The sequence below is a fragment of the Pituophis catenifer genome, unplaced genomic scaffold (genome assembly GCF_029215685.1).
Source record: "Pituophis catenifer annectens isolate HBS135680 unplaced genomic scaffold, rPitCat1.0.hap2 SCAF_18, whole genome shotgun sequence".
NCBI lineage: Eukaryota > Metazoa > Chordata > Lepidosauria > Squamata > Colubridae > Pituophis > Pituophis catenifer.
This window is the reverse complement of record NW_027256898.1, coordinates 5,913,213-6,022,442: the sequence shown is the minus strand read 5'-3', so window position 1 is coordinate 6,022,442 and position 109,230 is coordinate 5,913,213. Positions and strand designations below refer to the sequence as shown.

At 46.3% G+C, this 109,230-nt stretch overlaps 2 protein-coding genes across 5 annotated transcripts; one reads left to right on the top strand and one right to left on the bottom strand.

Moving 5' to 3' along the window:
• The first annotated feature begins 12,199 nt into the window (after nt 1-12,199).
• Nucleotides 12,200-60,594, top strand: CLSTN1 (calsyntenin 1). 4 transcript variants are annotated; one of them, XM_070955963.1, is made up of 19 exons: nt 12,200-12,405; nt 24,529-24,651; nt 30,658-30,726; nt 34,303-34,498; nt 38,272-38,480; nt 39,372-39,521; nt 39,636-39,821; nt 41,255-41,503; nt 43,867-43,988; nt 45,190-45,352; nt 47,273-47,323; nt 49,997-50,154; nt 51,380-51,528; nt 52,363-52,589; nt 53,646-53,816; nt 54,725-54,870; nt 55,776-55,917; nt 56,927-57,111; nt 58,509-60,594. In XM_070955963.1, the coding sequence occupies exons 1-19, from the start codon at nt 12,339-12,341 to the stop codon at nt 58,710-58,712; spliced, it is 2,967 nt and encodes a 988-aa protein (XP_070812064.1). In that variant the 5' UTR covers nt 12,200-12,338; the 3' UTR covers nt 58,713-60,594. The 4 variants fall into 4 exon arrangements, with proteins under 4 accessions (XP_070812064.1, XP_070812066.1, XP_070812065.1 ...); XM_070955965.1 differs by lacking the exon at nt 30,658-30,726 and having other exon boundaries at nt 12,201-12,405; XM_070955964.1 differs by lacking the exon at nt 47,273-47,323 and having other exon boundaries at nt 12,201-12,405.
• A 3,958-nt stretch (nt 60,595-64,552) lies between these two features.
• Nucleotides 64,553-103,329, bottom strand: PIK3CD (phosphatidylinositol-4,5-bisphosphate 3-kinase catalytic subunit delta). Its single transcript, XM_070955997.1, is given in 24 exon segments — nt 64,553-65,455; nt 65,824-65,956; nt 67,983-68,128; nt 69,113-69,236; nt 70,899-71,066; nt 72,214-72,292; nt 73,034-73,143; nt 74,425-74,603; nt 75,963-76,062; nt 76,706-76,849; nt 78,833-78,954; nt 79,675-79,842; nt 81,202-81,261; nt 82,703-82,833; nt 83,753-83,849; nt 86,355-86,576; nt 88,478-88,567; nt 89,844-89,878; nt 89,881-89,992; nt 91,617-91,796; nt 93,148-93,380; nt 95,624-95,852; nt 97,464-97,627; nt 102,934-103,329. Coding segments are annotated over 23 exon segments (3,141 nt in total). The 5' UTR covers nt 97,605-97,627; nt 102,934-103,329; the 3' UTR covers nt 64,553-65,317.
• Between the last annotated feature and the right edge of the window lie 5,901 nt (nt 103,330-109,230).

Genomic DNA, 109,230 nt, shown 5'->3' with positions numbered 1-109,230 from the left:
ATTATCCATGGCTCCGTCTTTTCATACGGCATAACCAAAGGAACTCAAGAGATCTTTGCAATGGTGCTTTTGCTTTCCCTCGTGGTTTGGTTTGGTTTGGTTTGGTTTTTTCTTCCCCTGCCCCTGGTTTTATAACACTGGCATTTCTAAACGCCGTTTGAAATGGTAGGAAGTTTGGGGATTTGAAACCTGCAGGCCTTCCCCTGCTGCAGCATTTTTCTTTTTTTTTTATAAGCTACCCTTTTGCCGAGGAGCGAGCCTAGATCCTAATTAAACCCGACAGCCTTTTAAGCCTTGGCATCAGATTCACCCATCCCCGGCTTGGCTCGACGCCATGTCAGCCGCTGCCCGTTTGGAGATCTGGAGAACGTATTTCTCCTCTTCCCACAATTTCCTCTTGCCTTGATTTGACTTTCGCTCCTTTGAAATGAGGCTTTCTCTCTTCCCTCCCCCCCCCTCCTTCAAAGAAAATACAAACAAAGCTAACCTTGGTTAGGATAGTGCTGAACACTTAGGTTCTCCTGCTTGAGGAGGGGGCTGGACTAGAAGACCTCCAAGGTCCCTTCCAGTTCTATTCTATTCTGCTTCCTCCGTTCCAAGTCGGCTTTGTCGATGTTGCCAGAGGAAATTGCGCGGGCTGCGTCCTACAAAATGGTGCGTTTCCTTCACAGCTTGTGCCACCGTGTGCAGGAGGCTGCTCCTGTGTTTGCCAATGTGATTTTTATTCGCGTGACCCTCCTGTTGAGAACCCCAATGCGAGCCAAAGAGCGGGCTGGCTAGAGACCCCAATGGCACCCCTAATGCCATTGGAGGAGGGGCTGTTTGTGAAAAGGACCGGATGAGAGACACCAGACCACATAAAGCACTTTAATTCAATTTAATGAATTCAATTTAATTTAATTAATTCAATTTATATGCCGCCCGTCTCCGAAGACTCAGGGCGGCTCACAATACATTTTAAAAAAATCATCATAAAAAACATTAAAAAGAACATTAAAAACTCATTCATGCCATTCATGGCCGGATCTCGACAGATCGCAAGAGCGAGATCAACGGCCCCAGGCCTGCCGGAAAAGCCAGGTCTTCACCGCTTTTCGGAAGGCCAATAGGGTGGGGATGGTCCAGACCTCAGGAGGTTACTGGTTCCAGAGAGCTGGGGCAGCCACAGAGAAGGCCCTTCCCCACGGGCCCGCCAGTCGGCATTGTTTAGCTGACGGGACCCGTAGGAGACCAACTCTGTGGGATCTTACCGGTCGCTGGGAGTTATGCGGTAGAAGGCGGTCTCGAAGATACCCTGGCCCTGAGCCATGTAGGGCTTTAAAGGTAATAACCAACACCTTGAATTGTGACTGGAGACCAATAGGGAGCCAGTGCAGCTCGCGGAGAATTGGTGTAATGTGGGTGTACCTAGGTGCACCCACGAAAGCTCGCACGGCTGCGTTCTGGACCAACTGTAGTCTCCGAACACTTTTCAAGGGTAGCCCCATGTAGAGCGCGTTGCAATAATCTAACCGTGAGGTGACAAGGGCATGAGTGACCGTGAGGAGAGCCTCCCGATCCAAGTAGGGTCGCAATTGGTGCACCAGGCGAACCTGTGCAAAGGTCCCCCTAGCCACAGCTGTCAGATGTTGCTCTAATCTTAGCTGTGAGTCTAGGAGGACACCTAAATTGCGAGCCCGTTCTGAGGGGGACAATTTCTCTCCCCCCCCCCCGCCCCACTTGTCTTACTAAATAAGCTTTGAGTCTGAATGTGAAGCTATTTTGCCTGGCTGTCTATTCTCTCCGAAAGCAGGCCAGGAGATAAGCATAAAATAAAAATTAATAACACATGAGTTTGCATCCTTCCACCTCCCAGGGAACCGATATAACCGTGCTGCAAGAATGCAAGTTCCTGCTACAAATTCTCAAATATGTTTGTTTGTTTGCTGCCCTTTGATAGGATGGCGTTGAGGCCGTGCCAATCAGCTCCTTCCCGTTTTCACTTGGAAGCATTTGCCTCCTGGGTCAGATGGCTAGCGGCCTTTGCCCCTTTCTCCTTTGACTCCCATCGTCCAAAGAGAGAGAGGATATCTGACCGATGCCAATGAGAGATGGCCTAAGTGACAGGCTACAGTATGACCCCCATACTCAAAAAAATGGGGCCTGCCCTTGGATTGGTATCGGCCACCTTCCAGTTTTGGGACCATCAGCAATTGGCAGAGAGCCACGTTGTCTGTACAAGATGCTTCTAATAAAGAATATTTGTAGCTCGGGGTTGAAATGAGGGCTCCATGGTGCTCTCTGAGCTTGGCGGATTCCTTGCAGAAGTTTCATTACCCATCTAGGTAACATCATCAGCGCTAGAAGGGAGTGGGGTTGTGGTGAAAAGGAAGAGGGGGGCACCAAGAGCACCAAGGACCCCACAGTCCTCTTCCCCTCCTCCCCTCTGCAAACCTCACTCCCTTCTGCTTTTTCCCCTCCTAACATTTGCAAGTGGGGGACACCCAAAAATGTTGCAAGGGGAATACTGCTTTCCAAGAGACCTACCCACCAGCCACGCCCTTGTTCCTCCCTGCATATAGTAATCCCAGTCAACCCAAATTCTCATTAAGCCGTTCAGGTTCCCCTTGCCTTGGCACTCCTCTCTCCCTGCGCCCAAAAACAATGCATCCTGCAAGCGGCCAGTTTTCTCCCAAATCTCTCCCTATTAAGTCTGGATGGTGCAGTTTGTGCCCATCAAGAATCAACCACAGCAGCCTTGCCCAATGCCAATCGTTGGCTTCCCATCCTCCGGGAGATCTTCCCTGGCCCAGGTGGGTTCCTTCGAACCCACCCCCTACCCCCCCTGGTCTCCATACATTTGTATGTTTCACTTGTCAGATGTTTTCAGGGCTGCAAATTAGCCAGGCTGCAATTTCCAAGGGGGTCTCGTCTTGGCGGGTGGGCGAGAAAGATTGTTTCTCCGCTCTGCGCTGTTCTCCCACGTTAGCTTGGCAGGGAGCCAATTACTTAAAAGGAACCAGATCGAATAATCCCAGATGGTGTTTTTCTAGGCAGCAGCGCAATGCCGGATTTTGGCTGGCCATTTTCCCTTTTCCTCCTCCTCCTCCTCCTGCAATGCCATTTTGTTCACCTGACAGGCTTTTTAATTTCTGTTTCTTCCTCGGGAAGATATCTTTCTGTTCCCTCAAAAGGATGATGACTAAAACAAAATTGGGGAGGGGAAAAAACAGGACATGAAGTCCTTCTAGTAAATCAGATTATTTGACGGTTTAATCCGCGTTCTTCCTACGGCATGCCAACCAGAAAAAAAAAAGCGCCCCTTTATTCCACGGTCCAGAATCTGTTTTGATTGGAACAGGGCCGAGTGGATTATTTGCTCCAATCCAACAAGGCCGAAGTTATATTAAAATCCTTCAAAGTCGCCAGTATAATTAAGGAAGAACTTTCACCGTCGTTGAGATGTTTCAAAAGATGCTTTGGGATGACGTGCCAAGGATGGAGTCGCCAGCGGAACTGGCAGTGGAGTCGGACAGAGAGGAGGTTGGGGAGGAACATGGGCCAGTCCTGGGGGCTGGGAAAAGCTCGGACGAGGTGGTTTTCTTGCAGATGTTCCATCACCCAAACTAGGTCACATCATCAGTGCTCCAAAGACCCTCATTCGAGATTCTCTCATCTGGATCATTTCATTTCATCAGGATCCAGGATTGAACAGCGGGCTGGAGGAGCAATCTTCTAAGTATGATTTCAATTTCATTGCCATTAAACCAAGCCTGCAAATGCAACAACGATGACTCTCCGTCGGAAGCTCCATGGTTCAAATTCTCGCTTCTCAGGATGATGGTGTTGAAGATGTTGATGCAAAGGACACAAGGGAATTCATCAATCAAGCGTGAGAGAGGGAATCTATGTTCTGCTATTTTTTTAAAAAACCAAAAACCTTTCTTTTAGTTTTAACCATGGGTGAAATTCAGCAGTTTCTGACAGGTTCTGGAGAACCGGTAGCGGAAATTTTGAGTAGTTCGGAGAACCGGCAAATGCCACCTCTGGTTGGCCCCAGAGTGGGGTGGGAATGGAGTTTTGCAGTATCCTTCCCCCCCGGAGTGAAGAGGGAATGGGGATTTTGCTATATCCTTCCCCTGGAATGGGGAGGGAATGGGGATTTTGCAGTACCTTTCCCCTGCCACGTCCACCAAGCCGCACCAGTAGTAAAAAAAAAACCTGCAATCATTCCCCTTGAACTCAGAGATACACCTCTGGAAGGCAAGGAACTCCCTGGATAAAATCAGTGCTAATCTGTGGAAACCAATCAATCGATCAATCAGAATAAAGATGGAAGGGATCCCCGGAGGTCTTCTAGTCCAACTTCCTGCCCAAACAGGAAACGCTATACAATTTCAGACAAGTGGTTGTCCAGTGTTTTCTTAAAATCTTCCAGTGAGGGAGCATCCACAACTTCTGGAGCACGGGTGAAATCCAGCAGGTTCTGGAGAACCAGTAGCGGAAATTTTGAGTAGTTCAGAGAACCGGCAAGTACCACCTCTGGCTGGCCCCAGAGACTGGGGTGGGAATGGGGATTTTGCAATATGCTTCCCCCAGGAGTGGGGAGGGAATGGAGATTTTGCAGTATCCTTCCCTCTGGAGTGGGGTGGGAATGGAAATTTTGCAGCATCATTCCCCTGCCATACCCACCAAGCCACGCCCACCAAGCCACGCCCGCAGAACCGGTAGTAAAAAAAGAAACTGAATTCTTCATTTCTATCTGCAAAGAGAAAGAGCCTTGTTGAGGACTTGTAGTATTTCTTCGCTAATTATAACGCTACGCTCTGAGCTGCCGTGGGGACTGCCGAGCATCCTTTCGGAGAAATAACAAGGAAGGCGAGGCAGGTTCGGTTGAAGAATGGGGAGCAAGGGCCTATAATTGTTACTAATAAGCCGCCGAGCAAAGGATACAATTAATATGCCATCGGAATAAAAGGCGCATAGCGCTAATCACAGAGGCAAATGGTATCTACGCGGCAGGCTCAGTCGTGGGCTGTAGGATGTCGTCGCCCTGGTGTTTATGCTCTTTTTCAAATTAGCAGCACGGAATAAATCCACACCCACAACTGAGTAAATCTCCTCTCCAGGCAAAGCTTTGGAGCCCGAGAGGGAAAAAGGCAAGAGATTTGAACGGTGGGTCTGGTTTCCCACCAGGTTAAGCATCGTGAGAATCACAGGTGGGCTTCAAAAATTTTAGCAAGAGGTTCTGTGCCTGGTTGCTAGGTGGCCATGGTGGGCGTGGCCTAGTCGGCCTCTTGCACCATGGAGAGGGGGGCGTTTTTGCCCTCCCCAGGCTCCGGAGGCTTTTCTTAAGCCTCCGGGAGAGCATTTTTGCCCTCCCCAGGCTCCAGAGGCCCCTTCCTGAACTTCTGGTAAGCCCGTTTTTCTCTTTCCCTCTCTTATTTTCGAGCAAGGGGGATGGAAATATTTTTAAATATATTTGGTTGTTTTCAGGAGGGCCAGCCACTGCGGCCAGACCTCATGAGGACTAATCACATTATGAAATTTTTTGAGCGTTATCATTCCGCAACTGACCTCTATAACTTTTGGGGCTCTGTTTTGCTACTGTGTGTGTAACCTGGCTGGGAAATCGGGCCGTTTTTAATAAATGCAACGTTTCAAAGCATTCAACCTAGAACTAAGGAGAAATTTTCTGAGAGTTAGAACAATTAACCCGTGGAACAACTTGCCTCCAGAAGTTGTGAATGCTCCATCACTGGAGGCTTTTAAGAAGAGGCTGGACAGCTGAAATGGTAGAGTCTCCTGCCTGACTAGGGGGTTGGACTAGAAGACCTCCAAGGTCCCTTCCAACTCTGTTATTCTGTTAACCAAGGTTTCAGCAGTACCCATGAGGACTAGAATCTTACTGCTGATGTTTCTAAAGGAGAGTTTAGGATGCCTCGCTCTCTGCTGGTTGTGCCATTCAGGCCTTAAGTAGTTTTGCAAACACAAGTTAGGTTCCTCAGTGGAGAAAAAAAAAACCATGAAGGTCGAGTTGTGTTTAAAGATGCCGTTTCTCACACAAACGCACACACCTGCCGTCTACATCCGGAGTCATTTTCTCTCTCTTGTTGTCCCACTCTGATCGAATTTTCTGCTGCTGCTTTCCTTAATGGCAGAACTATCAGCTTTTCCACCGTTAGCCAAGAATTCCTGCGTCTCCAAAATATCAAGGGAAAGTATTTTGTGCTTTTTTCAATTTGTCTGCAGCCTCTGCAGGCAGCCCACAGAGATGATCTGGGGAGAGAGAAAGAGAGAGAGAGAGGGAGGGAGGGATGGAGAGAGAGACAGGGAGAGAGAGACAGAGAGAGGATACAGGGCCACCCCAAATATGGGAGTGTAAGAGGAGGACGCGGTGCCTCAGTGGCTAAGTTGCTGAGCTTGTCAATCGAAAGGTCGGCAGTTCAGCGGTTCGAATCCCTCGTGCCGCGTCATGGGGTGAGCTCCCGTGACTTGTCCCAGCTTCTTCCAACCTAGCAGTTCGAAAGCACATTAAAAAAATGCAAGTAGAAAAAATAGGGACCACCTTTGGTGGGAAGGGAACAGCGTTCCGTGCGCCTTTGGCGTTGAGTCATGCCGGCCACATGACCACGGAGACGTCTTCGGACAGCGCTGGCTCTTTGGCTTTGAAACGGAGATGAGCACCGCCCCCTAGAGTTGGGAACGACTAGCACATAAGTGAATGCCCCCAGGGGTGAAATCCAGCAGGTTCTGACAGGTTCTGGAGAACTGGTAGTGGAAATTTTGACTAGTTCGGAGAACCGGTAGCGGAAATTTTAAGTAGTTTGGAGAACCAGCAAATACCACCTCTGGCTGGTCCCAGAGTGGGGTGGGAATGGAGATTTTGCAATATCCTTCCCCTAGGAGTGGGGAGGGAATGGGGATTTTGCAGTATCCTGCAAACCAGTATCCTGGTTTGAGGAAGTTTGCTAATTTGATGAACTTGGAGACACGGATTCTTAGACCATTGTTAATATTTTAAGCGAAGATGTAATACGGTATAAAGAATATATATTTGGATAGAAAACGTCTCACACGGGGCTGCCCCAAAGAGGTTGCCACGCCTTTATTTAACCAATATTTCCTGCCGTTCATCCCCACCTCACCCAGGACAGCCAGGGGTAGGCTGCTGGAGGTTCGCAGGGGTTCGGGCGAACCTCTAGCTAAGATTCTGTGCAGTTTGGAGAACCTCGAAATCCCACTCCTGGCTGTCCCCGTCCCGCTCACCCCTCCCCTCCCAGGAGTCCCCACACGGCCCATTTTGGATGCAGATAAGTGCAGGGCACGCGTGGAGGCTCGGGGAGTGTGAAAAACAGGCCTACCAGAAGTTTGGGAAGGCTGGAAATGTGCCCGTTTCCAGCCTCCAGAGGGCCTCCGGAGCCTGGGGAGGCCGTTTTCACCCTCTCGGAGGCTTGAGGAAAGCCTCCAGAGTCCGGGGAGGGCAAAAATGCCTCCCCTACCGTGGTGCAGGAGGCTGACTAGGCCACGCCCACCATGGCCACGCCCGCCCAGCAACCGGGCAGGGAACCCCTTGCTAAAATTTTTGAAGCCCCCCCCCAGAGGACAGCATGCCCAAGGGTGCCCCCAAAGTTTGATCCACCCACTCTCCCCCACTGCCCCTGTCTGGTTATGAATCTCTCTCTTACCCAAAAGGATTTTCTTTTTCCCCCTGGAGGCAAAGAGATGCGAGTTGTTGGGAGAGGCCGTCCACACAGGAAATGATCAGTTACATCGATTTTTTTTTTTCCTCCCTCTTCGCGTTTAAAAAAAGCCCTGCCTGGGGAGGACATTGCCATCCCCTTGGCGCAAAGCAGGCCCACGTGACCGATTTAAAAATAAAACTCGAGCTGTAAACAATAACACCCCAGAGGCTTCCGAGCGTATTCTGTCTTGTGTCTTTTCTGATTTTGCACAAAAAATCAGCCGATGGATTCTGTCTGCCTTCCGGTGAGGAGGGGTGGGAAGCCGTCAAAAATTCTGCAAAACTCCAAATTGTGGCAGCAGCTCCCTTGCTGTGCCCAATTCCAGTCAAGCAACCAGGCAGTGCTTGGCTTGAGGTCCAGCCTAATAGCCCCCTTCTTCCAGGATTGGGCGTCATTAAATCCCCCTTATTGAAAATTTGCTATTGGCAAGGCTACAGACTCTTCCATTATTAATATGATTACCTATTTATACAATCCAGCGCCTTTCCCCCCCCCCCTTTGCCTTGACAGCAACCAGGGCTCAGATTCTTAAGGAAAAATACTAAAAAGGCCTTGAGGGTTAATGTTATTTCCTACACAGAGGAAATCTACAGACACAAAATAGAGGTGGAGGACAGGGCAGCTATTCAGAAGATATTCGGAAAAGCTTGAACTGCCGGTACCGTGATATAAAGGCTTTCAAATTTTATTATTCTCTGCGGGAGAATCTGAAAACACGGGAAAACAATCAAGGCATTTTACAATGAGGAAACTTGAATCACGGGCGTCCAAGATTTATTGTAGTCCTCTCCAGATTTCTTCCTCCTCTGGCGTCTGATTTTTCTAAAACTGAGATCTCTCGTAGTTGTAGCTTGGCAATTCACCTGCTCCTTAGTTGGACATTCATCTTGCCTTTCCTCTAAGGAATTCATAGAGGGGTACAACAATTTGCTACAGTAGTGGGACTACTGCATGTAGTACCCCTCTCTCAGAAGACCACCAACCCCCAAAATAAGTTTCACTGCCATTCTTATTTTTCTAACCAAATCTTTATGCAAGGATCCAACCTGGGACAGACACCGGGATTGTGATGTGGCCCACCGGTGGCAAGAGGAGCTGGCAGCAGAGTCGGACAGTGAGGAGGTTGGGGAGGAACATGGGCCAGTCCTGGGGGCTGGGAAAAGCTCGGACGAGGGCTCTGCGTTGGAGGCAGAGAGGGATATAGACAGCAGCGAGGCAGAGGAATAGCTGGAGCCTGTTCCCAGCGTGTGCATGCGGAGAGCTGCCAGAAGACAAGAACAACTAAGAAAGCAGGGTCGATTTGGGAGTAAAGCCACACCTTGGATGTGATTGGCCCCTCCCTTAGGAAATAAAAGAGGAGCGAACAGGGAGTTGGCTTTTGCAGGAAACAGTTCGTTCGTTCCGTGACTCTGTGCCAAGTTTTGCCTTGTACCGCGCTTGGAAACTAGTTACCTGGCAGCTTTCCAAGCGAGATAAGGTCTGTGTTGATAAATATTCCTCTGAAAGACTGTTTGGACAGGCCTTGCTGACTGTGAATGAAAGGAATGCACAGTCGTGTAAATAAAAGAGGTTTTGCCGGGACCAAGACTCTGCTTCCTGCTTTTTAAGGGAGCCTAGGTCAGAACAGACCGGATGTTTAGTCTTCCGGGGTTTCGGACTAGTGCTGGAGCCCATCCTCAGGGAGCTTCTCTTCAGCAGAATGTGCTAAAATTTAAAATCATCCTGAGCATGGGCTCCAGCATCAGTCCGAAAGCTCGGAAGATTAAACCTCTGGTTCTGGTGACCGACCCAGTTTAGATCCTGCAAATTTTTCATGCTTGGGAAACACTTGGGTTATGTCAGCAGCACCAAAACACAGCTCACTGTGGTGATTCGCTTAACAACCGTGGTCGTAAAATCAGACACGACTCACTTAACGGCCGCCTGGTTTAGCCACAGACGTTCTGATCGGCCCTCTCTTATGGCCGTCACTAAGGGAAGGACCACAGAGAGTCGGTCACTACAAAAATGTCAAGAACCCAGGAAGTTTTGGAGAACTGCCTGTTATCTCCCAGGATTTCAAAACCAAACATTTAACATTCCATTTTTTTTCCCTCCGCCTAGTCTTTGTGTATTGTTCTTTGTGTCTCGCCTCCACCTTGACCAAATCCTGGAGAATTTGCCCCAATTGCAAATTCCACCTACTTGTTATTTGTCATTTATTCCGGCATTTGACCTCAGTGGGTTAAAAAAAAAAAGGAAAAAAAACAGCATTGCATTCCGTTTTTTTCTACATAGGGTGTAGAAGCAAGGCCAACCAACATCCAGGTTTTGTACTTTTATTTAATATTTATTCACATTACAGATTACCAGAGTTGGAAGGGACCTTGTAGGTCATCTAGTCCAACCCCCTTCCCCCCAAGCAGGAGACCCTACTACACCATTTATGACAAAATGGCAGTCAGGTCTCTTGAAAGCCTCCAGGGATGAAGCTCCCACAACTTCCGAAGGCAACTTCTGTTCCATCGGTTGATTGTTCTCACTGTCAGGAAATTCCTCCTTATTTCCAGGTTGAATCTCTCCTTGTTCAGTTTCCATCCATTCTTCCTTGTCTGGCCTTCGGGTGCCCGATCTGGATGGACTTTGTGTGCTGTTTGCACACTTCAGAATTGCTTTCAGTCTGTGTTCCCTGGTTATATCCTGCTGATTCTACAGAGGAATGATTGAGTCTGTCATCTGCACCTCCATAACTGTCTGGTTTGGTTCTGCAACCCAATAAGACAGACACAGACTTCAGAGGATCATTAGAACTGCAGAAAAAACCATGGCTACCAACCTGCCTTCCATGGAGGACCTGTATACTGCACGAGTCAAAAAGAGGGCTGTAAAAATATTTACAGACCCCTCACATCCTGGACATCAACTGTTTCAACTCCTACTCTCAAAACGACGCTATAGAGCACTGCACACCAAGACAACTAGACACAAGAACTTATTATTATTATTATTATTATTATTATTATTATTATTATTATTACTACTACTACTATTATTATTATTATTAAATCTTTAGTGAGATTCACAGCCTTTGAGGCTGGTTAATAGCTCAGCAGCTCAAGTCCTAACCAAGGACCTAGGAACTGTTAAGGTATCGTCAGAGGATGTAAGCTGTTCCGAGTAAGGTGGTTTTTTGTAGAGTCAAAATGTTCAAGTCCGGCAAATTTAGAATTTCTAAATAGCGGGGTAGCCCTTTGGATATTGCTCCAAGGGCTCCGATTACAATCGGGACAACACACAATTTCTTTTTACACAGTCGCTCAACTTCAATTTGCAAGTCCTGGTACTTTGTGATTTTTTTCTTGCTGCTTATCTTCAATCCGTGCATCACCAGGTATTGCAATGTCAACGGACCATACTTTTTTTTTTCTTTTCAACTATTGTTATGTCAGGTGTGTTGTGGACCAAGTGCCTGTCAGTCTGAATCCTAAAGTCCCACAAGATCTTGAGTTTCCCATTCTCTAACCTGATGTTCCCAGTGGTTTTTGCTGTACTCAAATCCAAACTTCTGGCACAATTTCCAGTGAATGATCTTAGCAACACGGTCATGGCGTTGTAGGTAGTCGGTTTGTGAAATTTTGCTGCACCCACTGATCAGGTGGTCAACTGTCTCCTCTTTCTCATTGCAGAGGCGGCATTTGCTGTTGGTGGTAACATGTTGAATTTTTGCCTTCATGCAGTTTGTGGCTAGGGCTTGTTCTTGAGCTGCCAAAATAAAGTTTTCTGTTTCTTTTTTCAATACTCCTGATCTTGACCAGTTCCAAGTTAGTTTCTGGTCAGCTTTGCCTTCAATACTTTTCCAAGTATTGGCCATGCAGAGCTTTGCTTTTCCAATTTTCAGCTCGCTGCTCAATTACTTCTTTCTTATATTCCGCTTTTGTTTTAGTTGTCTTTAAAAGACCTCCATTATTTATTATTATTATTATTATTATTATTATTATTATTATTATTATTATTATTATTATTATCTTTATTCATTCAACATGAAACTCAAGTCAACTGAACATTTAAAAATGCATCACAAATACCATTGACTGGTGCTAATGGTTGATACTGGTTGTTGCCAGCATCCTAGGTATCAACCAAGTGCCATTATATTATTATTATTATTATTATTATTATTATTATTATTATTATTATTATTATTATTATTATTATTATTATTATTATTATTATTATTATTATTCATCGTCATCGTCCCCCTCTCTCCAGCGAAGCGGCCCCGCCTCTTCCCTTCCATCCATCCATCCATCCATCTCCTTTCCTTCCCTATCCCCCCCTTCCCTGGTGCAGATGGTATGCCCCATGTCACCCCCTTCCCGGCGCTCCCCGTTGGTCCCTCCCTCCCTCGCCTAGCAACGGGTGCGGGAGGAGAGGCGAGCGCCTGCGCCGCCATCTTAGTTCGTCGCCGGCGGGGGAGGACGCGGCGGCCGCCGGAGCGAAGGGGGGGGGGGCTCGCCCGCCCGTCCATCCATCTATCCATCCGCCCGTCCGTCTGCCTCGGTTTCCCGCTCATTTACCTTCCTCGGCGTGCGCTGTCGGCCCGGGGGCGCCGTCGGGGCCCCTTGAGGCGCCGAGATGCGGCTGCTGGCCCCGGCCTGCCTCCTGGCGGCGCTGCTCTGCGGCGGCCTCCGCGCTGCCCGAGGTGAGGCGAAGGGTGTGTGTGTGGCGGGGAGGGGAGGGGAGGGGGGCAAAGTTGTGGGGGGGGGCACGCCTGACGGGGCCTGGGGGGGGGCGGCTGTCACGAGACCTCGCCTGACTGGGGGGGGGTCCCCGCGCGCCTCAGGAGGGGGAGGGGGAGGGGCGGGCAGGGGGCTGCAAGGCAAATGCTGGGGGAGGGGGAGAGGTGTATAAGCGCCTGGAGTGGGGAGTGAGGGGGGGGCTTTAGAGAGAACGCCCAGGTGCGGGAGGGGGAGGTGGGGAGGGGGGTGGACAGGTGAAGAGGGGGGGGCAGAGGGGGGTCGTGCTGCACCCTTCTCTCCCTGCACAGGGTGGGCAACCCGAGGGAGAGAGAGAGAAGTAAGTGGGTGGGGGGGGTGCAAGGCTGGTGTAAGCGCAGGGTTGCCCACCCCGAAGGAGATGGACCCGTGGGGGTGGGGGTTACGGGAAGGGAGGAGGGGGAGAGAGAAAGAGAGAAAAGTGGCCTGGATAGGTGGGGGAGTGGATGGATAGAATGGTTGGATGGATGGAATAGGTGGATGGAAGGAAGGAAGGAATAGATGGAGAGAATGGATGGGTGGGATGGATGGATGGATGGATGGATGGATGGATGGATGGAATGGGTGGATGGAAGGAAGGAATGGGTGGATAGAATGGATGGGTGGGATGGATGGATGGAAGGAATGGGTGGAATGGATAGATAGATTGATGGATGGGATGGAATAGATGGATAGAATGGATGGGTGGGATCACTGGGATGGATTGGGTGGATAGATGGATGGAAGGAATGAGTGCAATGGGTGGATGGCTAGAATGGATGGATCAAAGGAAGGAATAGATGGATAGAATGGATGGATGGATGGAGGGAATGGGTGGAATGGATAGATTGATGGAAGGGATGGAATAGATGGGTGGAAGGGATTGATGGAAGGGATGGAATAGATAGGGAGCCTTGGTAGTACAAGGGTTTAAGGCACCCTGTTATTAAGCTGCTTAAGACCAGCTGCCTGCAATTACTGTAAGTTCAAATCTCTCCAAGGCTCAAGGTTGACTCAGCCTTCCATCCTTTTTAAGGTAGGTGAAATGAGGACCCAGTTTGTGGGGGCAATAAGCTGACTTTGTATAAATATACAAAAGGATGAAGGCTATTGCTGAGCACATTGTAAGCCACCCTGAGTCTTCGGAGAAGGGCGGCATATAAATCAAATTAAAATAAAAAAAATAAAATAAAAAATAAATAGATGGCTAGAATGGATGGGTGGGATCACTGGGATGGATTGGGTGGATAGATGGATGGAAGGAATGAGTGCAATGTGTGGATGGATAGAATGGATGGATTGAAGGAAGGAATAGATGGATAGAATGGGTGGGTGGGATAGATGGATGGGATGGATGGATGGATGGAAGGAATAGATGGATACAATGAATGGGTGGGATTACTGGGATGGATGGATGAATTGGGTGGATGGATAGAATGGATGAATGGAAGGAATGGGTGGAATGGATAGATGGGTGGGATGGAATAGATGGATGGAAGGACGGAAAGAAGGAATGGATGGAATGGATGGGTGGGATGGATGGATGGATAAATGAATGGAATGAGTGAAATGGGTGGAATGGATAGATGGAAGGAAGGAATAGATGGATAGAATGGATGGGTGGAACGGATAGATAGATGGGATGGAGTGGGTGGGTGGATGGAATGGATGGGTAGGTAGGTAAGTAGATAGGTGGATAGGCAGTGTTCTGTCTGCATAGAATTGCAATCTGAAAGATGCACCAATTGTGTTGTATTTATATAGAGGGAGATAAAGAGAAAAGTGGGATGGGTGAATGGATCAAATGGGTAGGTAGGGTTCTTTGCACAGGATTGAAATCTGAAAGAGATGCACCCAAGTGTATAATATTTACATAGCAGGAGATAGAGAAAAGTGGGATGGATGGATGAGATAGATATGATGGAAGGATAGATGGATAGTGTTCTCTCTGCACAGGATTGCAATCCGAAGGAATAACTGCAAGATTGTTATATCCATAGGGTTGCCATCTGAAGAATTTCACCCAAATGTGTGATATTTACATGGATGGATGGATAGGGTGAGAGAGAGAGAGAGAGGAAGAGATGTTTTCAGGTCGTGTTCTCTACACAGGATTGCACTTCTAGGAGAAGAGGTGTCTTGTATTTTATCTGCACCACCAGAGAGAGAAGGCTCAGTTTGTGTTACATATGCGCAGTGTGGGAGAGAAGGCCAAGTGGTATGTTGACTGGTATGCACACTCTGGGAGAGGAGTGTTGTGTTGCCTATGCAAAATCCAGCACACAGTGTTGTTACACTCAGGGGATTGTAGTTTGAGACAGATTAACTCAGGTTTGTGATATATATACCTAGAGATGGATAAAGAGAGAGGGTTGCTGTGGGAAAGAAATGACACAACATTGTGCTCTCTTTCCATAGTCTAAGAGAGCAGGTGCAATGTAGTATTCTGTGTGTACTGTCCAAAGACAGGAGGTCAGTCGTTGTGTTACCTACGCACAATCTGAAAGAGAAGTCCTAGGGATTTGTTAGAGAGAGAGAGAGAGAGAGAGAGAGGAGAGAGAAAGAAGGAAAGAGAAAGAAAGAAGAAAGAAAGAAAGGAAAGAAAGAAAGAAAAGAAAAGAAAGAAGGAAAGAACAGGGCTGCCATTTAGGAAAATCCTTCACAGCATTGTGTTATACGTGCATGCAATTGGCATCAGAGGAGGGGCAGTGTTGTGTTACATATGCATAGGATTGCAATTCAAAAGAGAAGCCATGAGGCTGTGCGATAGATTTGCACACAACATTGCCATCCAAGGGAGAAGTCACCATTTTGCATTTTGTTGATGTGCAGCCTTGCCTTCACAGATGCAGCGTTGCGTGTGTATTACGTAGACACACACGCACAAGATTGGAGTTTGATTTGACGGAAGCATCCACACAGAAGATGCACATAATGTTTCGATAGATCTGCACGCAGGGGGGAAGACCGAAAAGCTGCTCTCAATAGTTCTGCGCAGCTTACGGAGATTATAAGATTTCACACTAAAACGATGCAACCGACACAGCTTTAAAAGGGGCTGGTTAAAGAATTGTCCTCTGCAGCATGAATCAGGCGTTATATTTTAGTGGTCAGTAATATGTATATTGTACATGCCACACAATATTTCCATATGCATTCTAACGTAACCGTAGGGCGCTATAAATGCAGCGATACATCAATGCATGATTTAATAACCCCTGAAGGCATTTCACGCGGACAGCCAGCAAAAGGGGATGTTTAAAAATGCACTTGCCTTCCTCTTCATGGTGACATATATATATATGGTGTTTGGGTTGTACTTACTTGAGACTAAGCCCCATTGAATTCAGGGGTAATTGTGTGCATAATATTCTGTTGCGAGATAATTTTTCCTTCTTCCTCATTACCTGCTAATCACACACGAGGGCATTTAATTTCTTCATGACTTCCCCTTCTCTCTTTTCCAGTCCATAACCCCAACGCAAGGACAGACCTTCCCTCTTTTATGTAGTTTTGCATCCCCCCCCTCCCCACTTTGCATTGTATGATTCGTAACAGGCAGGACACGCAATAGGTAACACAGCCCGTGTCTTCTGTGAAATGTAGGATATTTTCTGAGATTTAGGAATCTTTCATTCCCCTTTGCAAATATAAACGCACACACACTCAAAACTGGCCATTTAAATGCTATCACTCCCCACCCCCCACCCCCATAATTCTACCCATAGCAACCACCATTTTCTGTCTTTTACAAGAATGCTCATTCTGGCTCTATGATTTGTGGGGTATAATTTTTTGGTGGGGGGAAGGAACCTGCAGCAGACATACTAAGGCAAACTTTGGTGGTTGTTTTTTTTTTCTTTAAATAAAGCACTCCTCATCCCTCATCCTCTTCCTTCCTCACCAGTTATTTAGATTCAAAGCAAAGCTGTTTGTTGTCATCCTGTTTGAGATATGGAAGCTCAAGGTTGTTATTAGTGGTAAGGAAAGGTAAACTTTAAGTGTGATGAATCTGCTTCTCGGGGCAATAAAGATATAATGCCTATGTTTAGGTCTTTGTCTCTCTCTCTCTCTTTCTCTGTCTCTTTTTCTCTTTCAATTTCTTTCTCTTTCTCCTTTTTCTTTCTTTCTCTTTCTCTGTCTTTCTCTCCCTCTTTCTTTTTCTTTTTCTCTTTTTCTCTCTTTTTCTTCTTTCTCTTTCTTTCGGTCTGTGTCTGCCTCTCTCCCTTTCTCTTTCTCCTCCTCTCTCTTTTTCTTTTTCTCTTTCTCCCTTTCTCTCCCTCTTTTTCTTTTTCTCTTTTTCTTCTTTCTCTTTCTCTCGGTCTGTGTCTGCCTCTCTCCCTTTCTCTTTCTTCTCCTCTCTCTTTTTCTTTTTCTCTTTCCCCCCTTCTCTCCCTCTTACTTTTTCTTTTTCTCTCTTTTTCTTCTTTCTCTTTCTCTCAGTCTGTGTTTGCCTCTCTATCTTTCTCCTTCTCTCTTTTTCTCTTTCTTCCTTTCTCTTTCTTTTTCTTTTTTTCTTTTTCTCTCTTTTTCTCTTTTTCTTCTTTCTCTTTCTCTCTCTCGGTCTGTGTGTCTCCCCCTCTCCCTTTCTCTCTTTGTCTTTTTTTCTCTTTCTCTTTTTCTTTCTCTCTTTCTCTTTCTCTCGGTCTGTGTCTCTTTGCCTCTCTCCCTTTCTCTCTCTCTCTCTCTCTCACACACACACATACACACACACACTCTCTCACACACACACACAGAGCAGCAGGGTTTGTGCATTTGCTGGTGGAATGGTTTTTCTGATGGCCGACCAGGGACCTCAAATCCTGGGAACTGGATCTGTGCAATTTTCTTCTTCTTCTAGAAACCCCTTGGTGGAGAGGTATTTCTCGGCCTTGAGGCAGGGAAGGTTACGCATTGCAGAAATAACCTCAGGGTTGTTCTTTCTATTAGACGTGGAAACCGAAAACAAGGGCCACGTGAGATGGCTGAAATGCTGTGTTATTAGTGTCTCGTTTCGAAAGGACAAATTCACTCTTCCATCGATTTTTCCAGCTGGCACAAGGAAAGCACAGCAGACTTGAAATTTTGCTTCACAGTTGGGGGGACCCAACCTTCCCCGTTACTTGGGAAGGTGTCCATTTCCTGCTTCATTTTCTTCAGTTTCCTTGCAGAGTTACAGAGCACTGGATAATGAGAGCCAAAATAAACCCTTTAAAAGTAAGCGATAGATAAAAGAGTTTTCATGTGGAATTAATTCTCCCTGACAATTCTTGTGCCTTCCAGGCAACGCAAGGCTTGTTATCTTAAAACTGTTGTGTATTTTAATAGAGAAAACAGTAGTGTTGTTTCCCTTGCCAAAACATATTTCAGGTCTTCCTTTTCTTCTCCCACCCCCCCCCCCTTTTTTTTTTTTTTTTGGAAGCTTGTCCTTTTAAAGGTTATGGATGCAATAAAGGCAGAGGCTAAATTCTGGAAGAATACTTGCGCGTAAGTGTGAGATATTGAGAGGGCGAAAATTGCTGAGGCAAACTTTGAATGACTGAGCAGCCTTATACCGGAACAGCTTTTTCTAGTGCTACAGGAATAACTTTGATTTATTAAGAAGAAATAACTGGGCCAGAAAATCTCTTTTGTTTCTTCCCAGAACGAGCTGCTATAATTTTCTACCTGCAACTATGGAAGGAATCCTGAAATGCCAAAAGGGATGTTATAGGGTGATGCCTCTCAGCACTTTATCAAGTTTGAATTATGGCCTGATGTAAGCATGAGTGCAGAAGGCAGGTTAATAAGATTTTTTAAAAAAAAAACCGCTTAGCAGTTTTTGCAAAATAAATCTGGGAAGATACACTGGCCTTCGGCCCATAAGTACAATAATGATTTGCAGCCTCGAGATGCAAGTCTGCCTTGAAAAAAAAATTAGATGCAAGATAGGAACGGTGATTTAATCACATCCTCCATCTTCCTCCTATCCACCATTTAGTGCAGGGATCTGCAACCTTAAACACTCAAAGAGCCATTTGGACTTCTTTTCCACAAAAAAAAACAACACCGGGAGCCACAAAACCCTTCCCATGCCTGACTATTTCTTGAGCGGCCACAAAACTAGCCTATGTAGTTGAATAAAAAGTTCTCTTTTCTTCTGAAACTGTTATTTTCTTGGATTTATCTATGGTTTACCTGCCGGGGGGTTGAAAAGCTCAATAAATCACATGCCAGCGAGTGTCACACATTGGTGGTTGCGACGTATAGTTTGAGTGACAGGGAGCCGCAGCAGAGGGGTGAAAGAGCCACATGCGGCTCCAGAGCCGCAGGTTGCTAACCCCTGATTTAGTGGCACTTGACTAATTCACATTCTCCTATAGATTAGTCTTCTGGATCAATGCATTGATTTCAAGAGCAGCTCTGATCCTCAAAAACATTCCCTTGGGAACTTTTTTTTTTTTTTTAGGAACTTTTAGGCAGGATGATCCCGGAGATAGTCAGCTCTTTCGTTTACAAATATTTTTCTTCAGGACACAGCTATACTGTAGTGAATTGCTGATTTAAAACTGGAAGCCGGGTGGAGGAGATTATATGTTTTTAATCTTTGGGATTAACTAGAGGGGATCATCGCGTAGCTTCTAGATTTTAACAAAGTTGGGTTTCCTTGTTTGAAAAAGAAGGACCAGGGGTGACATGATAGCAACATTGCTGTATTTGAGGGGCCGCCACAAAGGAGAAGGGGCTCAACCAGAATTTTGGCAAGATGAGAAATAATGGATGGAAATTAATCAAGGAGAGAAGTAACCTAGAAGTAAGGAGAACTTTCCTCACAGTGAGAACAATTTAATTAACCTGGGGAACACCTTCCCTCCAGAAGTTGTGGCTGCTCCATCACTGGAGGTCTTTAAGGAGAGATTGGACAGCCACTTGTCTCAAATCGTATAGGGTCTTCTGTTCGAGCAGGGGGTTGGACTAGATGACCTCCAAGGTCCCTTCCAAGTTCTATTCTGAATGATGGGTTGATTGATTGTTTGCTAGCCTTTTGAATTTATTTTGCCCTTGTTCCCAAGGCATCTACGTTGGGATTCAGTCCTTTCTTTGGAATTGCAGGTTGTAGATGAGGGCAGTTGTGACATTTGGCCTAGGATGGATCTTAAATTTCCATCAGGGGTTGTTGCTTCCTTTTAAATTCTCGGGATGATGATGATGATGATGATTCAATTTATATGCCACCTTTCTCCGAAGACTCGGGGATTGCTCGCTTTGTAATAACGAGGCTTCTTCCCCTCTCCGCTTTTGCATTTTTTTTGCAGTCTGTGGTTCTCAACAACAGCAGGAACTCTGCTGGAGAACACTTTTTGTTTTGGGCGTGAGAAACTTGCTTGAAAAGGCCCTTTCCGAGGAGAAACCTTGAGCGTTCCCCTTCTTGAATGTACACGCTGCCATTGCAATTTATAGCAAAGTTAATGCTCAAACACTGCTCTCTCTCTCCTGAAGCTTGCAGAAAACGACTGCCTTTTATATAGCTTTGCAAAAAGAAAGGAAAAGAAAAATACCTTCTATCTGTCCAAGGCAGTGATTTGCAACACAAGGGGATGAGAAGCAAATATTTCTGAACAATCGTCGTTTTTTTGGTCACCCGGAACAGTCTTTTTTTAGTTTGCCATAAGAGACTAAGGCCGTAATGGCGAACCTGTGGCACGCGTGCCAGAGGTGGCACGAGCATCCTCTCTGTGGGCATGTGAGCCGTCGCCCCAGTTCAGCTCCGCCGCCTCCTGCCGGCCACCTGGTCTTTGGGTCTCTGCTGTGCAAGGGTGGGGGGCGTGTGCACGGGGGGGCGTATGCGCAGGGCCCACGCACGCATTGTATTTTGGGGGTTCGGGCGCTTTGGGCACTCGGTCCGGAAAAGGTTAGCCATCCCTGGACGAAGGGACCAAGCCCTAGTTTCCGAGAGCGTCCCTATTTTTGTGATGACAGTCATTCACCTGGGTCCCTAATTTACAGGTAGTCCTCGAGTTACGACCACAACTGAGCCCAGAGTTTATGTTGCTAAGCGAAACATTGAGTAAGTGCCCCCATTTTACGACTTTTCTTGCCATAGTTGTTAAGCGAATCACTGCTAAGTTGTTAAGTTAGTCACCTGGTTGTTAAGTGGATCTGGCTTTCCCATTGACTTTCTTGTCGGAAGGTCGCAAAAGGGGAATCACGTGACACACACACACACCCCCGGGGGACACTGCAACCGTCATAAATACGAGTCAGTTGCCAAATGTCTGAATTTCGATCGCATGACCGCGGGGAGGCTGCCAAGGCCGTAAGTGTGAACAACGGTCACAAAGTCACTTCCTTCAGCGCCGCTGTAGCTTTGAACAGGTCACTAAGTGAGCTGCTGTACGTCGAGGACTACTTGTATAACTTACGTGTTGAGCTTTTTTCCCTTTTCTTTTTCTTGAAAGCCTTTGTGCCTTAGGAAAGGTGTTTTTGCTTGATACGTTCCTCTCTGATGTCTAAGAAATACTCCTGAAATAAAATACTTTAAATTAGGGGGTTGGTGGTTTGTTTTTTTTTCCCACCAACATTTCAACAGTCAAGAGAATGCGGAACCAAATGATAAACAGTAATTAATAGTGGGTGTTTGTCCGTGCCAGATAGAATAGAAGAATAGAATTAGGATAGGATAGGATAGGATAGGATAGGATAGGATAGGATAGGATAGGATAGGATAGGATAGGATAGGATAGGATAGGATGGAATCCGGAAGGGACCTTGGAGGTCTTCTAGTCCAGCCCCCTGCTCAAGCAGGAGAACCTATACCAGGGATCTGCAACCTTAAATACTCAAAAGAGCCATTTGGACCCGTTTCCCACAGAAAAGAAAACACCAGGAGCCACAAAACCTGGGGTGGGCGTGGCCAACTCGATGTCACTCACTTCCACCAGTCACATGACCCCCCCCTAGCCACGCCTACCCAGCCGTCATTAGGGCAGAGAACCAGTTGTTTAAAAAACACTGGGAACCACAAAATCCTTTTGATATCTCTCTCTCTGAATTTTGATAATTGGACCAGGGGGATGCCGCCAAACTTGTAACTCTGGAAAACGGTCATAAAGTCACTTTCTCCAGTGCCTTTGTAACTTTGAACTGTCACTAAACAGGCTGTTGTAAACTGAAGACTACCTGTATTGATAATCCAGTCCCTGGGGTTCAAAGAACGTTCTTTTGCCATAAAGCACTCCTAATGCACTTCAAGTCTGACTGCTATTTTTTTTTCCTTTTCATCCAATCAATACGGATTCTCTTTCTCTCCCTTTTTTTTTTTCTCTCTCTCTCTCTCGCTCCTGCATTAGCCTTTTTTAGATAAAGCCCAGTGCTATTTTCCGTGCTCCAAGTACAGTTTGAAGGTTGCCACCAAAGAGTGCATTAAATCATAAATTACAAAACCTATTGGTAGGGTAAAAGACATTTAAAAAAAAAAAAAAAAGCCCTAATATTTCCATTTACTCTGGCAGCAGAATCTGCGGACTTTCAGCCATTATATTATTATCCTTTATGAAGAGAACGGGTCTTATTTAATGCAACCTCCTTCGTGCAGTGCTGCATGCAAACCGAAGTAATTCATCTTTTTTTTTTTTTTTAAAGTCTTGCGGGATGCTAGTGATGGTGGATGTCACTATCTTGTCTGTGGCATCTGAGAATCCTAGTTCAGTAGTCAGTGTCGCCCGCTCGCCATGAAATTCAAGGCAGTAACCATCATCGTTCAAGAAATCTTTCATCGATCTTTCAAGAAACCGTCTCTTTCAAGAAGAGACCGGACTGAGATTTGTCAGAAATGGCTTGGCCGGGGGAGGGGGTTGGACTAGATGACCTACAAGGTCCTTCCCAATTCTGTTAATCTGTTCATCTAAAAACTTGAACCACATAACACAAACTGCAATGAAAAACTCAATTTTTTTTTTATAAAAGTTTTTTATTTTTTAGACAAACAAACATTTAATAGATCAGTCATTCCTTTCATGTGACATCTTGGTGTTGTCTCTATCTTCATTCTCACCAAGTCCGTTACAATTCTTCACTAACACAATATTCTAATTGTAGCATTTTTATACATAACTATGAATTTACTTATTTGTATCTCTTTTCTAACCAATGGTAAAATTGATTCCATATCTTAAAAGTATTCTAAATCCTCTCTTTCTTTAATCATCAAAGTTAATCTACTCATTTCTGCACAATCTAAAAAAATTTTAAATTACTTCTCCTTCCAAAGGTATTTTCTCCGCTTTCCAATTTTGTGCATAAACAATCCTTGCAGCTGTTATTGCATGTATAATCAAATAAATATTTTCTTTACTAATTTTCTCTGGGAGGATACCCAGTAAGAACAGCTCTGGTTTTAAACCAATACGTTGTTGTATCATTTCTTCCAGCCATATCTTAAATTTTATTCCAATAGTTTTTAGCTTCTGAGCATGTCCATCATATGAACCTGGTAACTCATTCTGTGTATCCATAATTTAGAGCCAGGTACGGTTGGGTTGGAGACACCCTGATCTTGTCAGGTATGCTTTTCCACAGCCCAGATGCTGTGATACAATAGGTCCCTTCATAAGGACCTGTTTAATAAAAAGAGATCTGGAATACACCAAACCTATCAAATCTTGCGGGGTGGATGGAGATAACGGGCAATCCCACAAATAACTTGACCCCGAAAGGCTCTTTAGGTGGATAACCAACCCCCTAAATAGCACCCAGTAGCCCATTTGCAACTGGACCAGCTGTGCCTTCTGTGGAGTCTCCAAGGGGAGTCCCATGTAGGGGACAGTCATCCAGAGGAGAGTCAATGAAGCTATGGGGGGGAGGGGTGATGAGCGGGGTCTCCTAATCTGGATTTTGCTTTCCAGGGTAATATTTTGAATCGCAAACGCAGGATTAAACAAATGAAAATGTCAACCGTCCCACTCCGTCATCTAGCAAAGAAAAACTCCTGGCCACTTGATTTTTTTTCCCCCCAGAGTATACAGGTAGCCCTCAGTTCATTTAGTGACCATTCAAAGTTACAACGGCGTTATTGAAAGTGACCGACGGCCGTTTTTGCAGCCTCCCCGCGATCGCGTGATCAAAATTCAGACGCTGGGCAACTGGTTTGTACTTACGACCGCTGCTGCTGCTTCCCAAAGTCACGCGATCCCCTTTCCTGACCAGCAGAGTCAATGGGCAAGCCAGATTCACTTAACAACCGGGTTGCTAACCTTATCAGTCGCAGGGATTCACTTAACAACTGTGGCGAGAAAGGTCATAAAATGGGGCAAAACTCACTTAACAGATGTCTCACGTAAGAACAGAAATGTTGGGCTCCATTGTTGTGGTCGTAAGTCGAGGACTGCCTGTCTTTTATCTGGTTACAGAAGTAGCGGAATCCGACTCTGGGGGCTTTCCCATGCAAACAATACAGAGGAAAATTCCCTCTTTTCTCCCCTCATCATCCCATGTTTATCCAATTAGATGCTTGTATATTACCGTATTTTTCGGAGTATAAGACCTACATTTTTCCCCCATAAAAGAGGGTGAAAATTTGGGTGTGTCTTATAGACCGAATGTAGCCCCCCCACCCCCGGAAAATGGGGCGTGCGGAGGCGGCAATAGGCTATGGCAATCCCTGCAGCCTGAAACAGCTGATCGTCGGGAGGCCGATCCAACCCACAATCAGCTGCTTGTGCTAATCAGGCTGTGCTGAAGCTGAAATTGAAAGGGGCTGTTTGCTGCAAGGAGGCAGAGGCAGATTTTTTTTTTTCTTGTTTTCCTCCCCCCAAAAGGTAGGTGCGTCTTATAGTCCGGAGCGTCTTATACTCCAAAAATCACGGTATTTAGGAAACGGGTGCTTGGTCCCCAGTTCTGCATCTCCTTACTTAGCTTCTAACAAAGCTCAGTTGGGCTTCCATCCCCCCCTCCTTCCTCCTTACATTCCTATCCCCCCCCCCCCAATGCTAATGTCAAGCTGTCAGCCCATGAACTTTGGATAGGGAAGATGCAGCCGTGACCGAAAGCATTTGGGATAGGCCCTTCCACTCAACTCTCTTCACTAACCTGTGTTCTGTTCATTGATTTTACAGTTAACAAGCACAAACCATGGATTGAAACCACCTACCATGGCATTGTTACCGAAAACGACAACACAGTGCTCTTGGACCCTCCCTTAATAGCATTGGATAAAGATTCGCCGCTTCGGTTTGCAGGTAAGGGGTTCCCGAAAGCTTCCTGCAAGAGAGCCCGGTGTTCTTTGATGATGGCCATCAGGAGCTCGGTTGACAGATGGTGATGCCGCCGACATGATCGTTCCGATAGATCAGTTCCAAATTGAGGGGTGGGAAGGGGGGAGGAGGGTCACCAGAGGCCCCTTGTGCCTCCTAGCATCTTCACTCCAGGAAATAAGGACCAACATGGCCTGTTTTTTTTAAAGAGGTTAAGAGTGTTTGGGGGGGAGGCGAGGAGGCCTTCCTTCGTGACCGAGGCTCCTTTGACATAGAGAAGTATATGCAGAGTTATTCCATAAAACAAGACGGGCATTATCCCTATGGAAGAAACGCGAATGATAAAATAGGGTTGGAGGGGGGCTGGAGCAATTGGCTTTGAGAGGGTGGGGTGGTAGAGTGAAACCAGAATTCCATCTGAGAAATAATTGGCAGGTTAGTACGGAATGCAGTTCATATGTGAATATTTTGGTTTGAAATAGCGTGAAACGCAAACTGGAGATAATGCACTCACTGGGTCGTGTAATCAAGGAAGGCTGGTGTGGGTGAGTGGACGACAGTCGAAACCCATCCCGACTTTTTTATTTGCAACCGCTCTAAAGGGCTGCCGGCGATCTGCTGTGAAAATGAACTTGAGTCAACAAAGGGGCGATAAAGCCCCTCGGCTTCATTTGACATAAGGAGACAACATCCTAACGCAAGCTTTCAATTGGAGGTTTGTCAGCATCGGCCTTTCGTTAAGGAAAATCTTTGGCCACCTTCAGCCTGGTTTTCTAATCTTGACACGCCAAAATAGCCAGAGAATCACCGGTTTGTCACCCTGCCCCTTATCGGATTTCCGTTTTGATTGGCCAAGCCAAGTCCTGACTTGGCTGCCAATCCCGGATCAAGTTTTCTATCCTGTTACCATCTCGCTTTTTTTTTTTTTTTTCACCACATGCTTTCCTAACCTGACCTCTTCCCCTCAAGATATTGGACCCGTTAGGGACTGTAAGTTCTCAAGAACAAAGCAGCCGAATTCCCATCTCCCCTCTGAAAAGGGAAGGGGCCATACTCAGCAGAAGAAAGCCTGCAGAGTATTCCCCTTGAAAGGGGATAAGTTGTTTGGATAGAGAGTCAAACTTAGAGCCAGCTTGATGTAATAGTGAAGACATCAGGCTAGAGACTGGGAGTCAGTGAGTTCTAGTTCCGCTTTTAGGCATGAAAACAAGCTGGGTGACTTTGGGCCAATCACTAGGAGACTGGGAGTTTTAGTCCCACCTTTAAGGCATGAAAGCTAGCTGGGTGACTTTGGCCAATCGCTAGGAGACTGGGAGTTCTAGTCCCACTTTTAGGCATGAAAACCAGCCGGGTGACTGGGCCAATCGCTAGGAGACTGGGAGTTTAAGTCCCACCTTTCAGGCATGAAAGCCAGCTGGGTAACTTTGGGCCAATCGCTAGGAGACTGGGAGTTTTAGTCCCACCTTTAAGGCATGAAAGCCAGCTGGGTGACTTTGGGCCAATCACTAAGAGACTGGGAGTTCTAGTTCCACTTTTAGGTATGAAAACCAGCTGGGTGACTGGGCCAATCACTAGGAGACTGGGAGTTTTAGTCCCACCTTTAAGGCATGAAAGCCAGCTGGGTGACTTTGGGCCAATCGCTAGGAGACTGGGAGTTCTAGTTCCACTTTTAGGCATGAAAACCAGCTGGGTGACTGGGCCAATCGCTAGGAGACTGGGAGTTTTAGTCCCACCTTTAAGGCATGAAAGCCAGCTGGGTGACTTTGGGCCAATCGCTAGGAGACTGTGAGCTCTAGTCCCACCTTAGGCACGAAAGTAACTGAGTAGTCTTTGGCCAGCCACTCATTCTCAGTCCTAGAAAAAAGGCATTGGTAAACCGCTTTTAAAAATTCTTGTTGAGAAAACTGCAGGGACTTGGCTCAAAGGATTTATAAAGACCGTGGCCATTTTTCATTAGGGATTATAGTCTTGCTCTGGCCTTGACTTGACACCTTTTTAATGAAAGCAACTTCACGTTCCTTTTGGATTTCTCCTTCCCTTCCCCTCTCCTCTTTTGGATTTTCAATATTATTCACAGTTTCAAAGAGATGAAAATGGCTTGAATGTAGGAAAAAAATCCTTCAGATTGATACTATCTCTGCATTACGCAAGTCCTTAAAATTACAATACGTTCAGAACATGTTGGGTTTAATATTCCCTCTTGATTTTAGACTTTGGTTGGGATGTAAGAACTGACTTAGGAAAAAAAAAAACATATCCTTTTAGATATCTTGTACTGTCCTTTACAGCAGCTGTTTGCAAGTTTAGTTTCCTGTTGATTGTGGATTTCCCATCCAAGCCTTTGAGAAAATGGTGTTTTCCAGGGCCTCTGGACTAGCCATTACTCATGTTTTCCAACAGATAGTATCACCGCCTTCCCATCTAAGGCTTAGCTCAAAAACCAAATTTAGGGATGAAGTTGCTTTGGCAACCTGTGCTGATCAGAAATGTCTGGAAGAGGAAGCAAGAAGCTTTTAACCAAATCAAAGTTTTTTAACGCTGCTAATTTTCAAAACATAACTCAACACTGCTGGCGGCCTTGTTTTGAAGGTACATTTTGAGACAGCCTTCCGAACCGAAACAGATCCACGCTTGAGGATTGGCAGGATAGGATGTGACTAAGACTCGTCTTCGTGGCACCTTGACTTTCCTGGAAGAAAATTATAGAATACCGATTAGGATCTTCTAACGGAGAAGAACAGAACGCCCTGTGAGAAAGGCATCCTCTGCCAGAAATTGATTTCCAGACCTGTTTTCAAGCTGCCCAAAACTGAACCAAGGGCTACATTCAAAGAGCTGTTCGCCTTAATTTTAGACGTTCGGGTTGGTTTTTTATTTTTTAAAAAAATTCCCCTGGAATATATATTTTGGGAAAGAATATTCCGTCCTCAACTGTTTGTGTCAGGACTGGCTCAAGGGCAGAAGATCTGCGATGGCTCGCAAGCTCCCCTTTGGATGCCACCGGCGTAGCATCGTGCACAGGTAGTCCTCGCCTTACGGCCGCTCATTTAGTGACCGTTCAGAGTTAAAACGGCACTGAAAAAAGTGACTTACGAACCATTTTTTCGCAGTCAACGACCTTTGGCAGTCGCAGCTGGTTCATATTTGGACACTCAGCAGCTGGTTCCTATTTATGACAGTTTGCAGTGTCCCAAAGTCCTTGCGGTCCCCTTTTTGCGACCTTCTAACAAGCAATTTGGAAGCCGGATTCGCTTAACAGCCGGGTTAAAACTGATGTCGTCCATTGCAGTGATTCACTTAACCACCGAGGCAAGGAAAGTCGTAAAGTGGGGCAGAGCTGACTTCACCAAGGTCTCACTTCACAACAGATACTGTTGGGCTCCATTGTGGTCGTAAGTAGAGGACGACCTGTACTTTCCCCAGCCTGTTCTTCCTCTCCAGTGGATGAAAGAAGCTGAGTCAGCCCGGACAGACTAAACATTTACAAAGCAGGTCAAAAGCGTTGGGCAAACACAGGAGCGGCGAAGGGAGGGTTCGTTGAGAAGCGAAATTCTAAATTGCTGAAGAGATCCAACCTGCCTCTCTTGGCTAACGATGGAGAAATGTCCATCCCTTTGTAAATGTGGGTAACGCTCTTTAAGCCAGTGGGACATTATCACGATCCGTAATTCTGTTTTTCATAATCCGGACAGCCAGGGGTAAAATGGAGAGTTTTATCCGTTTCCCATGAGAAACCTTCAAGCAAGGCACTGCGGTCAGCATCTCTCATATTGAAGCAATTTTACTGAAGTCTTTTTGTTCATCCAAGTTTGGGCCAGTCTGAACCGAAGGTGCTTTTTTTTTCAAGAGGCCACTGGACTTTCTGGTTTTTCTTTTGAAGACGTTTCGTCGCTTCTCATCCAAGCAGCTTCTTCGGCTCCGACCGGATGGTGGGGAATGTGGAAGGATTGATACTCCTTGCAGACAGCTGGTCATTGGCATCCTTTTTCAGAGAGCCGTTGAGGCCACTTGGAGGTTTATCTGTGTCCTTAGGGTCACCCCGAGTGGTGCAAATGGGGTGTAGGAGCCTTCCTGGAACTGCTCAAAGGACTGTGTTGTAAACAGGAGGTAGAGGATGCCGTACCCCTCCCCTTCTAATGACCAGCTATCTGCAAGAAGTATCAATCCTTCCCTTCCCCACCATCCAGTCAGAGCTGAAGAAGCTGCTTGGATGAGAAGCGAAATGCCTTCAAAGAAAGACAAGAAAGTGCAGTTGCCTCTTGAAAAAAATCACCTTTGGGACAACCATGATCTGGATGACTTGAGAATCTCCATAAACCCAGTCTGAAATTACCCAGGGGTGGATCCATTGCTGCCAAAGCAACTTCCTGATTGGGTGAGGGGTCATGGCCCAGCTTAGAATCAAAGGCCACTCTGTTCTGCCCCAGCTACGGACCCCAAAGAATGCAACACACACAAAGTCTGTACAAAACTTAATTTACTAAAATAACTCAGTCTTTTCCAAACAAAGGCTGTTAATAAAATTTCTTAACAGCCTACAAGAAACCAAAGATAAAGTAATCACAATCTTACTATGGTTGGCAGAAAGCCCAGAAGCAATTTTGCAGAGAATCCAGACGCGAAGGAGAGTGAACTAAAGTTGTTCCCTACAAATTGCTTCAGTCGGTGTTCCTCCTGAAATAGGCTAAGGGAGTGGCCAATTAGCCCCAAGCCTTACTCTCGAGGAGACCTCCTCCTGAGGAGCCACTCCTGCCTTTTGGCAGCTCTGTGCACCAGTGCATTGAGAAGAGGCTCCTCCTCTTCCTCCTCTTCACCCATGGAAGCTTCTGGAGGTTCTGAAGGCCCTGGCTGGATCCCCGCCTCTGGCACCACATCTTCTCCAGCGTCCTCGTTGTCTGACTCGAGTGCCAGCTGCACAGGCTGCTGGCGCAGCACCACACCAGCCTCCTCGCTGTCAGAATCAGCTACAATCTGCATAGGCCGCTGACGGGCCACAACGCACTCCTCTGAAGAGCGTCTAGATTGGCAGGGACCATTCCAAAGGGCCAATAATTTTTTTTTTTTCAAATATCTGAACTTGAGATAACATGTGGGCTGATGGCAGGTGAGGCAGATGGCCTAGCTAGGTGGCTCAGTGGCTAAGACACTGAGCTTGTCGATACGAAAGGTTGGCAGTTCAGCGGTTCGAATCCCTAGTACAGGCCTCCTGCGTGAGCAGGGGGTTGGACTAGATGACCTCCAAGGTCCCTTCCAGCTCTGTTACTGTTATAAACTGACGCTCCTAGAGGACATTCTGCAGAATGTGGGGAGAATATGGACAAGCAGTGGTGCACGGGCTGAATGGCATCCAACACACACACACACACACACACACACACGTAGCTTTTTGCATTGTTTGAAAATGAGATTTGAACTCACTCGCAGCATCTAAACCAGGGGTCAGCAACCCGCGGCTCTGGAGCCACATGTGGCTCTTTCGTCCCTCTGCTGCGGCTCCCTGTCGCTCAAAATACGCATCACAACTGCCAATGTGCGACACCCACCGACGCGCAGTTTATTAAGCTTTTCGATCCCCAGTAGCCCAATCATGGATAAATCCAAGAAAAGAAAAGCTTCAGAAGAAAACAGAACGTTTAATTCAACTACATATTCTAGTTTTGTGGCTGCTCAGGAAATACTCAGGTACGGGAAGGGTTTTGTGGCTCCCGGTGTTTTCTTTTCTGTGGGAAACGGGTCCAAATGGCTCTCTTGAGTGTTTAAGGTTGCAGGCCCTTGATCTAATCTGTTGGCGGAAACTAGCCCAAGGTGTGACTTCTTTCCAAAGATACCAAAGCTTGGGGGGACAAAAAGGGGGGGGGATTGAATATGGGGATTGGATTCCGATGCATTTATGGTTGAATCGCATTTATATTTGAGGTTTTTTTTATTATTATGTTTGTTCAATCAAATGTCTGCGTGTTTGACCTTTTCCTCGTTTCCTCCTCTTTTCAGTCTTTCCTGAAGACTTGGGTTTATCTTTTCTCCCTTTAGAGAGTTTTGAGGTGACCCTCACCAAGGAAGGTGATGAAGGGCTCTTTGTGTCCCGTTTTATCAATATTAACCCACTAACTTTTTGTTATGAAATGGAGAATCGGCACTTAAACAGAAGATCCTGTCATGCTTTTCAATCCTATGTTATCACCCACTCTCCCCCTCTTCCTGCTTTCTCCCCTTGCCCTTTCCTTGGCTCTCCCCCAGTCTCCTCTTAAAAAAAAATACCAATAGAAAAATGTGTTTATAATCCCTGGCTAGAAATATCAGTACATCAGCTATCCATTTGGAGAGATGTGGTTTGAAAACGACCTTTCTGAGCCTCTTCTCAACAGCCATATATATATATATATATATATATATATATATATATATATATATATATATATATATATATATATATATATATATATATATGATTTCCGCTTGAGTTGAGGAGGTGGCATGCCTGATTAAAAAACCTGCACTGAACTGGCAGTGCAGTCATCGTGACTGCAGTTAGGAAAGGGGAGAACTGCCGGCCATGTGGCATTTTAAAAATTCCTAGCTTTTGTAATTCCGCCTCCACCTTCTCCCTCCCTGGTGAATTCCACCCTCCGGGTTTCTCATCGGAGCAGCAGCCTTGCTGCTGAATCGGTCAGCGGATAAAATTGATCGTTTCAGCCGAGCGTTGGGATGGTGGCTTTGCAGAGAATCTGTCGGCTCAATCCCATTGACCTTGAGGCATGTTTGATTCAGGATTAGTTAATTCCTGCTTCATCCTTCCCCTGGGACCTGGGGAATACAGGTAGTCCTCGGTTTACGACCCACAACGGAGCCCAGAATTTCTCTTGCTAAGTGAGACATTTGCGAAGTGAGTTTCGCCCCATTTTAACCACCTTTCTTGCCATCGTCGTTAAGCGAACCAGCTGCAGTGGTCAGAGTCCAGGACTGCAGGCCACTTCTGCTGCCTGCCGGCTGCCTGCAATTTGGCAGTTCAGATCTCATCAGGCTCAAGGTTGACTCGGCCTTCCATCCTTCTGAGGTCGGTAAAATGAGGACCCAGATTGTTGGGGGCAAGAGGCTGACTCTCTAAACCGCTTAAAGTGGAGCTGTAAAGCACTGTGAAGTGGTATATACCGTGTTTCCCCGAAAATAAGACTGGGTCTTATTTTCTTTTCGGTCCCAAAATAGGCACTAGGGCCGTGATGGCGAACCTATGGCACGCTTGCCACAGGTGGCACACTGAACCATGTCACCTGGCATGCCAGCTCAGCTCTCAGCCTCTCTCGGAGTCTCTGGAAGCTGGGGACAGCAAAAAATGTCACTTCTTGTCCAACTGAAAGTTGGAAAACAAGCCGTTTCGGGGCTCTGAGGGGGTGGGGAAGGCTGTTTTCGCCCTCCCCAGATGCATACAGAGGATCTGGAGCCAGGTGAGAAAGAAAAACGGACCTACTGGGCCATCGCATGCCAGGAGCGGGGGGGAGGGGGAGTCGCGTGCGCATGTGCGGGGTGGGACGCATAGAATTATGGGTGTGGGCAAATCCAAATAAACAAACCCACCCCTTCCTGGCACGCGATGGCAAAAAGGTTAGCCATCGTTGCACTAGGGCTTATTTTCAGGGAGTATCTCTCCTCACCCCCTCACCCCCCAATGTACAGAAGACCCAGTTCTTCTGCTTGCTCACGGTGGGGCAGGAGGCTGGCTGTGCAGGCTCTTAAGTAGGGCTTATTTTGAGGGTAGGACTTATATTAGGGACATACATCAAAACCATGCTAGGGCTTATTTTCAGGATAGGTCTTATTTTCAGAGAGACAGGGTAAGTCTAAGTGCTATTGCTATTAACACAGTTGTTAAGCGACACAGAAAGTTGGCCACAGACCATCACATGACCTTGGGGCACAGCAATAGGTCATAAGTACGAAGCGGATGCCAAGCCTCTGAATTTTGATCGCGGCGATGCTACAAGCGTCACCCCTGCGACAAACCGACCTAAGTCACTTTTTCCAGTGCCATTGTAACTTGGAAACGGTCACTAAATGAACGTTGGTAAGCGGAGGGCTACCTGCAGATAGGGAAACCCTAGCAAGAAGACCTCAACTCGAGTTGGTTGGGCTTGCCCAACGCATCTGTCTGCAAACTGAAATCTCCTGGGTTCACACGGCATGCTGATTTTGCAGTAAGCACCCAGTCAGGACTTGCCTGGATGGATGCCCTGACTAGGTGGATGCCCTGACTGAGTGCTTGATTTATTTATTTATTTATTTATTTATTTATTTATTTATTTGTCGCATTTTTATGCCGCCCAACTCCCAAGGGACTCTGGGCGGCTAACGACAGCGAATAAAACAATGTGAACGATATCCCATACAAAAGTTTAAAAGAAAACATTACAACCCATACACTCCAATTCGTGGCCGGGTCTCGCAAGATCACCGTAGCGAGATCAACGGCCCCAGGCCTGCCGGAAGAGCCAGATCTTCACCGCTTTCCGGAAGGCCAGTAGGGTGGGGCAGTCCGGACTTCAGGGGGTAATTGGTTCCAGAGAGCCGGGGCACCCACAGAGAAGGCCCTCCCCTGCGGGCCGACCCCCCACCCCGAGTCTCTGTCCTGGTGGGTTTTCCAGTCCGCCAGCTAAGATCCAGGCAGAAACTATAAAGGAAAAAAAAGCATATGCTGACTCTTTAAACCGCTTAAAGAGGGGCTGTAAAGCACTGTGAAGCGGTATATAAGTCTTAAGTGCTATTGCTATTAGAAGGGACAGCGTTACTACCTAGAGCTATTTGAAATGGATGCCTGAAAAAAATTGGTATTTCTACCTTTCTCCTCTGGGTCCTTCATTTGGGTACCCCGACTACTTCTGCTTTTCTTTCTTTTCTTTTTTCTTTTTTTTAAAAAAAAAAAAGCATTGCACAGGAAAACTTCCCTTCCTCCTCTCCCCCTTGAATCACTCGACAGAATTTTTTGGGAATGACTGTGCTGAATCTTCTGCACCCGTCGAAACTCTTCCCACCACCCCATCACCCCACCTTCAAACCCCCCCCCTCCTCGCCCTCACTCCCCCTCCTCTCTTCCTTGACTGGATAACGGGAGTGTTTTTTAACTGCTCCGGTCAAAAAAACATGGAGGAAGGAGGCCCAGGCAGCCTTCCTTTTATTCCCAGCGGCTTGATCGGCTGTCGTTTCAGGAGGGGGGTGGGAAAAACTCGACGCTTTGCTCTCTCGAGTTTCTCAAATATTCCTGTGAAATGCCTCTCTTTTCTCTTTTTTCCGACGTCGTCCCCCCCGCATGAACGAATGCAAAGGCAATTTAATTGCTTGGAAATCCAGATGTCTGCCTGTTTGTTCCTTTCTCGTTTTTTTTTTTTATAAATATAAAACTAAAAGTTCCTGGAACGCCCAACACAAGTTCCTTATGCTTTTGTCGGCAACCCCCTCACCAAAAAACCCCCCTGGCTGCTATTAAAACGGTTGAGCGGTAACGTGTTTCAAACCCACACGCGTGTGCGTGTCTGCCTCCTCGTGCACGCATCCCCGTTTGAGATCCCTCTTTCCTTCTCCTGCCCCCCCCACTTTCCCCACCGAAGGTACTAATTCAAGCTGCCTTTGCCCCCCCTCACTTCTTAGGTGAAATTTGTGGATTTAAAATTCACGGCCAAAATGTCCCCTTTGAAGCGGTGGTGGTGGATAAATCCACCGGGGAGGGGACGATCCGATCCAAAGAAAAACTGGACTGCGAACTGCAGAAGGAATACACCTTCACCATCCAGGCCTACGATTGTGGAACAGGACCGGATCGAGCCAATATGAAGAAGTCCCACAAGTAAGTGATGGGTGGTTGGGTGGGAGAAAGGAAGTCCTCATCATCAGAAATACCCTTTGCTTTTCCCAAATGGAATCTGGTTTCTGCTTTTTTTAGATAGATAGATAGATCGATCGATCTAGATCTAGATAGATACACACACACACACACACACACACACACACACACACACACACACATATACACACACAGACGTGAGACATGGATGTACGGGTCCCTTCCCGAAAGGGAAGGGAATGGAATGGAATGCAGAATGAATTGACTAGACTAGACTAGACTAGAAACAGAATAGAATAGAAATAGGAATAGGAATAGAATAGAAATAGGAATAGAATAGAATAGAATAGAATAGAATAGAATAGAATAGAATAGAATAGAATAGAATAGAATAGAATAGAATAGAATAGAATAGAAGCAGAATAGAAGCAGAATAGAAGCAGAATAGAATAGAATAGGACAAGGAATAGAATAGAAATAGGAATAGAATTAGGAATAGAATTAGGAATAGAGTAGAATAGAGTAGAATAGAATTAGTTGGAAGGGACCTTGGAGGTCTTCTAGTCCAACCCCCTGCCCAGGCAGAAAACCCTACACCACTTCAGACAAATGGTTATCCAACCTCTTCTTAAAAACTTCCAGTGTTGGAGCATTCACAACCTCTGGAGGCAAGTTGTTCCACTGGTTAATTGTTCTCACTGTCAGGAAATTCCTCCTTAGTTCTAAGTTGCTTCTCTCCTTGATTAGTTTCCGTCCATAGCTTCTTGTCCTGCCCTCAGGTGCTTTGGAGAATAGCTTGGCTCCCTCTTCTTTAGGGCAGTCCCTAAGATATTGGAAGACTGCTATCATGTCACCCCTGGTCCTTCTTTTAGTTAAACTAGAGGATGGAAGAGAGCGTGTAACGGTTGCATCTTGGCACACAGGTTCCAAATCAGAAAGGGTCTTCCCCAATCAACGTAGCTAGGAATTGCGGGAATATTTGCCCCTCGTAAAGAACAGCATGGATCAGGTTTCCTTCTCCCGTCGTTTGCTCTGTGCTTGGAATACCCACTTTTGAGAAAAAAGAAACCTGGAGAGAGAGGAATTAAATCAGCAGCTTTTGAGATCATGATTTGTAAAAGGGAATAGAACACTTTGCCCCCACCCCCACCCCCCAAGTGGCTGATGGAGGTCAACAGCTCTGAGAGATGTGCAGATCCTGTTTCTCTTGCAGGATTTATGGGACAGAAGCAATCTTGTTTTAAGAATTTGCACATTAACCTTTAGAGTATTTCCCACCTCTGTCTGTCTCTCTGTGTCTCTCTTTCTCTGTGTGTCTTTCTTTTTCTCTCTCTCTGACTCCCTCTGTCTGTCTGTCTCCCTCTGTCTGTCTGTCTGTCTCTATCTCTCTCTTTTTCTCTCTGTCTCTCCCCCCCCCCCCACTCCTGGAGTAGGGAAAAAAAAACCCTCGTCTGCATTATGCTTTATGGTACAGTTCCTCCGATGACATGGATCCCTTTGGCTTTTGCTGATCCACAGCGATCTTAATACATCCCGAGTCTTTTCCGTAGGTCGGAGAAGCTGATCCAAACATCTTTCTCGGAAAGGTTCAAGAAATCTGAAAGATGCGATGGGGTGGTGGTGTTTTTTTTTTTTTTTTTTAGAAGGTTGCTCAGTGTGCTGAAAGGGCAAGAAAGCAAGCTGTATCTGCAGCTAGCAGGGTGGATAAAAATCAATGGTTTTTTTAAAAAAAATCCAAAAAAAACATTTTTTTTTTTATTTAAATCGGATTTTTTAAATTTAAATCAGATTTTTTTGATTTTTATCGAATTTATTTTAATAAAAAACTTTTGGGGTAAAAATCTATCGTAAGATAGTTTTCTGTTTAAGATACATAAATAATTTAGTTTATTCAGCATGAAATGGAGCTTAGTTATGTAGCATGAGGCTGTATTTTCTGCAACACTGAGACTATCGGTGAGTCAACGGTGGGTCAAAGGAGTAGCAGAGATGACAGTTGCTCTTTAAAAATTATGATTTAAATCGAGTGGATTTAAATCAAGCCTTTTTACTAGTGATTTAACTCATGATTTAAATTGTGATTTAAATCAACTCGATTTAAATCAAATCCACCCTGGCAGCTAGAGTCAGGATATACCTTACTCGCCTCAAAATTAGGTCTTAATAGTAGAGGGGGGCATGCATAAGTGCGCTATCGTCCCCGTCATTGCATTTTTCTTCTCTTATTCTTGTTCTCATTTTTGTTTTGACAAATTCCAATCAGTCAAAAAAATAATAATTTCTGATATGTGGGCTTCCCGTGATGCTTTCTGAACAGATCCTGTGTTTTTTCTAATGAACTTCAGATGCAAAGCAGAGAAATCATCTTAAAACATCTCTGATCTGATTTTCCTCTAATAGGAGAGTCCGGAGGTGACTCTTAAGGTAGCAGATTGTTATAGCTCCCTCCTACTCTCCTGCTTTGACCTTTTAAAATTCTTGCCCAGGAGAAATTAAACCATTGGCCTGCAGCGTGGTAAATTCAGTAGTGTGTGTGTGTATAATAAAAGCTGTCTGCTCCAGCTAAGTGGAGCCCCCACTCTTTCTTCCTTTAACTGCCATAATTGATGGCTTCTTGAGGCCCGCTGCTCATAGTTGAAAAATCAAAGCATTCAGAGCTGTCACTGCAACATGATGAGAAGCTGTGCAGGGAAAGTAGCTTAATACAGCAGTGGCCAAAATTGTAGAAACCTTTTTAGGAAAAGTGTATTTTCTAAAACTAGCTAATAACACCACTTTTGTTTTGGAGTAGTACCATAAAATTATATACTGTATCAACGGAAAGACAATTTAATTAAGAACGTAATGCGATAACTTTTACGAAGGATTTGCTATTAGAATAGCAGTTACAGCATAAAGAGGAAAAGGGAAACATGGAGAAAAAAACGAGAAAAACAAAAATGATCACCATAGAAAAAATGAGTTATGCAAAAATGATCACCACGTCAGTTAATCCTTAGTTGGGTAACCTTTAGCATGAATGACGGCCTTACAACGTCTTCCCATGGAGGGAACCGAGTCTTTTAGTTCTGCAGCTGTTCTAATGTGAAACCAAGATTGATCGATGGCTTCTATTAACTGGGTTTTATTGCTGGGTCGCTTCTGACTAACAAGTTTCTTTAGTCGGCGCCATAGATTTTCAATTGGGTTCAGGTTTGGGCTATTCCCAGGCCATTCCAGTAGTGGAATAGGATTATCTTGAAACTTCCAAAAAAAGTGGTGTTATTAGTCATCAAACCTCAAAAATACACTTTTCCCAAAAGGTTTCCACAATTTTGGCCACTACTATATGTTCCTCGGTCTGCAGAAACGCTAACCAGCCTCCTTCCCCATTGGCCGTGGTGTCTGGGGAATTCTGGGAGTTGAAGTCCACACATGTCAAAGCGAACACCGTTATCAATTAGCCACATCTGCTGGGTCCTGAGCTTCCCCCATCTCCGCTTTATTAAGGCAGGTTAGATTCCAAGGGAATCTTGGCTTGTTTTTCATTGTCTGGTGGTACCCAGCTCCCTTTGGCCTATTACCCAGATGTAAAGCAGAATTAAATCCGGGGAGTCAGTGGATGGAAGACCAACAGGAAACCGAGCGCAAGTGATGGGAGTTGCGGTCCGAGGACTATGGGTTCAGTGGCTGACCTCTTCTTTTAATTCCCAGGCCCTGCTAACACTTCAATCTGTGTGTCCCCGGTGCAGAATTTCCTCATTGATAAAAAAAAATCCACCCCCTCTGTTCCCCAGAGCCACCGTGCACATCCAGGTGAACGACGTCAACGAGTACGCGCCTGTCTTTAAGGAGAAGTCCTACAAAGCAACGGCGATCGAGGGGAAGCGGTCTGACAACATCCTAAAGGTGGAAGCGGTGGATGCCGACTGTTCCCCGCAGTTCAGCCAGATCTGCAGTTACGAGATTGTCACTCCAGAGGTTCCCTTCGCAATCGACAAAGACGGTAAGGCAGGCGGGGGCCTTGTCATGAGTAACGGCCCCCAAATCCCTTTGAAGTGGCCCAGATCTCTATTTTAAGTGGTCCAAAGGCCCCCACGACAGGAGGTTGGGCTTGCCCAGGAGAAGTTGGCCAGGCCCCACTGTAGAAGGAAGTAGCTCGAACCCATCCCATCGTCACTTTGGGGGGGGGTGGAGGGATTATCATAATTTCCCCCCTCTCGATGCAAGGGTGCCAATCATTTTTATTTGTGACCTCTGTTTTTTTAAATAACATTTTTATTGAGTACTAATGTAAAATACAAAATACAAAGTAAATAGGAAAGCAGTGGGGAGGGGAAAGAGAAAAGAGAAGTGAGGAAGGGAAGGAAGGAAGAAAAGAAGGAAGGAAGGAAGGAAGGAAGGAAGAAAGAGAGAAAGAAAGAAAGAAGAAAGAAAAAGAAGAAAGAAAGAAAGAAAGAAAGAAAGAAAGAAAGAAAGAAAGAAAGAAGAACTAGTGGTTAAGACACCAGATAGAAAGTGGAAAACTGTGAGTTCAAGTCCTGCCTTAGCCATGAAAGCCAGCTGGGTGACTTTGGGCTACTCCTTCTCTCTCAGCCCAACCAAGAAAGAGAGTGAGAGAGAAAGAGGAAGGAAGGAAGGAAAAAAAGAAAAGAAAGAAAAAAAGAAAGAGAAGTGTTGACTCTATGTTACAGTAAAATAATAGAGCATTGACTGTGTTACAGTAAAATAAGGCATTCACATCAAATCACAACTTTTTGCTTTTTCCTGACAGCATAAACCAGCCCTTCCTATAAAGGTCTACCAGTCTAATTGGTATTTTTAAAATTTGCAATCTCTTAATTCCCCGTGGCAAAGGCCCGCTCTGTTTTTGAAGCCTGTCTCCTGTCTTTGCCAGGTTACATTAAGAACACCGAGAAGCTGAGCTTCAGCAAGGAGCATCAGTATAAGCTCACCGTCACGGCCTACGACTGTGGGAAGAAGAGGGCTGCCGAGGACGTGCTGGTGAAGATCAGCATTAAACCCACCTGCAAACCAGGCTGGCAGGGTTAGTTTTGCCTCCCTCCCCTTCCGCCCCCCCCCCCCACCCCACCTTCAGCCCCTTGCTTGCTTGCTTCAGGCACCAAAAACTGCTGGCTGCAAACTCTGTCGATGGTTTCAGGCTGGAGCAAAAGAATGGAATACGAACCTGGGACCGGGGCCCTCTCCCTCTTCCCCAACATCCATCTGGAGACCTGCGACGAGCCCATCACTTCCGTCCAGGCCACAGTCGAGCTGGAGACCAACCACATCGGGAAAGGCTGCGACCGGGACACCTACTCGGAGAAGTCCCTTCACAGGCTCTGCGGTAAGCCCGAGAGATTCCAAGCTTCTCTGCGGGGGAGTGGGGTCAGGCCAGGGGTGGTGTTCACTTACCTTCGCTACCGGTTTGCAAATGTGAGCGCACAGGGTATTCCGCGCATATGCAGAGCGTCAAAAATGGGACGTGATGACATCTGGGCGGGTGGGTAGCCGCCGCTACCAGTTCGCTTGAACCAGATAGAACTGGCTGAATGCCACCACTGGGTCGGGCTAGGTGAGCGTCTCTTGGCGGATGTTGAAAAAGGGGCACAGAGGCCTTTTTCCTAACGTTCCCCCAGATAGATCAGATAAACCAAGATGCTAGGTAAGATCTAAAGCAGGAGTGTCAAACTCGATGTCATTGAGTGCCGCATCAGGGTGTTTGACCTCGGGGGGGGGGGGCCGAGTGGGCATGGCCAGCACGACATCACTCGTGTTGGGGGCGCCTGTGGCAGCCTGAGCACTCTTCCAGGGAAAACGGGCTCCCGAGCTCCATTTTCGTCTGTGACGGCCTCCTGCAACCTTCTGCCAGCGAAAACTGAAGCTCGGTAGGGCTGCGTGTGGCCCTCCCGAGCTCCGTTTTTGCTGGCTGAGGCACTGTGGGCCAGTCCTTCGCTGTTTCCAGGATGGCCTGTGAGCCAGATCTAAGCATCCCGTTGGATCTGGCCCCTGGGCCTTGAGTTCGACACCCCTGATCTTGTTGTGGCCCGCCGGTGGCAAGAGGAGTTGGCAGTAGAGTTGGACAGTGAGGTGGTTAGGGAGGAACATGGGCCAGTCCTGGGGGTTGGGGAAAGCTCGGTCGAGGGCTCTGCATCGGAGGCAGAGAGGGAGGTAGATAGCAGTGAGGCAGAGGAACAGCTGGAGCCCGTTCCCGGTGTGTGCATGCACAGAGCTGCCAGAAGACAAGAATAACTCAGAAAACAGGTTCAACTTGGGAGTAAAAGCCACACCTTGGAGGTAATTGGCCCCTCCCATAGGAAACAAAAGAGGAGCGAACGGGGAGGAGGGGGCTTTTGCAGGAAACAATTCGTTCGTTCCGTGACTCTGAGAGACTCTGTGCCAAGTTTTGCCTTGTACTGCGTTTGGAAACTAGTTACATGGCAGCTTTCCAAGCGAGATAAGGTCTGTGTTGATAACTCTTCCTTTGAAAAACTCCTTTGGACAAACCTTGCTGACTGTGAATGAACGTAATTCACAGTCGTGTAAATAAAAGAGGTTTTGCCAGGACCAGTTCCTGCCTCCTGCTTGTTAAAGGAGCCTAGGTCAGAGCAGACCTAAAGCTTTTCTCTCAGTGCAGCGGCGGGGGGGTGGGGGGGTGGCAGAGAACTGAAAATGAGCCCCAAAATGAGAATTTCCCTGCCAGAAGGAGTGACCCGATAGCAGATCTGCTTCTTTCCGGCCTTCTTTTTTTTATATACTTCTTAATCCTGGCCTTAACAGGCGCTTCTTCTGACACCGCGGAGCTGCTGCCTTCCCCAAGCAACGCGGCCAACTGGACCATCAACCTCCCGACCGACAACGGCCACGAGAGTGACCAGGTCTTCGAGTTCAACGGCACTCAAGCCGTGAAGGTGCCGGAGAGCGTGGTCACCATCAGCATGAAAGAGCCTTTTGTGATTTCCGTCTGGATGAGGCACGGCCCCGGGGCCAAGGAGAAGGAGACCATCCTCTGCAATTCAGACAAGACAGGTGAAAAAGGGGCGGGGGGGGCAGGCACCTGTTCGGCTTCGTGATCTCACACACGCCCTGTGGCCTTTTCAGCCTCGCTCGGGATAGAATTGTTGCGACGTCACAAAAGACTGCCCCGACATCTGTTGGAGAGCAACGAGCATTAGACTAAAACTGTGATGGCGAACTCATGGCACGCGTGCCCAAAATGGCATGCGGAGCCATGTTGCCTGGGACGCACGGCATCGCCCGTTCCTCTTCCGGGTTTCTGGTGCACATGTGCACGCGATGATCAGCTAGTCCGTGAGCCGGGAATGGGGCTTCCTCGGAATTAGGAGTGTCCAGAAAGAAGGAGGACCAATGGGAATTCTCCTTTCTCCACCGTCATCGGTCTCCGGGCAGAGTCTCCCTTGACTTCACCCACTGGAGGAGAGAGTTCCGCGCAGAGAAGAAGCCCAAGTTGGTTCTTCAGGCCAAGATCCCCCTCCCACTTTCTCCGCTTCTCTCTCTCTGCAGAACTATCTCTCCTCCTTCAGGTGAAGTCCCAAAGGACTCTGCCCGGAGACTGATAATGCTCAAGCAGGGAGAATTCCCATTGGTGCTGCCGCTTCTTCTGGCTCTTCCTACCTCCAGAGTCCAAGATAAACGCTTTCTCCCCCCAATTCAGAACCCCCGCTCCTCTTCTGGGGCTGGAAGCATCTAGTCGGACACACATGTGTATGACCATGCACGCTGTGAGCATGCGGGCCGCCAGCTGATCGGCGTGTGCGTGGCAGTAACTGGAAGACTTGCTGGCTAGCGCTCATGCGAGCAGCAGAAACCGGAAGTACCTTATCCGATGCGTGCATGACCCCTGGGCAGCTCCTCTTCCTGGTTGCGGCCCTGATGAGCACGTGCTCCCTTTTCAACACTTGGTGCCACGCCATCACTGGACTAAAATATCATGGTTTCTTCATAGTAACCGCGCCACGGGTGTGTGGTTATTTCACCCTGTCTGGGTTTTTGTGCTCGTCGTGAGCTGGAGCTCTCCACCTGGCTTAGAATCAGACGCCTTTGCTGCCTCTTCCTTCTCCTTAGCAGACGTCACAAGCTGATTATTTGGTATATTTGGAAACACAACCGAGCAGATCTGATTTTCTTTTTTTTCCCCTCCCTCCTCCCAAGATCGCTCTCCCGTCCCCCTGTTCCCTGCCACCCTAGTCTTCTCCGAACAGGTTCAACGCCTGGGCACACTGCAAGCTATCATTTCTAACCCGGGCTTGATTCCAGCAGAAATGTAATTGCTTGGGTTTTGCAAGAGAGCAAAAAGAAGGAGATGCTTTGGTCACTTGGCAACCAACCGACTTTGCAAAAGGCTCCCGTTTTTTTTTCCCCCCCGGCTAAAATAAAAGATTTGCTTTTCAAGCAAGCAAAAACGTTGGCCATCGAGATTTACCTCCTGTTTCATCGACATCTGACTGACAGTTGTGGGAATCGGTCGAGTCCACATTCCTTGTTGAAGTCACTGCGAGATTCTTTTGCTTTTTTGAGTTATAAGGAAGGAAGAGTTGCCTTTCTCTCTCTCTCTCTCTCTCTCTCTCTCTCTCTCTCTCTCTCTCTCTCTCTCTCTCTCTCTCTCTTTTTAAATTGGCTCCAAAGGGAATTTAGGGAAGGATCAGGAAACAGTGACAATGTAGGCTGCGTTTATTCTGAACGTTGCCCTCCCCTCTGAATCCAGGGAAGCGGCTCTGGAAGAGGGAATTGTAAGCTTCGTTTCGCACCATATCAAGTGTTTCCTGTCATTTAACAAGGGGGGATATCTGGGATGCTGGAAATAATTACATTGGAAAGGGAAGCTTAGAAACAGGAAATGATTAGAAACAGATGCTGGCTTGTTCAGAGTTCCGCGAAGGTCTCGCAGCAGAGAAATTCTTCCGTGGAGCTGTGTATTCCCACCCTGCACGTTGACTTCTGGCTCTTAAAACTTTCCTTTTCTCCTCCTGGAGGCCTCCCAGACTTCCGCACCCCACGGCTAACGTTTATTGGACATTAATAGGCCAATTATGGGTCTGGAGATACGTTTTAAGTTCTTGTTTCTGGGTGTCGGAAAAAGAGAATGCTCTGGGCTTGGATGCTGCGGTACTTAGCTGGGGTTTATTGGCTCAACTCGAGTTGGCCTAGTTCCTGCCCAAGCCGGAGGGAAAATTCTCCTGTTATTAGCTGAAAGCTGGGCCTCTTCCAGATGTTGAGCACTTCCCCCAAACCTAGCCAGGGGTCGTGGATAATGGCAATTGTAGTGACCAGCACTGGGAAAGACCTCTGCCTTCCCAAGAGCAGCAAACCTACCTTACACTGGACATGTGAGAGGGGGGAGATGGAATGCTAATTCTGTTCTTCTCCTGCAGACATGAGCCGTCACCGTTATTCCCTCTACGTGCACAACTGCCGATTGGTCTTCCTCTTCCGCCAGGATCCCTCCGAGGGGCAGAGTTACAAGCCGGCCGAATTCCACTGGAGGCTGAACCAGGTGGGCGCAAAAAACGCTTCAGCCACCCTTGGTCGGCTCCCCTGCATGGAACCACAGCTCTTTCCTTGTTAGAAACTTTCAGATTTGCAAAATGGATGGCCTAAAGGGACTGTAAGTTAGGCCCCTTGGTTCCTCTAGATCAGGGGTCTGCAACCTTAAACAAAGAGTCATTTGGACCCCTTTCCCACAGAAAAGAAAACCCCGGGAGCCACAAAAACCCTTCCCGTGACTGACTATTTCTTGAGTGGCCACAAAACTAGCATATGTCGTTGAATTAAATGTTCTGTTTTCTTCTGAAACTTTTCTTTTCTTGGATTTATCTATGGTTGGCCTACCGGGAGTTGAAAAGCTCAATAAATCGCGTTCCAGCGGGTGTCGCACATTGGCGGTTGTGATGCATATTTTGAATGACAGAGCCACAGCAGAGGGGTGAAAGAGCCACATACGGCTCCAGAGCCGCAGGTTGCTGACCCCTGCTTTAGATAAAGATTGGTTGCCCACGATCAAGGGTTCAAGCCCATCCTACCTGGAGGCGCCCTATCAGTCTGCATTAGATTATGATCCTCACTGGCCCATCAAAGCCAGAGTACAACCTCATTAAAATCTCCCTCACCGATAACTGTCCTGCCTTCCCTTGATCACCTCCAGCAACGGGTAACCCCTTACAGTTTCCTTGTCCTGTAATCCCACTGTCCACTTTACCTGTTAAGCTCTAGCTAAAGCTAATGTCAACCGTCCCATTGGCGTACGCAGCAAAAGAAACTCCTGGGACATTATTTTACCAAGAGTATAACTTTACTGATAGAGCCATACAGGCATAGAAGTAGCGAAGCCAGTTCTGAAGTTTTCCTGGGAAAACTGCATAGTTAAAATCCTCCCTTTTTCCCCACCTGGGCCACCCACTGTCCATTGTCCACCAATCCAGCGCAATCCTTTTGTTTTGGGAAACAGTCTGCTCGGATCAGAAGATTCTCATCGGTCGACCTTGAGGTGTCGAGATTCTCCCTGGCTACCGACGGTTCACATGAATTCCTCAATTCCTTCCCAGCCACCCATACATTCCAATCACGCCCCTCCCTGGTTCCTATGGTTTGGCTGCGAGCACAGCCAGTCGGCCATGACAGCTATGAATCTTTCACAGGTAAAGCTAGGAATGAGTCCCATCCTTTGGGAATAATTAAACGCTTGGCTCCCCTTCCAGGTTTGTGATCAGGAATGGCACCACTACATCCTCAATGTAGAGTTTCCGGCGGCCACGCTCTACGTCGACGGCGTTTCCTTCGACCCCTTCCCGGTGACCGAGGATTATCCGCTGCATCCCTCCAAGATAGAATCGCAGCTGGTAGTTGGAGCTTGTTGGCAAGGTAGGCGACGGCCTAGTTTTTTGTCTTGATGGCTCTTTTGTGGGACGGACTCCCATTGGGGGTGGGGTGATGTCAAATGGCCTTCAACTCATCCAATCCGATCTCCGCGGCAGGAGCCAATAGGGTTGGTTGAACCAAAGACGTTCAAAAGAGTAGCTCAAGTTTAATGAGACATCAGATGATACAAACCACTCCTTTCCCTGGTACTCTCCAGCTCAGATAGTTGCTTGAACAATTCTAAAGAAACAATTTATTGTCACCTTGAGAGCTGTTGGTGGACTGAAGAACTTGAACTGGGCCAGGAACTCAGACAGATTATAAAACCAGAAAGTCTTGTGAGAATTTTCTCGCTGGCTTTGCCTTTCCCATGATAGAGTTGGGATGTTTGCCAGGATAACTCACTGAATGGCTGTTATGTGATGGCGGCTTGTTAAGGCGGCCCCTCCTGTAAAAATGCAGCGGCCCGATAGTTTAACTAACATTCAAAGCAGGTTAAAACAGCCGTTCCCCCGGGGCTGCATAAGGCTGAGTCACAAGATCAGAGATGCCCAAAGGCTTTTCCCCTCATCGGCATCCTCAGAAAATGGATGCTCGGATTAGTCTTAAGAAGACAAGCACCGCACCACTGTTTTTGCACTGTAATTCTTCCTTTTTTATAAAAAATAAAAAATCCCCTAATGGCACAGTTTTTTAAGGACTGCTTTTAAGGACTTTTTTTTTTTTTAGGTTAGTGGGGGAAATGTCCCTTTTCTTTTCCGTAATCCTTCGCTCTCCATTGCTGCTGTGCGCGAGGTGCCATCCGAGGCTCACGCAGGAATTTGATAACCTTAATTGAAGTTGTATAAGTCAATAGGGGGATTAGGTTTAACTCTCCTTCAGACTTTATCAGAAAGAGGAAAGCAGCGACGCCACAAAGGGAAAAATGGCTCCCAAAATTCATCTTTACGTTTAAGATGCTTTTTGGCTTGTCCTTCAGAATTAGATCAGGGGATGGAGTGTCGCCCCCCCCCCCCAAGGGCCTTGCAAACTTTGCTGAGCTATTTTTATTTTTATATCTTTAGAAAATCGATATAGTCCCCTTACTCGCTCACGGCGATTCTCGGCGGCTTACAACCAATAAAAACACAATATTGAAAAAAAAGGAATTACTGTATTTTTCGGAGTATAAGACGCACCTTAGTTTTTGGGGAGGAAAATAAGAAAAAAGCTGATTGGCAGGTGGATCGGCCTCCCGGAATACCCCCAATCAGCTGTTCCCAGAGGTGAATTTTAGCAACAGGTTCCTTGGTTGTGAGCTCTGTGCCTTGCTTTTTTTTCTGCCTCTGAAACTTCTGAAACTCTGTGTCAGAAAAAACTTCCTTTTCTGCCTCTGAAAGCCTCCGAAACAGAGCTTCAGAAAAAAAAGCCTCTGAAGCTCTGTTTGGGGGCTTCATTTCTGATGCTTTTTTTCAGCCTCTGAAACCTCCGTTTGAGAAGCTGGACAGGGCTACATTCAGAGTATAAGATGCACCCAGATTTTCACCCTCTTTTTTGGGAGAAAAAGATGCGTCTTATACTCCAAAAAATACGGTAATTTAAAAAAAATGACCTCCCACCCATTGGCGACAGCACATGATTAAATAATCCACTTGATGGGCTCCATCCCACTCTGGATTCCCCAGGCCCCGCTGGCAGAACCAAATCTTTAGAGCCTGTCAAAGTGGGGGCCAGTCTAATTTCTGCAGGGATGATGTTCCAGAGGGAGGGAGCCACCACGGAGAAGGCCCTTCTTCTGTGTCCCTGGAATTGGACAAACTGGAATTCCAGGTGGGTGACCCCATCCGGGCCTTGAACTGCGACAGGTTAAAATATCCAGGCCCTACCTAACCCCTCCGTTCCTCTTTTTTCTTCTCCTCCTCCCTGTTTCTTGCTTCTCCGCAGAATATACGGGAAATGAGAATGACACCGACCAAGCGACCGAGAACCCTACAGGTTGCTGGCAGTCTTAATTTTTCTCTTTTTTTAATGCTTTCATGTCCAAGGCAAGCTGTGGCTTCATCACATATAGCATGATCGGCCAGCATTGCATTACTCCGGCCATTGGAGGGACACATAATCACGTTGCCGAGCTTGTATTTTTTTTTCCCATTGCACTTTTCTTACATACATATATATATATATATTCACTTCCTCTTTGGTTTCTCCTCCCCTCCCCTCTTTTAGCAATAACCCCTCATCATCCATTCATATGCAAGTTGATAAGCCGCGAAGGTGGCCTTGAAATGAACTAGCAATAGCCCTTAGACTTATATGCCGCTTCGCAGTGCTTCACAGCCCTCTGTAAGCGGTTAACAGAGTCAAACTATTGCCCTCAATAATCTGGGTCCTCATTTTACCGACTGTGGAAGGATGGAAGACTGAGTCCACCTTGAGCTGGTCAGGATCGAACTCCTGGCAGTGGGCAGAGTTAGCCTGCAATACTGCATTCTAACCATTGGGAAGGGAGGGAGGGAGGAAGGAAGGAAGGAATAGCATTTATATACTGCTTCGCAGTGCTTTACAGCCTTCTCTAAGCGGTTTACAGAGTCAGCCTATTGCCCTCAATAATCTGGGTCCTCATTTTACTGACCTCAGAAGGATGGAAGACTGAGTCCACCTTGAGCTGGTCAGGATCGAACTCCTAGCAGTGGGCAGAGTCAGCCTGCAATACTGCATTCTAACTACTGCGCCATCATTCACACTCACCATGGTTGAGAAATCTCCCCAAGTGGATGGTGGCTACCGCAAGGTGGGACCTATCATGGACAGTGACTTCTCATTGGCCCATCGTTCGCTTCCTTTTGGAATTAAAACAGCCAACCCGAAGCAATGTCTCTGTAATTCATTTCCTGTCCAGTGAGGACTCTCCAGCCATGGAAAGCCGCTGGCCCATCTCGATCTCTTAGCTCAACCTCTGTCACAGGCTCATTCTTGGGGGAGGCCTAGGGAAGGCAGATCCTAAGGGAGCTTCCTTTGGAGAAAAAGCAGGATCTAACCGATCCATAAAAAGAAGAGAGAACAGGATAAATTGCAGAGGTGTGCACAAAATGGAAAACGTTTTCCTTCCCCCCCCTCCCCTTTTAAAATCGGAGGCAAACCTCACCTTTTGGCCTTTCTCACGAACCCATTCTGTCAATGCAAGCAAACCTTTTCAAATAGGATTTTACAGGCTGGTGAGGATTAGCGGTGAAGTCATAGAATGGTTCACGTCCAATTTTTCTTCTTCTTTTTTTTTTTTGGCTCCTCTTAGTGCGTCGCAGGCCGATGAGCAGATGGCTGCGTTCCCTGCTGACTCACCTGTCTAGTTTTGGAGGATATGACTTGCTACCTTTAATTTCCCGGTTTGAGGCCACTGAATCATTCTTGCTTTAATTTAAAATATCCAGCACAGAGGCATCTTATTATTATTATCATCAACTTAAACAGTGAAACCGAAAGCCAAAGGAAAGGAACGCCTTTCCTGCCATTCTATCTGAAGGTTAGATGAAAGTTGCTGAGAAGATGGGATTTCAGTGAAAGCGACATACATTTGCCTACGAAAGTATTTGTTTCAAAAAGTACTTATTTTGCGTGTGGATTTTTATCAATGGGGATAATAGGAGAGAACTACTAGAATGGGGACGTGGTGGCTCAGTGGCTAAGACGCTGAGCTTGTCTTTCGAAAGGTCGGCAGTTCAGCAGTTCGAATCCCTAGTGCTGCGTAATGGGGTGAGCTCCCATGACTTGTCCCAGCTTCTGCCAACCTAGCAGTTCGAAAGCAAGTTAAAAAAAAATGCAAGTAGAAAAATAGGGACCCCCTTTGGTGGGAAGGTAACAGCATTTCGTGCTCCTTTGGCGTTGAGTCATGCCGGCCACAGGACCACGGAGGCGTCTTCGGACAGTGCTGGCTCTTCGGCTTTGAAACGGAGATGAGCATCGCCCCCTAGAGTCGGGAACGACTAGCACATACATGCGAGGGAAACTTTTACCTTACCAGAACAGGAAAGAGTTCTAGATTTGGATAGGTTTTCCTAGGCTTCATCTGTGTTTTTCAACCTTAGCAACTCTTAAGATGTTTGGGCTTCAACTCCCAGAATATCTGGCTGGGGAATTCTGGGAGTTGAAGTCCACACATCTTAAAAGTAGCCACAGTTGAGAAATGCCGGTCTAGAGCAATTGATATGACCTCCAGGAATAACCCCCTCGCAAGGAGTAGAATTCAGCAATTGATCACAGGGTGAAAATGTAGCAATCCCCATCTGGTCCTCCTGTAGTCCTGGCTTTCACTGCTGTCTTCAACCTGGATCTTTGATTCTTGCAGGGGGGGGGGGCTCATCTATTTTAGACAAGCTATCTTAAAATAAAGGCCGCCCGACAGGTGTCCTTTTAAAGTCCCCTTGATTCCACAACAAAGCTCGCTCATCCCATCCCGGCCCCTCACTGCATGAACGAGCATCCGTTTTATTTTCCGTTCCTCCCCATCTCGCGCTTGAGCATAACTGCGAGTCGACCTCCGGAACGGGCAACTGACTAACTGCATGCCGTCAGAAAGCAAAGCTGAGCACGTTGCGTGAGTGACACCGGGCCAGAGAGGCCGTCGAGCGCCAAGACTAAATACGGCTGTTTTTCCTTCCTTCCTTCCTCAAGGTGGCGACCAGCGAATGGCTCAGTTCTTCCACGGCAACCTGGCCGGCTTGACCATCCGCTCAGGGAAACTAGAAAGCAAGAAAGTGATCGATTGTCTGTATACCTGCAAGGAAGGCCTGGACTTGCCCACCACGGATGGCACTGCGAAGGGCCTCAAGGTACTGTTCTGACCCAGCTCTCCAAACACAACAACAACCCTCTGCAGTTAACTCAAATATTCCTTTATTAGGAGCCCCAGCAAAAAGTGTCTCTCTCAGCGCAGGCTAACAAGTCTGTCCGCCAGGGAGATGAATAGTTGTCTGCCACATCTATTCATCTCCGCCCCCTGCCTTTTATCCCACAGAGCTAGGGTGGGGCTTCACTAGCAGCGGTGGCTCTTCCGTCCCAAGGACCAGCCCATAGATTTCCACTCCTCTCCTCTCCTCTGCCTTCTGCACATCCACGCGTCAGGCTGTTCCCAGCTGTTCCTCCTCTTCCTCATCAGCCACCTCCAGACTTGGGGGCTGTTGACTCTCCACCTGAGGGCTGACAGACGGCCCAGGCTTCGCTTGTGTGTGTGTCTCTCTCTCTGCCAGCTCCATTCTCTCTTCCCCCTCGGAGCTCCCAGGTTACCCTGATGCTGACCCTGACTCCCACGTTTCCTCCTCCTCTCGGCTTTGACAGGCCATAACAGACACTCTCAGAATGCTGCTATGGAAGGGGCCCAATTGTGGGCCTTTGCAAAGGCAAAGAGAACCTGCTTCCTCCTCCAGATCGGCTGGGCTGCAACTCCTAGCATCTCTGGGCCAAGCGAAGGACCAGCAAATAGTTCAAGTTTAAAATGTTCCTCGCTGCGCGCGCTGCTTAAATGCTCCTGTTTTCTCACATTTTAGCAGCCTTGCCATTTGTTTATTTAGCCGACGGCAAATGTGGGGCCAAAAAAAAAGCACGTCACAATTACATCCTTGATGAGCAAACATGAAATTATTTACAAATTCAAAGCTGGTTTGGGCACTCGGTGCCGAAAAGGTTCGCCATCACTGGTATATATAGTCAATACATGATGGAGTTGCATAGAGAAAGTCTCTGATTTGCACTCTGAAGAGGGGTGAAATCTTACCGGTTTGGACCGGTTCGCCCTTTAGAGGGAGGAGGAGATGCAGGATAAAAGATATTTTAAATGCAGACTTGGCTTTGGGAACGAAGTAAAGCTAAGAAAGAGAATCGCAATGCCCCACTTTGCACAATATGAGAGAGGAACGGACAAATTCCGGCAGGCTTTTTTCAGCTTCTGTTCTTCTACCTACAGCAGCAAACTAGCATTATTAACACTCCGCGCGTGGTTTGATTTACCAGAAAGGTTTTCTTCCCTTCCTAGCAACCTAGGGCTTCTCCTCCTTTCAGATCCACATGAACCCCAGCCAGTCAGCCCTGAGTTTAGAAGGGGACGACCTCGAGAGGTTCGACAAAACCATGCAACGCATCTCGTACGTGAATTCGCGTCAGTTCCCCACACCCGGCATCCGACGGATCAAAATCACAAGCACGGTGAAGTGAGTCTTTGTGGCATGCAGGGAAGAGGAGACACAACCAGGGGTTGACTCAGGGTGCTTGGTTATTGTGGGGCAGGACGTTTGCCTTGTGGCCTCATTCTCTCCTTTTAGAGAGACCGGAAGTTTAGGGTGGGGTGGGATGGGATGGGATGGGATGAGTTAGGATAGGATAGAAAATAGAATGCAGCATAGCATAGCATCAGTGGTGGGTTTCTAATGGTTCGCCCCGGTTCGGGTGAACCGGTAGCGGCAGCGGGAGGCTCCACCCACTTGCCCGGACATCATCATGGATGGTCTGGGCAGAAGTGCCACGCGCGAACGAAGCAAGGGCACGCACACATGTGCTCACAGTTCCAAACCGGTAGCGAAGGTAAGTGAAAACCATTACTGCGTAGCGTAGCATAGAATTTGATCCTAAGTAGAGGCAGATATTTCTCTCTGGGCAAACTGAGAATATATATCTGCTGGAAAAGAATTCTGCATTGGCGACAGGAAGGGCATCCGGCCAGTAAAGAGTCAGCTCCATTCAGTTGCCCAGACTCCACCCCACAAGGGTCATTAAAAGAAGATGATTTGATAATATGAAGAGTAATAACCAAGCTCAGGATTGGAGGATAATATTGAAGTCATTGAAGTTCTAGCACAGTTTTGTTCAACCTAGGCAATTTTAAGACATTCCACATGCTGTCTATGGAATTCTGGGAATTGAAGTCCACCTGCCTTAAAGTTACCTAGGTTGAGAAACTCTAGCGTTAGAGAGACCCAAGCTCTGCGCGTACTCTCTGATGGAAACCCACCACCCTGCTGATGGCAAACCACACCTTCTCTCCCCAGGTGTGCCGACAACGAAGCCTGCATCGCCATTCCACTTGTGGAAGGCTACATCATGGTCTTGCAACCCGAGGAGCCCAAAATCAGCCTGAGCGGCATCAACCACTTTGCCCGTTCGGCTTCGGAGTTTGAGAGCCCCGAGGGCGTGTCTCTCTTCCCCGAGCTTCGGATCATCAGCACCATCACACGGGAGGTGGAGCCTGAAGGAGAGGGAGAAGAGGACCCTACAGGTGAGAAACATGGACGGAGCAGGAAGGGAAAGGCTGCCCGGAGCCCTGTTCATTTCTGAAGTGGCCGCTTTTCTCCAGAATGGAGCAAAGCAGCATCTTCTCCATAAAATGGAAGCGGAAGTTAATTTTTGGAATGTTTTCTTTTCGGCTGAGCTTTATTTTTTTGGTGTCTCCTTTTATTCTGCACTGAAAATCGGGGGTGAGTGGATGCTGGGTCCGATTCCACAATTAATGGAATGGAAGGGAGGGAGGGAGGGAGAAAGGAAGGAAGGAAGAGAGAAAGAGAGAAAAAAGAAAGAAAGAAAGAGGAAGAAAGGAAGGAAGGAAGAGAAACAGGAAAGAAAGAAGGAAGGAAGGAAGGAAGGAAAGAGAAAGAAGAAGGAAGGAAGGAAAGAGAAAGGAAGGAAGGAAGAGAAAGAAAGAAAGGAAAGAAAGGAAGAGGAAGGAAGGAAAAAAGAAAGAAAGGAAAGAAGGAAGGAAAGAGAAAGAAAGAAACAGGAAAAGAAAGAAAAAAAGGAAGGAAGGAAGAAAAGAAAGAAGGAAGAAAGAAGAAAGAAAGAAAGAAAGAAAGAAAGAAAGAAAGAAAGAAAGAAAGAAAGAAAGAAAGAAAGAAAGAAAGAAAACAAACTAGTGGTTAAGACACCAGACTAGAAAGCAGAAAACTGTGAGTTCAAGTCCTGCCTTAGCCATGAAAGCCAGCTGGGTGACTTTGGGCTACTCCTTCTCTCTCAGCCCAACCCACCTCACAGGGTGGTTGTGGTAGAAGAAAATAGGAAGAGGGACATGTGTTGGATATGTTTGCTACCTAATTTGTACAAGTGATAAAGGCGGCCTACAAATAAATATAAAAGAACGTTGTGTATTTGGCAGTCGGGACAGGATAGATGAACAGAGGAAAACATCCAGCCTCCATCGTAGGCAGCCCAGATTTTATAGGCAAAGATTCCAGTCGGGGAAACAACTTGAGGGATGGATGGGCGATGTCATGCCAAAACCTAAAAGCCATTTCTTCTTTCCTTCTTCCTGATCAGTTTTCCCTTTTCTTCTCCTTTCCAGTCCAAGAATCTTTGGTGTCCGAAGAAATCATGCATAATTTGGATACTTGTGAGGTTTCGGTCTTGGGGGAGGAACTGAACAGGGACCAAGAGAGCCTGGAAGTGGACCTGGTACGGCTGCAACAGAAAGGAATGGAAATGAGCAGCTCAAGCCTTGGCCTCGTCCTTACTGGTACGGCCCTCCCTGTCCCTTATTTATTTTATTTTATTTATTTTATTTTATTGAATTTCTATACCGCCCTACTCCCGAAGGACTCAGGGCGGTGCACAGCCATGAAATAAAACACATAGATATACAAAATTTAAAATCGAATAAAATGAATTAAATAAATTTGGCTGAATTAATACCCATAATTTAAAATACCCATATTTTAAAATCCATTAAAAATTTAGAATTTACACATTAAAATTCACCCCTTGGAGAACATTTACACGTTGCACTAAGCCATAACTATATTTCCAGGACATTCTAGGTCCGTGATGGCGAACCTATCGCACGCGTGCCACAGGTGTGACGCAGAGCCCGAGCCCAGCTCCACTGCACATGCGTGCATGCTGCATGCCAGCCAGCTGATATTTGGGTCACTGCCACGTATGCATGGGTGGCAGGGCGCATGGGGCCACGCGCACATGTGCGGGGAGGAGGCAGGGCGCATGCACAGGGCACTTGCCTTGCATTTTGGGGTTTCACGCATGTGTGCCCCCCCCATGCTCAATTTTGCCAAAGCCAAAACGGCACGGAGGGTCACGAGCCCCCCCCCCCCCCGCGCCCCATTTTGGGCCTGGAAAGCCACCTGCACCAACCTGGAAGCCAAAAATGGCTGGGGGGGGCATATGCATGGGGGATGTGTGTGCTGGGGGTGGGGCACATGCGTGTGGGGGCAGGGGACATGCACAGGGGCACTCGTATTGCATTTTGGGGTTGCGTGCATGTGTTTTGGGCCCTCGACGCCAAAAAAGTTTGCCATCACTGTTCTAGGTCCTAAATCGTGGCTTGTAATCTGCGACAAGCGGGTTTTGTGAAACACGGCCTCCTAACCAGCATCGATTTTTAGCTGACCCTGTGTCTGTTCTCCGCAGGGGTGGACACCATGGCCAGCTACGAGGAAGTTTTGCACTTGATCCGGTACCGTAACTGGCACGCTGTCTCGCTCTTTGACCGGAAGTTCAAGCTGGTGTGCTCAGAGCTCAACGGACGCTACGTTAGCAATGAATTTAAGGTGGAAGTAAGTGAAGGAGTCTCCTCTACTGATACGGGCTTCAGGACTTTTGGGTTTTGCGAATCTGGGCTTTCCCCGTTTGGATGTATTGTGACCTGTTGATGGGGCAGAAGTAGACTTGTCTTTAATGGAGGAATACAGGAGATGAATGCAGGAGGAGAAACCGCCAGTTAATCCTGTGAGAAAGGAGTTTAAAATACCGTATTTTTCGGACTGTAAGACGCACTTTTTTGTCTCCCAAAATTGGATGAAAATGTCTGTGCATCTTATAGACCGAATATTGCCAAAGCCCTGCCCACCCACCAGCCGTTTTTGGCCTCCGCACGCCTCATTTTTCAGCCTTTTCTGGGCCTTTTTTCAGCCCGTTTTCGAGGCATTTTTTGGCCCGTTTACGAGGCTTTTTTTCTGCCCTTTCATTTTCCAAAAAAAGCCTCGAAAACAGGCCAAAAAAAGGCCTCAAAAACAGGCCGAAAAAAGCCCCAAAAATGGGCAGAAAAAAGGCTGGAAAAGGCCTGAAAATGGGGTGCGCGGAGCCCAAAAACCTTTTTGTTGTTTTCCTCTTCTAAATTTAGGTGCGTCTTATAGTCCAAAAAATACAGTAACCACCCTCGAGTGCACTGGGTATAAGAGGGGGGCAAAGTTTCTGTTCCTTTACCCCACAACAACAACAAAAAGCAGCACCTCTGGAATCCTTGAGTGGCCTCCTTCCTGATAGGACTAATAATCCCATGCAGATAATCCTCGACTTAACAACAGTTCATTTAGTGACCATTTGAAGTTAATTTTGGGAAGAGGACCCTCAGATCAGGACGTATAGACCAGTCAGCAAGGCACACACACAAATCAGGTTTCTGCTGCTGGTTTCCTAAAAAACTCTTGTGTTCCCCTTTCTCTAATCTTGTATGTGCCAGGTAAACGTCATCCACACGGCTAACGTCATGGAACACGCCAGCCATATTGCTGCCCAGCAGCCCCAGTTTGTGCAGCCTGTCCATCATTCCTTCGTTGACCTCTCTGGCCACAACCTCGCAAACCCTCATCCAGGGTTTTCTGGTAAGGACATATCCCTTCCTTAAATCTCCCCGTTGCCATTTCCAACAGCTCCTCAGTTTTTGGAGAGGCAGCTGTTGAGATGCCATTAAACCAGTGTTTTTCAATCTAAGCCATTTTCAGACGTGTGGACTTCAACTCCCAGAATTCCCCAACCAGCCCTGCTGGCTATAGAGAATTCTGGGAGTTGAAGTCCACATGTCTTAAAGTTGCCAAGTTTGGGAAACAGCATTTTAAACCAAATTACATCTCAGCAGCATTTAAAAGATGCTAAAATTTAGGCCTTCCTGCCAGGATTAGGAACAGCTCCCTAGCTTTCTGAAGCATATCTGTTGTGAAAATTGAATAGAAAAAAAACGAGGATATTCAGGAACGTCCCATCACCAAACTTCAGACGTCCGTCTCCTGTTTGTTGCCACCGTGTCATAAAAATGATGGCAAATCTAAATATACGGACAGTGGACCGCTGCAAATTACATTGTTTGTTCCCTGCCTGTCTTGGGATTTTCCGGCTCTCGAGAAGGGGTAGCAATTAGAAACTTACTCGAGGCAAGAGACTCATTTATGTGGAGTTTCCGGACTTCTGCAGAACCGCTGTGTGAATATGCAAGCTGGGAACTACCATGTTTTCCCGAAAATAAGACAGTGTCTTATATTAATTTTTGCTCCAAATGACACATTAGGGCTTATTTACTGGTTAGTGCTTATTTTCGGGGAAATACAATACTAAATGCGTCTGTCTGGCTGAAATCTTAACTGGGGCTTATTTTTGGGGTAGGGCTTATATTAGGAGCATCCTATAAATCATGCTAGGGCTTATTTTCTGGTAGATCCCTGGTATATGAGTTAGCCTGTTCTGCTACTCCGCTTACATCCATGCAGATTTTGCTCTCCCAGATCAGTTGCCTCAAACACCCCCGCCCAGAACAGGTAAAAAATAAATGCGTTGCTGCATTGCTTGCCTTCTGTTCACACCTAACTCTCTCCCTCCTCTGAACACGCTCTTCCCCAGTGGTTCCCAGTACCGCCACGGTGGTGATCGTGGTGTGCGTCAGCTTCCTGGTTTTCATGATCATCCTCGGAGTCTTCCGGATCCGAGCGGCCCACCAGCGGACAATGCGGGACCAGGACTCCGGGAAGGAGAACGAGATGGACTGGGACGACTCTGCTTTGACCATCACGGTTAACCCCATGGAGGTAAAAGGCTGGTTGAGATCTCGGCTCGTCCCAAGTTCGGAGTCACAAACTGATACTCTCATTATAACTTTTGAGTTGGGTTGGCTGGAGATGTCAAAGATGGGGGGGGGGGCAAGGATTTTAGTCCCACCTTTTTGAGGTGACCTACCGTTTTCTTTAATAGCAATAGCCCTTAGACTTATACAGTGCTTTACAGCCCTCTGAGCGGTTTACAGAGTCAGCCTCTTACCCCCAACAATCCGGATCCTCATTTTAACAAACTCAGAAGGATGGAAGGCTGAGTAAACCTTGAGGTGGTGAGGATCGAACTACTAGCAGTGGGCAGAGTCAGCCTGCAGTACTGCATTCTAACCACTGCGCCACCACAGCTCTTAAAAGCAGCAGTAAGCCTATTTTACAGTTTCCATGACTGACTTCCCTCATGTGAAACTTCAAAGGCAAGGAATGACCCCATTGTGTTGGGAAAATTATCCAAAAATTGGGCTAGTTCCTCTCTGTATTATTGGTTGGAAAGCCGCTCCTGATTCTCATCTCTGTATCTAACACCCCCGTCCCCTTTCACACCCACCACCCAAAATATCTCTTAGTGATGCTCTATCCTCCTTTCCATCCTTTTCTCCCATAGCCTAGCTCTCAGATGAGACTTGACTCTCATCCAAGAGTTGAATCTCCGGGTGTAGGGCAGAAGGGCAGGTGACTGCCGCCGTGGGATTCTTGTGGCCTGCCAGCAGAACTGGCAGCAGAGTCGGACAGTGAGGAGGTTGGGGAAGAACGTGGGCCAGTCCTGGAGGCTGGGGAAGGCTCGGACGAGGGCTCTACATCGGAAGCAGAGAGGGGGCCAAGGCTGTCTGGCAGTTATCAGCTACCTCGGGAGCTAGACAACAGTGGGGTAGAGGAACAGCTGGAGCCTGTTCCCAATGTGCTCATGCGCAGAGCTGCCAGAAGAAAAGAACAGCTAAGAAATCAGGGTCGACTTGGGAGTAAAGCTACAGGTGGACAATGAATGGCCCCTCCCATAGGAAATAAAAGAGGAGCAAAAGGGGAGTGGACTTTTGCAGGAAACAATTCGTTCGCTCGGTCGGTTGCTTCAGGAGTGTGAAGATGTGTCCGTGAATCTCTTTCCTTGCACATCACTGCCTTTGGAAAATATTTACATGGCAGCTTTCCAAGCCAGATAAGGTCTGTGGTCATAAGTTCACCTTTGAAAGACTGTTTGCCAGGCCTTTGCTGAAGGGGAATGAGAGGAATTCACATTCGCCTTTAATAAAAGGGGTTTTGTCCGGACCAGGATTCTGCCTCAAGATTTTTGGCGAAGCTTAGGTCAGAACAGTTCTCTCTTAAGGGTGCCCCCGAACGGGAGAGACCCTTGAGAGACCCCGTGCTTCTCTGTTTCCCAGACCTACGAGGACCAGCACAGCAGCGAGGAGGAAGAGGAGGAGGAGGAAGAGGAAAGCGAAGACGGGGGCGAGGAAGACGACATCACCAGCGCCGAATCGGAGAGCAGCGAGGAGGAGGAGGAGGGGGGCGAGCAGGAGGAGGACCCCCAGCACGTGAACCGGCAGCAGCAGTTGGAGTGGGACGACTCGACCCTGCCCTACTGAGCCCCACACGCTCCCTGCTCGCCTCGTCGGTTTTTCTTTTCGTTTCGTTCTTCCGCTCCGGAGAACGCCAGGACAAACCACTTCCCTTCCTTTCAGGGGGGCCAGGGGCCAGACAGTCTCCCTGGCCCCATTAGAGTTGGCCAGTCTCCCCTTCCTTTCCCTCCCTCCCACCCTCTCCCTCCCTCCCCTTTGTGTGTCGGGCATATCCTTTCCCAAATCCCTGCCTGTAGAAATGTAGCTAGCACCTCTTCCTCTTTTCGGTGGCCCCGTCCCCCCACCAGTGACTGGATTGTGATGATTTCCCTTTTCTTTTCTTTTTTTAACTTGCAGGGCCTTGGCCTTGTGCTTTCTGGCCCCAGACATCTCCCTCCAAAGGGCCTCGGTCATCTCGGCTGCCCCCTTTTGCGAGCGACGTTCCCGGCCCGCGTCCCCATAACAGGTGGCTCTTAAAGCAGCCGCCGTTTTCGGCTTGCAAGAGGAGGCTGTTTTAATGAATCGCTGGGAAAGGCGTGTCTTCTCAACAATTCTAAAACATGCCCGGATCTAATGCTTCCCCCTTCTGGTTTTCCCTCCGCTTTAAGACTTAACTTTTATTTTTTTTATTTTATTTTTATTATTTTATATGGGGATGTCCTCTTCTTCCCCCTCCCCACCTCTTTTTTCTGGGGTGAAAGCAAGGGCAAAAATAACCACCCTGTTGCTCGTTGGTCGACTTGAGAGCTAACCTATTTTTATTATTATTATTTAGTCTTTTTCTTTTTTAAAAAAAGAAAAATCGTGGTTTGATTTTAGCTGATTTTCAGTTGTCTCGGGTCCTCCTTCCAAACTCTTTTTTTTCCCCCCCTTCCTCTCCTTCCCGACTCCTAGTGCATGTTGTAAAATGGCAGAAAATGGGGGGAATCAATATTTAGGAGATTTAACCAAGACTTTTTAATATTTTGTAAATACGTCGGAACTATGTAATTATGTCACTTGTGGTAGTGAAAACATGGCTGGGTTAGGGAGGGAGGGAGGGAGGGAGGGGAGGGGAGGGGAGGGGACGACGACCGCGCGGAGGTTTTAAAAAAAAAACAATAATGACGCAGAAATCACGCAGCATGGCATAGCGATTTCAGGTTTTGTTTTTTTTTTCCAGAATTTTCCTAAGGGCAGGAAGCCTTAGGGACAAGTTTTTAAAGTAGTGCAGAGAAATGAAACGACCACCCGAGCCGATGGACTTGACTGCGATTTCACACGAGGTCTGTGGGTGGGGTTTTTCCCCCCTTTTTTAAAAAAATAAAATAAAATAAATGCATCTTTCTTTCCAAAAGGGGGGAAAAAAGAAAGAAAGAGAGAAAGGTGGTTTATCCTCTCGTCCGCCTTCGGATCCAACTCCCGTTTGTTATCCTCGGAAGCTCCGTGGCTAACCGCTTCTGTCGTTGTCGTCGTCTCGAAAGCAGGGAGGAGCCCTTTAAACGTGGCCCTCTCCGGGGTTTACACTACAACTTTTCTCAGGAGTTGAGCCCAAACCAGGCCAAGATCCAGAAAGCTGCGCGGTCCCAAGTTCACCTCAGCTTCCTGAGGGAGGTTTCTGTACTGGCGCCATTCCTCGTTTTTTGTTTTTGTTTTTTCTTTCCTTTCTTTAAAACACTCCTGTTCATTCCTGTAGCTACTACAACACTAACTTGAGAGATGTGGGTGTCTCTTTATCTCTGGCTTATTTTGTTTTAATTATTATTGTTATTTTTATTGAGGGAAGAGGGGGGAGGGTCTTTGTATACCCCGAATTGGATTTGGGGGGGGCTCTTCCTTTCCCCCCTCAAAGTGATCGCATCAACATTCCAGATGACGTTGAAAAGAGTGGTCCAAGACGGGGGTCTCCAACCTTGGCAACTATTAAGGCTTGTGGACTTCAACTCCCAGAATTCCACAGTCAGCAAAGCTGACTGAGGAATTCTGGGAGTTGAAGTCCACAAGCCTTAAAAGTTGCCAAGGTTGGAGACCCCTGATCCAAGAGATGAAAAACAGACCTAGCGTTTCATAAAATCTTGCCTGGATGATTAGTGCCAGAAGCAGAAAGATTTTCCCCCAAAGTGGATTTACACACCAGTAGTGGCAGGAAATGTCATTCTCTTGGGGTGGAAAGGGTGTTTTTTGGGGGTTGGGGGGGGCAAGGAAGGGATCTTCTCCCCGTTAGTTGCTAAATAATTTGCTTTTACGGCTTTTCTCTGTAGCGAACATTGCAAAGCCTCGTTTCTAATCAGGCACAGAAAATACACACGCCTGCACGCACGGCTTCTCTCTCCAGGGACATGGTAGATCTGCCCCAAAACTGGCAAAAGCACAAAAAAAATTTTTAAAAAAGCGAGTAGGAAAGAAGGCATTTCAGCTGCAAAAGTATAGACAGTTGTGTTTTGTTTTTAAATTTTTACAGCGGGAAGCAAGGAACAGAAAAGGGGGAAAGCAAGAGAGAGACGGTTCGTGGCAGAAATATTCGGACAGGTAGATTTCTCCCTTTGGTACCTGGCCGTCCCACCGTGAAAATTGAGGTGCCCGGTGGGCTTGGGGGTGCTTGAATTACACCCACACACTCACACCTGGGCATCCTTTTGAGAACTTGTGTTATTAACTGTCAAGCCAGAAGAGTGTATATTTGGGGCCAGTGTGATCTCCTCCACAGTGCCTTTGGCAACGGGACAGCTGTGAACGCCAAGTGCAGTTTCACTCACCCCTCCTCAAATCATCACCCCTTCCCCCCCCTCTTTTGCAAAAGCAAAAAAGGGACGGAGGGGAAAAAAAAACCCGGTTGATTGATTAAACAGGCAAGGGAAGCTGGTTTGGAAGATTTCCACACACGTGACTTTTCACTGGGAACACTCTTTAACTTGTGTCTGAATTTGTCCTGTGTTTTTGTTGTCGCCGTGTAGAAAAAAAAACAAAACAAAAAAACCTTTAAGCCTTTTTCTCCATGATCCCATCTCTGTTTAGCAACTGTATTTTAGAGACTGTGAACCTAATCATGTCCACTCCGCTTTTTACCCCCCCCTCCCTTCCTCCCTCCCATGCTAATACGGAAAGGCTGTAATTTTTTTTTTCTTCCTCTGATGCATTTTGTAGCCATCATGGGTCTAACATTTCAGATGTGTATATTGGTAAATAGATCACGTTTGGAAAAGTCTGAGCTACAATAAATTTCTGGTTCTAAAAAAGACGAGAGCTGCTGTCATATTTGGGGAAGGGAGATCCAGAAGTTTCCTTAGTGTTTATCTATCTATCTATCTATCTATCTATCTATCTATCTATCTTTCTGTCTATCTATCTATCTATCTATCTATCTATCTATCTATCTATCTATCTATCTATTATATATCTGTCATCTATCTAGATCTATCTATCTTATCCATCTACCTACTGTACCTACCGTGTTTCCCCGAAAATAAGACCCTGTCTTATATTTTTTTGAACCCCGAAATAAGCGCTTGGCCTTATTTTTTGGGGAGGTCTTATTATTTTGGGGCGTGTGGAGCAAGATGGGGCTCCTCTTGCTGTCGTACCTGATTTTAAGCTCTGCGTTTAAATATTTTTGGGGAGGGCTTATTTTAGCACATGCACTCAAAAACCCGATTGGGCTTCTTATCAGGGGATGTCTTATTTTCGGGGAAACAGGGTACCTACCTATCTCAGGTCTTCCCACTCTAGAAATGATCGAATGAACAAATTGTTTCCTGCAAAAGCCCACTTCCCCCTTCGCTCCTCTTTTGTTTCGTATGGGAGAGGCCAATCACCTCCAAGATGTGGCTTTACTCCTAAATCGACCCTTCTTTCTTAGTTGTCTTCCAGCAGCTCTGCGCATGCACACACTGGCACACTATCTATCCATCCATCCATCCATCCATCCATCCATCCATCCAATCTCTGCCTCTGTCTGTCTTGTCTGTCTATATCTACTGGTATCTATATTTTATCTGTCTAATCTATTTTCCTTCCTTCCTTCCTCTCTCCCCTCCCCTCTCCTTCCCTCCCTCCCTTCCTTCCTTTGTCCAAAAAGACAAAAGCCTATGTTTAGCTGGTTAACTTAGAATTTAAACTCGAATGCTGCGCCCGCTAGTATTTTACTCTTCTTTTTTCTCCCCTTTATTAAAGGCTAACCCAACCACAGATAAGGAGAAATAGCGCAGTGTTTATGCCAAACTTTCCAGTTTTCTTCAGATAAGAAGGTAGCCGTAGCAATCAACGGGGGCCATCCAGTCCTTTGCCTTTTAATTTGGATTTAAGCCCAGGATCGTAAAGGTAACTTTTTTAGCCTTACAGGCCTTATCTTGTCTCCTGTAAGCAGGGAGCCTTTCTGTATATTTCTCTTTAAAGAAATGAACCAATCTCTTGTTGATAAAAAGGAGGCGATAAGCTCAAATACACCAAATCAATTCCGCATTGGACAAGTTTGGGAAATCGAGATCCATTCTTCCCCAGCCACAAAAAAAAGCAAGACGGATCTTCTCCCCAGAAACCCTGTTTCCCCCAAAATAAGACCTCCCCTGATAATAAGACCAATTGGGCTTTTGAGCGCATGCTCTAAAATAAGCCTCCCCCCCCCCCCGAAAATAAGCCCTCCCCGAAAATATTTAAACGCAGAGCTGGAAATCAGGTAAGACGGCAAGAGGAGTCCCATCTTGCTCCATGCGCCCCAAAATCAAGACTTCCCCAAAAATAAGACCAAGTGCTTATTTCAGGGTTCAAAAAAATATAAGACAGGGTCTTATTTTCGGGGAAACACTGTAGTTAATTTTTAAAATGAAAGTTTTCCTCCTCGTTCCAAGGTTTGCTCCAATTAGCATCCTTTCACCCCACAAGCGTTAAAAAAAAAAAAATTAGTACAGGGAGGAAAAAACAAATCCTAAAAGCTTTAATAAATCCTGGTTTTTCTGGTTTCCCCATTTTTTTCTGCCTGGTTGCTTTTTAATCTTATCATTTTTCTTTTTTTTTTAAAAAAAGAACTTTTCCTACATTAATAAGAGAAATCCTCCCCCAGAACAATTTAGTCAGTCGGGAGCCCACCCAACAACCGCACTCACACGTCACACAAAATCATGCATCGTGAACCGTTGCAAAGATGGCAGATGGTTGTTCCCACATCCACGGCAAAGTTTTATCTCGTAGAAGTGGCTCCTTTCCTCATTTCTTTCCCGTTTGACATCTCAATTCTAATAAAAAGGATTAGTTAGGAATCTCAGGCTTTGAAATTTTTTGGAAGCTGTTCTGATCTAGGCTTCCCCAAACCACGAAGCAGACTCCTTGTCCCGACAAAACCCCCTTTTTATTAAGTTACTGTGAATTCTTCTCATTCACATCCAGCAAAGTCTTTCAAGGGAGAATTTTACAATCACAGACCTTATCTGACTTGGAGAGCCGCCAGGCCGATATCTTCAGAACTTGGCAAGGAGTCACGAACCAATTAAGCGAACTAATTTGTCTCTTGCAAACTCCACTCCCCTTTCACTCCTCTTTTATTCCCTCTGGGAGGGGCCATTCATCTTCCACCCGTGGCCTTACTCCTGAGTCGACCCTTGTTCTTTAGCTGTTCCCTTCGTCTGGCCACTCTGCGCATGCGCACACTGGGAACAGGCTCCAGCTGTTCGTCTGCCTCATTGATGTCTGACTCCGAAGGCAGCTGATAACTGTCAGAGGGCCCTGGCCCCCTCTCTGCCTCCGACGCAGAGCCCTCATCAGAGCCTTCCCCAGACTCCAGGACTGGCCCATGTTCCTCCCCAACCTCCTCACTGTCCGAATCTGCTGTCAGCTCCACTGGCGGGCCACAACAGAAACAACCTCCGGTCCCCAGTGGAAACATACATTGTCCATAGTTAACTGGTAAAACAAACTTGAATTTATTGAAAAGCTGGATTTTTAAAAAAAAAAAAAATGAAAGGGTTATCAGGAAATGACCAGTTTTGGGTTTTTTTTAAAGAAATAATGTAATTCTCTAGCTCTGGAGGAGAGAAATAACTGAAAAGTTTGTAAAGAACATTTTTGCATCGGATAAACCAGGACGTGTGACGTTAAATCAACCGTCCACCTCCTGCCAAAACTTCTCACCGTACTTCTCACCAAGGGCTCCTCTTTCAAAAGACCAGTTCTTGGCTTTGCAAGACCGGGAATTGGGGGGGGGGGGGGGATTCGACATTTTGTGCAAAAACCAACAAGTTTTGTGGGAAAAGTCCCATCTCTTCCCTAAAGAGGCCAGCTCTTTCGGAGGCATCCAAAAGCCCTTACAAACCACCTCAGCTCAACCAGTGAGTGAGTCGAGTACCTTTGAGCAGTATAAAATACGAATCTCACGCCCACACATACACACACACACACACACATACATATATGCACATCATCAAACTGCGCGGCAAATTGTTCCATTTTTCCTCATCGTTGCCCTGGACCATCTGCGTTTGGCCGAGGAATTTTATCTCCAGGGACTTCCAAGCAGGGACTTCCTCTGGAAGAAGGACTTCGTTTCGCCATCCACATCTGGGCCACTTAAAAAAACGGTCCATCCTGTTTCATTGCAAGGTGTGGAAGGCCCACCTGCTCCATCCTGAGAGCCAGGAAGGAAGACCGGAGCAGAGGGTCTCCCGCTACTGACGGTTATCTTTGGAGACGTTATGGGCCAGCCAGTTAACTTTGGTTTTCCAGCTCTCGCGAAGAGCTTCATTGAACTTAAGTTGGAATTGCTTCCGGGCCTCTTCATCCGTCTTCCCCAATGCCAACGAGTCCTGAAAAGTGTAAATGAGACTTTTAAAAGCATTTTTTCGTCGGAAGAGGTTGTAGAAAAAATGCTTTTAAAAGTTAAAAAAAAAAAAAAAAAAGCCTCTGATGATCCTGCAGCTCAGCTGGGCATGGTGGGGGAGGGGGGGGCGCAGGGATTTTTGCTACTGGTTCTCTGAACCACCCGCCGCCATCGCTACCGGATTGGGCGATCCGGTCCGAACCGGGAGCATTTCACCCTTGGTTCAGAATATTGACTCTTTGGACAGTTCTTCTGCGACGGACTTTGTGGTTCAACCCAAATCTGGAAGATGCTGTTTGTGGAAACCCCCCCCCCCCCCCACACACACACACACACAAAACTTCTCTTCCTCACCTTGAGATACTGGATGTCTTTGGAGCAGCTCAATTCTGGCAGGCCGGCAGCTTTCATCAGGGAGAAAAGGTGCAAGAAGAGAAGGCCGTGGCCGCGAAGGATCATGTAAGCCGTTTCACAGTAATCTCTGAATCTGAGAGGGGGAGGGGAAAAAAAGATCCCGTGGGGGTAACTACTAAATCACCAACTCCCTCAAACAGAAGTCTCTGCCTTCGTGAAAACTGGATGCATGCCACTAGTCCTCGACTTACAACCATTGATTGATTGATTGATTGATTTGAATTTATATACCGCCCTTCTCCCGAAGGACTCAGGGCAGTGTACAGCCAGAGTAAGAACACACAAATAGAAAATTTAATAACAATTTAAAATATATATCAAACAATAGGGCCCGTAACTAATTAAAAACCCATTTTTAAACCTCAAGAATTAAAAACTAAAAGATTAAAAGTTAAAAAGAATTAGAATTAGGCCAGCCCGGGCTTGTTGGAACAAAAGAGTCTTGAGGGCAAGGCGGAAGGTGCGCCGGTCCGGGATCCTCCGAATCTCCGGGGGCAATTCGTTCCAGAGGGCAGGTGCCCCCACAGAGAAGGCTCTCCCCTTGGGGGGCTCGCCAGTCGGCGTTGCATTAGCAACTGTTCAAAGTGACAATGGCACCGAACGAAGTGATTTGGGACTGGGACTTGTTGGAGCCTCGCCACAATCACGTGATTTCAAAGTTTGGGTGTTTAGCCCAGGAGTCAGCAACCCGTGGCTCTGAAGCCGCATGTGGCTCTTTCATCCCTCTGCTGCGGCTCCCTGCTGTCGCTCAAAATATACGTTACAACCGCCAATGTGTGATACCCGCCGGCATGCAATTTATTAAGCTTTTCGACCCCCGGTAGGCCAGCCATGGATAAATCCAAGAAAAGAAAAGTTTCAGAAGAAAACAGAACGTTAAATTCAACTACATAGGCTAGTTCTGTGGCCGCTCAGGAGATAGTCAGGCACGGGAAGAGTTTTTGTGGCTCCCGGTGTTTTCTTTTCTGTGGGAAACGGATCCAAATGGCTCTTTGAATGTTTAAGGTTGCCGACCCCTGGTTTAGCTACTAGCATGTATGTACAATGGTTGCTAGATCATGGGATCATGCGATCGCCATTTGAAATCTTCCCCGTTAGCTTCTGTCGAGCAAAAGTTAGTGGGGAAGCTAGATTTGCTTAGTGACCATGTGATTCACTGAACAGCTACAGTGATTTGCTTTTTTTAAAAAAAAATGCAAAAAGGCCCGAAAATCAAGTGTGACTCACTTAATAGCCACCTTATTTAGCCATGGAAATTCTGGTACACTTGTGGTTGTAAGTCAACGACTGTCTGTATTAATCCTAGAGGAGAACCACTTCCATTGCTGGAATTCTGGTAAGCCCCATCCCTTCCTTCTCAACAAATCTTGTTAAAGAGAACCTGAGAAGCATGAGAGTCAAATCTTTATTGTCAGTGCACAACATATGTACAATGAGATTGGTTGAGCTCCCTCAGTGCACCCCCCCCCACAACACAATACAACTCACAGTGAAGACAGAAAATCCCTAACCCAATAAATCATATTAACAAAACACCCAGCATGCAGAAATCCTCTGACATTAACAAGCTGAGTGTCAACATCCAGCTTGAGCAGGCAATTAAAAGTCCAGGATCGTTTCCATTTCTGAAAAGCTTACCGTTTATGAAATACGTCGCACGGTAATGAATGGCGAGGTAAAACTAACTCTGAAATTCTCAGGCATCAGTTCAACGTACTAAAACAATGATTTTCCCAGGCTTTTCCCACATATCCCCAGGCTTCCCCGTAGACTAACTAAAACAAGTTCTCTTTGTTATGGGAACTATCTGCCTTCATCTTCACACCTGTTTAAGACGTCCTTGAAAGGTTTCCAGATTCTCACCGGCTTCAGTGGAACTGTAGAAGTTTCGTTTCTCCAACTAACCCCATTCATAAACGACACCTCCGCCCCCTTCCTCTTAAGGGCAAGTTGAAACGAAAAGGCACATAGCTGCCGATGTTTCACTCTTTTGATACTGAGCCTCCCTATATGACCAACCGCTCCTGTGAGCATTTCTCCTCGGTAGAGGAGAGGAACCTTGGTTGAAACCGAACGACAAGCCTCAATCCCACGCTTACCTTTCAAACTTCTCGCTGTTGCTGGTTTTCCCCTGCTGGATCACGTGGACGAAGTCGTAAGTCAGGATGAAAGGGACCCGTTCGCGATTGATGCCAAATTTGGTCTTGAAGTTCCCCAGGAAATGGCCGAAATCAATATGGAACAACTGCAGAGGGACGTTGAAGGGATGGAAGGAAAAGGTTTTAAAATTCTCACATGGCAAATCCAGCAATGGATTTTTGCTTTTATTTGAAGCAAAAAAAAGGAGCAGCATGCGTATGAAAGAACTCCAAATCAAAACGGTGTGTAATATTTAGAATCAAGACAATTTACAATGCCGGGCATTGCAATATGAATAAAATGCATAAGCCTAACATTGGACAACGTTGACCAACTCGTTGGATTTTTTAGGTTACAAAATAATACGTGAAGCGATATATAAGTCTTAAGTGCAACTGCTATTGCTATATCCACTAATCTAATTTTATTCTTATGGAATAAAATGGGAATGAACAAGGAAAGTCGGCTATGAGCCACGGTGGCGCAGTGGTTAGAGTGCAGTACTGCATGCTACTTCTGCTGACTGCCGGCTGCCTGCAATTTGGCAGTTCGAATCTGGCCAGGCTCAAGGTTGACTCAGCCTTCCATCCTTCCGAGGTGGGTAAAGGTAAAGGTTCCCCTCGCAGATATGTGCTAGTCGTTCCCGACTCTAGGGAGCAGTGCTCATCTCCATTTCAAAGCCGAAGAGCCAGCTATCCGAAGACATCCCTGTGGTCATGTGGCCGGCATGACTCAACGCCAAAGGCGTGCGGAACACTGTTCCCTTCCCACCAAAGGTGGTCCCTATTTTTTCTACTTGTCTTTTTTTACGTGCTTTCGAACTGCTAGGTTGGCAGAAGCTGGGACAAGTCACGGGAGCTCACCCCGTGACGCGGCACTAGGGATTCGAACCGCTGAACTGCCGACCTTTCGATCGACAAGCTCAGCATCTTAGCCACTGAGCCACCGCATCCCTAGATGGATAAAACGAGGACCCAAATTGTTGGGGCCAATATGCCGGCTCTGTAAACTGAGTTTAAAGAGTTCTGTAAAGCACTGTAAAAGCGGTATATAAGTCTTAAACGCTATTGCTATCATGATCCCAAAATACCTGGCCATTCTCTCGCACCATGATGTTGTCGCTGTGACGGTCCCCGATCCCCAACACATACGTAGCCACACAATATCCAGCACATGAAAGCGTGAATTCCTCAATGGCTCGTTCCAGAGCATCCCTACACAAGAGAGGAGAACAGGCTGTTGAAGGGAAAAGTCGACCTGCCCCTTGCAAAGCAGCATAAAAACTCACCTGGTGGTGCCCTTTCAAAACAAAAAAAAGCCAAGATTGAATTCCTATCCCCCCCCCCAAAGATGTTCTCTTCCTCCCTTGAATTCATTTTAAACTCCGCTGTCCTCGATTCTTGCAATTTTTAAGAAAGACGATTCATCCAGTTAATTATCTGAAGGTGTTCTGAGCTAGGCTTCCCAAGAGCATGAAGCAGACTCCTTGTCCCAACAAAAAAAACCCGTTTTTATTAAGTTACTGTGAATTCCTCTCATTCACATCCAGCAAAGCCTTTCAAGGGAGAATTTTACAGTCACAGACCTTATCTGGCTTGGAGAGCCGCCAGGCCGATATCGTCAAAACTTGGCAAGGAGTCTCAGAGAGTCACAAATCAATTAAGCGAACTAATTGTCTCCTGCAAACTCCCCTCCCCTTTCGTTCCTCTTTTATTCCCTCTGGGAGGGGCCATTCATTGTCCACCTGTGGCTTTACTCCTGAGTCGACCCTTGTTCTTTAGCTGTTCCCTTCTCCTGGCAGCTCACACTGGGAACAGGCTCCAGCTGTTAGTCTGCCTCATTGATGTCTGACTCCGAAGGCAACTGATAACTGGCATCCGGCCCTGGCCCCCTCTCTGCCTCCGATGCAGAGCCTTCCCCAGACTCCAGGACTGGCCCATGTTCCTCCCCAACCTCCTCACTGTCTGAGTCTGCTGCCAGCCCCACTGGTGGGCCACAACAGAAGGCCTCAGAAGCATCATGAGAAGATCTACTTAAGAGTTATTGAAGAACTGGGTGTTTTGAGACCAGCCGATCAGAAACTTGTTTGTATTCCATGTGTCTTCTCATGGAAGAAGATCTATCCATAGGTTCTACCCCTTGCTCCTTCCAGCTAAATGAGTTGAGTAGACAACGGCCAATGGACAGGACCCTTTTTCTGAGTAAACCTTCATCTATGCAAGTCTCATCTTCATAGTCTTTTCAAGCCTGAGTTTGTTTAGGCTTTTAGGACCAGTTTTTATTCTGGGCCTCTTCATTCAAGATCTGAATCACCATCACAACATCGGCCATGTTAGCTGAGATTTCTGGGAATTGTAGTCCCAGCCAAATTGGAAGGCATGGGGGCTTCCTTAGAACCATGATGGCGAACCTGTGGCATACGGAGACCTCTGCGGGCACGCGAGCCATCACCCAGCTCAGCTCCACCCCACATGTATGTGCGTCTCCCGCCAGCCAGCTGATTTTTGGGTCTCTACTGCGCTTGCGGGTGGGGGGACTGGGTGCATGTGGGGGGGAGGTGTGCTCCCCCCCCCCCCGTGGTCCATTTTGGGCCTAGCAGGCTTCCCTGCACCATCCTGGGTCAAAAAATTCCCACAGCCCGTTTTTGTTTTCAAGAGGCTGCAGGGAGGTGTGCTAGGCCCAAAACGGGGTGTGGGGTGAACGCACATGCGCGGGGTTGGGGGAAGCATGGAGGGTCACACGCAGGGGGTGGAGCATGGGGGGGTTGCGCGCGCGTTACATTATGAGTGCAGGCATACGTGCACTGTCACACATGTATCCGTGCACTTTCAGCACGCGACGACAAAAAGGTTAGCCATGACTGCCTTAGGACATACCCAGGATTTTTGGATTTCAGCCAATTGAGGAGGGCATCCTTGTTGAAAGCAGCCGTGGCCGCCATGTTGCTCTTGTTGAGTTGAATGTTGGCGATGGTGTCGGAATTCCTCACCACTTCGATCAGCCCCATCTTGTCTCCTGTGGAAAGGCAGCCGTAAGGGGTCATCCTTCAGAGGAAGAGAGAGAGAGAGAGAGAGAGGAATCATCAGATCCTGCCCCGGTGGGGTGAAACGTGAGATGTCAGGACAGGTACCGACACCTCCACCAAGCCCAAAGTTGAGATCAAACTCAAGCACGCAAGCTTTGGAAGAAGGATCAGATCGAAGAGCGGGAAAGGGAAGCCTACATCGGAATTGGGAATTAACGGATGGAAGATAAGATTGTAAGAACAGGGGTGTCAAACTCGATTTCATTGAGGGCAGGGTTGTGTTTGATCTTGGGGGGGGCAGGGGAGGCATGGCCAGCTTGATGTCACTCTCAGGGTTCTGGCGGATACCCTAATTAAATCGTAAGTCTCGAGCCAAGTTTCAAAAGAAATCCAGTTATTTATTAGGAGCGTCATGTCGGCAGGTTCCCAAGCGAGGCCAGCTCTGTTCCTACGTAATTCACGCTCCAATTATGACCCTGTTTTCCCCCCCTCCCCCCAGAGTGTGTCATCAATCACATTCGCCAACGGAGCAATTTCGTGGGTTGTAGAAGTCACTCCCCTTGCTGCTGTAGGTAACCCTGGGATACAGCCTTGAGAGAGATGAGCGTGGAATGTGCATCTGTTTTTGTCTGCTGTGCAGTTTCGACAGTTTTCCATCCCTCCCGGCCTATGGCAACTCGAGAGCAGGCCAGGAATGCTTTCTGAGTTAACAATCACTCCTGTTGGGAGGCGCCTGGGGCCTCTGGGCTCCCAAGCTCCGTTTTCAGTTGCGACGGCCTCCTGCAGCCCTCTGCCAGCGAAAACATAGCTCAGGGGGAGGTCCTACACATGCCCCCCAAGCTCTCTTTTCGCTGGCAGAAGGCTGAAGGAGACCGTTGCAGCCAAAAATGGAGTCTGGGAGGGACATTCGCGGCTCTCTCGAGCTCCATTTTCGTTGGCAGAGGCACCGCGAGCCAGTCCTTCGCTATTTCCAGGGTGGCCCCGTAGGCCAGATCTAAGCACCCCACGGGGTGGATCCGACCCATGGGCCTCATGTTTGACACCCCTGCTGTAGAAGAAACAGGATGGAGAGAAGAGTTCATCAGCACCCTTCCAGGCTTGTAATACAGCTGCAGAAAGCAAAGTGTTAAGTTCTTTGGGGCAGTTTTCCCCATACATCAACTCACCTCAAGTCGAGACCTTCTTGCTTCCATAAGATATCCATGAGCTGGATCATTTGGAGGGTCAACATATCTTGGCGAAGATCTGCCAAATGGAGAAATATTGATTTGGCCCTTCGTGTTTCTCTCTCTTCTTTCTTTCCTACGACCCTCAACTTTTTCCAACCAGAAATCACAGGGATGAGACCATGTCCATCCATCGCCCCGGATTTTTCAGCCGGACCACAAGGGGGCACGCTTTGGCTAGGCGGAACCATGCAAAACTCTGCCCCTAACGCGGAGATGCCTCTGATAACGTTAGCTAGTTTGGTAATGAAACGTCTGGAGGAAAACCAGCTCAGAGAGCTCTGAGGACCCCTGGATGCAGAATTTTTTTTTAGCACGACTTAAAATCCTCTGCAGCTGCATCGGCTCACCCATATTTTGAATATTTTGTTTCTCCTTGGAGCCGAAGTCTTTATGGAAGAAGACAGGCCCACCTCCCCTTTAACTTAAGAAAAACACCGAACGCCAGTGGTGGATTGCTACCAGTTTGCCCCGGTTCAGGCAAACCCGTAGTAGCGGCGTTGGGAGGCTCCGCCCACCCGCTCGGACGTCATGAAATATGCTCTGCGTGCGTGAGCGAACTGGTAGCAAAGGTAAGTGAAACCCACCACTGCCGAAGGCCCATCCTGAGGTAAAGGCTTCCTCTTAAACCTTCATTGCAGTGGAAGTAGTTCAGTGAACTCTTCCCAGGGGAAGGAAACGGTGTGTGAGGCCATCTAGCCTGACCCCGTGTACACTGTATCTTGCTAACCCAAAAACTGGGTTTGACGCGCTCTCTTACCGTCCCCGTTTTTGAATATCAATCCTGTGCCGTTTCCTCCTGCCTCGCCGTTGTTAAACATGATCCACAGCGGTTTCATCTTGGAATCCATGACGGTGCAAAGCTCTACACTGAAAAGGGGGGCACACAAAAAGTGTGGGGAGTGTGTGACACGGGGGGGGGGGAGAAATCCTTGCCGCTCCGAAAACTGGCCTAAACACACACATACACATGCTAACTTTTAAGGAAAACCAGCATTTCTCGACCGTGGCCATTTTAAGAGAAGGTGGACTTCAACTCCCAGAATTCCCCAGCGAGGTTGGCAATAACAACAGAATACTTCATTGGCCGAGTGTGATTAGACGCACAAGGAATTTGTCTCTGGGGCAGAAGTTCTCAGATGCTACTGGAGCTTTTCTGGCTGGGGAATCCTGGGAGTTGAAGTCCACCCCTCTTAAGACTGCATAGGTTGAGAAACACGGAGTTAAATCAGCCACTGTTATGAGGTGGGACCATGTTTCCCCGAAAATAAGACCCCGTCTTATATTTTTTGAACCCCGAAATAAGCGCTTGGCGTTATTTTCGGGGAGGTCTTATTATTTTGGGGCACGTGGAGCAAGACGGGGCTCCTCTTGCCGTCTTACCTGATTTCCAGCTCTGTCTCCCTAATCCTAACCAGATGAAATGGCGGGGACTGGCTGCGTATGCGGTTAAATATTTTCGGGGAGGGTTTATTTTTGAGGGAGGTCTTATTTTCGGGGAAACACGGTATTTCTATAAACTCAGATGAATGGATGGATGCAGGGGTGCTATTCAGCAGGTTCTGACAGGTTCTGGAGAACCGGTAGCGGAAATTTTGAGTAGTTCGGCGAACCGGCAAATACCATCTCTGACTGGCCCCCGAGTGGGGTGGGAATGGGGATTTTGCAGTATCCTTCCCCTGGAGTGGGGGAGGAAATGGGGATTTTGCAGTATCCTTCCCCTGGAGTGGGGGAGGAAATGAGGATTTTGCAGTATCCTTCCCCCCAAGGAGTGGGGAGGGAATGGGGATTTTGCAGTATCCTTCCTCTGGAGTGGGGTGGGAATGGAGATTTTGCAATATCCTTCCCCTGCCATGCCCACAAAGCCACGCCCATAGAACTGGTAGTAAAAAAAAATTGAATTCCACCACTGGATGGATGGATGGATGGATGCCGAGCTATTTCTCCCCCTTCCCTCATTCACCCCTACTTAATCCCACCACTACAATACCCATCACTTTTAGCGGCTGCCCTGAATCACGACTCTCAACCGACGTTAATTCTATCATTTAACCCAGCTGGCCTTCCGACGCGTCCTTATTAATTTTCAGTCCCATCCTGAAACCGTGTCCACCACCCATCCACCTGCCCCACTCGCTTCAGCCCCCTTACCTGACTTTTGCCAGGAAGATTCGGGGATCCAGAGGGGACTGGAGATTGGAGAGGGCCTCTAGATAGGTTTCTTGGCGCATACAAGTATGCATGAATTCCTTGGTTTGAGGCTTGGTGTTTTTCTGAGCGCTGACCTTGATGAGGTCATTCAGAGCCTTAAGCTTGTTGAGGGCTTCGCTCTTGAATTTGGAGACAGACAAAAAGTTAGATCAAATGGATCCCACCCCGGTGGGTTAGATCAAATGGATCCCACCCGGTGCTCGCTAAGACAATCCTCTTGAGGTTGGAAATCATAACAGAATACTTCTGTTATTATTTGGCCAAATGTGATTAGACACACAAGGAATTTGTCTGTGGTGCAGAAAGGTCTCGGATGCCACTTGAGTTGAATCCGGAGAGAAGGCAGAAAAGTTAGATCAAATGGATCCCACGAGGGACTCGCTAAGACACTGACTGACGATCCTCTTGAGGTTGGAAATCATAACCGAATACTTTCTTTGGCCAAATGTGATCAAGACGCACAAGTTCTCGGAAGTTCTCAGGTGCCACTTGAGTTGGCATATGGACTCATATTGTTTGGTCTTGTCCTCTTTTTTTTTTTTTTCGTCTTTGCTGATATCAACCCAACCGGTATGACAATTCTGGGTCAATGGCTATGTATCCGGCTCTCACAATATGTGAGATATGTGTGCACGGGTGTTACAAGGCATTTGTGAAGGATACACGCAGCCTTCGACAGCAATCACCGAATGGTTCAGATTGAGCCCATTTAACCAGAACCACTCTGCTTGCCTCCTGTCCCAGACTGAAAATCTGAGTGAGGAGGTTCCTTCCCAACGACCGTCCTCCTTCTGTGAACTAAGATATCTTTTATATGGCGGTGGTCCAGTCTGTGTGTGTATGTGCGTGTCTCTCTCTCTCTCCGCCATTTCCCAGAACCAATCTCACTTCCCATGGGAGCCTCCTTACTGTTCTGACCTAGGCTCCCTTAACAAGCAGGAGGCAGGAATTACTGGCAAAACCTCTTTTATTTACACGACTGTGAATTCCATTCATTCGCAGTCGGCAAAGTTTGCCCAAACAGTTTTTCAAAGGAATATTTATCAACACAAACCTTATCTCTTTTGGCAAGCTGCCACGTAACTTGTTTCCAACCGCAGCACAAGGCCAAACTTGGCACAGAGTCTCTCAGAGTCACGGAATGAACGAATTGTTTCCTGCGAAAGCTCCCCCCCCCCCCCGCGTTCGCTCCTCTTTTGTTTCCTATGGGAGGGGCCAATCACCTCCAAGATGTGGCTTTTACTCCTGAGTCGACCCTGCTTTCTGAGTTGTTCTTGTCTTCCCACAGCTCTGCGTATGCGCACACTGGGAACCGGGTCCAGCTGTTCCTCTGCCTCACTGCTGTCTACCTCCTTCTCTGCCTCCGACGCAGAGCCCTTTCCCCAGCCCCCAGGACTGGCCCAAGTTCCTCCCCAACCTCCTCACTGTCTGACTCTGCTGCCAGCTCTGCTGGCTGCCGTCCGGGCCACAACACTTACCTGCTTCATCAGAGCTTTGATGTGGTGAGCGTTTCCCCGGCAATAGGCCTCGAGAATCAGGCCAAACCTTAAGGCAAGCGAAGGGAAGTGCATTTCCGATCTAACCACAGTTAAACGTCGAAGGAGACATGGAACCCAAGCAAGAAAAAAAAAATAAAAGACAGAATTTTAATCACGGGGAAGTTACAATATATCGCCACAACCTCTGGGCAGCTGTGCTCATTGAATTTCTTCTATTCTTATCTCCCGCTTATTTCCCTTGACCGTTGGTAGTTCAGATTCTCGTAGATAGCTTAAGCTTTGCAATAAATCTTTATACTCATTTGAATCTTCAAATTTCTCCGGGAGCTTGACAAATTAAGACTTAGAATAATTTTATTGTCACTTTGAATGTACACTAATCGGCATACATTAAAATGAAATTTCGTTGCATGAACCTCTCAAAGGGTCACCACCTCCAATCTACACTACGTAAACATGACAAAATAAATAAATACAAAATTGTGTATAGACCCATATATATGACACAGAGAAAACAACACTGTCTAGTTATTCTCCATTAACAAAGCTTCCATGTTCCACAGCAGCCTATCTCCAAATCTCAGCTGCTTGCTAAGAAATGAATATAAGCAAAGGGCTGGGGATGGATGGAGGGGGGCTGTCTGTCATCCTTTCCTCAAAATTTCCAATCCCAGAGAACGGATCATAAACCGCCTTGCTTCTCCCATAACCTCTTCTCTCACCTGAGATGCCAGAAAAGGAAATGGCCGATCTTCCGGTTAGATAAGGCCCTGCCCAAAAGGAATTTGGTTAATTCACAATCTAAGTAGGACTGGTATTTCAAAACCTGAACCAGCTGTAGAAGATACTGGAACAATTCGGCATCCCTGAGGAAGGAAGAACAAGAGGGTTAATCGATGGCCCCCTTTGTTGCATAACCATTCAGACAACACGTTTAACCCCGAGGGAATTATCCTGAGTTTAAACTAACCACGTTCTAGGTTTAAACTAACCCATCTTGGCCCGTTGAGGGAAGGAAGCCGTCAGATCTTCAAAATAACCAGGTTAAGCAGCTGAAATAGCTCTCTCTCTTTGGAGGATTGATTTGACTCCCATCCTGGGGACAGGGATGATGAGACTTGTAGTCCAATCCGCCTGAGGAGTGCCACTTTCAGGGGAGGGGGATTCAGCAACCCCAATCTCCCCTTTTCCCCCCAATTCGCACAGTCAATTTCATCTCCCCCTGTCTTTTGGTCACGTATCTTTTGCCATGTTTTTCTCAACACCAAAAAGATGGCACCAACATACCTCGGATCAATATTTTTTTTCAATCTTGGCAATTTTAACCTGGGTAGTTGAAGTCTACCCAACTCCCAGAATTCACTGGCTGGCTGTGGGGAATTCTGGGAGTTGAAACCCACCCATCTTAAAATCGCCCAGGTTGAGAAACGCCCCCCTGGGTTTGAAGTTTGTTTCACTTTTTAAAATAAAACCGAAAATTGTATTGTTGTTTCGTTAGTCGTGAAGTCGTGTCCGACCCATCGCGACCCCATGGACAATGTTCCTCCAGGGCTTCCTGTCCTCTACCATCCTCTGGAGTCCATTGAAGCTCACGCCAACTGCTTCAGTGACTCCATCCAGCCACCTCGTTCTCTGCCGTCCCCTTCTTCTTTTTTCCCTCCATCGTTCCCAGCATTCGGCTCTTCTCCAGCGAGTCCTTCCTTCTCATTAGGTGGCCAAAGAATTTGAGTTTCCTCTTCAGGATCTTGGCCTTCTAAAGAGCAGTCAGGGTTGATCTCCTCTAGGACTGACCGGTTGGATGGCCTTGCAGTCCAAGGGACTCGCAGGAGTCTTCTCCAGCACCAGAGTTCAAAAGCCTCAATTCTTTGGCGCTCAGCCTTACTTGTGGTCCAATTTTCACAGCCATCCATTGCAACTGGGAAAACCATCGCCTTGACTATACGCTCTTTTGTTGGCAGGGTGATGTCTCTGCTTTTTAGTATGCTGTCTAGATTTGTTATAGCTTTCCTCCCCAGGAGCAAGCGTCTTTTAATTTCTTGGCTGCAGTCCCCATCTGCGGTGATCTTGGAGCCCAAGGAAAACAAAATCTGTCGCTACCTTCATTTCTTCCCCATCTAGTTGCCAGGAGTCGAGAGGGCCGGATGCCATGATCTTAGTTTTCTTAATGTTGAGTTTCAAGCCAACTTTTGCACTCTCCCTTCTTCACCCGCATCAAGAGGCTCTTTAGTTCCTCTTCGCTTTCTGCCATTAGAGTGGTATCATCGGCATAGCTGAGGTTGTTGATATTTCTCCCGCCAATCTTAATTCCAACTTTTGATTCATGAAGCCCCGCCTTTCTCATGAAATATTGTATTTATTAATTGTATTACTTCCTTTTCAAAACAGCCCTCTCCTTTTCTTTCTCTCTCTTCCTCACTTCATCCCCCCTTTTTTCCCCTTCTTTGGGAGATGAATTTTAGTGAGTTGGCGAGTTCTTTTTTTTTTTAATTGAAATTTATTATAATACAATACAGTACAATCAGTCAGACTGTGTTATTTTTCTACACAGGTTAGATTGATTCTTCTTTTTTCATCGTAATATAACGTAATTTACATATGCATCTTAAGATTTATATTAACTGTTATCTATTCTTTATTCTATTATCAATCCACCTGTACCAATCATCCCCCACCGTATAATATTCTGAGACTTCTTTCTCATTTAATTCTAACGTTAATTTGTTTGTTTCGGCACATTCTAGAACCTTCGGAATAATATGTTCCTTTAGTGGTGTGTCCTTTCCTTTCCAATATTGGGCGTAAGCTATTCTTGCTGCAGTGAGTATATATATGTATGAATTTTAACTCACGTCAGCTTTTTCAGGGAGTTGACAGTGAAGCGGCTCACGTAAGGGTCAGGGAAATTAAAATCTAAAAGCTCCAAGGCGTTGAGAACGGGAAGCTCCGGCCAGGATTGCAGCAAAAATATCATCTGCAAGACAAGCATAGGATCAGCTCTGGATCGGGGCAAGCCTTTCGTCATCTTTTAGTCTCCAGTTTCCGTCAGAAAAGCACTGAAGGTATCGCTGCCCTGGTATACTACCCCTAAATAAGGAAGCTTGATTTATTCTTAACTGGGTTAAGGTCTGAGCTATTCCCAGGCCATTCCAGCAATGGAATAGGATTATCTTGAAACTCCCCCCCCCCCAAAAAAGTGGTGTTATTAGCCGTCAAACCTCAAAAATACACTTTTCCCCAAAGGTTTCCATTTTGGCCACTACTTTATAGTTAGACCGTGTGTGACTGACAGACTGGATACCAAATTGTGATTTTAATACAGATTTTATCTTTTATATGGATATCCATTGAGCGTTTTTATTTGTTCTGGTCTCTGGTCTTTTGACCGTAATAAACTTGATTTGATTTGAATAACGGCAGTTAACAATCCAGTTTTTTTCCTAAACACAGCACACTAACTTTTTTTTAACAGTAACAGATTGGGAAGGGGCCTTTGGAGGTCATTTAGTCCAACCCCCTTCTCACGCAGGAGACCTGTACTAGGGATTCGAACCGCCGAACTGCCGACCTTTCTGATCGACAAGCCCAGTGTCTTTGGGGCAGCTTTCTAGATGAGTTTCTAAGTTAGGATTTAACCGCCTGTCATCCCCGGATAAATATTTTATCCCCGGTAGATCTTAACTAAAATTCTCACCTGGGCAACATCCTCGTGTTTATTCCACTTGGTTACCATAAGGAGTTTGGCCAATGCTCCCGGATACTGATCCTGAATCTGGTATCTCATTTTCCACACCAAATCCTTCTCGTGTTCGTAAAGTTCGATGCAAGATCTACGCTCCAGAATCTCCTTCAGCTGCTGTTTCTAGACAGAACCACAAGATGGCAGTCAAGAGCAAGAGAGAAAGCTAACAATTTCCCCCACTAGAAAAGGAGGAAGTAAAATATATTTATAGGAACACTAGAAAAGCTGTCTTTGCGGGGCTTTTTTTGCAGGGGGAAAAAATAGGGGTTGTGTGTGTGTCTGTGCAAATTCTTCGGGGATAGAAAAAAGGGGCCCAAAAGGGGAAGCCCATCATCCCCTGCAGGACCAAAGCCAAAAGCAGTGAGATTTACAGGGTCATTTAGCTCAGGAGAGGAAAAGGAAGTACAGAAAAATCTCACGAAAGCTCAGACATGTTGAGTAGGAAGGATCTTTTCTATGGTAAAGAAATGTTTTTCGACCTTAGCAACTTGGAAGACAGATGGACTTCAACTCCCAGAATTCCCTAGTCAGCAAGCCAATTCCTACAACTTTTTTTTTTTTTTTTAAATTAATTGCTTTACTTTTCATCCTGTTGTTGGATTTAAATAAGGAGAGAAAAAAAAGTCTTTGAATAGTGGCCTTGGAAGGTTGAAATATTCAAGATCCGGTCCCTGCTTTTAAGAGGGCACGCTTGTCTCTTTTGAAGGTCTCCTGTTTGAGCAGGGGGTCAGACTAGCAGACCTCCAAGGTCCCTTCCATCCCTAGGAGTCTATGTTTCATGTTGAGCTTGACTCATTTCTGGGAAACGTTTAAAGGCAGAAGAAAGGAGCTCCCTCTCTCATCATCATCATCTAATGACCCCATAATCCCTTAGCGGGGTGGAGTCGGGGCAACTGAATGGGGCTGAGTGTTTACTGGCCAGATGCCCTTCCTGTCACCAATGCGGAGTTTTGTTCAGCAGATATAGTCTCAGTGTGCCTGTTTTTAATTTACAATCACAACTTGGGACAAGAATTTTCAAGGCTGAGCAAGGCAGTTGTCAAGAAGGGAGTGGCGCCTGATTTTACAGCCGTTTATTCTGCCACGGGCGGCTAGGCAAATCACCGTTGTTAAGCAAATCACTCCGTCGTAAAGTGAATTCCAGCTTCCCCCATTGCATTTCCGTATTGGATAGTTCTCCACTGGCGATCACATGACCCTGGGATGCTACAAACATTCCAAATACACCCAGGGCAACCCAATTTTTATCAGATGTTGCAACGGTCGCTAAGGATCGGTTGCAAGCCTCTTTTTTCCAACGTTGTTGTAACTCTGAGCAGTCGCTAAATTGATGGCTGAATGTCGAGGACCAGCTTTATCTCCCTTGCACTCCCAAATCCCATTTTAAGCAGAATTTCTGCATGCCCCCCCCCACAGATACAGCTCAAAACATCTGCCAGACTTAAAAAAAAAAAAAAAAAGAGTTTGTTTGGTGCTGACCTCTTCTGGATCCTCTCTGGTACCGCAGGCACCATGGCCGTTTTGCCCCTTTTCTAAGATCTGAAACAATAAAACACACAAACACACAAAAGTGGTACCTGAATAATATTTGTCCTCCAAGAAAGATAGACCTCTAGAGAAAATGGCTTCCGTTATCAGCTGGTCTTTGTTTACCTCAGGGGTGGGCTTCAAAAATTTTAGCAACCGGGTTCTCTGCTGGGTTGCTGGGTGGGCGTTGCCATGGTGGGCGTGGCCTAGTCGGCCTCCTGTACCACAGCGAGGGGGCGGTGGCGTGTTTTTGCCCTCCCTGGGCTCCAAAGGCTTTTCTCGAGCCTCCAGGAGGGCGAAAATGGCCTCCCCAGGCTCCGGAGGCCCTCTGGAGGCTGGAAATGGGCCTGTTTCCGGCCTTCCCAAACTTCCAGTAGGCCCGTTTTTCGCCCTCCCCAAGCGTCTGTGCATGTCCTACACCTATCTGTATCCAAAACAGGCTGCGTGGGGACACCTGTGAGGGGCGGGGCAGGTGGGCAAGGCCAGCCAGGAGTGGGATTTGGGGGCTCTCCGAACTGCCCAGAATCTTAGCTAGAGGTTCTTCCGAACCCCTGCAAATCCCCAGCAGCCCACCCCTGGTTTTCCCATCGTTTGGGGGCATTCCCTGTTGCCATTTTTCTCGCTGAATCCCAATGTCCAACGTCCAAGCTGGCAGTAGCCCACCGCTGCCACCCCCCGAGATCTTGTTAGTTTGGGAATCAGAAGATTCAGATCTGGTTCTGAGTCCCCCTCCCTGTCTGCCTTTGGGCATGTTCTGTCCCCGTCTCACACACGCACACAAACAGACAGCCAGGGGTTAAATAAACTGGCAGACAACCAATTCTTCTGATAAGAAGCTTGGCAGCAACCCAGTAGCTGCTTGCCAAGAACTTTACTCAATAAACAAAATACACACAGTCAAGAATTGTCCAGTTCGTAAAATAAATCCAAGGCCGATAATGTTGTTTCCAAAGATGCAATGTGACTCGATAGTAGTTAGTTTTGTCCGTCACAGAGTCTGAATGGCCACCTCACCCCCTTTTATACCCTGTGGGGTGTGGTCCAGTGACTCAGCTTAATCTCTGGCACGCCTTTTCTTCTGTTGCGCGCGCTTATCTCTGCGACGCTGCCGGGGATCCAGCCAAGACTCATTTCCCTCATCACTGTCCACCTGTGGCTGCGTGGACGTGCTTGGCCCCGGCCCTATCTCTTGCCCTTCGGCGGACACTGAAGGCATTGCCAGAGAGGAGGGTCCTGGAGAGGGAGGCCTTGCCAACTCCTCTCCTTCACTCTCGGAGTCCTCTCCTGCCGATGACACAGGCTCAGGTAACGGAGCCACAACAGGGCACAACCTCAACCCACGAACACCAAGAGAAGCAAGGCAAATCGTCCCGGCGAAGGGACCCATTTGCTCCCGTTACCCAGAACACAAAACAAGCAGCAGGGAACACACACAGACACGCATGGGGCTCACCTGTCTCATGGGAGGGTAGTAGATCGGATACAACGAAATACCAGGGAAGCGGATGAATAGCGTGGCAGCGCTCTCTGTGTTGGGATTCGTCTGGATGGTGCCCGTTGGGTTTAACAATTCCCCTTTCTCGTCTGGAAGGCAAAAGGGCTGAAGCTGCCAAATGGCTCCATTCGAACGCAGAGCCTCGCTGGGTTAGGTTTACGGGGTGCCGTAACTAGTGGTGGGATTCAAATAACTTAACAACCGGTTCTCTGACCTAGTGACCGGCTGGGTGGGCGTGGCCAGGGGGTGTGACAGACAGCACTCAGCCTCCTGCACCCACCCCCCCGGGAGTAAAAATGGGCCACAGTGGGACCGGAAGGCCCGTTTTTCACCTTCCCCAGGTTCCAGAGGCTTTCTTGGATCCTGGGGAGGGCAGAAACTGCCTTCCCCAACCCCCAGAGGCTGGAAATGGCCCTTTTCCCGACTTCCGGTGGGCCCAGAAGACCCAAAAATCAGCTGGCTAGTGCACGCATGCACGCTGGAGCTGAGCTAGGGCAACGCTTGTGTGACCACAGATATGGCTCCGCATGCCATAGGTTCGCCTTCACGGGTTTTCCTGCTTGAGAGGGGGGTTAGACTAGAGGTCCTCCCAGGTCCCTTCCAACTCCGTTAATTTTGCAATTCTGCGATTCGATCTTTAAAACCTGCTTCTTGTTGGGGGTTTTTTAGGCTTTTTGGTGTAGCAGAAACCCGATGGGTTTAAATAATAATAAAGAAATGAAAGGAGCAGACCAGTTATGGCATTCAGCTGGTTCTATCCGGTTTGAGCGAACCGGTAGAGGCAACTGCAGGGTGCCCCGACCACCCGCGTGGAAGACGTCCCATTTTTCCTTGTTTTTGAGGCTCTGATCATGCACAGAAGGCCTTGTGCCTGCGCAGACGATGTGCGAGTGCGCATACATTTGCGAACCGGTAGGGAAGATAAATAAATTTGCACCCCTGGAGCAGACTCATCCAACTGGACGCCCTTTCCTGTTCTCCCTGGGAAAAGAGAAGGATTTATCCCACCTGGGAAGGCCGACCACATGGGTAAGACGCACTCTCCGGTTTTCAGCTGGTCTTGGTAGTCAAAGAGCATCACGTTCACCCAAGCGAGCGGGCAGTCCTAGAGAAGAGAGGAAAGACGAAAGATGATGGCAGGGATGATGGGACATGTGGTGATAACGGGACTACCAAGAACAGGATGCCCTGAAGACAAGCCGTGGCAGACCTTAAAAAAAAAAATGTTCATTTTTTTCAAAGCCAAATTTGGTCCGCCTTTTCGCTCCACTGCCTGCCTCCTGCTTGTGGTATCCTGCTTGAGAGGCGACGGTTAATCCGGTTCAACAAGGATCAAAAAAAACCAACCTCCAAACCCTTTGCAGTGTAAACAAGACACGGGTTCCAGGTACAAAGGACTCTTTTTGGGGTGCTTCCACGCTTTTCCTTTTTTAAAGGTGGCTGGCCAAGAAGCTAAGAAAAGTGCCTTCACTTCCTTTTTCCTTCTATATTAATATTATTATTATTATTATCTCTTTTATTCATTAAACATGAAACTCAGTCAACTGAAATGGATAAATTAACATTTGAGTTAAAAGATAAGGTCGACTCAAAATACTACGCGGCGTGGAATAGATGGTACGATTGGATAAATCAAAAGAAAGAAGAGTAAATGTAAAATTAGGTAAAACAACAAAATTAACAAACAGGCACCTTCAACAAGATAAAGGATGCGATAAAGCGACAAAGTCACTTTCTATATATTTTTTTCTTCTTTTTTTCTCATCTTTTCTTCTTTTTCTTTTTAATTTTGTTTTGTTTTCTTTTTCTACCTTTTGCTGTGAGTAAGTAATGTTGTTTGGATTAATATAGATGTATTCTGTATATACTGTATGTTATCTTTTTAAGTTTAATAAAGTTTGTTTTTAAAAATTAAAAGAAAAAAGAAACTCAGTCAACTGAACATTTAAAAATGCATCACAAATATCATTGACTGGCGCTGATGGTTGATACGGGTTGCTGGCAGCGTCCTAGGGATCAACCAAGTATCTTCTTAAAATTCTTAAAATACTACTACTACTACTACTGTTGTTGTTGTTGTTATTGTTTTGTTGTTGCTATTGCTACATAAATAATATAAATATTATTTATATTCTATATATTAGAGTTGAAGAGAAGGCCCAGGGAAGACATGATAGCAGTGTTCAAATATTTGAGGGGCTGCCACAGAGAGGAGGGGGGGTCAACCTATTTTCCAAAGTACCCGAAGACCAGACAAGGAATAATAATGGATGGAAACTGGTCAAGGAGAGATTCAACCTGGAAACAAGGAGGAATTTCCTGACGGTGAGAACAATCAACCCATGGAACAGAAGTTGCCTTCAGAAATTATGGGAGCTTCATCACTGGAAGCTTTCCAAAAGAGACCGGACAGCCATTTTCTCAGAAATAGTATAGGGTCTCCTGATAGAGCAGGGGGTTGGGCTAAATGACCTCCAAGGTCCCTTCCTCCAACTCTGTTATTCTATTCTATTCTACTCTCCTCCTTCTCCTTCCTCCCTCCTCTTGGACTAGCCAAACTGAATGAGGGCAGCAAAAAACGGGCGACTAAGCAGAGAGAGAGAGAGCGGTGAGTAATTCAGTGGATGGACTCCAAAAAGCAGATGACTCGGCAAATTTGGGGGAAATGGGGAAAACACAGAGTCTGCGTGACTCAGCAAAGGACACCAAAACGCGCGGCCATCACCGGGAAGGGGGGGGGGCTCGGTTCTAGGAAGTCCCAACGCCTTTCGTTTCCCCTGCCTCCGCTGCCCGGCCCCCCAGCTGCCTTTGGCAGCTGCACCGCCTGTGTCTGTTGGCACTTTCTCGTGTTTCCACAACCGAGAAAACACATCCCCTCCCGTGGCTGAAACGAAATCTTCTTTTTAACATCTGGAAAGAAACGGGGACTTTCTCAGAAAGCAGCCGTTTTTGTACAGATGTCAAAGAGAAGGCGGCCTCTGGAAGAAGAAGCAGGCACATGCGGGTTAATTCTCTTTCTTTCTTTTTTTTCTTCCCCCCCCCCTTCTTCCCCACATCCCCAATTCAGGGTTTGTGAGACGAACGTTTCAACCAGTCAATGCTGGTTTGGACACCCTTCCAAGCGGCCTTATTCTTTTGCAGACGGGTGTGCGAGAGAAAACTCGTCGTTTTGCACGAGGTGCTTGGCTTCTCTTTCTGGTTATTGTTAAGATCCCAAATCTGCCATCATTCCCCTGTGCAACCGTCCTTTTCCCCTTTCGCTCCTCTTTTATTCCCTCTGGAAGGGGCCATTCATTGTCCACCGGTGGCTTTACTCCCTAGTCGACCCTTGTTCTTTAGCTGCTCCCTTCGTCTGGCAATTCTATGCATGCGCACACTGGGAACAGGCTTCAGCTGTTCTTCTGCCCTACTGATGTCCGACTCTGAAGGTAGCTGATAACTGTCAGAGGGCCCTGGCCCTCTCTCTGCCTCAGACGCAGAGCCCTCATCAGAGCCTTCCCCAGACTCCAGGACTGTCCCATGTTCCTCCCCAACCTCCTCACTGTCCGAATCTGCTACCAGTTCCGCTGGCGGGCCACAACAGATGGTGCCGATACGGCAAAGGACTTACCGCTTTTTTGGATTTCTTCTTGGTGGACCTGGCTTTTTTGGCTTTTTCCACCACTGAGTAGAGGGCCAGGCAGAGCCGTGCCATGCGGGGCAAGTCGCAGACGTGAATGTCAAATTTTAAGGTCTGATCCCACGCGGGCTCGGAGCAAACGTTGGCTTCGGTGCTGGTCATCATTTTGCAGAGCATTTCGTGACCGTGGTAGAGCCCGGCTTGCACGACCAACTGAAACAAAGGAGATAGACGGACAAGGGAACAAAGTCATCCATCCTTTCAGTCCCAAATGAACAGCGGCCCCAACTGCGGATGGAAAGCAGGAAGTCTCAAATCAGTGGGCCAAGGCAAGGATGTCCGTTTGCAAAACTCTCGTGTCAGGTTTCTAGTCCTCATGGCTGCGGGATGGAAAAACCCTCAGACAAACATGCTAGCTATTACAGATAGCCCTCAATTTAACAACAGCTTACTGACGGACCATTTAACAACAGCTTACTGATGGACCATTTAACAGCAGCTTACTGACGGACCATTTAACAACAGCTTACTGACGGCACTGAAAAAAAGTTCCATTTGTTCATACTTATATGACCGTTGCAGGGTCCCCACGGTCATGAGATCAAAATTTGTCCGCTTGGCAACGGACTCATATTTACGACGGATGCAGCGTCTCCGGGGGTTGTGTGATTCCCCTTGGGCGACTTTCTGACAAGCAAAGTCCGATTCACATAACCACCCTGTAAAATTAATTAACGGCTGCAGTGACTCACTTAACAACGGTGGCAAGGAAGGTTGACTCAGCCTTCCTTCCGAGGTGGGTAAAATGAGGACCCAAATTGTTTGTGGGGCAAATTGTTTGACCGCTTAGAGAGCGCTGTAAATAAAGCACTATAAAGCGGTATATAAGTCAAAGTGCTATTACTATTAACAGCTGCAGTGACTCGCTTAACAACGGCGGCAAGGAAGTGAAGTAAAAACTTCACATAACTCACTTAACCGTTTCACTCAGAGCAGAAACATTGGCTGTAAATTGAGGATCCTCTGTATTGAATTATTTATTTATATCCCGCCTTTTATTGCTTTTACAGATAACTCAAGGAGGCGAACGGACACTATACTCCTTCCTCCTCCTGCTTTTCAGCCCCCCCAACAACAACCTTGTGAGGTGGATTAGCCTGAGAGAGAATGATTGGCCCAAAGTCACCCACCTGGCTTTCCTGGCTAAGTCAGAACTTGAACTCGTGATCTCCCACTTTCTACCCTGCTGCCTTAGACCAAATTGGCTCTCTGACTTCCCTAATGGTTTTTTTTTTTAAGAGATCAGAAACGACAATATACTTGTTTTAATGTCCTCACTGCTATTAGGATAATGTCTTGTCTTGTCTTATCTTATAATTATATTATAAATATCCTATAATTATATTATAAATTATATTATATTATAAATATCCTATAATAACCCCAGTCCATTTGCAAGGAGGGCTCTACATAAGAAACCTGAAGCACCACACTCCAAATTGATCGACGCTATTTGGAAATCTGCACTAAATTCAGGAAGGAAATAACATTTTAAAAGTACGCTCTGCAAAAAAAATAGAAGCAATTAAAAAAAAACCCAAACCCTTGCGGTTCCTTATTTCCTTTCTACCCTCTAATTTCTCCATTTAACAAAAAACAGGAAAAAAAAAATCTTTTTTCCCAGAACTATAAAGTCACCTTTAAAAAAAAAAAAAAATTACTTGCAAAAAGCTGCATTTTAGCGTAAGAGGAAAGGAAGGAAAACTTTTTTTTTAAAAAAAAAAAAAGCACGCACACACCATAAACAATTTCTAAGAAGTTCATTTCTGGCTAATCAGCGCTTGCCACCGCCTTCACTTCCTGCAGTGAGAAGGTTTTCGACCGCCGAATGATAGAATTGAATGAAAGAGTTTTAGAAAGAAAAAGGAAAAAAAAAAAAACACACACACACAATAACCGGTTGCATGAGATTTTAAAGATCGCAGGTTTGGTTCAATGCGAGTCGTAAACAAATCTTGAGTGGGAAGGTGGAAAGCCGCAGAGCGTCTAGCCGAAAGAAGAAGAGGAGAGAGAGAAAAAATATATATATATATATATGGTTTAAAGCGACTTACTTTCATTCCTTCGTCGGCATTCACCTTGCTGCAGTGCAGGAGTTCAATAGAATACGGCTGCTCCAGGGACCACAAAGATACACAGGTCAGCTAAAACACAGGAACAAGGAGAAAAGAGAAAAAGAAGTTGGATTTCATTATTATTATTGGTTCAATTTATTGGTTCAATTTATATGCCGCCCTCCTCCGGAGAATCAGGGCAGCTTACAATGCATTAAGCAATAGCCTTCATACTTTTGTATATATCTGCTTAGTAGGGCTTTTGCCCCCCCCCCCAAAGCGGTGTTCTTTTTTATACAAAGTCAGCTTATTGCCCCCCACAAACCGGGTCCTCATTTTACCTACCTCGGAAGGATGGAAGGCTGAGTCAACCTTGAGCCTGGTGAGATTCGAACTTGCAATAATTGCAGGCAGCTGGTGCTATTTAACAGCACTTTAGTCTGCTGCGCCACCAAGGCTCTTCATGGCTAATTTTGGCAGTTTTTTGGCCCCCAAAAGGTATATAGCTAGCCCCCGGTATAACTATTTAAACTTCCCCTGCAAAGATGGATTGGCGAAAGTTTTAAAAGTCAGCCTTGAATTAAAATCGTCCTTCCTGTCTCCTGAACACCCCTGCGAGGTAGGACGCATCGCACAAAGGTTGGGATTTGAAGAAAGAAGCACTGAGGATGAAAGTGGGGGGGGACAGAGGCCAGACCCCATAACTCAGGGGTGAAATCTACTTACCTTCCTTACTGGTTCGGAAGGCTCCCAGACGGGTAAAAAACACATTACTTCCTGGTTAAAACCAGGAAGTGACGACACCTGGGTGGGTGGGCGGAGCCTCGCGCCGCCATCGCTACCGGTTCTCCGAACCACCTGCCACAATCGCTACCGGATTGCCCAATCCAGTTTAAACCAGGAGCATTTCATTTCACCCCTGCCATAACTTCAACCAAAGGACTCTGCACCAGCCTCCCAGGGAACTGCTTCATTTCCAAACAGAATTTTTTAAAAAAAACATTGCAACATCATTTCAGACAAGTGGCCGTCCGGTCTTTTCTTCAAAACCTCCAGTGATGGAGTACCTACAACTTCTGGTGGCAAGTCGTTCCGCTGGTTAATTGTCCTCCCTGTTAGGAAGTTTCTCCTTAATTCCAAGTTGCTTCTCTCCTTGGTTAGTTTCCATCCGTTGTTTCTTGTCCTGCCTTCTGGTGCTTTGGAAAATAGGTTGACCCCCTCCTCTATGGGTCAGCCCCCCCCCTCCAGTACTGGAACACTGCTATCATGTATCCCATCCCTCTCCCCCACTCCTTCTTTTCTGAATTTGAAAAATCATTTGTTTTTATGCAACAGTGAATGAAGAAAAAAACATTATACCGGTTACCTTCTGCTTAGGGCTCGGAGACAGTTTGGGGGCTGTTTTGGGGGATGCCCCAGCCCGTTGCTCTGTTCTTCCCGCAAACTCAAAAGAGAGGATCTGTGGACCATAATGAGGTGGGGGACGAAACGCCGGTGGAGGCATTCGCGGATGTACTGAGGGGAAAGAACAGATCCCATTAACGCCTCAACCAAAAACTTCAAACGCTAAACCAAATCAGTGAAATTGGAAATAAAATGAAACAAGGCTCAAATCCCGGAAACAGAGTCCTAAGAACTTGGACAAGTTTAAAACCAAACTCAAGGTTCTAGCCCCTGTGAAGGAAAGGGGGCTGTCGAGTCCTGCCGGAGCTCGCCATCAATGGGGGGTGTGGGATAAATACAGGGGTGGGATTGAAAAATTTTAGCAACCGGTTCGCTGCCCGGTTGCTGGGTGGGTGTGGCTTACTCGGCCTCCTGCACCACGGGGGGGGGGCGTTTTTGCTCTCCCCAGGCTCCGGAGGCTTTCCTTGAGCCTCCAGGAGGGTGAAAATGGCCTCCTCGGGCTCAGGAGACCGGAAACGGGCACGTTTCCAGACTTCCGGTAGGCCTGTTTTTCGCCCTCCCAGAGCCTGGCATCCAAAACAGGCCGCTTGGAGACTCCTGGGAGGAGAGGGGTGGGCGGGTCCTTGCAACTACCGGTTTGGCAAACCGGATTAAAATTAACATCCGAACCGACTGAATCCCACCCCTGCATAAATAGCGAAAAAGGACTGTGTTGTGTTTGGAGGCCCCGGCAACCGGGGACGCCACTCTGGGATTGGTTTAGAGGCGTGGCCTCCTTTAAGCGGGAGTATCCGGGGTTCCTGATTGGTTATGCTCTGACAAGCGAAGTGTTTTTCTATGAGGCTGTCTGTTTTCCCTCAGTTCAGTTCGCGGTTCCAATGTCTGTTGTAGTTAAATAAAGCGTTCAGTTAAAACGCAACCTTCGTCCAATTTATGCCCGCACGAGCTATTTAACAGACTGAGGCGCGACTTCCAAAGGTGAACAGGTTTAGGTAGTCGTTTTAGTTTCTTCCTCATCCCTGCGTGGTTGCCTTGAAAATCCCTTGGGATTCATGAGGACTAGCATGCCTGTTTGGGGCTCCAAAGTGTCAAGTCTAAGCTGCATCCGAGGCCAGACTGCATATGGACACCCCGATTATCTGAAGCAGTCTTTCTCAAAGTCAGCCATTTTAAGAAGGGGGGGGGGAAAAAGACTTCAATTCCCAGAAGTCCCCAGCAACCAGCTTTGCTTTGCTTTGCTGCCTAGGGAATTCTGGGAGTTGAAGTCCGCCCATCTTCTTAAAATGGCCGACTTTGAAAAAAAAAACCACTGTAGTATTATTATTATTATTATTATTATTATTATTATTATTATTATTATTATTATTTATTGGTTAATCTTTAGTGAGATTCACAGCCTTTGAGGCTGGTTAATAGCTCAGCAGCTCGAGTCCTAACCAAGGACCTAGGAACTGTTAAGGTATCGTCGGAGGATGTAAGCTGTTCCGAGTAAGGTGGTTTTTTATTATTATTATTATATTATATTATATTTTTATATTATTATATTATTATATATTATATATATATATATTATATATTATATAAAATTTTTATTATTATTATATTATATAATAATAATATATTATTATTATTATTATTATTATTATTATTATTATTATTATTATTATTATTATTATTATCGCCCTGCCTCCAAAATGGTTGTGTTCGCTTAGCAAAGGGAAGGGAAAAGACATACCTGGAACTGATAAAGGGGATGCTCCCCGTAGATGTATTCGTATTTCCCGTTCACCTGCAAGGTGTACTCGTCCACGGGGTTTATTCTTTGGTGGCGGAAAATGGTGGCTTGCTTTTTGACAGCGTAGCTCATCAGGGTGATGGGGAACTCCTTCAGGGAAACCTGGAAGGTGAAACTCTCCTGCCAATCCAGGAAAAAATTAAAATAAATAAAATACATAAAATACATAAAATAAATAAAATAAAATAAAATAAATAGAATAAATAAAATAAATAGAATAAGTAAAATAAATAAAATAAAATAAATAAAAATTATTTTTTAAAAAATAAAATAAAATCTGCTGCTTCATTGGTACAGGTCGTTCCCAACTTACAACCATTCCTTTAGTGACCGTTCGAAGTTACAACAGCAAGGGAAAAAAAGCGACTGACAACTGTTTGTCATGCTTAACGACCGCTGTAGCTAATTCCCCCACGGTCATGTGATCAAAATTCAAACACTTGGTGACTGGTTCGTATTTATGACGGTCGTAGTGTCCTTTTGCGACCTCCTGACAAGCCAAGTCAATGGGGGAAGCCAGATTCACTTAAGAACTGTGGGTCTGACTTCATCACTGCCGTGAGACACTTTCCCAGCTGTGGCAAGGAAGCTGGTAAAATGGGGGGGGGGGGCAAAACTCACTTAACAAATGTCTCGTTTAGCAACATGAACGTCGGGCTCAATTGTGGTTGTAAGGTTGAAGGCCACCTGTATTTTGCTTGGGTTCAGCCCACGTGATTCCCCTGATCAGGTCTTTGCAAAACAAGCCAGGATTTGAGGAAGATGGGAGGTTAAGAAATATGAAAAAGGGAAGGGAAGGGAAGGGAGGAAAGGAAAGGAAAGGAAAGGAAAGGAAAGGAAAGGAAAGGAAAGGAAAGGAAAGGAAAGGAAAGGAAAGGAAAGGAAAGGAAAGGAAAGGAAAGGAAAGGACGAAGGGAAGGGAAAGGGAAAGGAAAGGAAAGAGGGAAGGGAAAGGAAAGGAAAGGAAAGGAAAGGAAAGGAAAGGAAAGGAAAGGAAAGGAAAGGAAAGGAGGGAAGGGAAGGGCTAGGGAAAGAAAAAAAGAAACATTAAAGGAAACAAAGAGAAGGAAGAAGAAATGGATAATAGAGGAAAGGGAAAGGAAGGAAAGGAAAGGAAAGGAGAAAGAGGGAAGGGAAGGGCTAGGGAAAGAAAAAAAGAAACATTAAAGGAAAGAGAAAACGGAGGCAGAAAGGAAAGGAAAGAGGGAAGGAAAGGGCTAGGGAAAGAAAAAAAGAAACATTGAAGGAAGGAAAGGAAAGGGAGAGGGAGGAAGGAAGGGGGGAGGAAAGAAAGAAAGAAAGAAAGAAAGAAATTTGAGATTTACACATTAGCAAGAGCATTGCCAGTTTCTCCCTTTGGCTGCCCACAATCTCGGATACACACACACACACAAGTCTTTGAACTTTTCCACACACTAAACATTCTCCATTCTCTTTCTCTACAGAGATTCAGGAAGCGTGCGGATTTTACCCCTCCGGATTGAAATTTGACGTTGACAAAAACGGTCTTCCCGGCCATGGGCAGAGTTTGTCTCCTCCCGAGCCCGCTCAGGGAGGGCTCCAGTTGAACTGGGAAGCTGTACTCCATCCAGTCCTTCCAGCTGAGCTGCTGGCGCTGAGCCGCTTTCTCCTCGCAGTACTCTTGCATTTGAACCCGGAAGTCGTCCACCTCGGGGTCAGCCAAGGAGTCAAACTCGTGCAAACCTGAAGAGAGAAACAGGACGACCTTCTAAAAAAAAATGGCAGGGAGAAGTTGGTCCGTCTACCTACCACGCCGGATCTTCTCCCTCGACAAGGTAGGCCTTTGGTATCCTTTCACGGCCCTAAGTTTATAGTCCTCGTGAAAGCACGGAGGATTCCCTGGGCCAGAAGTCGTGCACAAGATAGGATTAGAACTACAAATCTTAGGAAATAGGTCCGTGATGGCGAACCTATGGCACGCGTGCCACAGGTGGCATGTGGAGCCATATCTGTGGGCACGTGAGCGTTACCCTAGCTCAGCTCCAGCGTGCATGCGTATGCCAGCCAGTTGATTTTCAAGCCTTACGGGCCCACTGGAAATCGGGAAACGGGCCGTTTCTGGCTTCCAGGGGGTTGGGGAAGGCAGTTTTAGCCCTCCCCAGGCTCTGGAGCCTGGGGAGAGCAAAAAACCAGGCCTACCAGGCCCACCGCGGGCCAAAAGCAGTGGGGGGGGGTCGCGTGTGCATGCACGGGGGGGCGGGGAACATTGAATTATGGGTGTGAGCACACGTGCGCTCCACCCCCCGCACTCTCCCCCGCTTTGGACACGCGACGGCAAAAAGGTTAGCCATCCCTGAAACAGGCCAAACCTTTCTAGAAAGCTGCAAGGAAATCTGACTCCTGTTGTCTTAGTTGGTCCATTTCAGTTGGCAGGAAAGGTTTCGTTAGATGCCCTGAGAGATTTTAGGTTTTTTTCAGCCGCTTTCGTGATTGATCATTATGGGCTACAATTGTCAATAATACTGTCTGCCTTCTCCTATTATACTGCGGGGTCCCTGGTGCTCTCCGAGCTTGGTGGTTTTCTTTGTAAACGTTTCATCACCCAGCTAAGTAACATTATCAGTGCTAGAAGAGAGTGTGGTTTGCAAAGAGGAGGAGGAGGAGAACTACGGGGTCCTTGGTGCTCTCTGAGCTATAGTGGTTTTTCTTGCAGATGTTTCATTACCCAAACTAGGGAAGGAAGGAAGGAAGGAAGGAAGGAAGGAAGGAAGGAAGGAAGGAAGGAAGGAAGGAAGGAAGGAAAGAAAGAAAAAAAGAAAAAGGGAAGGAAGGAAGGAAGGAAGGAAGGAAGGAAGGAAGGAAAGAAAAAAAGAGAAAGGGAAGGAAGGAAGGAAGGAAGGAAGGAAGGAAGGAAGGAAGGAAGGAAAGAAAAAGAGAAAGAGAAGGAAGGAAGGAAGGAAGGAAAGAAAAAAAGAGAAAGAGAAGGAAGGAAGGAAGGAAGGAGAAAGAAGGAAGGAAAGAAAGAAAGAAAGAGAAAGAAAGAAAGAAAGAAAGAAAGAAAGAAAGAAAGAGGGATGGAAGAAGGAAGGAAAGAAAGAAAAAGAAAGAAAGAAAGAAAAAAGAGAAAGAAGGAAGGAAAGAAAGAAAGGAAGAGAAAGAAAGAAGGAAGGAAGGAACGAGGGATGGAGGAAGAAAGGAAAGGAAGGAAGGAAGAAAGAAAGAAAGAAAGAAAGAAAGAAAGAGGGAAGGAAGGAAAGAAAGAAAGAGAAAGAAAGAAAGAAGGAAGGAAGGAAGGAAGGAGGGATGGGGGAAGGAAGGAAGGAAGGAAGGAAGGAAGGAAGGAAGGAAGGAAGGAAGGAAGGAAGGAAAGAAATTTGTAGCTCAGGGTTGACATGAGGCGTCCATGGTGTTCTCTGAGCTGGCTTGTTTTTCTTTCAGACATTTTATTACCCAGCTAGGTAACATCATCAGTGCTAGAAGGAAGTGGGTTTGCCCTGATGATGTTACCTAAATGGGTCATGAAACGTCTCCAAGAAAGCCACCAAGCTCAGCGAGCACCAAGGACCCCACGATCCTCCTCCTCCTAGCTCTGCTGATGTTACCTAAATGGGTTATGAAACGTCTCCAAGAAAACCACCAAGCTGAGAGAGCACCAGGGACCCCCCTCCTCCATAGTTCAACCCTGAGCTACCACTATATTCTCTTTTGTCGGTACTTCGAATATACATTAATCAATCAAAACAAGGACTTAAAAACACAGCCCTGAAAAAGAGCAGGGGGGGGCCTCTCTTTCAGAGACATTGATAGATAAGCTTTCAATCAATTAAGGGGCTTCCACGAAGGATGAACAAACAATTAAGCAGGACACCGGACATCCTCCACCAAGGGGCACTTCCTGAATAACGGGAAGCAATACTTTTATTCCCTCCCGCAGCCCTGCAGTGCAGGCCATTTTGGCCCCCTCACCCAGGCGCCCTTCCGCCCACCTTTGCCAATCAGGAGGCTGATCTGGGAATTGAGCAGTTTCTTCGCCCGGTCCCCCTCGCGGGCCACCAAGCGTAAAACCGGTAGGAAAGGCTGGACGTCACAGAGCCGTCTCTGCTCGTCCTCCAGCTCCTGCAACTCGGCAGCTTGGTTGATGCAGGTGAAGACGTAGGAATCCGGGGTGCTGAGCATCTGGAAGAAGGGCTCATACTGGGCCTGGTGCCAGACCACCTGGAAGAAAATAGCAAGAGCCCTTAGTGCTGATATACCGCTTCACAATGCTTTTACAGCCCCTCTCTAAGCGGTTTGCCCCCCCCCAAAAAAAATCTGGGTCCTCATTTTATTGACCATGGAAGGATGGAAGGCTGAGTCAACCTCGAGCCGGTCAGGATCGAACTCCTGGCAGTGGGCAGAGTCAGCCTGCAATACTGTATTCTAACCACTGTGCCACCACAGCATCCATCCATCCATCCATCCATCCTATCATCTACAGTACCTACCTACTTACTATCAATCCATCTACCTACCTACCATTGATCCTCTATCTATCCATCCATCCATCCATCCATCCATCCATCCATCCATCCATCTATCCATCCATCCACCCACATACCTACCCACCCACCCACCCATCCATCCATCTATCCATCCATCCATCCATCCATCCATCCATCCATCCATCCATCCATCTATCCATCCATCTATCCATCCATCCACCCACATACCTACCCACCCACCCACCCACCCACCCATCCATCCATCCATCCATCCACCCACATACCTACCTATCCATCCACCCATCCATCCACCCATCCATCCACCTACCCATCCATCCATCCATCCATCCATCCATCCATCTATCCATCCATCCACCCACATACCTACCCACCCACCCACCCATCCATCCACCTACCCATCCATCCATCTATCTATCTATCCATCCATCCATCCATCCATCCACCCATCCATCCATCCATCCATCCACCCATCCATCCACCTACCCATCCATCTATCTATCCATCCATCCATCCATCCATCCATCCATCCATCCATCCATCCACCCACATACATATTCATTCACAGATGAGTCCCAAATAGCTTGTAAAGAGTCCGACAGAAGTCTGCCACAGTCCTTCGGGATAAGGCTGATAAACACCCACCTTTATCTCCCTTGACACGCTGCCAAAGACCTAATTGGCGATTAGCTTTGCAAGGCCAAACGGAGCACAGAGTCAAAACGGAGCTGCGGAATTTCAACGGACCAGAATGAACAAAGTTGCTTCCTGCAAAGGCTCAGGTGCCTTTGCTCCTCCTTTATGTCTCATGGGAGGGGCCAATCATCTCCAAACCCTACTCCCGAGTCGTCCCTTTTGTTTGAATTGTTCTGGCCTTCTGGCAGCTCTGCGCATGCGCGCACTAGGAACAGGCTCTCCCTGTTCCTCTGCCTCACTGATGTCAGACTCCGGAGACAGCACATAACTATCAGATGGCCTTGGCCCCCTTTCTGCCTCCGACGCAGAGCCTTCCCCAAACTCCAGGACTGGCCCATGTTCCTCCCCAGCCTCCTCACTGTCCAACTCCGCTGCCAGTTCTGCAGGCTGCCGCCGGACCACAACACTAGTGACCCAGGCACACTGCCACCGTCGTAAATAGGAACCAGCTGCTAAGCCTCCGAATTTTGATCAACTGACCACGGGGAGGCTGCAACGGTCGTAAGCGTGAGAAACGGTCATCTGTCCCTTTTTCCCAGCGCCGCTGTAACTTTGAATGGCCACTAAATGAACTGTTTGTAAGGCGAGGACTCCCTGTAGCTGGGCAAAACTCCCGCCGCGAAGACCGTACCTTTTTAATGGCAGCCAGGCTGGCATGGCAGGAAACGGGCAGGGGCAGGTAAATCCCGGTGGGTAAGAGGAAGTCCACATGGATGGTGTAGTTGCTTTCTTTAGACCAAAATTCTGGCGGGCAATACATTCCTGGGGGCATCCCTGGCGCTTCTCAACGCCAACCTGCAATGAAACAGAGGGGGAGAAATTAATCAAAAGACGGCTTCCAGGCCTGACTCTCTCTTTAAAACAAGGATGGCCGATGAAAAATGGGACCTCCCGAATTTATTCAGCACAATTGACAAGGTCTATTTCTTTTCTAAGGAATAGAACGGATGGTCGGCAGGTAAATATACATGGATGATGGTAGGTAGGTAGGTAGCAGAGGTGGGTTTCAGCAGGTTCTGACCAGTTCTGGAGAACCGACAGCAGAAATTTTGAGTACTTCGGAGAACCGGTAGTAAAAATTCTGACTGGCCCCGCCCACATCTATTCTCTGCCTCCCAGCTGATCGGGAGGAAATGGGGATTTTGCAGTAACCTTCCCCTGGAGTGGGGAGGAAATGGGGATTTTGCAGTATTCTTCCCCTGCCACGGCCACCAAGCCACACCACGCCCACTATGCCACACCCACAGAACCGGTAGATAGATAGATAGATAGATAGATAGATAGATAGATAGATAGATAGATAGATAGATAGATACAGTACAGATGATAGATAGGTATAGATACAGAGAGAGAGAGAAAGAGAGATGGATAGATGGTAGGTAGGTGGGTGGATGGCAGATAGATAGATAGATATATAGATAGATAGATAGATAGATAGATACATAGGTAGGTAGGTAGGTAGGTAGGTAGGTAGGTGGGTGGGTGGGTAGGTAGGTGGGTGGATGGCAGATAGATAGATAGATAGATAGATAGATAGATAGATAGATAGATAGATAGATAGACAGACAGATAGAAAGATAGAAAGATACATAGATGATAGATAGGTATAGAGAGAGAGAGAGAGAGAGAGAGAGAGAGAGAGAGAGATGGATAGATGGTAGGTAGATAGGTATAAATTATTTGATGGAGAGATTAAATTATATTGTCCCCCCCCCCGCCCCAAAAGCAGAATTTAAGGGGGATGGGCCCAAGGCAGAAAATAAAAAGAGCTTGAAAACAAGCTGTCCTGGACAGTTGAAAGGAGATTCCTGAGGGATGATTCATTTATTTATAAAAAATGTGCAGCTTCGGCTTTTCCTTTCTTTTTCAACTACCCCCCCACAGTTGAAAATGACTTCACCAACACTCCTCAGATGCGATCCCCAGTGGGCACAGCAGATCTTTTAAAAATCTCCCAAATCCCGTCCTTTCAAAACTTTGCCACCCTTCTGAATTATGAATTTCTTCCCCAATTCAATTCGTTTGCAAGTGCTTTGCATCGCGCCATCGCATCCGTTGGGCCGCTGCCTTTCCAGGTGACACATTTCTCTGCTGAACGTTTTCAAATCTGCCGGCGCCGTTTTTTCTGCCGTATTTCTGCAGGGGCATTTTGAGATGGCTTCGACCCCCCCCTATTGTACACAATTTTTACACCGAAGAAACCTTGCAAGCATCTTAGCAAGCACATTTGGGGTTTTTCCAGAAGTCTACTAATAACCAAATTGACGGGGGGGGGGGAGGGGAAAAGTGGGTGGGTGGAGGATCCAAAATACAAAAAAGTCGAATTTAAATAAATCAAGTTTCTAGACCTTAAGATAGAATAGCCGTTCTTCCTTTCTACCAATCACCTAATAACAACAACAACAACAACAACAAAGAAAAGGTGAGGAACAGATTTGGTTCTATGGTTATCGTTCCCACCACCCATCTCCTTCCACTTATGACTGTATGACTGTAATTTTGTTGCTTGGATCCTTACCATTTATATTGATATTGTTTCCTGATTGCTTATTTGTACCCTATGACTCTCATTAAGTGTTGTACCTTATGATTCTTGATGAACGTATCTTTTATGTACACTGAGAGCGTATGCACCAAAGACAAATTCCTTGTGTGTCCAATCACACTTGGCCAATGAAGAATTCTATTCTATTCTATTCTATTCTATTCTATTCTATTCTATTCTATTCTATTCTATTCTATTCTATTCTATTCTACTCTATTCTACTCTATTTAACTCTACTCTACTTTACTCTACTCTATTCTATTCTATTCAACTCTATTCTATTCTATTCAACTCTACTCTACTCTACTCTATTCTATTCTATTCAACTCTACTCCACTCTATTCTATTCTATTCAACTCTACTCTATTCAACTCTACTCTACTCTACTCTACTCTACTCTACTCTACTCTACTCTACTCTACTCTATTCTATTCTATTCTATTCTATTCTATTCAACTCTACTCCACTCTATTCTATTCAACTCTACTCTACTCTACTCTACTCTACTCTACTCTACTCTACTCTACTCTACTCTATTCTATTCTATTCTATTCAACTCTACTCTACTCTACTCTACTCTACAAACGTGATGCATTTCGCAGCCAGTCAAAGCCCCCCCCCTTCTGAAATAAAACATTTTATATAAAAACATGGTCGGTAGTCCTCAGCGTACGACCACAATTGAGCCCAGAGCTTCTGTTGTTAAGTGAGACATTTGTTAAGTGAGCTTTGCCTCACTTTACGATCTTTCTTCCTACAATTGTTAAGTGAATCACTGCAGTGGATAAGTTAAGAACCCAGTTGTTAAGTGAAATCTGGCTTCCCCCATTGACTTGGCTGGTCAAAAGGTCACAAAAGGAGAACCACGGGACACTGCAATGGTCATAAGTATGAGTCAGTTAGTTGCCAAGCATCTGAATTTTGTTCACAGGACCATGGGGGTGCCGCCAAGGTCGTAACTCTGGGAAACGGCCGTAAGTCACATTTTTCAGTGCCGTCGTAACTTTGAATCGTCACTAAACGAACTTTTGGAAGTGACATATAGAATAGAATTCTTTTATTGGCCAAGTGTGATTGGACACACAAGGAATTTGTCTTCGGTCCATAAGCTCTTAGCGTACATAAAAGCTCTGAGTGATAAACCACGATCATATATAGACAAATAGTAATAACCACGATACATAAATAATAATCATGATCATAGATAAATCATAGATAACAAGTTCAGATTCATTGATCTGGGAAATGTTAACCAACCAAGAGCAAAAATTTAAGGAGGGCGAATCTCACAACATTATATACCACCAATTTTAACAAAGTGGAATATTTGAAACACGAGTTGCATTGCGACCATCTCAGTTAGGGTTTTCTCCCCCATCGTCCACAGCCGTCATAACATACCCAGGCCCCATCAGCAAAGAACGGGGCAATTTTTCAAGATTTCTCAGCCACGGAAACCCAAAATGATGCTCTGTGATTCTTTGGCCCTCGGCCAACCTTGCAAAGAGCTACTGGTCAGTTTCGGTGATGTACAATTAGTCCTCAATTTACGGCCGATTTTCACACTTGTGACCCCCCACGGTCACGTGATTCACGATAGGACGCTTGACAACTGATTCATATTTATGACGGTCGCAGTGTCCCGGAGTTACGACCCATAGTCACGTGATCAAAATTCAGACGCTTGGCCACCGGTTCATACTTACGACCATTGCTGGATTTCCCCAAGGTCACGTGATCCCCCCCTTTTGCGACCTTTTGACCAGCAACGGGGAAACCAGCTTCACTTAACAACCGGATTACTAATTTATCCGCCGCAGCGATTCGCTTAACAACCGCGGCAAAGCAAGTTCGTAAAAATGGGGGCAAAACTCACTTAACAAACGTCTCCAGATTAGGTGGCTCAGTGGCTAAAATCAGGAAAGGTCGGCAGTTCGGCGGTTCGAATCCGTCTCTAGGTGACCTCCAACTCTGTTACTGTCGTCTCCCTTAACAACAGAAGTTTTGGGCTCCATTGTGGTCGTAAGTCGAGGATTACCTGAACTTCTTGCAAAGCACAAAATCTGTTGCAGCCTGACTGCAAAATCTGGGAATTATTTATTTATTTACTTAAATTGCATATTCCTCTTTTCCTTTGCATCGTTAAGAGGTAGCATGTACGCGTGTCAACGCAGCGGCCTAAATGATGGAAAAGTCCATCCGATCCCACCGAGGAACGGAGTAAATTATTTATTGAGCCTTTCTGAGAATGGAAGGCATAGTTGGGGCGGGGAAACCTTTCGAGCTAAATGCTTCGGAGGATAAGCTTGTTTACAAAGGGCTCACAAACACTTTTAAGGCCCTTGGAAGGAAAGCTTTGCTCTTTTTTTTTTGTTTGTTTGTTTAAGAAAAAAACACCGATTAAAAACAAACAAACACACACTCCAGATTCCCTTGCGGGTTTTGTTTTGTTTTTAAATTAAAAAGAAAAAAAAAATCCAGAGATTTTTTTCCTCTCTCAACAAGTGGCAAATATATCAGAAGTTTTAAATTGTTTTAGCCGGAAATAAACTTCAGAGGGGCCGATGCTGTTTGAAAAGATACAATTTACAATAGAGAAAAACGAGACCCTTGGTTCATTAACTGAAACTTGTTTCCTCCCCCCCCCCCCCCCCCGCAATGCCTTTCTTAAGGACTAGCGTCTTGCAAAGCTTTTGGATTTAAAGGAAAGAAACACGCCCAGCTTCCCAGCGTTTTTAAATCTTGGGTTTAGCTTTAAAGGAGAGTGGGGGGGGGGGAAATCAATCGGATGATTAATTTCTGGCAAAGGCCGATACCGCTCTATAAAGCGTGTAATATTTCTGCTCTTTTTTTAAAAAAAATATTTAATTCATTAATAAAAAAAAAAAAATTAAATCGGACGCACCAAAGAGGCTCTAAAAACGACCCCCTCCCCAATGCAACTATTTGCAGGCCTTTCCAGATGCGCCCAATTCTCTTGGGCATTCCCTAATAAAGGGAAAGGGCGAACAAAGGACGGCGCCGGCAGAAAGCCCTCTGCACGTGCTCAGAGGCTCGCTGCCCAACCCCACCCTTGCAAAGCTTTCCCCCCCCCTCCACTCCCAAATCCAATTCCCCAAAGGAGGGAAGGAGGGAAGGAGGGGGAGGGATCCCCCCCGAGGAAGGTAAGGAGATGCTGAGCAAGCGCAAAGGATCCCCGGGTCTCCAAAGGCGCCGGATCCCCGGGAAGAAGCCACCCACCTCCGAGCAGAGGCGCCGGCTGCTGCATCCCGGCCTCCCTACGAGCCTGCTGAAACCCCTGGAAAGGATGGGGACTCGCCTAGCCGCCCAGCCCCACCTCTTCGGCGGCTGCTGCTTGCCTTTGCAAGGGAGCGTGGTCCGTCCCAGGGATCCCCTTCCCAGTCCCAGCCCTTGTGGGATGGGGAGGATCAAGCTGATCCCCCACCCACCCACCCGTCCCTTGGAACAGATCCCCCTCCCCACTTTTAAAACAGATCCCCTTCTTTCCCTCCTCTGTTAAGAGCTCTATCCCTTGGCAAGAGATCTCTCCTCTTACCCTGCGTGCTCCAGCTCCTCCCTCACCGATCCATCGAGCGATCCACTTGCCAAGAGAGCGAGTGCTTGGGAGCGGCTCCTTAACGCGCGTTTGGGTCGCAGATCCGCTTCTCCACATGCGCCTTGAAGGTTGGCCCAGGCTGCTTGCCAACCGGCATGCTTTTTGAAGGGGAGTCGCCTTTGCGGATCCGATCGCCCAGGATCCAGTTGTAAAGTAGAGGAGGAGGAGAAGGAGGAGGATCCTCTCCGGAGCTCCCGGTTTGTCCCTGTGCGGAGGCTTCGGTTTGTTTGTTTTTAACCCCCTCCAGCTGCGCGCTGGGAAACTGTTCGCTTGTTTGCTGGAGGGCTTTGAATCGAGGGCGCGGGAGCTGCGCTTCCTGAGCACAACAACGTTGACTTCTCCGAGTCGGACGGAGCTTTCTCTTTCGCTCTTTCGGTTTACAGTAACCTTGCCCGTCCCCGGGCCTTGCTAAAGAAAGAGAGAAAATAAAGAGAAAGGAAGGAAGGAAGGAAGGAAGGAAGGAAGAAAGAAAGAAAGAAAGAAAGAAAGAAAGAAAGAAAGAAAGAAAGAAAGAAAGAAAGAAAGAAAGAAAGAAAGAAAGAAAGAAAGAAAGAAGAGAAAAAGAAGGAAGAAGGAAGAAAAAAGAAAGAATAAAAATTAATTAAAGAAAGAAGAAAGAAAGAAGAAAACAAAAGAAAGAAGAAAACAAGAAAGAAGAAAGAAGAGAAGAGAAAGAAAAAAAGGAAAGAAAGAAAAAGAAGGAAGAAGAAAAATTAAAGAAAGGAAGAGAGAGAAGAAAAACAAAGAAAGAAAGAAAGAAGAAAGAAAGGAAGAAAGAAAAGGAAAAAAGGAAAAAAAAGAAAGAAGAAAAGAGAAAGAAGGAAAGAAAAAAAGAAGAGAAAAAGAAGGAAGAAAAGAAAAAAGAAAGAATAAAAATGAATTAAAGAAAGAAAGAAGAAAGAAAGAAGAAAACAAAAGAAAGAAGAAAAGAAGAAAAATTAAAGGAGAAAGAAAGAAAGAAAAAGGAAGAAAAAAATAAGAAAAATTAAGAAAGGAAGAAAGAGAAGAAAGAAGCAAGAAAACAAAGAAGAAGAAAAAACAAAAATTAAAGAAGGAAAGAGAAAGAAAAGAAAAATTAAGAAAGGAAGAAAGGGAAGAAGAAAAAAGAAAACAAAAAAGAAAGAAAAATTAAAGAAAGGAAGAAAGAAAAGAAAGAAGAAAGAGGAAGAAAGAAAAAACAAGAAGAAAAATTAAAGAAAGAAAGAAGAAAGAAAGAAGAAACAAAAAAGAAAAAAATTAAAAAAAGAGAAAGAAAAAAGAAAAATTAAAGAAAGGAAGAAACAGAAAAAAATTAAGAAAGGAAGGAAGAAAGATTTTCTAAGGTTTTTTTTTTTTTTCAGAATGGTTAATCTCACCCTATATGTTTCTGAAACTGACACTTTATTCAAGTTCTGCTTTTCTTTTACAGTAACTTCTTTTTTTAAACTCTGAGTTCAGCCACAGTGAATTTCTCATCTCAACAAACACAATGAGTTTTTTTAACCCCTGATAATCGATCATCGATAAGGGATTTGGAATCTGTTTTGTGGGCCATTTGCATTTGTTTTCCAAGCTGTTTCCTCCTGGGTTTTTTTTGTCCCTGCACTTCATCCTAATTTAAATCCTTCAGCAGTCTAGCCTTTTAATACAATTAACAACTTGGAAAAGTGATGTCTGCCACTAGCTACCAAGAGGGTTCTCTTCCTAAATATTATTTCTGTGGAACCTTGTGAAAAAAAATCAAGGGAACTTGAGTCAACCAAGTTTCTTTCTTTGAACCCTCTGACCTTGTTAATTAAGTTTTACCCTTTTCCAAAACTGCTTTCTATGCAGCAGAAAAAAACCCGCTTACTTATCCAATCAGAGGCCTTTTCTAACGTCCAAAATGCAAAAACATTTGGGGGGGGGGAAAAAAAACATGGGAGAAGGAAAAACTTCAAGGAGATTCTATTAGCAGGCCTCCCAAACAAGGCTTACAGGTATATGTTGCAATTTCCCCAGAATTGCTAAACATAAATAAGTTACTAGTCCTCAGGAATGGCAAAATAAATAAAGCCAGATCTCTTAAGATTAGGTTGCATAGATAAGCACAGAAGCCTTTGGGGAGGATGAAATGAAATTCATCCGGAGGCAGAGAAGTCTCCTAATCCCGGAAACTCGAGACAGCCAACAATTTTTCCATTTTTTATTTTTAAAATGGGAGCTTTAAGCAAAATTGGGCACATCCTATTTTAAAAACCAATCCATCTTAGTTGAAACTGATGTTTTTTGTGTCACTGGAATCCAGCTCTTTGAACCGTCTTTCTCTTTTCAAGGAGCCGTTTTGATCGACTTGCTCATTCCGTGGATCTCCAAAGATTTGCACAGATTTTTTTAAAAAATTTAGCCACAGGCACCGTCGGACGATGAAAAGTAGACAAACCATCGTATCATCAGCATACCAGCCCCTACTTCGAGAGGGAAATTATTGCAAGGACGGCAAACGTTCTTCCTTGCCATAATACAGATTTAATTTATCGCAACCGACCTCTGATTTTTTGGGGGGGACAAGTTGGAAAACTGACACAAGTGTTGGACAATTTATAACAATTACCGCCAATTAGGAATTATTTGTTTTTTTAAAAGAACAGACCAATTTCCGTTCGGAGCCTTTCCCGGCAACGAATGGGCATCGGGCAACAACGAATAAAATGTCTTAAAAAGACCACTTTTTCAACACCCACAAGACAAACAGGAAGCGTGGCTTTTTCAAGGTTACAAAGTTTTTTTTTGTGTGTGTGTTTTTTTTTTTTCTATACCGGCTGCAGCCCGCTCTTATGGGGTCTACGAAAAGCCAGAGACACAGAGTTGGTGGCCAGAAATATTCACAGGAAGAGGTTGCTGATTCGAGGAAGCTCTCTTAAGATAGCGCAACATTAGCAATGCGGAGCAACAGAAGATTTTAGGGGAGAATTCAGGCCAGGTGTCCGAGGTAGCTGGAATGTACCCGTAGCGTAGATCCGTGATGGCGAACCTATGGCATGAAGTGGCACATGGAGCCAGATTGCCTGGCACGCACGTCGTTCGTTCCTCTTCCAGGTTTCTGGCACGCAGGCACGCGCGACAATCAGCTGGGCTTCTTGTGTGCGACAGTGCCGGAAACTGGAAAACCTGGTCTTCCATTTGCCTGCATGAGCATGCGTGCCGGCCAGCTAATTGTCGTACGTACATGCATGACAAAAACCTGGAAGACTAGCTGGCCGGAATCTGCATGCACGCCGGAAACCGGAAGTTCATTTTCGGGCGCACACATACACCCTGGGCTGCTCCTCTTCCAGGTTGTGGCATGGACGAGTGCGCAAAGCATGCACGCTCCCTTTTCGGCACTTGGTGCTGAAAAGGTTCGCCATCACTGGTGTAGATCAAGGGTCCCTAACCTCTGCTCCATGGACTGGCACCGAGCCGTAGCATGCCAGAAACGGGGCCACGCAAACAAGTGAAGCCCCATCCGCGGGATGCAGGCTGCACGCAACACCACGCTCCCTCCAGTCCACGGAAAAAACCTTCCCCTGGTGCGCAAAAAGTTGGCAGCCACTGGCCTAGATGACCCTGGTTGATTTTTTTAAAAAAATGGAACTGGATGAAGGAGCCGGATCTGGAATCTGGCAGAGTCAAGTTAAATGTTGTCAATGCCCTTCAGTCTAGTTGCTCACCATTTCACGGGCTTTCTTCGATGGGCAAAAACCCAGCTGTGCCAAATTATTGTGATTCGTTGCACGGTCAGCCAGAGGTTCAGACTGGATTTGGCTTTTTTTTTTTTTTTTAATCCACTTAGTGAGTCCTTCCCAAGGTTCTGGGATAGGCCACCGTTGACGTTTTGTGGCGTTAAGAGGTATGGTTGCAGGATGTAAGCTGTTGCAAGTAGAGCTGCCTTTTGCTATTGACTGATAGTGGGTTTATCAATGCCGAATGTGTACCTAGTGCTCCGATTCTTTTGGGATTGTACCCAGGGCATCTACCACTAGTAGCGCTACCTTTGCTTATTTTTGCCACAGTAGTTCTATTTCAGAATAACAGAGTTGGAAGGGATCTTGGAGGTCTTCTAGTTTCCTTCTTTTTTTTTGTGGAAATTTCTATTTGCAAGACTTTGTATTCTGTTGTTATTATTATTTTGGAAATATTCGCCTGGGATGGGAGAGAGCAAACAGTTATGCGGGCGTAAAGAGCCAAGGAATCCTGTTATGTATCACCACTCCAAATTATTATTTTTTTTAAAAAAAAAAAATTCTGCCATTGATTAATCTATAGAGGAACTTTTTTTTTTTCAGAAGTAGCTGCTTATCTCCTTTTTTTTTCTTGTTCCCCATTTCTGTACTATAATTTCTTGATCTGGAGAAGTTTGCCATTTTTTTAAAAAAAATTCAGATAAAAATGCAGGATGGAAAGAGGAAAAAAGAGAAAAAAAAACACATCAAAATAGCCTCTCTTTTTATCCTGTGGGGTAAAACTTAAAACTTTAAGATGACCGCAGAGTTTTTCCGAGAGAAGAAATGGGTCTCAGTGCTGGGAAAGTTTAAAACAGTAAGGGGAAATCCACCAGCAACCAAAACAAAAATATCATTTTGGGGCAATTAACGAGGTTCATTCTGAATGTTAAATATTTTTTTACCGCAATACTATAAAGCTTGTTGGTTTTTTTTGTTTTTGGCCCATCAGGCACATCCCCATCCCCACCAGTCTTTTGGTACGTTGAAAATCTCATTAAACAAAAAAAAAAAAAAAAAAGAGCACCAGCTTTTCAAGTTCCTAGTCCTCAGGATCGAATGCTCATGAGAGAAGACATCTGGAGATGTCATTGGTGGTCTACTTGGAATCACTGCAATTCAATTTTGTGGAATGGGCAGATCTGAGAACTGTAAGTGTAAAAAAGGAGGCTCATGTTATAATTTAAGGCTCTTAAAAAAAAAGAGAGAGAGAATAATATAAATCCTGTAGCAGGGAGTTCCATTGGTTAAAAAAAAAATCTCCTTTATATCAGTTTATCTTTCAGTTGAACCCTATTCGTGAATGAGGAACGATTAACGTTTTAAAATTTCTCGCATCTGCCCCTGCCAGAAGTACTACCCTTCCCATAATCCCCTCCCTAGGATGACCTCAGGGCATTCTAAGACCCCTTGAGTTTTAAACCATTCAACAGCGCCACCTGGTGGAGGCCACACAGCAAACATGAAAAATGCATTCAACTCCCCCATATCTCTCTAGATTAGAAATTGCTCAGGAAGACATATAAAAGTGAAACTGGTATTTAGCGGTAAATGCTGTTTGTTTGCACTGGTTGAAAAAAAATGCAAACAGGTATAAGGAGATCCCAAATCTCATGTTTGCCAGTGAGGGGAAAAAAAGAATCCTTAAGGGTGAGAAAACCCCAAAAGAGTTAGTAAAAATTGTTTTTACTTTTTAAAACATGCGTGTTTATTGGTTGGTGAAGATGGGAGGCAGGAATAAGTCAAGTCAAATTACCCGATGTTAAAAAGACAAATCTACAAATAAATATATTAGAAATTTATCCTTAGTAACTTAAAAGTAATCAAAAGTAATCAGGGGCTTAATGCAATCAAAACTTTTATTTTTAAAAAAAACAACTCTTGTTTTCGACAAACGGCAGCAACTTTTGAAACATCGTTTTAACTCACAAAGAAGGAACCGAATAACAGGTTAAGTTTTCAACTCCTAGTTTCATATACTTGCATAAAACTCTAGATCGGGAAAAAAAAACTCTTCCACTACAATTTAAAACGCTCTCGGCTCCCCTTGCAGTATTAAAAAGATTAAAATAACAATTGGAGATAACAAATACTAAACCCATCATTTTATTTTTCATCCTGTGGTTTGCTAATTGACTAGAAATGACTCCAGAGTCCTGTACATTTAAAGAGAGGAGCTAATAAAAATTAGCAGTGTTTTATAAGATGGCATGAAACTTTATTCGGGCACGTTTTAATTTTTATTCTTATTTTTTTTTTAATCTTTGTTCTTTATTCAGAAGCCGGAAAATTTAGCTTCTCTTTAAAAAACAAAACAAAAAAAAAACTACCTAGTTTTTCAGTTTCCCAGATCTGTCAAAATTTGGGTTTTTTTTTTCACTTCTCATATTACAACTGTCAAACACTTCTACAAAACAGAAAGCTGTGAACTGTTGAACTGTATTTATCCCACAAACAACTCGTCAAAAAAAAAAGAGCCAGCAAAAACTCTGCCATTACACAGTCACCAACCGAC

Bases quoted from the DNA above. Each gene is read 5' to 3' on its own strand.
- CLSTN1 (XM_070955963.1), top strand. From the start codon at position 12,339: ATGCGGCTGCTGGCCCCGGCCTGCCTCCTGGCGGCGCTGCTCTGCGGC. The intron at 12,406-24,528 runs GTGAGGCGAAGG...TTGATTTTACAG, and splicing joins CGGCCTCCGCGCTGCCCGAG to TTAACAAGCACAAACCATGG. The intron at 24,652-30,657 runs GTAAGGGGTTCC...TCCTCTTTTCAG, and splicing joins TTCGCCGCTTCGGTTTGCAG to TCTTTCCTGAAGACTTGGGT.